Genomic DNA, 115,789 nt, shown 5'->3' with positions numbered 1-115,789 from the left:
CACACTGGGAAAACCTCAAAGCAGACACCAACAGGAGTCCGACTGAAGGTAAAGCAGCAGGGGGAAGGCAGCTAAGGAGAAGTGGGCTCAGAGAGCACCATATAACTGCAGAGTAGAGTTAACAATTTAGTTAGAAGGACCATACAGTATTTACTACATGAGAGGCTGATAGTCACATTTAAGCATGAAGGTTCCGGTGTTTATTGAAAAAATTTAGGCAATGTAGTTTCAGTGTTGCTCGTAGAATTAAAGTTTTATTTGTGCTCTATTTGAAGCGAGCCCAAACATAGTAAGCCCTTTCATTACTTAATTTACTCGTATTAGTCAGCTGGAAGCATAACTGAACAAGAATGTGAAATCAGGAGCATGGATCACTGAATTGTGTTTTCTATCCACCATAACAAAAGAGTAAGTGCCTGTGTGTCTGTGTGTTCATCTGGTTGCTATATGTCTGTCATTCCAATAGATGGCCATCACACACATGAACACTGCTTTAACGAAACCCATACTAAATGGCATATAATAGAGAAATACACATTGCGTGGTGCACTGCAAACGGTAACACTGAGCTTGACATTAATTACTTCGATTTCAACTTGTCTTAGACAGGTAGCACAGCTAGTCTGAAACAATTGTTTATAATGGTGCCAATGTGTCTCATGTTGGTCTGACTGTGCTTTGTACATATCGCAGTACCACTACCACCACTACAAATACTAGATTAAGAATAAATTATTGGGATTAAATCACATTTTGTTGTCTTGCTGCATTTTTGCGTAAGGTAGTTAATACCATACAAAAATGGGGAACTGATGAAAATCTAAAGAATGCACAAACTAAAACAAAACAACACAAGGAGCTTAGCATAAGTTTCAGATTTTCATTCCTCCAGTTAGTCTGTCTGTCTTCTCATGTCGTCCCTCCTTTATTAGTGATCTTGCTTGCTTCTGCACTAATTTACATTGAGCACTGAGTGATCACGGCTGGAGAGCCGCCCTTTTGGTCACATTTGGTGGATTAGGAATAGTACAGGAAGCTGTACCCCAATGGGGACCCTCCTCAGCTAGAGAAATATCATAGAATTATAGAAATGGTGTGTTTTGTTGTTATCTGGACTTTGCTTTATACTTTTTCAGCCTTTTCCTTGACCTCTAAAAATAATGGAGACATCATTGTGGGAGTTTTAGAGGCCAAGGAATTAAATGGTCAGATCATTTCTGATCTGAAAGGTTTTGAAGATGTTATTTTTGAAATATATCCTTTTGTGGTACCAGTTTCTGTACCATATTCTGGATCTTGACTCTCTCACAGCGTTTCTCGATTTCCAATTTTCTCTCACATTTATTAAATTCCTGCTCTCCTGGCTGTGGTCTTGGCTTGTTACTACAATTGCAGTCTACTGGAAGTTTTGGTTTTAAATAACAGAAATAGGATTGGGTTCTTAAGTTGTTGATTTTGGCAGTTACTCTTGTCTTAATGTTGTTGTAAATTTTTATATTTCCCTTTGAATTTTTCTTTTTTTTTAACCTCCTTCTTTGTTCCTTTCTCTAGTTCAGTGGTTCCCAACCTGGGGTGCTCACATGCCCTAGGAATGTGAGATGGCATTTTACGGGGTGCGAGAAAAAGGATGGCTGCTTCACGATTCACCAAACTTGAGTGAGGAGCTCTGTCTGACTTTATCGTGGTACAATCGGGATCATGCAGTGTGCCATCGTTTGCAGGCAATTTATTAGTTAGCGCTGCTGTTCTATGATGGGCGGAGTGGTGGCTCTGAGGCCAGGGATCTACGCCAGCAATTAGAAGGTTGTCGGTTTGAATCCTATAAATGCCAGCAGTGACTCTACTCAGTTGGGCCCTTGAGCAAAGCCCTTAACCCGCAATTGCTTTGTCCTGCTGCTGCATCTAGTAATGTAAGTAGGCCCTCAATGTTGCTGAGAAAACTTGGGGGGCTAGTGACAGGATTGGCACTCCAGCCACTGTAAAAGATCTCTCACTGTTTCAGTGTGGTGCTCAGGTGTCACCCATTGCATGGCTGCACTCGGATCCCAATCCGGGTGGTTCGTCGTGTGGCGGGTGTGGCAACGCACTGTAATCAGCGCATGCTCCCAACCTCTGTTCTATGATATAAAAAGAATCAAGCACTGCATTAGCAATTGTCACCCATGAAAAAGTCTCAGAAAAGAGGGTTCTCGTGGGTTCCTATGCTGCGAGCAGAATGCTCATCAAGGCAAATAACCTTTTTTAAGAGAATGGAATTTGGACCTTGCAATGATCCATAGGTCCAAGGTCTAGTATTGATTTCTGTGCAAGCCCTGATCGTGAACTGTCACTGATTTCGTGGTTTGACTTTTTTTCCAAGGGGGGGGGGGGTGGTTAAGGGAAATTGTATTGGATGCAACACCTTCTGCCTCTCCTGGGACCTCATGTATAAACTGTGCGTACGCACAGAAATGTTGCGTACGAACGTTTCCACGCTCAAATCGCGATGTATAAAACCTAAACTTGGTGTAAAGCTACACACATTTCCACGGTAGCTCATACCATGGCGAACGCAATTTCTCCGCTCGGTTTTGCAGACTGGCGGCACCCAGCGTCAAAGCAGTGCTACTGTTCCTGTGTGGTTACCCTTTCTTTCTTAGATCCACATTCCAGACGCGGCTTTATAAATACACTGAAACTAACTGCATATTGTTTATTAGTGTAATGCATCTGATTGTAATTAACCTGCAGCAATATAATGGTCCAGGGAATAGCCATAGTATTCCAAATACCATAACTGCTTTAGCATTGTTACTCTCAATGCATCTTCTTCTTCTTTCAGATGCTTCCATTAAGGGTTGCCAAGGCAGATCATCTTTTTCCATATTACTCTCACTGCACCACTCGGAGTATTTATATCACTGTATCTGAGTGGGGAATCACAGCAGCAGCTAATTGGAAAGAGAATTATCGGTACACAGCATGAAGCATGTATGGATTTCGCGGTTTAGAAAAAGTTTCATCCCAAGAACTATAAACGCACTCAATCAGTCCATCAAGTGCTCCTTGTAGAACTGTTTGTACTTATAAGTACAATCACCTCACTGTAAACTTGCACTACAGTTATAATATTGCACAACCTGCACCACTTTATAAAGCGCGTATTTACATATGATGATGACGATATAATTTTTAAGATGAAATGCAGCAAAATATGTTGATTATATTATACAGATAAAACTTTAACTTCATTTAAATAATCTGTATTGTTAATAATTAAAACATGTGAGGACACGGTACCGCAGCGCTAGCTAGTTCAGGGATTGTTCCTGCATTGCGTTATATTCTTGCTGGTGCTGACGCGACACTGGAAAGATAGACGGATAGAATAATTAAACATGTACTACGAAGATATTTCAATGTTCCTTAAAAGTTTTGAAGAATCGGAGTTCTAAGCTTACAAATGGCTTCACATCTATTACAGAGCTGATTGTGTGGCGATTGGGTATTTGGAGAAAGAAAAGTAAGGACAGGAATTGGAGGTTAGTACGTTTGAAAGAGACAGTACTTCTGTAATAAATTATTTCATCGAAGGTCGCGCATGGCACAGCAAGCCTCTTGTGTGAGACATGAACAAGCACTGTGCCACCGTGTTCCCATGTTTAATAACATGCGTTCATTCCTATCATCATGAAAAAGAGATCACATATACATCTCAGTATTTTAATTATTCAGAGAGCTGTAATATCACGAATGTAATGGATTATGTGTCCTGTCAGAGAAAGAGAAAGCCTGTTAAAGAAGCAGGTAGTGATTCACACACAGAGCACATAGAAGATCAAATACGGAACAAAGCATGTAACGTGCTACTTTAGTTACAATGGGATTTGAGAAACTAGTAAATTAAACAATTTTAAGATGAAGTTTATAACCACTGTGTGCCTATTTTTTTTTTTGTCTGTACCCTAATAAGCTTTCATATGACACTCAAAGACGGTGGGCTACGACTCACCATTTCACGGCGACTTTGATATGTGACTTCTTTTTTATTTCGGGCACAGTGCAACTTTGTGAACTTGAGCTTTCGAGTTTCTCCGACACTCTGTCACTCGATCAACTTCCTTTTGTTAATTATACCACTGTTTAAACCAACAAATAGTATGTTTTTCCTTTGCCTCCACTTCGTATTCGCTGAAATTCTTATATTTTCTCCCGTGCTTTTCCCATTGTCTTTTCACAGAAGGCTATTTATATTGATTTGCATATTCAAACAGGCGTAATTCTGGGAGGAGCTGGGGCGGGACAGAAGGCGCGTGCCTGTGTGTTACTTTTCACGCTGATCGGGATTTATGTAGCGGAAGAACGTGGAAGTTTGCGTATGTACAGTTTCCTGCATCTGGATTTTTCTGTGCGTACGCACATTCCTGCTTTTGTGCTTACGCCATGTTATACTGTGAGTTCTACGCATGGCGTTACACATGAGGCCCCTGGTGGTGGTCCTGGAAGTAGCGCAGCAATTTTAACTGCGTGGCATATCTGTTTTTAACTGCAGTGCAGGTGCTATCAGGGGACAAAGCTCATCGACTGTGTTTCATTGCTTGATTGTGGCACTAGATGCTTCATGGGATACCCCAACACCCGGATCGTCAATTGAGTGTCTAAACTTCATGGAGAACACATTTACAAGATTACTGAGCTTTATAAAGGTAAATTGCCCAATTTATATCTACATCTTTTTAGTTCAATTTGTTCACCTGCAGTACTCTATGTAGTACCATTTGTGAATTCTTCATCTTCTTACAAACTTAAATTAAAACATTTTCTATATGTGCCTGGTATCTGCTCTAGTTCATTATTGAAAAGTTTTTCTGTTTTCTGATTTAGTTAGTTGTTACTTTTAGCTTTAATTCACCAGAGTTCTTTATTTGATTAAGTCTTTAGTTGATTCTTTATTTACTATTTAATTGGTTAATTTAACAGCGTTTTCATTTATAACTTTCCTGTTTGGGCAGATTATAATAACCAAGGTAGAACTCACTACAGTGGTGTTAGTTTTCTTGCACCCTTGAGTGTTTAGAAGCCTTTTAAAGAGTTTCATCTTTAAGACATGTTTTGGGGATGACTGCTTTAAAGAGGAAGCCAAGCTTCGTTTGATCCATTAAAGAGCTATGGCAGCATTGCTATTGCCTTCCACCTTATAGACCAGAAAGTTGTCTGATCTTTAGCCAATGCTCTGTCACCCTACAGTCTGTCTTTTGAAAGAGAACCAAGACCACCTAGGGGAATGTTTCATGTGTCCATTTAGGCTACACCTCTCCATCTGTCTGTCTGTCTAAGTAAACAAACTAACTATATTGGTGCACCTGGTAGTTGTTTTTCAGGGACACTCAGTTCCTATGCACAGCTTTCTGTCTGCCCAACAATGACATGTGACTGCCTGTGTGGGTCTCTCTTCTTCTTCTCTCTCTCTCTACATGCCATAGGCTTCACTGGGACTGCCTTATTCCCTTTACCTCCTTGATGGTGACCTTGTCCTTGTCAATCTTTTGGCAGTTGGGGACCCCTTCACCAGATGCAAAAATCTGAATTTGCTAGTGAGCTGAATATTTACTTGTGCCCTGATCATGTAAAACATGACTAGAAGTAGCAAAAATCCAAGAAATGCTTGCCTCCAAACATGTGCGGGATAGATCAGGCAGTCCTGGCCTCTTGGCATTCATAAAGCAGCTGACCATAAGCTAGCACCACCTAATTAACAAACAGTTACAGTGCACGTGCCCAGATAAGCATGAGGAGAAGGCTCTATAAAGAGTATAAAAATATCTTCTACAGAATTGAAGGCAAAATAATTCTGTGAACACATTCCTTAGAACTAATTTCCTTTTGATGTGATACTAGGAAAGCTGACTTCTGCAAGCAAATTTCTTCCAGATACTCCAGTTTTCTCCTATATTCCAAAGACATGGAGATTATATTAACTAAAAAATGTACATTTGTCTCATATCATTGGCATCCTCTCCTTATGCCTGTCTTCTCATTATCTGGGAAGTTTAGAAAATGGACAGATGAACACCTTTATTTAGAATAGCATGGTGGAACGAGGTTAAATCTGCTTACCTCATAACCCAATGGACTCCCAGTCTGTTCACTGAATGCATGAATTCTGCACATGCTCCCCATGGCTGTGGGACCATTTTCTCTTAAGAGTCTCCAAAGATGTACATGTTGGCCTAATTGGAAATTTCAAAGTTTCCAGTTATGTGTACATTTGTGGGTGTTCATCACGGCCACTGCTGCTAGGATACGATGCATAGGGTTATACAAAGAAAGGCAAGATTAATATTTTCATTAATATAGTTTAATTAATAAATTAATTGGTACTGTACATACTACAGAATTCATAAATACAAATTTCCTTTTAAACAGTGAATAAAAGAGAAATTGGAAAAGTGTAAACATCTTTGACCTGAGGTAAAGCAGCTTGAAAAAAACATGAATAATTAGTGGTCATTACAGTATAGCTCACAATATTAATATCAAACAAAAAATATTGCAACCTTAAAACAACACCCAATATGTATCATTTGTGCCATAACTATGAAGGAAGCTTTACTGGAAGCCCAATGAAAACATGAGTGGAAGCTCTAGATTAACAGAGTGCACATTCATGGAAATTAAAGCCTGCAAAGAACACTGTACCACATGTAGAATGCTGACGTGTCTCTTATGGACACAGATTTGGTTACACGGGAAAGGAGTTTGAGGCTGCACAGCTGTTGCTTTACTCTTATTTTCTGCCTTCATTTTCAGTGAAACTGAGGCTCCTATAGACAGGTGATGTTTCCTCAAGTCCTGCCTCCTGTCTCATCTCTTCCGGTCAACCAACATAACCTCAGTATTAGACCAGCAAAAGAATAAGACACACTATTGTAATTTTAACCTCTGGTTTCCCTTTCAGCAACCAATAACCATTACACGGGATAGACTGTGACAGTCTAACTATTCTCTCTTGTGATTTATTACAACAGTTAAATACAGCATTGTTGCTTTCACTGCAATAGTGTTGATCGACAAATTCACCAAAGTTCTTTTTTACAGTGAAAATGCAGAGTTTGCAGAATATTTTTGCCAAAAGTCACTGTGCATCTGGCTTAAACAAAATTTTTTTCCCCAGCTCCCATGATGCTTTGCAAGGTCAGTGTGAGTTGTAGCATCCAAGTGCAGAACTTTCATGCATGCATACTGTAAGATTTCTGCCCATTCTTCTTCATGCATGCATGATGTCTCAACCCAGTCTGGCCAGATTTACACTCCACGTGTTACAAAAAAAAAAAGAAATGTTACTGTTTTTTCATTTGAGGGGTATATTAGCTGATTATAATGAGAATATTAAGATTACTGCTACTGAATATAACATTCCCTGTGTGCTCACTCAGACACTCACCGCTACCCAGAGCCACATGACTAATTATGCATGCATCTTTAGCCATGTGCCATAGCTACCAGTCAAACCAAGACTTAAAAGAGCCCTTCCCTTCCTCTTCCCTGAGTTAGAAAGATATATGAAATAATAATAACAACAAAAATGTATTACTATTTACAAGCCATTTTATCTTCCTGGAAGACAAAAGTGCAAAGAACCCACACAGATAGATCGTAAACAAAAACATGTTTCAGCTTCGGAACTGTGACTTAACACAATGGAATGAACCAGTACCATGCTGCCGCCTTGTGGCAGGGCCAACATGTGCACCAACAGTAGGACTCTGTAAGCACAATTTTTTTTTCGTGTTGCTAGTTTGAGGCCATTTATTGTATTTTGTTTGTGGTTATCATTCCATCTGCAGCTACTACTGTTTAAAGGACAATGGGACAGTGGTTAGCAGTGCTGTCTTGCAACTTATACTAATATTTTTGATCACAATAGTTGGTTCAGCATAGTTGGCTGGCATTTCTCTAGCCTTCAGGGATACTTCCAAGACCAGTGCCCCATTATAATCCACTCAAAACAAGTTCAGTTCCTTCTTACCCATTAACTTCAATGAATTTTGCAGAGTTCTATAAAGTTTCCAAACATTTATGTGATTTTGCTGTACACATGGCGACTCACAGTTCATGGGGATTGCTTATCACTACAATGTAATTTTAAAAGCCCTTATGTACCAGGCATTCATACATTTAGAATCACATTCATGTTGGCTTCCTAACACATTGATCAAAATGTATAACTCAAAATTGTGGCAGTGCTGGAGCAGGTGACAAAGGCACAGCTCATTCTACCTGCATACTGCAGTCGTTCTGATTCGGAATACTCTCCTAAGAATCCTTGAAGCAATAATTTCAAAAAAGTTAAATGTGCTTCACTTTTAGTAACATATTCAAGGTTGCTGCTTATTTTTCTACAGAAAACAGGAAGTACAATTTCACCTTTTCCCTATTAATGGCATCAGCTATGACTAAGATTAAAAAATGTATTTTAAAATCTCACATTTACAGGCGTAGCACATCATTAAACTGCCAGCTGGAATTCAGATTGCCACATCCCTTTAGAAAGGCATTAAAGTGCATCAGAACTGCAACAATGGAGAAGCAAGAAAACAAGGGCACTCCTCTCATAATGCTCTTTGTAACAATGTTTGATATTTGAGTCAATATTGTAATGTGTACAGAGTACAGTGACATTCCTACTTGTAAGTGTGACCATTATGCAGCACATTAATACTAACTGGCGCTGCGAACAGGAACTATTTCTTATCAAATGAGATGTCCCCTCCCTTGGTTCCCTACCCCACCTCCACCACAGCGAAATGATATTACAGCAAAGGATAAAGTGCAAGTTGTTATGAGCAACTAAAGGGCTGTCCTCACCTTCTATGAAAAAAGCTGCTTTATAAATTAAACATGTATTAAAAACTTTAATACTTTTCACATAGTTCATTGGAAAACATATTTGGAATTGTCTTGCAGGATGCAATTTACATGTTGTGGCACGTGTCTGGGGGTGGTGCCCAGCCGGGACGCCCAGGAGGACAGGAGGAGGGCTCATTCCTCCTCCGGACCACGAGGGGGCGGCCGCCCTGGTTCCTTTGAGGGCCACGGGTGCAGGGCTTGGAAGCCCAACCCTGCAGGGGCCCGTGGTCTCCGCCAGGGGGCGCCCCCATACCTGAAGGACCCGGAACCCCAACACTTCCGCCACACCAGGAAGTACTGGGGGGAAGAAGTTTGGGAACACCCGGAGGGCTTCTGGGAACACAGCCGGCACTTCCGCCACACAAGGGAGTGTCTAGGGAGTGTCGGGGATCACCTGGAGCCCATCCGGGCACTTATAAAAGGGACCGCCTCCCTGCAGAGAAGGACTGGAGTCGGGTGAGGAGTGGACAAGGTTGCGAGGCAGGAGAGAGGAGGCGGCCTGACGAGCAGGCAGAGACTGAGTGAGAGCCTGGACTTTGGGGAGCTTGGTGCTTTGGCACTGGGTTTGTGCACTGAAGTAAACTGTATATAATGTACAATAAACGTGTGGTGGACTTGAATATGGTGTCCGTCTGTCTGTGTCCGGGCAGCTTATCACAATGTCTTTTTGCAATTGTGAAGTGGCACTCTGAGGTCACTCTTCTCTGATGCTTCAGCCTTTCTGCTGTTGGACATGTCCCAGATAAACAGGCAAACAGCAGAACAGAATGAAGACAGTGGTTTAGGGGAATACACTGATTACTACGCAGGTGCCTGTGTAGTGTGAAGCTAATATACTTTAAAATATTACACATGTTATGTTACAAAACAAACTTGTTCTAATATTTAACCTGAAAGAACGGCTAGTGCTGCTGCTTCTGTCCTGTGGGGACTTACACCCATCTTGCTCACTGTTTCTATGTGGTCTTGACATTCTCTTGTATTCATGTTGTTTAGCCATATACTTCACTTCTTGTAAGAAAGGACAGAGCCGACTATACTTCCTTAGAAGTCTGGCGTCCAACATCTGCAATAAGATGCTGCAGATGTTCTATCAGACGGTTGTGGCGAGCGCCTTCTACGCAGTGGTGTGCTGTGGAGGCAGCATAAAGAAGAGGGACGCCTCACGCCTGGACAATCTGGTGAGGAAGGCAGGCTCTATTGTAGGCACGGAGCTGGACAGTTTGACATCTGTGGCAGAACGACGGGCATTGAGCAGGCTCCTGTCAATCATGGAGAATCCACCGCATCCACTAAACAGTATCATCTCCAGACAGAGGAGCAGCTTCAGCGACAGACTGCTGTCAATGTCCTGCTCCACTGACAAACTGACGAGATTGCTCCTCCCCCACACTATGCGACTCTTCAATTCTACCCCTTGGGGGCGTAAAACATTAACATTATTCAAATTTATTGTCTGTCTGTATACCGGCATTGTTTAATATTTTTTTTTTTCTACTCACACCCAAAAGAATTACATGTTACTGACCAGCAACTCTCATTTGGCCTGGTACGAGTGAATTTGGCTGTAGATAGATAGATAGATAGATAGATAGATAGATAGATAGATAGATAGATAGATAGATAGATACTTTATTAATCCCAATGGGAAATTCACAATATGTACACAGTATGTACTGTGCCAGGTGTCTCATCTAGGGCTGCACTGCTGCCTACACCTGATGCCGTCACTGTAAGTTCAGACTTAAAAGATATATGTAAAGCTTATAATTACACAAAGGATCCTAACTATTGTGTACAGTTTTCAGTCAATGGAGTAATGACAAGGGCATACAACACTCACTGCCTGCTGAATGCTATTGAGCTAAATGTCCACAAATATGGAGAAAACATTTCATTTTAGATGGAAAAGACTGTAAAGGAAAGAAATGAAAAAGTTCTACTATAGAATTAGCAAATCATGTGAATGTTGCAAAAACGTTAAAAGAAATACATCTGGGAGACAGAAGAATCAGACTCAAGTATTTCAATAAAAAATTAACCTGTGTGTTATGAGAGCAGATGAGTGACTAATTTTATTTCAAATACTATTGCTACATTCTTTTGATTTGAATTGGAAAACATGAAACCTTTTAATAGTTGACTAATTTTAATCCCAATACTTTGTCTAGAATTGGCTTTAACTAACTGGAAATATGAAGTCTGTATCTCCAAACCCAAATAAGGAGATAATCAATCTTGTTTTCTCACATTGTTTTCTTTTTTCAACACAGGAATAACATTTACCTTTTACAGACTCCAAGTGATAGCATGCACATGTTTTAATATTCATTAAAGTATTTGCAAGTTTATTTTAGGATCACTTGGGATGTGTTTACTGAGAGATCCGAATGCACTTCCACATTTCTGTTAGCTTGCTGGATATTGTTTATATTCTGAATACTTCTGCAGCCATAAAGATGTATCAGTTTTAACCTGAAATCAAAACAGAAAAGTCAAATTAATAAATAAACACAAACAGGAACTATAAAGAGTACAGCAGTTTGTTGGAGTCAGCATAAAAGTTATTCTATCACGACCTCCCTCTTTGCAGAGATGGAGTCATATTTATGTAATGTTTTGATTTTAGAGACGTTCAGAAGAAATAATAAAACCTGTAGCTGACCCAAGCACAAGCAACTGGCTTGTATGAGTTGTGCCTTTGCAATTTCTAATCAACTCTGCTGTTTAGTATATGTGCTTACTTCTTGCGGTACTATTATTCTGTTGGATGTGCTAGAACATTTTTAGTGTTAAAATCATCACATGAACCCAACAGTGGAAACATTTCTAGGTGAATGTGAAACTGATATAAAACAAACATTAATGTGGTTAATATTAAGGTAGTAACAGGGAAGCAAAAATAAGGCAGAGTGGCCCTGTTGCTAAAGCCTTAGTTTCGATTGTGAAACACATGTTGCTGGTGTTGCACTTCACTGCTGACTGACTGTGTGACTATGACCAGGTCAATTAACTTGTCATCTCATGCTTGGCCCTAGATGTGCTAAATAATCAGAGCAATGCTCCAAAGCCATCCCTGATTGTGTAGGAAACCAACTGTGATGCCATAAATTGTTTGCTATATGAGACAGAGTAGTATTAGCAATTTTCATTTGGAAAGCCAGGGAAAACACTGTTACAACAGCCATAAGCAAAGATTAGGTTAACCACAAGAGTAAAAGGTACAATGAAAGATATAGGAATTAACATGCTCATGGTTGGTTAGCTATATTAAAGCAGCAAAACACAGGAAAGAATATACAAAACACTAGACAGAGGCAAAATGGATAAAACATGCAGTAAACCTAAAAATCCAAAAAAAAGGAATGGCATTTTCTTAAAATTTAAATACTAAATATTTTTGTATAGCCTGAAAGACAAAATGCACAAGTACAGTCTGACGGTTGTGTTCTTTTTTGCTTTTCTCTTCTATAATGTGACTATCACAAAATTAATTGACAAAATTTGGGTGTCAAGTTAAGACTCCCATCTGTCATTTGATACACATGTTCATCACCTTTGTAAAATTGCATTCCTTCATCTCCAAAATATAGCCAAACTCCGTCCCAGTCTCTCCCTCTGTGATGCTGAAAAGCTGGTTCATGCCTTTGTCTCCTCCAGGCTGGACTATTGTAATGCACTCCTCATCGGGATATACAACAAGAGCCTTCAAAAACTACAACAAATTCAAAATAGTGCTGCAACGGTCCTGATGAGGGTGCGGAAATATGAACACATTTCTCCAATCATTCGGTCACTTCATTGGCTCCCTATTCACCTCCGTATTGAATATAAACTTTGTCTGCTTACTCACTAGTGTATCCATGGAAATGCTCCACAATATCTTAAGGAACTACTTATATTACAATTCACTACAAGAAACCTCCGTTCTGCAAATACATACCGCCTTCACCCCCCATGACCAAACTTCGTACAATGGGTGGCTGAGCCTTTGCAGTGGCTGTTCCAAGGCTCTGGAATGTCCTACCAGAGAGCCTGAGAACACAGCAGATTGTGGGCTGTTTTAAAAAACAGCTAAAGACTTTCCTATTTAGGAAAGTTTATTAACAAGAATGCGATAATTATTGTTGTTTTATCTCTGTTTTTATCTTGCCTTGCCTTTGTTTAAATTTTTTTGTTGCACTTTGAGATTTACTGCTAATGTAAAGTGCATTGTAAATAAAATGCATTATTATTTATTATTATTATACGTTACCAAGAGAAACACTAAGATGGCAAAGATTAGAGGAAAGAAGCAGAAGAAAGAAGGGGGCAGAGAAAAGCTAAAGGCAATACCCAAAGTAACTTGCTTGTCCTCAACATACAGAAATATGTAAAGTAGTATACAATGCAATCATGATTTATATGTCATTTTTGATTATAGTAAATAAAATAGCAAATACATTGTTTTCTTTTAAGATGCTATCTGCAGTTACTACACTTGTACTGACGCTGAATGGAATATTATAAATTTTACTTATACTTTATAACATTGTTCATACTGCATGATAAAGAACTTTGTCATGATGGTTACAATAATATGTGCTGTGCAGAAAAAAGACTGCATTCAATGATAAGCTTTAAAGCTTGGGGTGAGCTTATATTATTGCTTTATTGAGTAAACACATTTTGTTCAAACTTTTTTAATTTAAAAAGATTTCATTTATTGTTATTTACAAAAAAAGTAAAAAGTTAAGAGACAGTTGTATATTAAATTGTGGTTTATAAAACTTATTATTAATGTTTCCTTTTAGTACAGTACTTTACTATACATACATTAAATAACATTACCTTCAAATGCATAAAGTTGCAGCCAAAAAGTAAACACTGCAATGTTCTCTTAATAAAACTTGTCATATGCACATCTTTGATGACATAAAAAGGGCAACAGAGAATGATGATTTTGTTGAACTGAGACTCAATGTATGTAAGTCGGCTCAGACACAAATGGAGCATTAAACAGAATTCAAATATGAAGTTTCAAAATCTTTAAAGAAGCAAAAGAACCAACATATAAATAGGTGACTTTCTGAAATGTATAGTCACTCATCTAAAAAAAGTGTTAACCCCCGTCTACCTGAACAATCCAGCATGTCATGCATGCATATCAGTGGATAATCCTCCTGGCTCTTCTGAGGTATGCATTTCCACCCCAAGTTGGGAGAGGGTGCTGGTGAAGAAGGCCACTGAGGGCAACTGACTCCACCCCTTCTAGCCCCCCCAATACATACACCACATTTCCTGGAAGGAGGTGTAACTCATTACAAGAGGGCACCACAGGATGGAGCTCCATCCCACTGTGACTATCACAGGCTTACCAGACAAAAAAAGGTTCCTCGTGCTAGGACCTGGACTTTTGCTTGTTTAGCACCATCGAGCACTCATTTTTACTGGACTATTATCTTAATTAAAAAGGGACGACTGGGCTGATGTCCCAACATTTTCTCCTCCTGTACCTTCCAATGACCACAAGCAACTTTTCTATATCTTTATTAATAACTTAAATTTCTTCCCTAATTTGATCAACATCCCTATTTGAGAGATTTGAGCTGGGCTGGGGGTGGGGGGGGGGGAGGGGGTTAAATGAAATGTATTAAATGATGGTGAAAAGTAAAATCATAGTAGGAATATATTGTAAGATTAGTTTGCGGACTAACAGATTAAAAACAACTGATTGAATTATTACTGTATGTTTTGAATATGCAAAAAATATAAACACTAGGTCACAAAACATTTTCAGTATTTTTATTCTTCATTTTGAAAGTGCATTCTCTAGGTCATTAGATAAACAAGGCTTTCCTGACCTGTTGAATATGAAACCCACCAATTTCTAAACTAATGATGTAGATTTTTCAAGTACCAAATATAGAACTTTCAAGGCAAGGAGGTTATACATGGTGCTGAGGACTGGTGACGTGTTTCAACTGATTAGCACATACAAGTAAAAATGTCACTGTACTATGTACACATGATTATAGTGACCCTGTAAACCTATATATCTGAATGCTTTCGTTGTTTATAATAAAATGATGTAATAATGTATTCAATGTTGTTTCAGTTTGAACAGGGCCCAGCGAAAAGTGATAATCATTTAATGACAATTAACAGTTTCAGAGTGTAGAACTCAGTTGCTTAGAGATGCTTTGTTTCCCTCTGTAGAATGTATTCCAGATAAAGCCCTAGGTTACTGCCTGATTGATTGTATTTCCTAAGGTATGTGTGACCCCTAAACGTCTAGCTTCTAGGTTTAGTAGCCCTGCTTTCCAACATACTGATGAATATCCCTCCATTTATAGCAAGCTCCAAGTTTAGTTTTCAGAAAACCCAGTACTAGTCTATCTTTCTGCAGGAATTTAAATGACCATGTGAAAAAGAAAGTACATCCCCTTTCAGTTCTGTTGTTATATATATCAGGGCACAAAGAACAGTCATTTAGACCTCCTTTAGTCATAAAATCAGACTAAATTAAATTTAAAATGTGATGACACCAAAGTGGCATTGTGTTACCACAAGAACTATGTACCATCTGTCATACATGGTTGTGGAGGGTTGATGATTAGAAGTTGGTGTGCAGCCACTGAACCTTAGTGTCTCACAATCCTTGAGTCCACAGTTATTGCCACTTATTACCAGAACCGTCTAGAGGAATATGTGAGGTCATCTGTCCAACTCTAAAGCTTGACTGATCATTCAAAAGGCCAATGACCATAAGCAAATCATAAAGTCTAAGAATTAAAGTTTTGAAATATGAAAATCAAACTCCAGATAATTAATCACATTTTATGCTGGTGCAGGACAGTAAGAATGCTGTGTATATACAAATGTCATTAAATTTAGTAAGAAAAGAGATTCACGAGTCCTCCAATATAATGTAACAGACTGATAAACTCATACAGAAAATGCTCAAGAAATTGCTGTTAAAGGAGATTCTATTGAGTCATGGAATGTTCCTACTTTTTCAAGCGTATTTGTTGATTGATATATGTTGTTTGTCACTTGAAGTTAGATTTAACACATTGTTAATTATGCTCTGATGTATAAAAGCATGGAATTGGAGGAGGATACACTTTTTACACGTATGAATTGTTGGAATGTATGTACTTCTCAAATATAGTGGCTATAAAAATATTTATTCCATTTGAAATTTATATATTTAACTTCTGTTATAATTTTGTCCATCATAGGCATGCACTCATCCATCCTCTACTGCATGCAGTTCGCTAATGGCTACAGCTCTCACTATCAGAACCATAGCAAAAGCACAAGTTTGGCAGTCACCTAAGGTCATTTTGCAAATATCATGATGCACCACAGTCCTGACTTTCATGCTTTAATCTGTCTTTGAGTAGTGTGTGTAGTTTGTTTCAGTGGCTTTGTCTACCCTTACACAACATTTAGAAAGCTTGTTTAATTACAACCAATTTCAGTTTTTTTGCCATATCAGGCACAAGTCTGATTTATTTCCCCCGTTATGTAATGTCACACACTTGCTCATAGGAGGCAGCTAATTGGACCAAACGAAGGTAATTCCACACCAGGCCAGGGAGTGGCAGGGAGGCACTAGACCTTCCTCTTTAGTCTTTGCAGACCAGATATGGGTCATTCTGCCTGGTTCAGCCCCGATAACATCACTCCCGGTTCCAGTCCCAAGGATGACATCACTTCTGGTTCCAGGCACATGGATGACATCACTTCTGGTTCCGGGCACAAGGATGACGCCACTTCCGGTTCCAGGCCTCAATGATATCACTTTTGTTTTTCTACCTTAAACAAAAGCCAACTTTCTTGTAACCTCTGTTCTGTTTTGGGCTTCAATCTGTACACATCTGTGGTACTTATTTGCCTTTTTGCAGCCTGGCTTCAAGTATACAGGTGGCTTCCCCAAACATTTTTTGTGTGTTGAGGCTATTTATTTCACAATAACTAGCAAGATGATATATTGCTTTTGAATCATAAGTGAAATGCAAATTTATGTTAGGACACTTATACTAGACTGAACTAAAAATAAGTTTCTACATCACTCTCAACAAGGCATAACTAAATGTAATCAGCTCGTACCTAAAGCAAACGATGATACTGAATTCAACTAGTATAAGTAAGTATACTCGGAAAATTAGTGAATGGATGCATTTTACCTTTTGCACAATTACTTTCAATAAAAATAAATAAAAACTTTAAATAATTTTTATAAAAGGGGAAAGAATGAAGAAAAAGTTAAATATGTTTATCATAAAAAAACGTATTGTACTGAATGAAAGATTACAAAACAAAGTAATATATTGTTGGGTAATACCATATTCAAACCAACCACATAACACTTTTATTTAAAGTTAAAAATATTACACCTACCTGTTACAGTTTTTACACATTTTGTTAATGGCATCTTCTGTTATGTCTTTACAGAAACTCACTTTTACACATTCCAAATTTCTACTGCAGTAACTAGCCAGTAGGCAAATTCTGAAAATGAAGAAAGCACATCATTAAAAAGTGCAGAAGAATGTAACAATGGGTCTCTTCCACTCTCCTGCCTTCTCCTGAGCTGTAAGTCAGATTTTTGTTTTTTCACTTCAAATGTGCCATCCAAATATGATTGACATACTGTATACTTTGGTGAAGATTACACATCATTAAATCAGTTCAAAATTAAAAACATTGTTATATTTCATGATGGGATCATACAAATTGATAATTCATTCATTCATAAAGAGCTGCATATTTTCAAGAAATGTAATTTTAATTTTAATGAAATATAATCCCTCAAGTGTGTCCTGGACATGGTCTTGGGTCTTCTCATGGAGGGTTATGTCATAAACACATCAAACAGCAGGCTTATAGGGAATTTCTATATTACACACTCAAACCAATTCTGTCACCTTCTCTCAACTGAAATGCACCTGTATTACCAAACACATACTGTTGTCATGGTGCGATCACTGAAATCTTAGATAAATAAATGAAAATGAACACAAAACATCAGGGAAATATTAGCCCATTTTACAAGTTCTCTATTACAATTAAATTAACCATAATTATAAGGTTATCTTTATAAATAAATATATTCACCCATAAAAACTGCACCATCATTCATTTTTGTCTGATAGCATAAAAACATCAAACGTGTGAATCTGTAACTATGGTGACCATGGAATCACAGACCAGTATTCTGCCATAATTCAAGGGTTGTAATTGGAAAATAATATAATAGGAGCGCTTCAACGCTTCTGTTAGCAAATTCTAATTAGAACGGTCTTAGTGGCATGTACAAAGCTTAATAAGTGGGGGACATGATGAAAGAAAGGCTCCCCAGTGTTATACCTGTGGGTAGCTGCTACAGAATGGAGTATCTGCTAAAAATGATGCACATTGCATCTACTGCAGACTTTTCCTAGTGAACAACAAAATAATCAGAGCTTTAAAGAAGACTTCAACAATTAGCATGAAAACTGACAAAAGTGCAAAATCAAAAGGAAATGGTACTTAGAAAACTAAAAATATGTTTTGCTTATACTGTATATTGATATCTTTAACAATTTAATAATTAAGCTTTTCATGCCAGAATAATTAATATTTTTATTAATATGTGGCATTTTGCTATTTTCTGTGTGTCTGTGTGGATTTTTCTGTGTACTTTGGTTTCCATCAGCATCTCAAAGATGTCTCAGTGCTTCAACACAGTGCCATTCCAGCCAAAGAAATAGTGATGCATGAGTAAAGCAAACAGGGCCTTGTAGCAAAGGCTATTAACGGACAACGCAGTACTTCAATTGTAAACAATGACCTCAATTATTGTACAAGTAATTTACTGTGTAAGATTCTGATCATAATTGTAGCATTTTTAAATATCAGCAAAGTAAGTTCTGATATATTTTTTCCTGTAAAACATTTAAATATTCTATCAAACAAATGCTGTCATATACTGTATAAAGAATGCACATTATGTCTCTAATGAAAAACAAACTACTTTAAAATGATTGAAGATATCTGACAGCAGTATTTCTACACAGCTGTGTCATCTGTTGATTCACCCATCAATCAACAGTATAATGTTATTTACAGAAAACTAATCACAACATCAAGGCATGTCCTAGTAATATATGGTGCAGTCAGAAAGTATTCATTTTGCTATGTTGCAACTTTATGCTAAAATTGTTTAAATGTATTTTTGCCTCATTAAGCAACATTCAATACCCAAAATGACAATGTGAAAAAAGGATTTTAGAATTTTTTGCTAATTTATTAAAATAAAAAACTGAAGTTTCATACTGACACAAGTATTCAGACCCCTTATTTTGTACTTAGTTGAAGCACCTTTGGCAGCAGCTACAAAATGCTCTTCTTGCGTATGATGTGACAAGCTTCATACACCTGGATTTGAGGATTTTCTGAAATTGTTCTCTGCAAATCCTCTGCAGTTCTGTCTAATTGCATGGAGACCATCAGTGGACAGCTGTTTTCAACTCTCCCCAGAGGTGTTCAACTGGGTTTGAGTCCAGGCTGTGGCTGGGCAACTCAAGGGCATTCCCAAATTGTGCTATTAGATTGTTATTCTTTAGCTGAGTTTGAGGTCCAGAACGCTCTGGAGCAGGTTTTCATGAAGGATATCTCTGATCTTTTCTCTATTTAGCTTTCCCTCAAACCTGACTAGTCTACCAGCCCCTGCCAATGAAAAACAAACCTCATGACAGGATGCTGCCACAACCATGCTTCACCGCTAGAATGGTAATGCTGAGAGTGGTGCCTGGTTTCTTCCAGAAATGATGTTTAGAATTGAGGTTAAACAGTTCAACAATGGTTTCATCAGAACAGAGAAACTTGTTTCTTACAGTCTGAGATTACTTTAGGTGTCTTTTTGGAAACTCCAAGGGGGCTTATATGTGTTTTTTACTGAGGAGAAGCTTCCATCTGGCTACTCTACCATAAAGCTCTCCAGAGCTCAGTGAGAGTGACCATCAGGCTCTTGGTCACCTCTCTTACCATGGCCCTGCTCCTCCAATGGCTCGGTTTGGCCAGATGGCCAGCTCTATAAAGAGTCATGGCTGTTCCAGACTTCTTCTATTTCAGAATTATGAAGGCCACTGTGCTCTTGTGAACCTTCAAAGCTGCACCATCAATTACCTCCTAATTGTAATACAGGGCAACAAGGACTAGAGAAGCCATTAGGCAAAGTTCTTCTCCTGTGCTCCGGGTACAAATGTAAGGTGGCACTGACCTCAAACTCATTGAGTGCAGAGTGAGAATAAGCACTGAACTGGTAGGGGAGAGGCAGACCAGGGGTGGGGTAAGGGGTAGGAGGTAAAACACATGAGGTTCTATAAATATTGGTGGGAAGATTGTCCACCAGTCAGACAACGGACCAAGACATGTATCTGTGGGCACTGAGAGGCTACACTGTTGTTGTTTTTCATTTCTTTTGTATTCTACTTTAAGTTTCCTCTTTTTTATCATATTTTTCTGTGTTACTTTTATTAATAAAGTACTTTAGTTTATACTGTGATCTCTTCTAGGCATTATTTGTGATCCACTGATGGTGAGTGCCCCCACTATCAAAAAAAATTATATATATATATATATATATATATATATATATATATATATATATATATATATACAGTATATATTTTATATATATATATATATATATATATATATATATATATATATTGTGAAGGATTGCCGGCTTTCTACTCCGGCCCTCACCCCCAGGCCGCCAGGAGGAACTCTCCCAGCAGCGTGGACGTGCCCCGAGTTCCAGCAGGGCCTCATGGACTATGCAGTTTTTATACACAGCCCTGCTGGATACCTTGGGGGCCACCGGGAGTCGCTGTAGGGGGGCTCATGGACTCTTCTGTGCCCTATAACCCGGGAGTATGTCACAGTCACGTGACAGGAAGGAGCGAAGTGCTCCCGGGTTGAAGAAAAGGACTGTTTACCCTGACCCGGAAGGAAAAAGGAACTGTGGACTGTTGGACAGGAACACCTCCGGGTCAGGGAATATAAAAGGACGATGGGAAATCCCAGACGTTGAGCTGAGCTGGGAGGAAGGGTGGCAACGCGTCTGGGAGTGGAGGATTGAGTTTATTGTTATTGATTTATTATTGAGTATTGTGGAGAGGGGGGTGCTTCGTGCACTTTATTATTATAATAAATATTCATATTTGGACTTTTACCTGGTGTCTGACGTATAGTCTGAGGGTTCAAGGGGTCACGGAGACCTTAATCTATCACAATATATATATATATATATACATATTTGCAGTTGGAGATCCACGAAGGGAGAAAAAACGAATCACGTATCATAAAATAGTTTTATTCCTGAGCTTTCAACCCCTATCAGGGGTCTTCATCAGAGGATAATGCTTAGACTTACAAGAATCAAAGGCAATATATAGCAACACATTCAGTGGGTTGGAGGTGACTAAGTCAGTATGATTGGGGGGGGGTTGTATAGTTTAATTATTGTGTACATGTCCTTCTTAAGTTGGCATATGCTGGATTTATGTCCAGGTGTCTGTTGATGGCGTTTTCATCTGATAGCCAAGACTCGGCCAACTCTCTGGCACTGCACACACCCTGACCAAGTGGGGCATCAGAATAGCACATAACAACAACGAACAATCTGCGCATGGTCCTGTTTAATGCTAAAAACAAGAAATCGATAGCAGAAACACGAAACGCAGTTTATAGTATTCCATGCAATTCTTGCTCAGCGGTATACGTAGGACAAACGTCAAAAAGAATCTCAACACGTGTACAGGAACATCACAACGCCGTCAGAAGAAAGGACGCACTATCTTCGATATATGCACATACTAAATCAACAGGACACACATTCAACTGGGACAACGTAAAAGTAAAATTTAAGGCCAGTACTAAAAGTGCCAGAGAGTTGGCCGAACATCGCAACGCCGTCAGAAGAAAAGACGCACTATCTTCGATATATGCACATACTAAATCGACAGGACACACATTCAACTGGGACAACGTAAAAGTAAAATTTAAGGCCAGTACTAAAAGTGCCAGAGAGTTGGCCGAGTCTTGGCTATCAGATGAAAACGCCATCAACAGACACCTGGACATAAATCCAGCATATGCCAACTTAAGAAGGACATGTACACAATAATTAAACTATACAACCCCCCCCCCCCCCCCCCGATCATACTGACTTAGTCACCTCCACCCCAACTGAATGTGTTGCTATATATTGCCTTTGATTCTTGTAAGTCTAAGCATTATCCTCTGATGAAGACCCCTGATAGGGGTTGAAAGCTCAGGAATAAAACTATTTTATGATACGTGATTCGTTTTTTCTCCCTTCGTGGATCTCCAACTGCAAATATGCAAACCGTATCACAGACCTTCTCTTCCATATATATATATATATATATATATATATATATATATATATATATATATATATATATATATATATATATACAGTAATACAAAAAATACATAATAATAATTTACATTGTTGTAAAGACTTGAAAGAAAAAACATGAATATTTATCATGTCCTACAGTCTACTTGTTTGAAACTTTAATATTTTGGTACTGGGGCACATTTTTGCAAGGTAACTTACGGTAATATGTCATTTTCTCAGAATCTTGCATTATATCTTACCCTCGTTTTCCTGTTCCTGTGGAGCTTAGATCCAGATATCGAAGCTGGTGACATCCCATTGCTAGAGCTTGAACTCCGGTATCAGTTATTTTTTTACAGCCACTTACATCAAGGTGCCTGAAACATTTAACATATAAACCATTACATGTAAGTACAAACTTTGCTGTACTTAGCATTTAACATAAAAACATTTCCCACGCACAAAATAAAGGCTTTTAGCAGTCTTTTTATATGGAACAATACAATGATGTCAGTATAGTTAATCACTTTACCTCAGTTATCTACAATTATATAATCCTCTTCATGCAAGTTATATATGTGTTATATATGTATGTTTCACCTGCAGTCCGGTTATTGATATATACTTTCGATCTCAGCTGCAATGGGATATTACTGAAACAAGTTTTAAATCCCAAATGTATATAAATTGTTTAGCTAAGCCTGGGAAATCCTGCAGGGTTCTCCAATGGGGAAAATTTCAGACTTTACTAGTTGTCAGCCTAATTAGTGCCACTACACCCAGTAGTATGTTATTCACCGACTGACCTTCAAGCACTTAATGCAGCATAGTATGTTTTATTTTGCATGCTGGTATAAAGAATAAATTCCAGATCTTACTCTTACAGCACTATGTCATCAGATATCCCTGACAGCTTGCATCACCTGCTGACTTTACAACGTGACTTTAGCATAACTCTTATGCCTTATTTATTTAAGTTACAGATGACATTTAATAGAGCAAATATACCACCTTTTAACGAATACTTTGAAAAGTGCATTCCTGCAGTTCTGCCAATGGTGACCAAGAATGAAGCTTTCAAAAATTTCTGAGAAACCATGTATCCATCGGCTTCCAAATCATCCTATGAGGCTTCTGGTGTCATTACGGTAATTTTTTTGTACTAAGTGATTAATTGATTTAATCATATGAGAGACATCATGTTAATCTGACATGAATATAAAAAAGTTAGAAGACTATTATTTAGGTGACACTTTTATACAAAGCAATGCAGAACTTAGAAGTGTACTACACAACTGTTATATTTCTGAACAACTGACAGATACTGAATATAATACTGTAAAAATAGTAATTTTAAATATAATATTGTATAAAGTGATTGTTGATAACTGCTTTTCAAAGGAGCAATAGAATTTTGACAAATTAAGTTGTTTATCTTTCTGAGTCATTGGTTAAAATGACTTTTTTCAAAGCTAGATGAACAAATTTTGTAGCGTTTTGCTTATTAATGCCAATAAGAATGTTGACACCATAGATTTAGGCCCACATAGCATAGCAGGGTCAGTTTCTTTTCCCCATTTAGTTAAGGACATGAACTTTAGCTGAAGGATGCACTTGCTTGCCCTTTTATTATGGATTCTAGAGTTGCTAAAGCATGTCTTTAACCAAAACTGGACGTGCTGCTCCAAATGTGATCTCAGAGACATTGGTGCTTCTTAGAATTTCTGCATACTATCCATCAGTTTGTAATCACCATTCTGCAACATCTTTTTTATCCTATTTAACTCATTCTGCACATTTACTAGAGGATGAGAGTTATTTAAATAAAATAGGAAAAAATCACTCACATTGTATTTTATCTGGACAGAGAACTTTAAACTGTAAACATTCATTTGCAGTCTTTTCTGGATCTTTAGTGTTTGCTGTTCCTTCAGTAATCAGCTGATTTCATAGGTTTACTCAATATATCTGAATCTACTGTATGTTTTCAGTTAGAAGGATTAAAAATCCTATTACAGATTCAACAAGAAATCCACAAATGACCTCACCCTACTCTATGTATTACATACTCTTCTCATTTGTAACATGTTTCCTTCAAGATATTCAGCTTGCAAAAAGCATATTCTCATGTATTAAATATGTATTCTTTATTCAAGTAGACTAGATATGAAGACTTTGATACTTAAGACATTCACTGTTAGTGATATGGGCAGCGTGGTGGTACAGTGATTAGCTGCTTCACAGATCCAGTGTCCTAGATTTGATCTCCATGTGCCGATCTGCAACTATAAATTGGCTCTAGTGTAAGTTATCGAATAGAATAGAATGAACCCCATCTCTTCCCCAAACCCCAGCACTGCCATCATCCATGTATTGTTTCTGTTCTTGTTCCTTTTGTTGACGTGATTGATCATTTGTGGCCTAAACAGGTCAAGCATGCTTGCAAAACTATTAATATCAAACAAGTTCTTAAAATATATGATGATGAAAATAGCTAACTGGTAATGTATTAATGTAGAGTATGCTACTGCCTTAATCAACAGAAAAATAGCAAATGTGCAAATATGAAATTTGGTCTGTTTATTATCTTGTTATTAATTAGTTTTGCTTTTAAACTAATCAATAAAACAGTTCCAATTAATTATAATATTATGATTAGCACTTTAAAATTGATGGTAAGCTCTACTACCATTCTGGCCAGCATCCTTCATCCTATAAAATCTTTTACAGGTTGTTGCTCACCCTGGAACTAGAGCTTACAGGAAAGCTCAAATTCTATATGCATTTTATTGAAAGAATAACACAAGCAAAATGCACCTGTTTCCTTCTGCTATTTTCTCCTCAGTGCAACTCAGCAGCCTAGTATTCGTTTGAATTAGTATGAGTAATACTATTTACAGTCTTGCTTCTCTGTGCTTTTTACTTTACAGTGATTGAAGTGTTTACATCTAGAAGGATAAATATGGATTACAAAACATTTTAAAGAGACATGCTTAGCTGTATCAGACTGTGCACACTATACTATAATATCTTACATTTTTTCAGTATGCTCATTCTGTATGAAGTAGTAATATATTTAGACAGCTGGAGCATCTCTTACTGCTTACTCCTGACAACAACAAAGTGGCTGGCTCCACTTACTTTAATTGAATACAATGCTATATGAATTGCAGTGATGTCAGACCACAGAGAAACATGTAAAGTACAATGACAAAGTACTTAACCATTAGCTCAAAGCAGTTTATTTTAGGCCAAAGAACAATGAATATTTCCTATAAGAAAAAGCTAATCAAACTTTTAAAATTGCATAAACTATAGTCGAAAATAACCAACTGTTTACACAAAGTCAACAATGTATTCAGTGAATTTTTTCTACACTATTTACCGTGTGGTCAACACCACATCTTTTTATTTGGTCCACAGATTTTGAGTTCTACTTTATTTAAAAAAAACTCCAGGATACATTGCCAACTTAACCTATTAACTTGCAGAACAAGGAATAATAAAATATAATAGTTATTATGTTTCCAGTGAATATTTCTATTGTGGTTACTAATTATTTATTAATCCCATTTACTGTGTATTAAGCATATATAATATATAAAAATGTAAGATACACTATATGTGAATGATTACAAGTAGATCTAGCTGACATGTGCCTGTCTGTAAATACAAACTTATGACATACAGTATTTATTCATCAAGAAGTGATGATCTGTTTGTGGAGGAAAGAGTTTTGTTGTATCTCTGCACTGTACCATATTATTTGTGTGCATTCTTTGATGGACTTGCGTTCTTTTCTGGTTGTGATCTTCCACCCTTGCCAAAAAAGTCAGTAAAAAGTCAGTAATGGTTATCTGTAACCCAGAAAAGTCTTAGATTTTTTAAAAGAATTTTTAATAGCTATATAATTCTATATACTGTATATTATATTATATTTTATATATATACAGCATATAATTAACTGACTAGGTTTAAGAATCTCCATCCATAGACACATTTAAACCACACTTAGAAACATGTTCTCTCTTGTATTAAAGCAGCTACTGTATATCTTTAATTATATTTTTTAAATTAAATCTTCTGGAACAAATACTCACTTATCACACTGCATTGTGGTTTATAATGATTTTAAGGCCTTTGACACTCACAGTCATATACACCCACTTTCACTTCGATAGATGTTAACAGTATTATAATATCCAACAATACAATGATAATACAGCCATTTTGCTTTTAAACTGAAGACCAGCTTTTAACATTAATGATCACAGCATTCAATAACACACATTTGATAATTATGTTCAGCTGTTGAGCATCGGTCTACACATCAAAACATTTTCAATATGCACAGATATCTGAATTTAGATTGTCATTCCTTGAGATCATATTATTTTTCTCATTATATGGTAATATGTGGGGTTTCTTTAGAAAATGTTTTATTAATTTTTAATTACATACAGAAGACACTTATTATCAGTCACACTCAAGAATGTTTCCCTTAATGTGTCATTAAATAATTGTTTTAAAACTCTGGATGTCTGATAACTAGTATATTATATATTTAATAACAAGGCCCTCAAACATTTAAATTCAGAGAGCCAAAACATTGATTTGGCACATTTGAATTAAATTCAAGTGTTGTTTTGATGCTCATCTATATTTTAATCATCTGTGTGGTCTTTTGATCTTGAAACTGCTAGAAGTTCACTTTCTCCAGCATACTCACCAGGTGAAACTTTTGTTTTCCCATTTTCCTTGGCCATCTAACCATAATAATGTATATGCTGAGTTTTACCATTTTAACCATAAAAGATTTACAAACTAGGAAGACCAGTTCAGGGTCGCAGGTAGTTGGAGCCTATCTAAACAGTATTAGATAGAAGACAGTAACCAACCCTCAATGAAATAGCAGAGTCAATTGCAGAACACATTGACATCAAAATCTGCAGGCATTTTTATTGGGATAGTAGTAATGAAATACATTTTCTGATGTTACAGGACACAGCATCAGTGATGTTCCAGGAATCATTCCATGTTTCAGGTCTTTCAACATAATACACCCTAACCCAGGAAACCAGGTAGAGCTGATCTAACACCTGCTTGTGTCCAGATTGCACACTAGCTACTTAGATCTCAACTCTCTTCCTCTTGTGCTACAGGCATCAAGAGGCTCTCTCCACCACTTCGGTGGTTGTGGTGAAGATGGTATATTTTTCTGTTAGAATAGTAATGCATTTTCTTACAATTATTAAGTTTCTAACATGCTTAATTATGCTGAATAGGTGTTAAAAGCTAAGAAGTTTTTTAATTTAGTTAAACAAAGGACATGCATTAGGCACACGCTGGTCTTAAAAGCAGCTATCTGGACTCTTAGTCGCAAGCGTGTCTCTAAAAAGGTCACAAACTTGGGGCTCTTGCCTGGCAAGGAAATTAAAACACTTGACAACATTTTTCTGAACAGCTGTGGGAGAAATGGTCTTACAAAAAAAAGACAAGCAAGTTGAAGCTGTGAGTTAACAGTCACAGGCAAAGGTAAAGGCACAACGAGAGGGAGCTGCAGAGGGTCAAAAAGTGGGCTTGACACAGACCCCTGACAGAGGGGGAGACAAACAGCTGCAAACAAGTTATAACTGCTTTATCTGTAAGGCTGGCTACTTGAAAGAGTGCAGGAGAGACTGACACCACCTATTATAACCATATAATGATGCTAACATTTAAGCTCTGCTGGAACTCGTATAATGTAATTTGTCACACTTATTTTCTTCTGCTTTGGCGTGACATGTTAATTGGTGTTGAGTTGCCAGTATCGCCTAGTCCAGGACTTAAAAGGCCATACTGGCCATGAACTAGATGTACTCAGAGTTGGGAGGAGCATGTTGGACAAAAATATGACTAGTGGAAGGAACAGGGGCACAGGGCAAAGAGAAAGGATGGAAGGAATGAGCTGGAAGAGATACAAACCTAACAATTAAGGGTGGATCTCTGTATGGCTGGGTCTAGAGGGCATTTATTTATTTATTTAATATGTATTTATTTATTTATGATTGTTATTATTTTTATGATGATATTATATCTCTTATAACATGTAGCCCCCTGTTTATTCTTCCTTTTAATAAAAAAAATCCTTTTTTTAGTAAAAATCGTTTTTTAAAACAGTTTGGTCTCCTTGGCATAATTTTGGTTGTGAAGCCCATTCAAGAGCACTACCCTCAAGCCACAAAACTATAATAAAAATTTAAATACATATGAAGGGATTGTAGGATTGTTACAGATGCAAATATGTTTTATTCCATATTGCTAGACAACACTACATAAATAAAAGCTGCACTAATACCTGTCCTGTCCTGTCCTATCTGCCTATGCACATATTGAACAGTTTCTAGAACGGTTTTAAGCCCATTTAATTCTGAGCAGGGTAGTGGGGGAACAGATTCTATAGAGAACTATAATAACTGATCAAAAAGAAAAATGGCCAACTACAGATCAGCTAACAACTGTAAAAGCCTGGAATGGTGCAACCCACTTTTGTGTTGAATAGATGATAAATTATGTATGATTTACTTTACAAAATAAGTGAAGGAAATTTGCTTCTAACAATTTCTGGTCTTACCTTATAGATGATAAATATGTGCCAATTTCAACAAGGCTGACATCTGTTACATAAAGGCAGGAACTAAGAGTTAAATTTTCCAGTTTATGGCATTGTTTTGCAATGTGGTGCACAACACAATCTTTAATCTGTAAAAATGAAGAAGGATATGTACATTGAAAAATGTCATTTTTAAATTTTTTAAGTTCTAATTTTAAGCAATTTGTGCAAATATTATTAATTTTCACACCACAATTATCTGAGAGAACAGGTTGATCAGGGTAGACAAGCCTGCCTCAGTAACAGATTCCAGTTCCTCTTGGGGCATATGCAGATTTTCCTAGGTCAGAGCAAAAACATAATCTGTCTAAAATGTGCAGGGTCTACCATACATGCCTCCCAGTAGAGGTTTCTTGCATCAGCTCCAGTTTTATCAATACAGGGGCACATCCTTATGAAATACTAAAGACATCTCAACTTACTCTGGTATTTTTACTTGATCTGAGCAAGAAACAGATTTACATGTATTTATTTTAAAGTGACCCCAATCACATCTGAGATAAATCCCTTCTTCTAGTTATAGCCATGACCTCGTTCTTTTAACATCAAACCACACCTTGTGGCTGTAGGAAAGGATGGGAATGTAGACTGACCAGTTAACTGGTCTAAGGTGAAGAAGAAGAAATGACAGACAAACAAAATGAAATGTTTAATTATTTCTAAATAAGTGGATGTCAAACACTGTCTATCAATCTGTCCTGAATACCAGCTTTACATGAAGAAGAGTTAGGGCCATATGTTCATGGCAATAATCCTGCTATTACTGAATATGGGGTTGTTGTTTTTTTTTGTTCTTTTTTTTTTTGTTCTTTATTTCGCCTTATACAATTTCTTGTATTAGGAATTTGTTAGTTTTCGCATACCCCTTGGGGTCAGAGTACAGAGGAGTGAAGAAGAGTTAGAGCCATATGTTCATGGTAAGAATCCTGCTATCACTGAATATGGGGCTGGGGAAGGGGCCATATTCAAGTGCCAGTCATACAACAAGCAAGCAGATATAAATTAAATGTTTAAAATAGAGAAATTTAAGGCAGTTTAGTTTAAGTGCCTTGAGCATGGGAAAGGCGCTATATAAATAAAATGTATTATTATTATTATTATTATTATTAATCTGAAATAATATAATGGGGGTTTTAAAATATATACTTCAAGGAAAAGCAGAAAAAATGCATTAAAGGATAAATACAGCTTTTACTTTTTAATGGATACACATAGAATAACATATTTTAAAATTGAATTTTCTTTAAAATTAGTCAGATGAACTTTGAAATATTTATTATTCTGATTAAAATAAGTTTTTATATCCTTCTTCAGTAAATGCCTTGAATACAAAATACAGTAGACAAAGAGAGTACTTGTTTGCACTTTCCTATTGTTACTTAGCTTTAAAGAAAAATAAAATTCTCTTCAAATTTGATTACTAATAAACTGACACAGAAGCCTTATAGACAGTAGGAAAAAGTTAATTGTAACTGTACTCATGTCTGTTTAAGTCTTTTGAAAGGCACAATATGAATATGAGATTGCAGTTCAAAACTGAACAGAAATCATGAACAATGAATCCTTAAATGCAAAATGCTCAACCTCCACTAAATAAAACTTTCAGCTACAATTAAATTGGAACAAGCAAAATCATTACAATGACAGGTGATTGGCTGCAGCGTCTTCTGATTATTTCTTAAAATTTCACTTAAAAGATTATACAAAATAATAACTTGGGCAGCCCTTTGGTGTAGTGTTTAATGCTTTTGGCTCGTGGATCCATTGTTGTGGGTTCAAAGCCCTGTACCATGTCTCAACTTGTGGGAAGATTGAATGTTCTAACTATGTCTGTGCATATTCATTGCCTCAGGTACTCCAGTTTTCCCTCCACATCCCAAAGATCAACATGTTAGGTTAACTGACAATTCTAAGTAAGCCTCACATCTGTGTAAGCATGAGTGAGTCCTGTGATGGAATATTTTCTCCAACTTTGTGCCTGTTCCTTCTAAGATGAGCTCCAGGCTTTCATGAACTAAATTGAATTTAGCAGATTCTGGAATGCTAAGTAGTATATTAATATGGACTAATCTTACAATAAGTATCAAATTAAATATATCTGGAATTGCCTTAATGCTCAAAACAACACTCACACAAAGCAACTACAGTACAATTTTCAATCTTTAAATAATACAAATATTTTAATAACTGTATTAATAATACAATTATATATAGTGTTTTGTACATTAAAAATACAAACATACCATGTTATTATTAGCTTAAAAAAATTAAACTTACCACATTAAGACCTGTCACATTAAGTGATGTTAGATTTTTAAAGCAGCCCATCATCTTCGTCAGACCCGTTTCTGTAAGCTTTGGGATTCTACCTATATTTAAGGTTTTCAAGTTGGAACATTCATTGGCCATGAAACACAAAGACCTTTCACTCAGGGTGTGACATCCAAATATTTCAAGCTTGTGAAGACTTGTGGAAATAAAATATAAAGGCATTAAGTAATATACTATTTATATCTAAACATCAATTCACTTACTTGTACCGGCAATGAAAGCCTATTCAGACAGCAGTGTTTGCAAGGCAGGAACCTTTTTCATGGATGAGGCACAAGAGTGCATTATATGAAAAAGGTTACTTTTTATTATAAAAAGCTTAATAAATAATTTCATTCTAATGTATTCTTATGATATGTAAACAACATGTCCAAGAACAATCCAATATACACACCTGATTCTGGATGACTACTATTTCTAGACCAGACAATGTCTTTAAGGAGTCTGTATATTTTCTTGTAAAAATGTTGCTTTTTCCAGATAGACTTATTATATTTTTTTATCTACATGTTAGGTTGGTTGGAGATTTACTTATGAGCATGAATGTCAGTGAGTGTGTTTTACAATGGACTGGAGCCCAGAGCAGTGTTGGTTTAACATCAGTCTGTGGCCCAGGGTCACTGGGGTAGGCTCTGACCACTTGCCTCTCTGTATTAGAAGATATTTAGAAAAATAAATGAATAATTATTACCTTGCTTGAAGTTAGCATGAAAAATTATTACAAAACCTTTCTTATAACCAACATTTTTAGAATAGTTAAAGAGAACTCAGGAGATATTTTAAATACTTTAGATTTTAGGAACCTACTACAGTAACTCAAATTTTTTTTTAAGGTTCCAGAGATTTTTTTGTCACATGCAAAATCATACAGGAATGTAAAATGCAGTGAAATGTTTTTTTTTTTTCTAGAATAATCTGGACTGTGCCTAAAAGAAAAATCGAATGCTGATTCCATGACAAAAATATAAGATAGGAGTAGCAGAAAAAAAGAATCTAATAATGCTGTTCATTTAATAATAACTGTGTGGAAGCACCCACAGAATCTATCAGTCCTAGTTTTTAGGCTGCAGAGTGGTCTCCCTGACTTTTTTTTCTGGGATTGTTGGAGTCCTTGGACACCTGACCATACATTGTCTCATGAAGTGCCAAAGGTGCACTCAGGCAGGCATATAACTTTCTGTAAAGAATTCTGTACCAGGAAAGTGCAGTTCCCAGATTACTAGGTAACTGACATATAAACATTGAAGTACTTTTAAACAAAATCTAAAGATAAGCATACTAGCTTTTTGGTCACCATGCTTCAAAAGTGTGGAACAGCATTTCAAAAAATATCACGAAAGCTGCATGTGTCTTAAAACATATTTGTTTACTCCTGCCTTTAATTGATTGTTTACCATTTTCAATATTGTTTTTCAGCTGTTTTGCATTGCCTTGTTTTTATTATTTTATTGTTTTTCTTTTATTTCCTTAGAATTTTAAATTTTATTGTTTCATTGTGAAATAGTTGCAATATTGGCATTTTTGTAATAAGCACCTTGAGCTGCAAAATTGTATGAAAGGTACTCTATACATAGAATTATTATGATTAACAGTAACATAGAAGGTATGTGAAAAATATTTTCATTCTTTTACATATTTAAACAAGAAATCAGACTATACAGTATTTTTAGAACAATACTAGGTAGACTACAGAATGATATATGTTACTATCCATCCATCCATTATCCAACCTGCTATATCCTAACTACAGGGTCACGGGGGTCTGCTGGAGCCAATCCCAGCCAACACAGGGCGCAAGGCAGGAAACAAACCCTGGGCAGGGCACCAGCCCACCACAGTATATGTTACTATACGTACAATATATCATACAATATTTTATTAAAGTGCACATATTTAAGAAAAATTCCAAAAGGATTCAACAGTATTTTCAACTTTAAGCTACATCACCTATTCATTCATTAAATAAACTTTTTTAATCTCTTTAATTTTATATGACATTAACTAGGTATCAATAAAAGATTTTCCTAAATGTGAACTTTTCATATTTAGAAATTATTTACAAATCATGAAAAAATATACTGTATTTCATATTGTACCTTGCTCCATGTTTCTTAACAAGGGTGCTGAGGGTCTCATCATTCATCTGGCACCCATTAACAGACAGATTCTCTAAACTGCAAAACAGAATATATAATGATAATGTAAAACAAAACAGCTGAAAAAATAATATGTTGTGATTTTTCAGAGTGCTCATGAAACATTACCAACTAAGAATAAAGTTTAATTAAATATTATTAGAAAAATAAAGCACTTTATTATATAAAATAATACACAATAAAGGAGTATACAAAGTCAAATAAATGTAGAACAAAATAAACACCACGGCCCCATTAGGCTTAACTTGACAGACTTATCCCTAACTAAAAGAAGGGCTGCCTAATGAACTTTCTCAATGAAGTAAGTCTCCAAACCCTCCTTGCTTCCTTCTGGCTATCTTCTTCTTCCTTTTCTTTCGGCTGCTCCTGTTAGGGGTTGCCATAACAGATCATCTTGTTCCATATCTTTCTGTCCTCTGCATCTTGTTCTGTTACACCCATCACCTACATGTCCTCTCTCACCATATCCATAAACCTTCTCTTGGGCCTTCCTCTTTTCCTCTTCCCTGGCAGCTCTATCCTTAGCATCCTTCTCCCAATATACTTAGCATCTCGCCTCTCTGACTTTGTCTTCCAACCGTCCAACTTGAGCTGACCCTCTAATGCACTTGTTTCTAATCCTATCCATACTCATCACACCCAGTGCAAATCTTAACATCTTTAATTCTGATACCTCCAGCTCTGTCTCCTGCTTTCTGGTCAGTGCCACCGTCTCCAACCCATATGTACTGTTTCCCACCATCTTTCAAATATTCTTTTTTTCCAGTTTATGACCAAAAGTAAGTTTAAAGCATCATTTACATAATATTGTCTAGAAGCTTTCAAACACCTTTTGCAGTTGATGGATTGGTTCTCAGTTTTTATTGATTCAGAAACAAGTTCTTGCATTTAATATTTGTGTTTATTTAATCTAAAGCCTCACCTCTCTCTAATTCTGCAGAATAAAAAAATTTCATGAGAGCTGGGATGGGATACTATTAATAAATTTATCATGGTGAACATTGTTATCCAACCATTCTGTCTTATATTAGTAGATACAAGATAATGGAGCAATGAATTGTTCTAATAAAAAGTAAGTTTCACACCTTTCTTAATAATGTGGTCCCTTAATTGCTTCAAAATAATCATACACATATATATATTCTTATAACAGCAAACCTTGGTGCAAAGGAGGAAACAATCCTCTGGGACCCCAGTCCATTACAGTCTAAGCTCACTTACACCATGGTAATTTAAACTTTGGTAAGTGCGAAGAAAATTAGAACACCCCCAGAAAGATCCACATAAATACAGGAAGAACAGAAACTGACCATTGGTGTGGTGCAACATCTTAGGGCTCCCCTTGTAATAGCAGTGGTGGGGGCCTTTCTATGGAAAAATCATTTACAGTGGAACCCCAATTTCACATTCCCATATTTGACGTTTTTGCACATTTAACAATCCTTTAGATGTTGTTGTTGAGAATAAAAGTTGTTGTCTGAAGAAGTCTTTTAAGGCTACCTTCACATTGCAGCTAAAAGTGACTTGATCCTGATTTTACCTTGCATCTATTTTTTTTAACTGCTGAATTCATTTTGTGACTGATGCAAATCTGATATGCATAGAGATTTCTGTCCTGAACATACCCCTTATGTGGAAAATGAATAAAACAAATTTGTCAGACAGATGCTGGTTGCTGTACTACTTTTTATGTTGTTTCAGTGCAAATCATTTTCCGAATCTGCAAGCTAATTATGGCAAGAAAGAGAAACGGGAAATGATTGATGCTGCTGATCTGTTGGCATTTATTACTGCTGGTTTTCTGTACATAGAAACATGTGGCCCAAGGGAATGGTAAGAGCACAATGGTACAGATGTGGATGGAAAACAGTTCTTACGAGAACAGTGCAAATCCCCCTTGAAACGTTTGACTCTTTTTTTTTCTGCTAATCACACTTCTCCAAAAACATTAAATCTGTGTCACAGATCTAAATTGGAAAACTTCAGACTTTTATTATTACTATTTTTCAGTATATAAAGTAGAGTGAAGATATAAACAACCCTAAACATAACAAACCCACACGTGTACTAATCATTGACAGTTTTGTGCATTTAACACTATTTTTGTCATCGAACCCTAGAAAAATGGTACATGTGTATTCCACTATATTTTAAACTTGCCTGCTTGTCTAAAGAAACTATTCAAACAAATGCTTTCTGGGATATCAAATTAAATTAAAGCTGTGCTGTGCCTGATCAGCTTGTTGTAATTCGGGGGAAAACTGATATGGAGTTAAGTTAACAAATGAAACATTTCAAAAAACTCCTGTTACTTTAGATTGTGGCTGTGGCAGTTGTTTGTTGAAGAGCACTTAGTTATTTTCTGTTTTTTATCATGATGTAACTCTTTATTGTTTACTTGCTAACTTTTGCATATTTCAAGTGTTACCGCCCCCACCTGTAAATCCATCTGTTGCTAGACACTGCAACACTCACCTCTGAAAGGTACTTTTTAAAGAACTCATTGTCTGCATGGAATATGCACTTTCTCCCCATTTGAAATGACTTCAGGTTTCTTTCCACATCTCAAAGACAAAAAGGTTAACTGGTGGTCTGATGTGACTAAACATGGGTATATGAGTGAGTGTGCCCTGTGATGTTCCTAATTGATGGTTAGGCAATGGATGTAAGAAGCAAGCAAATAGAGATGTGATAAATTAAATCAAAGCAAAAAGCTAACTATAGGCGAGATGTGGTCACTGATTTATAAATCAGTTCAAACAAGACCAGCAGATACAGGATGGGCCAGTCTAAGTTTAGAAACTACTGAAACAGATGGTCATTTTAAATATTTTTTATTTTTGTTATTTATATTTGAAACAATGGCATGTAAAGTTGCACCTAATCATGATTCAAAATACATAATACTTCAAAATTCTTAGTTATATGTGAGAGTGAATCTATTTGCATTGCTGAATTATAATACATGTGCTTCAGTATACAACAAATAATACTGTATTTTATCATGTTTAGAATTGCACACATTTAAATGATATTTGGAGCTCTCTAAACTGCTTCAGTGGAAGGGACAGGGGATATTTTTGTGCAAAAAAGAAATGTATCATGTATAATGTAAAATATTATATGTAAAACCTTTACTAGCATGGACAAAATCACCTTAATCTCTCAGAAACATTTCTAAGTATTTTTAATAGCTCTAAAACGTCTAAAGAAATAGTTTTTTACCTGTATCTTTTTACTAAATAAACTGATTGTTTTAATATCTCTTTAAATCACTTTCTTGTGACATAGTTGACACAAAATAATTAAGTTTATTTTAAAACCAAATTGGAATGTAATAAAATACAGTACATTAACACATAATGCAGAAACAGTAAATCATGTCATTGATACAAATACTGTATATACAATCATAGACACTAAAGAAACAAATCAAAATAACTATAATTAAAAAAACTGGTTATTTTAAAACAAGTGCTTATGACATAAAACATTTTAAAACAATGATAACATCTGTGTATTGCATATCTTTTATTAGTTTTTAAATACAAGCAGATAACATGCCAACCCAACCTTAAGAATCAACACTGTTACCATTTGCAGCTTTGTATAAGTGCCATGATGCCTTTGTCTGTGGCTCCAGTCCAACTGATGTCCACTGATGTTATATGAGGGCAGTACATGCTGGCATGTACAAGAATGGAGTCTCCATTGAACCCAGGTCCACTGCAGCTGGTAATATTAAGCTCCTGGGTTTGAATGACAATCCAGTGTCAGTGTATTATCAAATAAGACTTCAACATTAAAACAGACATGTTACCCATTATACTAAAACAGACATGTTACCCATTATAACAATTTTTATGAAAATAATTTTAATTAACCTTTGCATCGTTGTGGCATTTTATTACACATGCCTTTACATTTCATTCACACAATAATATCATCTTCTGTAACTAATTCTAAAACTGCCGTTATTAACTGTCAGTTAAACTTTCTGTGTAATATAAATGGCCGCTGTTCAGTTATATAGCCTGTGATTAACCTATGTGTCATCCATTGCTGGCCTTGCCTTGAATCTACTGATGTCAATATAGACTTTGGTTTTCAGCTACTCTGACTTAGAAAAAGTGGGCTAATGTAATTCTGATTTCTATATAACTTTGTCATTGTGTTCACTATAAATGACACCATATACTGTAAAGCCAAATAAATCCAATAATTAATCAGTGATAATATTCTAAAATAGTAATAGCAGTAGCAACATAGGTATCTATGTTGAGATGCTAATTCATTGAGGATGCCTAGAAAATGCAGTCTGGGCCATTTCATCTGCCATCTTTGTGGAATACTATGAACTTGCACGCTTGAGACTTCTTCCACTTCTGTAGTTTTAGGTTATTTAAGATAAGTATCTGCAGTTTGTTGTTACAAATGTTGGCAGTTTAAAAAATGAGCAATACATTTTTCTTTTGGACCTGTAAATTGTTAGTTGCAATGTTAAATCATGTAGAGATTAATTTTACCTCCCACTTTTTTATATATATATATATATATATATTTTATTACTTATTATATTATTTTATTGTGAGGATTTGAATTTGCTGAGATTCCATCTTGTTTTTTTATTGACTTCAGCCACTTTTGACTACTTATCACCACAATGACATTGTGATTGAGAGTAGGGAGAAGGTTGAGGAAACCCTGGAGAGGTGGAGATATGCTAAAGAGAGGAGAGGAATGAAGGTCAGTAGGAACAAGACAGAATACATGTGTGTAAATGAGAGGGAGGTCAGTGGAATGGTTAGGATGCAGGGAGTAGAGCTCGTGAAGGTGGAGGAGTTTAAATACTTGGGATCAACAGTACAGAGTAACGGGGAGTGTGGAAGAGAGGTGAAAAAGAGAGTGCAGGCAGGGTGGAATGGGTGGAGAAGAGTGTCAGGAGTGATTTGTGACAGACGGATATCAGCAAGAGCGAAAGGGAAGGTCTACAGGACGGTAGTGAGACCAGCTATGTTATATGGGTTGGAGACGGTTGGCACTGACCAAAAAACAAGAGGCAGAGCTGGAGTTGGCAGAGTTAAAGATGTTAAGATTTGCATTGGGTGTAAAAGGGTATGGACAGGATTAGAAATGAGTACATTAGAGGGTCAGCTCAGGTTGGACGGTTGGGAGACAAATTTAGAGAGGCGAGATTGCGTTGGTTTGGACATGTGCAGAGGAGAGATGCTAAGTATATTGGAAGAAGGATGTTAAGGATAGAGCTGCCAGGCAAGAGAAAAAGAGGAAGGCATAAGAGAAAGTTTATGGATGTAATGAGAGAGGACATGCAGGTGATGGGTGTAACAGAACAAGATGCAGTGAACAGGAAGATATGGAAAAAGATTATCCCCTGTGGCAACCCCTAATGGGAGCAGCCGAAAGAAGAAGAAAACGACTGTGATATGTACTTGTTCAAGATTGTGCATACTGTTCTAAGACCCTTTTGTGGGTACTAAGATTTTTGAGTTTTTAGTTTTGACATCTGAGTTATTTTCGATGTTGAATTCTGATTGATTTCATTACATGATTCTTTGCCCTACTTGTTACAACCACCATCTTTGTTTTTTTGTTGACATTTTCATCTCCTGGTCCTACTCTGATTTTTAACTGCTTGCCTCTTTCTTTCTTGCGGCAGTACACTATTGATATGTGAGCAGGCAGAAACAAGAAGTATGGAAATCCATAAATCTATACATTGTCTAAGCCTGCCTAATCCTTTCATGGTTGCTTGGAGCCTATCCCAGCCGCTGGGCACCAGACAGGAACCAATGCTGGAAAGGGCACTAGTCTGTCTCAAGAATGGAGAGAGATTTGTGTGAAAATATTCACAGTTCCAGGACTATTGTTAGCATTTCTAATTTTTTCTGTGATTTTTTTTATGTTCTTCTTCACAATGTGCTCTCCTGAATCTCTAATTGTTTCTCTGAGGAAAAAATGGCATCAATATGACATCACCAGTTATTTAAACAAACTATTATTCTTCAGAGTTTGATTATGCATTTTTTTCCAGTAAACTGGACATCTTCCCTGATTAGTTCTTTATTTCAAATTGTGTACAGTAAATAGAGAGAAAATACCTTAAGGGAGTCTGTACATTGTTTGAATAACTTGTCAAGCCCTCTATCAGTAATTGTTTGCATTTCATTATGACATCTATACAGTGACAGGATGCGTGGACAATGTCTGCCTATATTGGCCAACAATTTGTCATTTAAAGAGGCAGAGTTTTCAATGTGAATGACTTCCCCTGCAAAAGAAAACAGATTAGAACACAAGCAGCTATGCCTCTATTGTGTTGAATGATGAAAACAGTGTCTGATAAAATTAAATGATGAAGCTATAAAACCACTATATTGTTATATAAAACAACCTAAGCACATGATCAGTAAGATTTTTATTGGGTTGTTTTAATGTTTATGTAGTTAGCATCCTAATTTACCATAACAATGAATTAACACTTGGCACTATTTAAAGCACAAAGTTGATTCAGATGGATCAATGATCCCTTTTGTTCTGTGCTGATTATTTTTAAATTAGCTTGCAATAAAAAGAGAAACAGGATTGTCCCAAGCATCTGTTTTCTCATTCCGGGGCTTTACTAAAGTTTGGCTTAAAGACAGGAGAATGTTAATTCTATGTTTTTGAATCAACCACGGCATTTCATTGTAGTTTTCTTAATGTATATCATGGTTTATGGTCACTTTACTTATTGGTATGATTGTTTTTTGATAACAATTTGAACAAGATATAAGAAAAATAAGGCTAAACTTAAATAAAATGTATCTTATAACAACTGAAAAGATTCTGGTGATCTGCCCTAATTAATGCAGCAAAATGAGGGCAGGAGTAAATTATGAAAATAAATAACAAATTCAATAACAGCTATAAAGAGGGCTTCCCAGGACCTGCTGGAATGAAAAATGCAATACATTTTATTATTACACACAATAAATGCCTTGGACCTTACCTTCCAAATAAGGTGCATCTACACAATTTACAATCAATTGAAACCCCTTGACTACAGACAGGTGATTTGTATTTAACTAATTATGCAACTTCTAAAGCGAATAGGCTGCACCAACAATGATTCTGGTGTGTCGTATATATTAGTAGTCAACCACAGTCAATATTTATGTGATCACTTACGTTGTGTTTATTATTTGTAATTAACTTAGACCTCTTTGCAGAGCTCTGTTTTCACTTTGATATTAAAGAGTCTTTTTTCTATTGATAGGTGTGAAAAAGGCCAAATTAAATCACAATGATTCAATGTTTTAAAACAAGGAAATGTGAAAACTTCTCAGAGGAGAATACTTTTTATAGGCATTGTATCTCACTTTCATACATGAAAGTAGCTCAAAGTGCTTTAAAATAGTAATAACTATAAAAAAAACAGTGAACAGATATTTATAAAAAGTTATATAAAACAGAAAGAAAAAGGTTATATAAAACAGTATATATACACATTTTCATTATGTTTTCTTATAGGAAGCCACAGTGTCCATTGCAAAGCCTGTTTACTATAAAGAATTACTATACCTTTAAAGACATTCATACAGTATGTATAGTTATAGTATTAACAATATAACTATGATTTTCTCAAACCACTAGTCTAATAAAAGAAAACAAAATGATGGACATAGATATAACCAGCATTTAGCAATGCTGCCTGTTGATCTCAGGAGTCTTTCATACTACACAGGGCTCAATATATTTCTCTGTTTGTTTTGAACTTGAAAACTCCATACTTCTGCCTGATTTCTGTCATCTACTTACTGTATTTGTACATTTGATAAAGGATTCATTACCTCAATGGGGAAATTAACATTCTTCAACTATGCTTTCTACTGGCAATGGTGCATTTGCTTTTGCAATCACCTCTATGAATGACACACAGTGTTGCTTCTAATCTTTAAATGTAAACAGACTACACACTTTGCATACTGCTGGGAGTGCCACTGAATTCAGACACACTGTTTACAGAATTCAGCTGCTTAAATGTATCTTCTGACTCAGCTTTTGACACTGTTTTGTAACCACAACAGGCACATAACAGAAATAAAAAATGATGAAGTTTGATCTTTGGAAACAGATTGAGACTGATGTGTGAGATGTAATAACAGGGCATACACTTAAACACAAGCAAATGAAAGGTGGAAATCCTTGTATATTGGTGTATGCTTGCACCCCTTATTTCAGATCAACCTTTCTCTCCACCATATTTTTCATTCCCTTCCGATAATCTTAATCTGCTTCTGTTTTCATTGAATAGATGCATATAAAAAATAACTTTCAAAATGATATACATATTAAAAATATGCACCGTTTTGTTCATAAGATTTAATACTCGTTTTTAAAAAGTGACGCTGGTTTTCTTTAAGCTCAACAAACTGAGATGACAAAGTTTACTATCAGTTTCGAACAGCTTAACTGATTTAGAGTGAAATAAAAGTAAAGTCAACAACTAAAATATGAAAGCTGTGTTATACAGTGACATCCTGATACTGCATAGATATCTGCAGTAGGCTTTCAAAATGAGAAATAACACAAGAAGAAAGCCAATTATAGATGACATGTTATATAAAGAAAAGCAGATCTGAATGTGCCTACTCTCATTGACTAAATGGTTCATAATGTTAATATTTTAAAAAGCCCAAGCATTGCACAAAATGACTTGTACCAGGCTTCTGAACACTGTAAAGATAGTCTACAATTAAACATTAAAGTGGTTTTTCAAGCAAACCAAAAAAAAAGTTAATGCAAGAATTTTAAGCAAAACAACTACAGCAGCCCTATTACATCTGGGACAAGATAGGAGCCAGCCTTGGACAGGACACATTCACCACTCACCCACATCATACTTACATGTACATAGAATGGTACAATTTAAGTTCCTGTTCACACAAATTCCTGTGTATACATAGTACTTAAAACCCATAATTGTATGTAGTGACAGTGGTATAATACCAACAAAAGACACTAAATAAAATGTAATTATTACAACACCATATAGTAACACAACAGCAGACAACTGACATGAAAAATATTTATGCAGTAATGACCCAAGGATATGACCCATGGATAAAAACTATCCCTGAATTTAGTTGTGTAATTACTAATTGTCCTATTTTTTGCAAGGGAGCTGTTTGCCAGTAATATTTTTTGATAACTTAACCACCCTCTGCAGTGCTTTGTGGTCCTAAGCTGAGCAGGTGTCATACCAAGATGTAATGCAGCCAGCTGCCATGGACTCCATTAAGAACCTATCAAAGACGATGAGACATCCAGGCTTTTTTCAGACATCTGAGGAAGTAAAGGCACTGATGAGCTATCTTGATGATAGCCAAGATTTGATGTGCCTACTTCTAATCATGGTGGAGAATCCAAGAAAGTTAAAGTTATTGAACCACTTCACAGCATTCTCTTTGATGTAGTTTCCTGATCACTGAAGTCTACATTTTAAACAGGTCCATGGTTTTTTTGATGAGGGAGAGATTGTTGTCCTGACACCAGTGTATAAGAAGGCAAATATGTTCTCTGTTTTTGTTAAGAAGTAGACCAAAGAAAGTGGTGTCATCAGCAAATTTAATAATGCAGTTGTTTTGGCACATAGTCACATGTAAATAAAGAGAATAGTTTGAGGCTCATCACACTGCCAGTTTGCCCATGCCAGGGTCTACCATTTAGGAAGACCAAATCCAGGTTCAGAGGGTGTCACTGGTTCTCAAGTCTAGGAGCTTAGTAATCGTTTCTGATGGTCTTAAATTCTGAGTTGTCATCTACCGGTAATATCAATGTTTGCTATTTAGGTGTGCCCAGATTGTATGAGGTTCAATAAATATGGCAGTGTCTGTGTAAGGTGCACAGATTATGATGAAATGGAAACTGTAATTGGTCTGGACTTTCTAGAATACTTCATATAATATATCCCACCTCCAGTCTTTCAAAGTGTTTCATTATAATTGGTGTGACTGTCACCAGGTCATAATCATTTTGGCCATCTTCATTAGTTTTCTCTGGTACAGGAATAACTAAAGTCTTTTCGAAACAGATGTTAACTGTAGAATTTCTCAGTGAGGCATTAAAAATGTCAGTGAAAAACAAAGCTAAGTGTTTGCTACGTATTTTTTAAATACCTCAAATTTCATCTGGACAGGATGCCTTTTTTTTCTTTACTTTAATTGTTTTCCTGAGATTAAACCTTAATTTCTGATGTTTCCATATTTTCAATATGAATTATATCACTAATATTTTGTGGTAGGGGCACACGCTAAAGTTGTTACAAATATTTAAAGTCATATCAGGAGCCATTTTTTTCTTGTGTGTGCCACCATTTTGGACTTAGCTTGTGTATGGTTGCTAGTCATGCTGCTGTGCTGGACACCTGAAGTCACCCAACCCATGATGTCACTGAATAAAGGGTATAAATGTAAATGTATAAATGATCATTCATTTCCTGACTACTCAAGATTAGACAGAAACTTAAACACACAGAAAGTGTCTTTATAGTTATAGTTTTCTTGTTTTAATAATTGGTTCAATGGTATTTTGCCAAGTCTTTGCTTAGTGGCTATGACAACAACTAGAAAAGATTCACAGTTTGACCTTTGCTTGTTTTGTGGCTTATGCTTCACCTCCCAAGCACTATTTAAAATATCTCTGCCCTTTCCCTTTTAAGGCATTACAGCAAGAGCCTCAGAAGCTTTAGCCGCAAAGAAAAAAGGGTTTCAGAGTTCCTGAACGCTAACACTGTCAGTTTCATTTGACCCAGTTATGATACCATCTTTTTTCTCATGTTGTATAAATACATGGAATATGATTATGGAATTGGACTTGGAATTATAACTTTGAACCATCTAAATATATAGCCCAAACAGTAGTCTCAATACCTCTTCTTGACCTTCCTGTTCATGGCCCTTTTCTTTGTTGGATGCATATTTAGCTATTTTGATTTTGACCTTAATCTTATCTTCAATTCTTTCTTTATCTGAAGTGAACATATTTAAAATTAACTAAACTTGTTTTGTTTTTGGTTGTATATTAAGGATTTGCTTATAGCTGAAGTGTTAGAATGCCTTGGAAATGTACTTTGGAAAAAAGATAGCTCTAAAATATAGTTCAAATTGATTTGCTATGTTCACTTGACTTAAAAACTTGTGAAGAATAAATAACTGGCTATTCAGTATTTACTAACTCTGGGAAACATACATCATGTCTACCAAATTTAGAAGGTAGGCATTCCAGACCCAAGTGATAACTACAAAAGCTTGTAGCATATAGAATATGGGTGTGTCTCATCATTCCTTGGTGTAGAAAAGCAGCGGTGTCATTCATATCTTTTACTTTTGTTGCTAAGTGAGGGATTTCCAAATACATGACTTGCTTTATTTACAGGACTGCTGAAAACTTCTTCTTATGCAGTATAAATGACAGGTGACGTGGTTTTGCGCTTTCCCTTATTTGCTTAAGGTGTTGCTAGTGTAGGAATTGTACTGTGAGAAAAGAACATGTGGTCTGCTTATGTTAATATTTTACAAGATACCTGAGGTCAGAATGAACTTTGTATATATAAAATTATAATGTTTGAAAATCATCCTTGTGTTTTGATGTACCATTCAGCCAAAAGCAGGGAGACTGCACTATTGCGCATTTTATACAAAGTATTCCCATGGATTACATTAGTTTGCAATTAAATTGGCTTTTTGGTGCACAAAAACTATTTTTAGATAGAAAGAGAAAGAGAACACACATAGTAGACATAGATAGGGGATTTAAAAATAATGTTTATACTGGGATTAATTGAGAGATGGACATCATTACAAAGGATGTCCAGGAACCCTTTATAACCACAGAGAGTCAGGACATTGGTTTTACATCTCATCCATAGGAGGGTGCCATTTTTACAGCACAGTGTCCCCATCACTGCACTGGGGCATTGGGCTCCACATTCAGACCACAGGGTAAGTGCCCCCTGCTGGCCTCACCAACACCTCTTCCAGCAGAAACCCAAGCTTTTTCCCTAGATGGCCTTCCATCCAAGTACATGCTTAGTTTCAGGAGGATGATCTGTTCTGAAGTGCATGTGGTATGGCTGTTGGCTACCAGCCTACCGTGAAGGTGTCCAGCAGGCTTGTTGTTCTTGTGGTAAAGAAAACAAGATGTCTTGATTCAATTAAAACAGTGGTTGAAACTGTTGTACCAGTGAAAAAGAATAAATGTATACTCGGATTTGGATAAGCTTCAGCTTCTTTGTGACCCTGTTCCAGATAAGCAGATTTGGAAAAGGGATCAATGGACTTACTTGGTAAACTTAGCATGTCACAGCCTTCATTATCATTATTTATTCTATTGTTCACAATAATATTTTGTTATTTATAGTATTTTGTAACAAGAGAATGGCATAATGGGGTAACGAAGATCAAGACAAAGGGTTCATCTGATCTTGCCAATTGCATTTTGAACAATATTTTTAAAAATTACCAATACTAATAATACCAATTACCAATAGCAATAGCAACTATTCTCTTTTGATTTTTTGCTTTTTGCAGGTTCACTTTGACTACAAGTCTGTGGTTACATATTGGGTTTAGGAGCATGTTCTCAGAGCCTTTGTTTACGATTCTTGTTTGTCTGACATTAATCTTTTTCCATCCCCTGGTCTTTTATTTTTCTGACATTTTGATCTGACATGTTTTCCATTTTGGCAGAACAAGTGAAGGATTTGCCACAAATCAGATTAATTTACTACACATTATAGAAAGTATTTGTCGAACTAGTAGGACCTTTAGTCAACTGGTTTCTGCCTTTGCTAGCAAATACAGGTTAGAACATGTAAATGGATTTCTTTATACGTTTATTCATTTATATGTTTATACGTTTAATATTCAGACAGTTTATGATATTTTTATCATTATGGAAACTTCACTAATACTACTGTAGTATTTTACTATAATGTAAAAGTTCTGCAACCCTAGTTCTTTAACTATTCTTTAACTATTTGTAACTTGTTGAATACAAGGGTTGGCAAAATTACAGGCTATGTGAAAAGCTTTATTTACCAACAACACACAGTAGTACACATTTTATGAAGAAATAATATTTCACAGTGTGGGAGTAAGCACATATAATATAGAAACAATCGTCACTCAATCTGAGGTTTAAAAGGAAATATTGCCTGTTTATTGTATATATGGAGACTGCACTCAGAGATTTCGAGATTTGCAGTACATGTTGATCTGCTTTGTAAAGTCACCAAGAAAGATCTGAAGTAAATTAGGGTCATATGTTTCACTTGCAGTGATCTATATTGCATATATGATACAAGCAAGTCATCCATATAGCAAATAATGACATTGGAAAGAATTTTGCTGTCATGGGGTGTCCAGTGTGATGTCTTATTTCATTTATAACTTAGTCCTATCTAAAATATGGGACTATTATGTTTATTATTATTATTTTTTTTTATATTTTATTAATTTTATTGTAATCATTCCATACAAACAGATCAATTTTTACAAAAAATAGGATTGAAAACAAATCAAACCCCACCCCTGAGAAGGAGAGCATGGCCAAAGGAGTAATACTTAAATCTTGTAAACATACCTAAATTATTGAGTTTAATAGGGCAATACTGTAAAGATAAATGGAGAAGGAAAAGAAATGCAGAAATAATTATTTCTTCTTATTCCAAAAATTATTGATTAGATCCTGCCGGGTTTTGAAAAAGTTCTGTACAGATCCTCTAACTGAGAATCTGATTTTTTCCAATTTCAAATAATATAAAACATCGGTTTCCCACTGACTTATAAGAGGAGAGTTAGGATTCTTCCAATTTAACAAAATAAGTCTGCGTGCCAAAAGTGTAGTGAATGCAATCACAGTTTGCTTGTCCTTCTCCACTTCAAATCCATCTGGAAGAACACCGAACACAGCTATTAATGGGTTAGGAGGGATTGTGACACCAAGGCTGTCTGAAAGGAACTTAAAATTTTTTTTGTTGATTTTAATTAAATGCAAATAACAATCCATACAACCAAATCAAATTCAACAAAACTAAAATTCAACCTCCACCCAAAGGGACAATTGTTTTTTTTTAAGAATGAGTATGAACACCTAACCTGAGATTAATATGCTAGACTGTCCAAGGAATGTCTTGTCAACCTTTATATTGGTGATTTGTGTTGTTTTTGAGGATATAGAAAGATAGTCTTGCATTATAATTGAAGCCTATTGTACAATGATGGCATAAGCTGACACATCAGTATTTTTACTTTGAAGGTGAGTTTTCTCAAATATTTTTTGCCAACTAAAACTATGAGTAAGAAATCTTGTTTAACAAAAAAATACAGTCTCTATAAAATGCTTCAGCTTCTGAGAAGAATGTGTTGAGAACTCGAGTGATTTGGTGTGTGATTATCTAAAATAACACAGAACACATTTAAAGTAGCGGTCATTACTTTGTCAGGTAAACAGGAAACTGCTGCCTTTATCGAAACAGATTTATTACATTTAATTCTGTTTAAGAAAAGAAGTCAGGAATCATGAACTGAATAAGTGGATTGGCGACAAAGCTAGACTGCTATGTTTGCTATACTAGTTCAAGGAGAACAAATCTTTACACTCTGAAATTTACATTTGTCTATCTCTATAGGAGGCTACAGTCAAGTGACATTTTATTTCCATTAGTAAAAAACTAGATGTTATAAAATGTTCAGAACCCAATGAATATTGTGCATATATGTGCTGCATTCACACAGAAAATTTCTTTTATGGAACTCACTTAAATGAAGGTGCGTAGCCATATCATTGTATTTCTCAAGTAGCAATTATACTCTATATGTACGTAAAGCTAATGTAAAGTGTTTTATTACGGGTATTGTAAAGGGACACCAAAGACAGCCTGCATGCATACATAGCATCTTGTCTTTATTTCATGTTTAGGTTTAGGCCCATGCCATTTTAGTTTCCTGTAGTTATATTTTTGTTGTTATAGTTTTTTTATATATTTTTTACAGACATGTTGTTTATAGTCTATTTTAAACCTGCATTGATTAGGATTGCGATTCTCTTCTTATTAAGATACCCCGATATTAGGAAAAAATCCAGGGTTTTTCAGATTTTGGCAATAACAATTAACTTTGCCTTGTGACCACAATAAGGTCTAGTGTTTATTGTTGTCATATTTATGCATATTAATTTCTACAGTATACTCCTTGAATAGCTGCAGGTGGCTAAAAGTTTAAAAACAACTAAGTAAAGGATAGCAAATTCCATGTGAAATAGAAATAAATGGAACTTCTCTATTTTATCATTCCCACTTTCCAGAAAGCACTGATTCAGTTACACTTAATGTTGCATAACTACGGGTTTTGAGGAATGCAACATGACAATTGTTTTCTTTACTTAAGTCAAGAAAGTTCATACTGTAAGGCACATTTTCATACATTTTCATAGTGTCCTTTCAAAACTATTGTTGCATTCATGGTAAGAAATTTTTTTTTCAAGTAATAAATATTATAAAATAACATTTTATACAGCTTAAATATTAAGCCTAAATTTCCTGTAGTGTTAATGAAACGGAAAGCTGTTTCATTCATGTTAGAGTCCCAGTAGTGTAGAGTACAGTAGTAGTGGAGTACTTAGTTCAAAAATTAATTTTTGTAGCCTAAAATGTTTGATTTGTAGGTAGAAGATTATTGATGAAGAAGCAAAAAACAGAGCATTGCTCTAGTGCAATCACCCTTCTCATGATAACTGCACAGACTCCTTTTACAATAAATAAAGCTTTCTAAAGTTAAATGATGAAAGTTTTATGCTGTCTACTGAAACACAATAATTTATACAGTTAAAATATTATTTTGGGGATTGTTGTCAAAATTATCAGAGCTGCCAAGACCCATTGGAACAATGCTTACAACAATTATTTGAGAATTAACAACTGGTGTGTTTTTGTAGTATTATACAATAAGTGAGGCTGCAGAAAGAATTGCTTCCAGGAGCCACTAAGAATAGGCCTGATTAGCTCATTTTCAAGACTTCATCCAGAACTTGTGCTATCAGCAGACCACAAGCACTCTGTCCTCTCACTGTTTTTGGCTGTTTTTTCAGCTCCTTTATTCTTTACAGCTTCCTTTTCACCCTGGATATGTCTCCTTCAGTAAGAAACTATAAGTGTTATGCACTTTAACAACACTTTCATGATCACATCTGGTGTGAACCTGTTTTTAAAAATACTTCCACTGAGTTTTTTCATTTATTAAGAGCAGCCTTTTACCTCATTATTACTGAAAACATAATTGTTAATACTGCAAACATGAACATACAGTTCAAAATAATTATCAATCCTTTAGACATGTTGACATTTAATAGCATCCTGCCCAGCACAACATGTAGTAAGGCTGTATGGCCATATGTGTAGAAAATGAATGTTCATGCATTTTGCCCTTGAGAATATTCATAAACATACAGGGCAAACATGCAGACTCAGCACAAAGTGCATTTGAGTACGGAACCTCAACAAAGCTTCAGAACTCTGAGGTGGAAACTACAGTATTAGTATAATCTACTTATATATATTGTGGCACCCAGCCGGGATGCCCAGGAGGACAGGAGGAGGGCTCATGTCTCCTCCAGACCATGAGGGGGCGGCCGCCCTGGTTCCTTTGAAGCCCAACCCTGTAGGGGCCCGTGGTCTCCGCCAGGGGGCGCCCCCATACCAGAAGGACCCGGAACCCCAACACTTCCGCCATACCAGGAAGTGCTGGGGGGGGGAGAAGACTGGGAACACCCGGAGGGCTTCCGGGAGCATAGCCGGCACTTCCGCCACACAGGGGAGTGTCTAAGGAGTGTCGGGAATCACCTGGAGCCCATCCGGGTAATTATAAAAGGGGCCGCCTCCTTGCAGACGAGGACTGGAGTCGGGTGAGGAGTGGACAAAGTTTGGAGGCAGGAGAGAGGAGGCGGCCTGAAGAGCAGGCAGAGAGTGAGAGAGGCCTGGACTTTGGGGGTGTTTGGTGCTTGAGGCACTGGGTTGTGCACTATTGGACTTTGTAAAATATGTACAATAAACATGTGGTGGACTGTACAATGGTGTCCGTCTGTCTGTGTCCGGGCAGCTTACCACAATATATAAAATCCTAAGCCTAAAAGTGCAAAGGTGATGTTTTAATGTCACGTTTTTTGTCACGCTTTAAATCGGGCTTATTTTAAAACCTACATATTATACAGTATGTTTGGTATCATTCTTTTCAGAATTTATCGAACTTTAATGTAATTTTAGATTTTCATATTCTTATTCCGTTTTTTTGTGCCAAAAGATTTAACCACACCCGGGGCCGGAAATAAAACACAAAGAGTAGGACAGCTGCTGTACAGGCATTTAAATATTTGAAGTGCCGCACGAGATGCAGATCACGCGGCACGGCAGCAGCAGCAGCAAGCCAGCAGCTGATCGAGCAAAGAGTAGGTAAAAAAACAATTTGTTTCCCATTGTATCACCATTTAAGAGGGGGTTTTGGAGGAGCGACCATGTCTCCTTGGGGTGCATTCAGCCCACCTCTTCACAACACGAGCAGCAGGGATGTGAAGTGGCTGGCGAGTGAAGCGAGCAGGGGGGGACCCCCTATTAAAATATAAAATATATTTCAGTCACACATTCAAGTTCAACAATAATAAGAATATAAATAAGAAATAGGGCACTGCAATATCACTTTAGAATTTTGGCAAAGTAACAGTTTGGTGCAAATATTTAGACTCACTTTTAAAATGAAAACAGAAAGTTAAAAAATAGACTACACATATAGTTGAATTTCTACTAAATATTTAAGGTATCATTAGGTCCCCCACAAAAGCAGACAAATACTGAAATGCTCATCATACCTTATAGGAATTTAGAATTATTTCAAGTATAACTTATTCCTTGTTAAATACCTCAATTCCAAATTTTCCAAAAATTCAATTTTAAGGAAAAAGATGTTTATCATCTCTAACCTCTTTACAACCATCTTTTTAAAACGTCTTCAGAACTTGGAAATATACTGACACACATATGACTGGGTATTTTATTATTAAGTAAGTTTATCTAATAAAGAGCTGGTGTATCATTTGCCTTCAGATGAGCCTTAATTTATCAGAGAGTTGACTTGAAAAGTAGGGGAAAATGTGGTATATGGACCCTGAAACATGTTGATCCCAATGAGTCCCACAATTCATGAAAATTACAGTACATAGAAGTTAATCTCAACTCTAAATAGTATGTTCCATCTTCATCAACTAGTTAGATGTCTGGTGACTAGAAAGAGTACAAGTTTAACTTCTTTTGCTTTGATGTTCCTGGAGTCATTATGGGACAGGAGAAAGGCATGTGTACCTAATATATCAAGCACGCTGTGCCTGTGCATGTGCCAATTCAATCTGTGTGTGAATAATTTGATATATGTCTATTTTATTATATTTTTAAATGAACATGATTAGAATCAAAACTCAGTCATAATTTACTGTATATATATATATACATATACTGTATATAGATATTAGAACTTACAGAGCATTCTGTCATCTACAAGACGTTGGAAGCGATGACAAACTTGTGCTGTCTGACAAAGGTCTTTATGAGACAGAAGAGAAAATACATGAATCCAGAGCTCATCAGGGAGGCAAAGCCATAAATCATCTTGAATATCTTGTTTCTATGTAAAAAAATACAAATATTTGAATCAAATTGTACCCAATTTTGAAATTTAAATAAAATTAACTCTACCCAATAAGATGAAAAAAACACAATATCAAGTATTGGCAAGGTATTTAGTTGCTTACTCTAATGTAGATCACAGAGAAAGAAGATGTTTGCATACATGTGATGGGTCTTGTTCAAAAACTATTTAGTTGCTGAAAAATATTAGGTTGAGAAGCTCTGCATATAGTATAGATAAACATCAGTTGTTTAAGTTAATCTTAAAAGAAGGATGAATAGTGTTGGTTATGCCAGTTAGTACTGGTCCCTTTTGAGAGAGAAGATATTAGCCTAAAAATGATAATAAGTAAGAATTTATAGCTTAGAAACCATTCTTTACACAATTTACAGCACTTGTGGACTTAAGCAATAAACAATAATTCTGTAACTTAAAAATGTTTGATTCATGCAAATAAATAATTGTTTTTTAAACGCCTCACAGGTCAGTATAACATATTTACACAGGCGAAACAACTAAAGTGTGAATTTGCATCAAAAAAATAACACAATATGTACAGTAAAAATACACACAGTAATGAATTTCAACGGCTAATGTGTTGTTTTGTTTCTCTGTAAGGCATTTGTAGTGAAGAAACGTGAAGGTATTTATTTTAACGGACACACAAAAATGATTAAAATGTTTGCTTGTTTAATTGTATTAACTTTATGTTTTGTGCCTTGTGATCCCATGCGCTGCTGTGTCTTAATTAACATATATCTGGTTTAATTGCCACCTGCACAGTCAATACCAATGTGAGGATGGGTTTTGGAATACACTTTTTTAGAAGGGATTGAACATGTGTTGCTATATATTAAACAGTACAGTTACCAATGTTTTATGTATTGTTTTGCCATACTTTTCTTTTTTATTTTAAAAAAAACAATACCATTGCAGTGGTAAAATCTGAATTCATGAGAGGTTTATATATTTTAATAAATGAAATGTAGATATACTTTGTAATGGGCAAATTATTATCAAGCAGGGTTTGCTTTACATTTAATGTTTAAACATTTGCGTATATTTGTCACTGCTGTTATGCTGTTGTCTTAAAAATAGGTGAATAGGAATATGAATAATGAATAGGAGAGGAAACACAAACTGAAGCCAAAGTCAAAACCAGATATCTGTAATTTTGTTTGTCACAACCAAAACACTAATCAAATAATTGTAGTAAGGAGACAATGCAGAGAATCAGAAACCAGGGGATCTAAATATGAAAGGAACCACTCACACATGCATGTAAGGTTGTTTTTTAAGGATATCTTAATCTTGGATAATGACATGTCTGTTGCATTGTTTTTCCCATTGTTGGGTCAAATAAATTAATTAAAGTATTTCCAGAGTAGCACTTCACAGAAACTGAAGCCTCATTATAGTGATGGCAACTCTAGATAGTGACGCCAATAAAAAAACAAAACTGTAGCAGAAATTGAACCTTTTTTATTGATAAGTAAAAATATTAGAAGGTAAAACATGACAACCGCATGCTTTTAATTAGTATGGCATTGCCCCTCAGTCTTTGTCAGTACACCATCTGCATAGCCAATAGAAAAAAATTTTAAAAACATTTTTGCCAAAAACCTCCCTACTGTTAGAATTTTGTTAAACTCATTCTTGATTTGTTTAAATTTTTAGACAATTTTTTTGTTATTATTGTTTATAATATCTTTAGCATTATTTCAGTGCTGTTACTATATCACCAATTTGTGTATTTGTTTTTTCATATTTTCATTTGTGTATTTGCGTTTTTTTATTTTTTTCTATCCACCCTGGCCAACTGACCTTAACATCAGACCATCATTTACAGACTTAAAAATCAATTCTATATTTATGGATTGTATTTCTCTTAATTATATATGCATCTTATTATTCCTTATCTAATTATAATTTGTTTTTCTTTCCGTGTTACTACTTCTTTGACATTGTGTAAAGCACTTTGAGCTACAATGATTTAAAGTTTGAACAATTTATGAAAATATAGCGTAGAAATAAATGTTGTTGTTGTTTTCAGGTGCTATACCATTTTATTTTTCTACAAGTGTATTCCATGGATCCTCCTATCTTGTGTGTCTGGCCACTATTGATGTTGCATGGTTGCTAAGTAAATGATGTAAGTGTCATGTGACCTGTGATCTTAAATATACATATAAGATGTCTGCTTGCCTTAAGCAAGCATCCAAGCTTTAGGAAATCTTAGGGAATACTGGTAAAACAAACTAGTACTCAAACAAATAAAGAAAAATTACTTTGGAAGACCTTAGTTTTAAAATTCTTGTTTGATTTTCATTGACTTTGGTTAGTTTTTTGGTCTTGGTTAATGATCCCAGAAGAAACTTGTGTAGCAGACTTTAGTGTTGCCTTAGACTACTGCTCTGTTAACTTTCCTTTTTTCATCTTTGCTGCTATTAAAACAATATCCAGTCCATATGGACTCTCATTTTGCCTAATTCAAACAAGTCTGTAGTAGGTAATAATAGATATATGAAGATTCTAACAGCTGAATAAAAACAGAAAAGTGACTGATGGGTTTTACTCTGACACGGGACAAGGTGGAATCAACTAAACAGAGAAATACACCAGGTACACATGACTTTGTCACATAAACAAAATATTCAATTTCTATAAAATGCATTAGATTTCAAAATAAAAACACATAAGTAAACTTCAACACATACAGTAAGCCATTCGTTTGTATACTATGTTGAGTATCAAGATGTTTTGTTGAGTTTAAGTACAAGAGTAAAAATCTTACCAAATCTGTTAATTGTTTTTCATCCTTTGATGAGTTTGTGCAGAGATGTCCTGTATTACTCCCTAACAAAGGAACAATACAATACAAAACATGGTTACTATTATTGTATCTTGGTATTTGTCTGCCAAATCTTCAGTAACAAGAACGCATATCAAACATGGGAAAGGTTCAGCAAATTATTTTTATAACACTATATGCCGCCAAGTAATAATACTAGCAAGTAAAAGTATTGTACTGCCTATCAAGTCTTCCTCCAGCTTTCACTGTTCTTCTGTGGAAAACTGCCCTTTACTATTTCAGTTGTATGTTTATGCATAATTTTTGTTAACAATGAGAAACCTTCTAATTAAAAAAAGAAATTAAAGCTTAGAAAAGAAAACAAAATCCAGAATACTCAAGGGTTTAAACAATGATAAATTTGAATATAAGTTACCCTATGCTTATAGGATCTCTGTTTGTAAGTCTATATCACTTTGTCAATCTAATACACACACACACTGAACACCATAAAAACAGGAGAATGCTGCATGACTGGGTGTGTTATGCAGACATTGAAAGCAGAAATTGGAGGGTGATTAAGAGGAACACTTCATTCACTGTCCCATTAAGATTATAAGCTCAAATACTGGACTGGACTGCCAATACTGATTCTCTGTGCAAGAGAGGACAGAGCCGGCTATACTTCCTTAGAAGACTGGCGTCCTTCAACATCTGCAATAAGATGCTGCAGATGTTCTATCAGACAGTTGTGGCGAGCGCCTTCTTCTACGCGGTGGTGTGCTGGGGAGGCAGCATTAAGAAGAAGGACGCCTCACGCCTGGACAAACTGGTGAGGAAAGCAGGCTCTATTGTAGGCATGGAGCTGGACAGTTTGACATCTGTGGCAGAGCGACGGGCGCTCAGCAGGCTCCTGTCAATCATGGAGAATCCACTGCATCCACTAAACAGTGTCATCTCCAGACAGAGGAGCAGCTTCAGCGACAGACTGCTGTCACTGACCTGCTCTACTGACAGACTGAGGAGATCGTTCCTCCCCCAAACTATGTGACTCTTCAATTCCACCCGGGGGGGGTAAACGTTAACATTATTCAAAGTTATTGTCTGTTTTTTTACCTGCATTATTATCAATCTTTAATTCAATATTGTTTTTTGTATCAGTATGCTGCTGCTGGAGTATGTGAATTTCCCCTTGGGATTAATAAAGTATCTATCTATCTATCTATCTATCTATCTATCTATCTATCTATCTATCTATCTATCTATCTATCTATCTATCTATCTATCTATCTATCTATCTATCTATCTATCTACTGTATAAAATACAATTATCATCATTATCATCACTGGTTTAATGGCCACTTTCCAGGTTTCCTCCACTCTCTACTGTCCTGGTCAACCTTTGGGGATGCGACCAATTTTTTTCATATAATCTGACATCACCTGCAATTATGTTTTATTTGGCATCCTTCTTGGCCTCAGTCCTTCTGCCTCCATCTTGGTTCCCCACTTCACACAGTCATCCTCTGCCTTTTGCTACTCATGTCCAAACCACCTTAGTCTGTTTCTCCTCAGTATAACACCTATCACCTCCACACCAGCTTTTTCTCTTAACTTGGCATTTGTTTTCCTATGACTATGTAACAATCCACATGTCTACACACATCTATCTGAACATTCTCTTCTATGTCCTTTTCAACTTTGCTTCATTTTCCACTTTTGCCATTGTCTCACTCCCATACACCATACTCTTTCTCATACAGTTTCAGGGAGATTTTTTTAGAACTTAGAAGTTAGCTCCCAGAATTCTTTCGATGCACCTTTTACTCATGCTACCACTGCTGGGTCAGCACCTCTATCTATACTCAGCATGTTACAGTATGTATTGCATAAATCTAGATTTACAATTACTATATCAGCATTCTGCAACACTCCCTCACACTTTCTGCAAAGATCACCTACATGTTATTCTTCATACAACTACATTATTATGCATCCGCTTTTTGACAAATCACGCATTGGACTAAGTTTCTCCAAACACCTTTACCATACACAACACATGGTCATGCACCCAACTCTTCTATGTTGTCTGCGACCCGGGTTTAGAATAAGGTTAACGTCCCCTGAGTATATAATGATGTAATACAACATATCAATATCTAATATACAATATACTAGTAAAGGAAAGGCTATTGTTTAGCACTTCATACATTCCTAAACCATTACATCAAAAATCATCACAAATAGACACTTTAGTAATCATTTAAAATTTAAAATTGATTCCAATTTAATTGTCAAAGAATGATTGGCATACTCCACATCTTTACAAAATAGAAAGAAGTTTGATAGCCTTAAAGCAAGCAGCACTAGCATATAGTATCACAGCTTTTCATACAATGTTTAATATTAGCAGATTCTTTATGTGATGATTCCTTTGAGCCAGCACTTGAAGGTCTTTTGATAGCTTGTATAGCTAAACTGTTGAATTCCGTGCACTTATGAATTTACAGGAATACTAGTTAACTTGTATTCATACTCTTTCTTGATACCAAAACTTTATGGAAAATATGATTAATATTAAATAAGTAGTCAAGGCAGAATTCACAAACTACTTTGTGGCTTTCAATCCACAAAGCCCATAGCAATTTTGCAAATCTTATTAAAAGTATTAAATATTATTGGTGATTCCACCTAGACTTTGACTATTCTTTTGAGGAAAGTCAACATTACAAGACATCCTACATATTTGTATGAACAAAGTGCTTTGATTAGCATTCTGGGGTTTTGGAATTTATAGATATGAAAATTAGTATCAGAATCCTGAAGGTGATTCCTTATTACAGAAGAAGATAGTGCAGCTGAGGCAGTAGATGGGGTGATACAATTATTATTTAAGTGAATTGTAAGTAGTTCTTTGATACTTTGTTTAGGAAGACCAATAAAAAGAAAACAGTAGCAATCCAAATAAAGAGTAAAGATGGCATAGAAAATTAGCATCTGAGATGCAGTGATAGGGTAGGATTTTTGAAATACTGCAATATGATGAAATCAAATTGGGCAATTCAAAGTGCATACAACCCCAAGACCACTCAGAGAGAAAAGTTTGATAAGTTATCTGAATCCAAGATTTAGGAAGAAAGTCTCAGGATTTCTGTCCTAAGCTGCTGAGTTTACAGCCAACAATTCAATTTGGTTAGCATTTACCAGTGGAATTTCTGCATTAAGGGCCAGTGGGGCATAGCACCACCAGATGTTGTACAAAATAAGTTTAATAACCTTCACACTGTAATTTAGATTACTGTATTAGTAAATTTTTATAATAACCTTCAGCTTCATCTAATTAAGCATTTTTTATTGGTTTTATACTTTGTGAAATTGTCCTTGTGCCAAGTGCTGCCAGCGTGTTTCTGGCTGATGGGGCTAGCTCTATTGGCTAGGCAGTATTCTCGGTTTAACGTTGGATAGGTTGTATGTGCACATGTGAAACCTGAACTTTTCAGTTTAGTCAAAAGGCTTGAAGGCTATAGCTCATGAATTTCTACATTTCATTAGCCATTAGCAAAAGAGGGATCGATATTATCAGTTACATAAGTTATTGGACTGTAAATGTTAGAGAATTCTGGACACATAAAGAAAGAAATAGACATGGCCCCACCACAATTTACATGCCAAAAGCCACTGGTATTTACACAATGCAATGCAATGCGGCATTTAGTGAAGCAGTAATGCCCTTCAGTAATTTACCTACACAAAATAAACAGTCACAAATCTGAAGTACCAGTTAGAGTTATGATTAGCAATCAAGAATTTCACTGTACTCTCTACACATGACAATGATGACCCCATAAAACTATAAACATATAAAATAATGTGTTTATACTTTTAAAGTCCTTTTACATATTATACATATCCTGTAACACAAATAGTAACTGTGATATTTTAGTCATTTCATTTGCCCTTCTCAAAATTGTTCAAGTAATCGTGTTGGTATTTAAATTCTAAATTGAAATAATAGACAACACATTTTTCTTTTTCAAAAGCACTTTGTTTTGAGAACTTAGTAGATTAATGTTTTATTCTTAATTGTATATTTTTATCTTCTTTATTCTTATTTTTTATAGAAGGTCTATCTAGTTTTCCTATCGATTTACTTAATTAAGTTAATTATATTTATTTGGTCAATTTTATTACTTAGCAGTCATGAATATTAATGTAAATGTTATGTTTTATTACTTTTTCCACTAGAAAACTTACACAAAATAATTTTATTTTGAATGTAAGATAATAAGAATGTCCAAAAAGAACATACATCATTCTTGACTAGTAGGCACTCTTTTGTAAAGAATGTTAATGTACAACCTTGAAAAACTTAAAAAAAGACATGGTAGAAAACTAATTTGCACACTGATAAAATAAAAGTGAATGTTTTACCAATTTTTATGTGAATGTGTTATATTTTCTGAAAGAAAAGATGTACATTAGCCAGTACTTTTTCTGCTCAATAGTTTGAGCTTTAATTTACAGGCAGACTTATAGATGGATTAACATTGCCAAGTCTTTAGTATATTTCCTGTGAAAAATTATTATATTTATTCAGATTAAGCTAATACAGCACCTAATACTAATTGTACTATATTAACAACAATATTTTAAGATTAAAGATTACTTTAAAAAAGAATTACCTTTTGAAAAAGGCCTTAACTGAGGAATGTGTTCATTAGTTGTGCGTCTATAGTGTTGGGCAGACAATGGTCTGTTTAGATGGTTAGACCTGAAAGAATAAATATAAAAACAATTAAAATTAATTCAGTAATGCAATTTGTTGGCATGAATGTAGGTTTGAGAAATTTACTTTATGTGATGTTAGTTTTAATTGCATTTGGAATGCAAGCATATGACGACCACTGTCATTATAGCTGCCTAAATAAATTGTTAGTTACATTCATTAAATATGACACACCTTATGATGGCTCAGCAGCTAAGATGCTGTGTTTCTAGCTCCCTTTTGATTTTCCAAGATGGAATTACTTTATATGTATTTTTCCCCTTTCAGAAGCATAAAAAAATTAAAAAACAATTCAATATTTAAGGACTTCCTTGCACGTAACTACTTCCTTGACCTGTTGTAAAGCATTTTTGCTTCATCGTTTCTATGAAAATGTGTTAAAGAAATCAATGTTATTATCCATCCATCCATTATCCAACCCGCTATATCCTAACTACAGGGTCACGGGGTTCTGCTGGAGCCAATCCCAGCCAACACAGGGCGCAAGGCAGGAAACAAACCCCGGGCAGGGCGCCAGCCCACCACAGTCAATGTTATTATTGTTTTTAGAATTCACTTATTATAGCTTACTATCTGCCTTATTCAACTTAGAATATATTGTATGTCCTTGAAAGTAGGAAGTTGACAATTATCAGATATGACTTTCATTGAACAAGATTGTTGGAAATGTTTTGCTAATAGATCAGAGATACTCCTGGTAAAACAACCAGGATGAAGAGGTTTGTTTTTAATGACGCATTCCCTAGTTGGAATTCACAAAGTTTTGCTCTGCAATCGTATAACCAAGCCTGGGATTACACAACTCAATATTCAGAAGCTATTTCACTCTATCTGGTTAACTCTAGGATGATTCACTGAGACTTACTAGGGGTACTATCACACATAGGGGGTCCCCAAATAAATTCTTATGGATCAGGGAACCCCAATTATGTCTAAATTGCTTAAAGAATTTGCAAGCCTGTTACATATTAAACATATAAAAATATTTGTTTATTATCTGCAAATGGAATTTGGTTGAACCAAACATTAATGCAGATTTTAAGAAAGTTAGTGAAAGACAGACAGGATGGGGATCAACTTATTCCTTTCGTCCTTTTTGTATATTGGGAGGTGCCCCAGGTGTTGTGTTTTTTCTTAGTTCGAGGTACTATATGGGAGTTGAGCAAGGTGTATTTTGAATTTGGTCAAGCAGGCCTGAGAAGATCAAAATTACCAACCAGTTAACATCCTTGAGTATATTTTACGTGCTTTGCATAAGTCCGGCCCCTTGTTTAAACCCATCTGGTGTAAGCCCAACAGACCCAGGCTCGGTTATATGATCACAGAGTGACACTAAGCAGGGAACGCATCATGATATTAGTTCACACCTCCTATTCAAAATTCTTGGCACACTGGCAGGATCCCTACGAGATCTAAGAGCACAAAAGACTAGTAGATTACAATGTGAAACAACACCATCAAAGACCTCCTAAATAGGTTTATGGGCTAATTTACTTAAGCCTTGGAGGACAGTCTTACTGGGGAAAACACCCTAACATTGTTTACAGAGACTACCAATTTTAAGGACACATTAACTCCTGACCAAAGACCCAACTAAATGAAGTTATATCATCACTGAACCAGGTGTAATTGTATGAGAGGGCTCCTACTGGAGCCCTGAGGCCAAATGCAATGTAGTCAAGCAGGAAAGTCAGAATGTTGTTAGAGATGGACATTATTGAAAAGAGAAACAGTCCTTGGTCTAGTTTTAACATACTTGTATCCAAGCCCAATGAGAGTTGGTGTTTTTGTAACATCTTCTATCATCTTAACCAGGTATCTTGTTTTGATACTTACCTGATGCCTTGAGTGGATGATCTTATCAAGAAACTGGGAAATGCACAATTCCTCGTGACATTTAATAAGATCAAGGGCTATTGTCAGGTTTCCTTAGCCCCTGAAACTGAAGAATAAAATATGCTTACGTAGCACCCATAGTGGTCACTGGCAACACCGAGTGGTACCCTTTGGGCTACATGGGGCTCCAGTGACCTTCCAACATCTGGTGGACAGACTGCTATAGCCCCATCAAGCTGTGCCATGTTTCTCTGAGTGGGCTCCGCTTTTAATTAAGTCAACTAAGCCTCGCAAGTTCACTCTAGGAATGGATTGTGTGCCACCTCAATGGATGGTTAATCTTAAAGAGACTGATCCTCAAGTGACTAGCTGGTTACTAGACCTTCAGGGCTATCATTTTAAGGTGGTTTATAGGAGAGGGTCACTTCATGCCAATGCTAATGCATTGTCCAGGTTCCACGACCTCACGGTCAGGTCTGCTGTTCACACTGGTAGTGAGGTGAGGGAGGTTGTGTCAAGATTGAAAGCATAGGGTGTGTCTCAAGATGCTCGTGTTACTATTATTTCGGGGAAGGATTTGAATATTACACCGTGACTAACTCAGTTTCTGTTTTCCTTAGAATGGAGAAGAACAATCCAGAGGACTGATGTGGTTTCTTCTGCCAAAGACGACAAGTGCCCCGTCTCTTCCACTTCTACTACACCAACAGGAAGTGGTTGTCATCAAAGACCAGTCATTCAGCAAGGATGCTTCCACTATGACTCCTCATCTTTTCTGTCTTTTTTTGAGTCCCTCAATAAGAGACATTTTCTTGCTGAACTTGTAGTTTACTCTTACTTATATCATTTGTTCAGATGACAGCAATTGCAACTCACACATTTACTATGCTTATGCACAAAGTAGGCAACATTCCTGTTGCTGTCCTATCGCTGTCGCAAACCTATGAATGTATTTCACATCGCACTACGAATGGTTGATCTACTGGGGCTACTCAGTCTGTCCTACCACAAAAGAGGTATTAAAATCACTATTGATATCCACAACTATGGGACACCTCTAACAATGGGGATGATGGCCCACTTTTGGGATTCAAATTACTTCTGTAACAGTGCACCTCTACCTCTGTTTGCATTGCTGGCCAGTTCCTTCTTCCTCAGCCTTAGCAATCCTCAATACTAGATTAACTGGTATGTTACTCAGTATGCTTCCATGAATCTAAACATCAAAAAGAATCGACACTGAAATTGTCATTTTGGATGATTTTACATATAAAAAGGAAGCAATGTAAAGCAAGTACTTGTTTCATAACTTTTGTATTCTGTAAACTGCTGAATACACAGTTAATTAACTATTGTTCCACTATTATTCCAGTACTATTATGACTTGCTATGTGCCTCTGTTTTTCAGGGGATTAACTATTCAAATGATTAGAGGCCTTTGCTCACATGAGCTTCAATCCCCTTGGCACTGTCCATTAATAGCTTACTTTGTTGGAAATGAATTATAAATATATTTGCCTTCTAACTTGTGAATTAGACTGCATTCTACTTCTAGATCCTTTCTTTATACTACATAAGTCCTTGAAGCACAGTAACTCATTATGTCAAACACCTGACAACAGCTGAATGTAAAATTATTCATTTACTTGTACCTTGTTGGAGTTTGGGTATAACTTTACTTTCTTTAATACTCTTACTAAAGTGAGCTTACATGAAAAAAAATATTCATTAACTCAAACTACTCCATACTAAACAGGTATTTTTATGACCAGCTGTAATTTGCTCTATCATATTTATGCTGTGAAGACCTAAAAATAAAATTTAAAAAGGAAGAAAAAAACATATATAGAGTTGCTGTTTAACTATCCATCCATTATCCAACCCGATATATCCTAACTACAGACTCACGGGGGTCTGCTGGAGCCAAACCACTTAGTGGAAAAGAAAGCAAAGAATACAGGTGAGATGACAGTGTGGATGCAGAGATCACAAGTACCCCAGCAACACAGCCAAAAAACACAATGATGTTAACATGTTATATTGTGTTATATACTGCGTATATAAGGTCATAAGCAATTGTGTTATATACTGCGTATATAAGGTCATAAGCAAAGGAAGGTTATCTCGAATAGTGCCCTAGCTACAGTATGTGTTCCTTTTGCTACTTTACTTATCCTGGTCAAGATTACAGGAAGCTACATACAGCCTGAACTACCAGCAGCAGGTGAAAGATACAGAGAATCCTGTCCCGCCATTATACTTTATATTGCATCTTTCATAAAGAAAGCTAACAAAAATCATCTTACTAAATGGCAGCACATAAGCAACTACAGTATGCATTTAAATCAGACCTCAAGAATAGTCATCTCAAGCAAATATAGAAGTCACCAAAAACACACAAGACCCAGAGAAAACTGTTTTCTGTGATTATGATAATTTGTATACAATCCAGCAGGTGGCAGTCATACATTATTAATAAGTACATATCCCACCCTTTTCTGAAGCTTTGTTTTGAAATTGTTAAAATGTCTCAATCATAGCTGACATGTCCATACGATATATAAATTGCTAGGATATAAAAAATGTAATCATGAAGCTGTTATGTAACATTTAGAATTTTAAGTTTTGGCTTTGCTATACAGCTATAAGGAATCTGAAGAAAGTAGCTGTACACTAATGACACAGTAAATTGCTCTTGACAGTAATTAAGGCATTGTGTGTAAAGTTAAACACCACTAAAATAGTCCAGATCTCAGAATAAAGTTTCTGTATCAGGTAGGGTAGGTTGTCCTCCTAACAATCTGGAGAAACTGAGGAAGTGGTTTAATGGTTGTGGATTTAAGAAAACACCCATTCTTCTCTTGAATCCCTCTATAGAGTAACATTTTTTAAATTAATTAAGACAACTATGACTTATGAAGAAAGATCAACAATACATGTCTTAAATCGACTTGAAAAGTTAAATCTGTCATAGTCAGTTACAGTCCATTTGCCTGTGTATTGTATTATTTTATTTTTCTTCATGTACAATATTTTTGCCTGTTTTGCTTATAATGCTGTTGTCAAGTCAAGCTGCCTTATTGCCATACCATCCATTCACAGTACTGTAGCATACAGTGACATGGAATAACATTCCCCAGGACCACAATGCAAGAGATAGTGATACCTGGCAATGCTTATTGTGTTTATATGTATAGCTATAACATTGAAGACATATTTCTTGACCCTCTGTTAAATGATATTTTTTTCAGATTAATGAAAAACATTGCAATAATTAGAAAAGAACACAAAACCTCCTAATCAGGTATTTTGGGACGCAAGCCTAAAAAGAACCAACTCAATTTTTCTGTTTACTTTATAAATCAACACAATATCAATGCTATGTTTTACTTGCTGAATGTTTTTTGGTTTTCCACCTACTTTATAACCCCGATGTCCATGTAATGTAATTGTAGTTATACCTCCCCCAAAACCTGGCTAAAACACTGTAGCTGGCAGGTGGCACTGCCTTCTGTTGGTCACAGTATCGATTACAGCACTGATCACATAACCCTTTAAAAAGGAGGTAGCTCATTTGTACCACATATCTCACCATAATGTCATCAGGACACACCTGTACTTATTTACTGTAATCCAGAAATGAGACACTAACGCTATGGGCCTGTGGGGCACCATGGACAGATTTACCAGTCCATGGGACACAAATAACCTCAGTAACAACCATTCTGGTTTGCATTTACCCTGCGTGCAGGACCACTTCTGAACACCATCAGTGTATAGGAAAGATGTTTGTTATAGCAGGTGAATGCCTGAAAATGCACACTCAGGATGGTGTTTCATCTCAGAATCATCTGAAAAGTGCTTTTGCATTTGACAGTCCCCTCAAATGAGTCAGTAAACATTAAGATATATTAAATGTGTTTACAAACATAGTTATGTAAATGAAAAAAAAATTACCTTTGCTTTAATTCTCCATGAACATATGATGACCACGCTGTACTTGACTTCTCCCAGTGTCTTTTACGGCCAATCAAACTGGTCTGAATGTTTTTACTTTTTTTAGGCTTCAAATCTAAAATGTATTTATTACAAAAAGATTATATCTTACATGCACCAATGTATTTACAGGAAAACAAATTAAACAAAAAACCTTTATTAATAGAAGCAAACGATAAATCACTTTATATTGTTAATGTTAATACAGTGCTTAGTATTTAGAGATTAGATTAATCCTTACAAGATACAAAAATACTTGAGAATTGTATGAAGACACAGTAATAAAACTAAATGTAATAGTAGCATATTTATACAGCAACTATACTTAGAGTCGTTAGGGTTTCATACTGTACAGTTATTTTTCCAACTACTTTTATGTAATTATGAATACCAATATATATTAACAAATGCAATACAACATTCTCAAACTCGCTTAATTCAATTCAGTGTAACATGAGATCAGAGCCTATACTAACAGCAAAAAGCATAACACAACTACCAGCCATGGACAGTGTGCCAGTCCATCATAGGGCACTGTTCTGCCAAGAGAAGAAAAAAAACAGGAAAAAAAATTGAATTGCCAGATGAAAATAAAACTAACAGTTAAGTTGGACAGCACTGGCAAGTAAGGCCTACCTTATTTTCTAATTTCAAGTTTCATCTAGTACAAAAAATATTCTGGCAAAAAGGAAACCTGAGATGAAATTGAAAGATTACTAATCCAAATCCAAAACCAAAAATTCATTAACCAAAAAACAGCATGACCAGAGTTTTAGGGTAAATCCATTAATTGGTCAGTGTGTCCCAGCATGACGCTAATTTAAATGCAGCTCTGCCGATGACATCACAGACAGCAACTTTCAAGGCACACCCCCCTTGACAATTGAGTGTTTTTTCATGGCAACGAGACTAGAAAATAGAAACAGCCATGAGGAAGCAAAATGGTGTCACCCATCTCCTTAACTATTCTAGCTTTCTAATATAAAGTGAAAGCAAATATTTTCTTCTTAATAAAAAACACAGTTCTAAAAACTTTTATTACCTAATACATATATTAAAAATTTGTTTGCCAGTCCTAACTGGCCCATTCACACATACCCACATGTACACCTGGTTAAGATAAATGATAAATAATGTAACAAGAAGTGCTAGTCATGTCATAAAAACAAAAACTGCTTGCATGTGGTTATCCTCTTCAATAAAATCCCTGTGTGCGTCCATGTATCTGTGTGTGTGTGTCTTCTGGTGAAGTGCGCATGTGAGGGGCACTCTTTAATAAAGGACATCATTGCTGGGGAGAGTGCCGCACACATAAAATCCGTTGCTGGGGAGACGCCACACATACAATAATCAGCTGCATGTGTGCACAGATTAAAATACTTGCTGGGGAACTGCACAGTACTTGCTGGAGAGACGCCACAGCCATGATTATCAGCTGCATGCCACACATTACATCAGTTCCTGGGGAGACTCTGCCGATTGCCCACTGTTGTGACAGAAAATTAAACGCATATTACGGACAAGGCGGAAGTACAAAGAAGGGTGGAATGAGTGGCAGAGTCACCGGCCTCTAGCAAATGCTTCAAAGGCCGCCTGACACGTCACACAAGACAGAGAGGGCGGGACCTATAAAATATCGCGCGGCCGATCCCATCGGATTTCGGTAAATGAGGTAACACCTAAAACATAAGGCACGAAAAATCCAATCGGGTACTGAGACGCGGAGACCAGCCTCCCCAAAGAAGTGGGATTAGTGTTTGTTGTTGTGCAAGTGTTCACTCTGAGGATGTCAGATTTGCGATTAAGAAGCTTGGCCCGGTAAAGTGTAAAGTGTCAGTCGTTGAAGGGGTTTTCCTAAATATACGAATTTTCATGATATTACAATAGGATGACTTTTAAAAGTAGATTTATTTTCTCGCACATAAAATCCGTTGCTGGGGAGACGCCACACATACAATAATCAGCTGCATGCCAGCACAGATTAAAATACTTGCTGGGGAACTGCACAGTACTTGCTGGAGAGATGCCACAGCAAGTTAAAATAAAAAGAGGCAGGATAGGAGATCTTCAAACAGATACAACACATCAATCAACAGCCACAGAGGAAAGGATAAATGTAATATTAATTATACTTACTGTATTGTCATATATGTTTCTATTTTATTTTTATTATTATTTTACTTTAGGCTTCTTGCAAAAATATTTTTGACAAAAAAAAAATTAAGACAAGAAACAGAAAGAGGTCAAGGTCCCTTGCCATTTAATATAGACTGTTCCTACTAATGTTTATGCACTACTGTTCTAGCGCCCGTTATTGTAACGGGCTTAATGTCTAGTATCTGTATATAACACTATTAAAAACAACATTATTGTCTCCTGAAAACTCTAACAAGGGCAAATCAAGCAAAAAATTGCCATCATCCTCTAGCTCTCCATAACAATTAATAACTTAAATTAATAGAGATTAGTAGAATTTTTTTTTCTTAACTAAATATGTAAGAAACCATTAGGACACAAAGAATGACTTGTGTGTGCAATAATGTCACTTTTTCATTTTTGCTTAAATGATGGTGAATCTGCTTTAAAACATAACTCTAGAATCATATTATGCCAGGGCCATTTTACAAGGCTACCGGCCCTTTGGGTTAATTTAAAGTTGAATAAAATGCAGTCTGTAACAAAAGGAAAGCTGCATGCATGGGTGTTTATCAAGTTTAGTTGAAACAGTAAACCCAGAAGACAACGGTTCAAATTACATTAACATCCTAATAATTTATTTGGTATTCCAAGTTCCATTTAATCATAAAAATAATCTCTCTTTTTTGGTACACTTTCAGCAGCATTGTCAATTTTGCATTAAACTGTAAATATGAATTTACTACTATATTCCGTATGTAATGTTCAGAGGAAATTTACAATTAAATTATTACAGTGACTGACAAGAAAAAAAATAATATTGAAAGACAGTGTTTTTATGATTGCACGTAACCAAAAATATGTTTTAAGAAAAAACAAACAAAATTAAGATTGGGTTTAGCTCCATTGCCAGGGATTTACAATAACTTTTCAGTTAATTACCAGTAAGCATTATTTTACAATTAACATCCCAAACACTCAATAAAAACATAAAAAACAGCCTGCTTAAGTCATGCAGAGAGCCAGAAGTCTGTTGTGGCTAGCCCTTAAGAAACCAATCTTTAGTGCTTGAAGTTTTGAATATGAAATGTTATAGGTAAGAAAATGTAACAGTTTTATTTTAAGTAGTCATATTTGAATTTATTCAGTCTTTGCAAACAAAGAGTTATTCACTTGGATAAAAGAGTTGCAACAATTTGTGAGCAAATCTATACAGTCTCCAATATAATGAAAAAATAATCTACCGTATGTTTTTTCCCTGCATATTACAATTTGCCACCTACAGAAAATGATGAATCCAGAATTGAATTAGGCTTTTAAGAAGAGTAAGATGACAAGCTCACAAGGATACTGGTATGACGTGAAATCATAATTGCTATTTTGTGTTGCTATTGTAGATTGTCTTCATTGACTAAAATCTCAGTTGATTTCTAAGAAAGTGTTTTTTATAATCATTGATCTACTTTGTAAGATTACTGATATGCTGTACAGTACACTGCTATCTCAGCTTCAGTTAGGACAGGTGTCTGTTTTGAGGAGTGTAATGCATAGTGCTACTGTATCTGCACAGACAAACAGGATGTAAAGGTCAAATCCAGGTGTGGTAAAGTAGACATCACTGCCTCCAATGTGGTGTGCCTCTAGAGGTATCTCCTTGATTTTGAACTTGCTGCACTGCCCCTAAAATTAGAGATGATTATTGGTAAATTGTAGTATTCCTTTGCAAAATGTAAGTGTAGCTTAAGTTAATAATGTAATCCCGAATAGAGCTATTGTTATATTTTTGCTCTTTATTTAAGTGCAGAAAATCCAAAAAGAAAATGATGATTTACATATAAAATAATCAGGGAATTGGTCAGACAGCAATCAGCAGCGAGCAAATGACTTGAAGCAAACACCTACAGAAAAATGATTACAGTAAAAAAACACACACATTGTCAAGACAAATAACAGATTGAATAGATTTCAGGTTATAATATTAGTATGAAAACTGTGAGTTGAGCAATGCCTGCCTTTTACCTAGTTAAAAAAACAAAGAAATATGCTAATATAAGATTGTAATTTTGTGAGAGAATCTTATCTTCTAATTGCATTATACATTTTCCTAAGAATTAACCGTGCCACTTTATGCTTTTGTTGAGCAAACCACAATATTTTCCACAATTGCCTTAAACTATTTCTTCTTCAGTCTTTTAGATGTGTTTTTCTGAAGTGTATTATCCCCACACATGCTATATCATGCTAACAAAGCTAGTCAATTAGCCATTTGGTGACATTTACCTTGATAAGTACTCCTAGTCTGCGTGTTTTCTGTAACCATTTCAGTTTCATTGCCTTTCCTGAAAGTATGCAAAGTTGATTTATGCACTTTCTTCTGAGGTTTTGAAATGTGTGACATAGATGCTTGGTTAGCAGGAGGAACACTTGGTTCTTTCCATACCTCACTTGGGTCAGGAGAAGAAAGTTGTTCAGACATATGGAGCTCAGTATCTGAATCAAAGTCTACATCATTGTGATTGTGCAATTTTTTGGCTTTCACAGAATCACAAAGTTCTATGCTTCCTGTCTTTTTCTCTGCATGTGGGTCCCAGAATTTCATGAAGTCATCATCTTCACCACATCTTTTTACATCTTTGTGCAGTTGTTTGTAAGATGATCCAAATTTACCAACATTTCTCTGGTGTCTCATCAAGTCAAGGTGTTTAGTATACAGAAGATATTTGTCGTAAACACTCACAACTGAATCTTGGTCTGAATTGCAGTTGCTATTGGGTGCCACATCCTGACATTTGTTTAATTCAACTGAATCAGTCTTTATCTGACTGGGAATCGATACTTGTGATTTTACACTTTCTTTCATGTCAGCTAATTTAAAATGGGTTGCCGCTCTGTCATTCCTTTGAAGAATCTGAGGTGTAGTATCTACCAGTTCAGATCCACAAGTACTACACCACTTAGAATAAAGATGATTTGAACTGAAGCATTCGTTACAAAATCCATAAGCGTCAAATTTCTTATTTTTATTAGTATGTTGATGCTGTGAGCTCTGAAAAAACTCTTCCTGCTCTTCTCTAATTTTAAAATCTTGAATTTGGCCAATGAACAAGTCAGTCACGGGTGTTCTTTGGAAAACGTGTTCTCTCTCATTTTCTTGTGATGTGCTGCTTAATGTGAATGTTCTCGCAGTGTTTGTTTCTGGTAGGTCTGCTTCCAGTTTTCCTTCATTTTCTAAAGTTGAACTATTTACACCAGAAATTGTGTTTAACTTTCTTTCAAGTGTAGTGTTGAAAATATATCCACCACCACCACCACTTTGAGTCACCTCACAGGACCTTCTGTCATTAAGGCCATCTGAGGAATACATGTCAGATGTGCTGGTCTTGTTTTCTTTGATTTCCCATGCGTAACAGCGATTTTTCAGACTTGAGCTTTTATCTGTCAAGTAAGAGATCTGCTGCTGTGGTCCATCTGCTGATCTTAACCAATTCTCCATACTTTTGGTGTGTACTGTTTCTCCTCTTCCATAAAATTTCTCAGGAGATTCAGCACTGTCCCTGTTATATGATGAATAGGGAGTTGTTTTACATTTACTAAACTGAGACTGATATTCTTCATCTGACTCTTCATCAAGAGGATGCCAAAAATATGTGCCTTTGGGAGCATGTGTGGCATGTATGTCACGTTTATCTCTGTCTTCTATAACAGAAAATATATTACTAGAATAGCTGTTCTTTAACTTTCCATTTTCTGTACTTTTGAACAATTCAGTATGAGACATTTCATCTGTGCACCTTGGATTAGCTGAATACTGCTGGCAATCTAGGAAATTGTGACTACCAGCTTCAAAAACTTCATTTTTTGAAGACGTAGAATAAGCACCTTTAGAAATGCAGCCATACTCATCATTCATAAAATCATGCAATGTCTCACTTTCTGTACATGAATACTCGTGTTTCTTGTTGCCCTTATTATCACTTTCAAAAGTGTCTGGATATGAATCAGTAATTAGCACATTGTAATTTTGCTGACAATGAAATCTGGGGCTATTAAGGCAGTTCTTTATCACAAATGCTGTTGGGGTCTTTACCCCATCTGTAAGAACATCATGTGGGTCATATTTTCTAAAAACAGTATCTGAATCTTTTACTTCACACAAACTACTCTTTGGGAAAGTTGCTTCATTTTCTCTTGACTCTGGATCCTTAATGAAATGTTGAGCCCACTCTAAAACATGCTTTAGCTTTTCATATTCTGGAACAGATCTGTCGTCAAGAACTTCATAGTTGAGCTCCACACTATTATTTAGTGTGGCAGAAGGCAGCAAATTGGTGGTTGTTGTAGTGATGTTGGACACAGAAGAGGTGTTTTCTTTAACTGCACGATCTAAAACCACAGGCATAACTGAGGCAACATGAGTGGAACTTTTCTCTTGATGGCTGGAGCTTTCATCAGAAATTGCATTTTCACAAGTAAGTGCTGCCTTGTTTTTCGATGAACCAGAGCATCTTTTTTCCTGAGAGAAGTAAGCCAAACGTTTTGCTCTCAGTGACTTCAGGTTATGAGTTCTTGGACTGTCTGTTTCATAAATGACCTCAGCATTCAGTTTTTTCATTGTTCTTGCAGTAAAAGGCTGATGCTGAAAGAAGAAACAGTTTTAAAAAATATATATCAGTATCTAAAGATAACTAAATGTATAAAAATATACTATTCAGAACTTAGCAATTAACACTTGTAACGAATACTGCTTAAATAATTTGTATCCTTCTTTGAGATACACATTAAACTGCATAAAGGTTAAAAAAAAGTTAGTTAGGCTTGCACACATCAGGTTGGATGAATCCTATATTTTCCCAGCTTCTCAATACCCTGTGACTTTTTTTATTGGGTACAATAAATTGTAGGGGGCGAGTGAGAAGGGGTGCCAGCTAGGAAAACCTGTTTAATTTGCTCTTCAGGAAAAAAAACAACAATAAACATAACAGGTGCATGACGGTGCTATTAAATAAAATCAGGCCATAGCCTCTTGTTGCTCTCTAGCAGCATTTCTGAGTAGGTAAGGCTTTGGATGAGTCAGGCACTCAGGTCCAAATGAGACACCACCTTCGGCGGACGTCTCCCCTTTATATTGTCTGGACTGTTGGAAGGGGGGGGGTTGGGCAGGTGGCATGGTTCTTTGGCATTGTTGCCCTCAAGGAGCGATTTCTCAGCACTGTCAGAGAAAAGGAAGACAAGACCATTAACAAAATCACCCACTCTCATTCTGTGATGGTAACACTTACTTAAGTGAGCCTGGAGGGTGACCCTCTGGTGCATATGTGTGATAATATGTATATTAAATCTCTTCCTTTTACATCCCTGCAACCATCATTTGATTTTCTATCTCTGTGTCTTACTTACACTCCAAACAGCTATTCCCTAGGTAGCAATTACAGACCTAGTAGCCAGTGCCATATAAAACATTAGGAGACACAGGTGGCCATCCTAGGGCACCATTTTCTGGGAGGTGCTGATTTACTAAGTCAATTTCACTTTGTCTTAAGAGAGTGTGCGCTGTTCTCTACATGTTCTTAGTATCCTTAACAATGCATGCCTTCTTTAACCAAGATTTACGAAAAATCATGTGAAATATTGTATGAAAAACAATGAGAGTCCAATCGATTACCTATCTATTTTGAGAAAGAGCCAGAGAAGGAGAAAGGGATGAAAAATATTTTAAATTTGTCTGACACCTAGTTATTTTTACAGTATCAGGTACTTTAGCTATTACGATAAAACAAAGAAAAATATAAGAGCGAAAGTAAAAATAGACAAAAATACATTTAAAAAAATAAAAGCACACACATAAGTTTAGTTTTTAACTACTTTTCACAATCTGAGCACCTTTGTCCAGCTACCAATAAACTTTACCTGTTATTCAGTATACAGAGATACTGCCAAATGAATAAATTGTATGAGGTCGTTTGTGGTTTGTCAACAAAAACATTCTGCTTCTTACTACTGTGCAAAGGGTAAAGTCAACAAATTTTTAGGAACCTGACAAGTAAGTTGAAATGTTTTTCACTAGTAACTCATGTCCAGGTTGGTCCATAAGGCAATTGAATGTATAGACCAAATTATCACATCATCTCCAAACTTTACATAACCATATTTTATTTTCTGCAAAGTGGTACTAGACAAGCACAATAAATAAAATAAATAGTAAAAGATGATGTACTTTCACTGCTTCTGAAGTTTTAACATGAGTCATTACTGTATATGATAATTGCTTCACATCACAAGGTTAAGCTGGTAAAGATATTGAGTTCTTCTCAAAGAAAACTGCTTTTAGCAATTTTATGATAGAGTAATGAGAAACAATAAGAAACTTTAAAAATATAATGAATCCAGAACCACCAGCTGGAATTGAGGTTGACTACAGCAAAAAATGTAAAGAACTATATCAATGCAAAGTGGAAGAAAAAGCTCAATAAATCACCACGGCTTGGTTAATCAAGAAACAGCAATTGAAGACAGCATTGAAAACTACCCCCAGTGGTAGATCAACAAATAAAATAATCCCCTAGAAGCAAGGTTCAAAAAGAATACAAAATGAAGAAATTATAAATTTCAGTTATCTGAATTGAGGCTTAATATGTTAACTTAGATTTAAAAATGTGCATAAAAATTTCCTAGTAATACTTTTCTCACTTATTACTACAACTGTCTTAAAATTTTTCAAACAGAGATAACATTTGGCTGTTATTAATATCCTATGAAATGTGTCAGTGTTGAACAGATGGTAAAATGTTTTAATTTTCCTATAATGTATTCACTTCTTCTACAGTACAATTAAAATGTGTACGTTTTTAGATACATCTGTATCATCAACAGAAGAATACTATTATCAAATAGTCAAAGTACATATCCTACATAAATCTTTTTAATAAAATGTATAAGATCATAAATTTTGTTAATTCAACTAAATGTCATTTGTAAGTATGAAGCAATTTTTCTTCCTAGATATCTATGAAAAATCTTGATTAAAAAGTATATATTAGAAGGTGGTTAAACTTATTTTAAAAATTTTCAGTGATAATAATTTATTTGGATGAATAATGAGAATATTAAAAACATCACCAACATTAAATTTCTATTTGCAAAATTTATTATCCACAAATATAAATAAAGAAATAAAACTCATTTCTTGGATCTGCTTTATTATCATCTTTTATAGTAATTGTCTAGAATTGTGCATATGCAAATTAAATGCAAATGATACTTATTATCTAACATTTGAATGATTGTATGCTCATGTTCTAAGGTATATGCTACCATTGTAGACAAGGCATTTTTTTTATACAAAGACACTTTTTTGTTTCATAATGTACATAATGGAGTCAGACAGTAATGTGGCAGTCAGAATTATTTGACCGTCTGCTTCTATAACCAGTACTGCAAACTTTCTTATTTATTTAAAACACATACCTGAAATCAGTCAGCTAACTGTAATTCAGTTGTTAAAAAGAGGCCACTGAACTAATCTTTTCAGTAATGTTAATCTAACCATTAACATACAGCAAAAAAAAGACCAACAATCCTTCAAATACTCAATAAAACTAACATGATCATACAGTCATTTAAAATAATTTTTTAACAAACTTTGATGATAGTGGACTGAAATCCTTTCATTAATTAAAAACAATAATAATGAACTTTATTTAATCCAAATACACATGTAAGACATAATCAACATATATTCTTTATTGTCCATGAGTGTTTTACAGAATGTTTCACTTAAAGACACGCCTCTCGTGAATGTAAGAATTTTTACCCATGTAGTTGAATAATGAAAAAGTGTATTTCACTATCTAACAGTGTGTTGCCAATATCTTTATAAACACCTTAACGGTACTGTAAGTTTTATACATTGTTTGAATAACCAGCAAGTAGCATTCCATAAATCAAAATGGTCCAAATATGATAACGCTACATTTTTTCATAAAAAGGATGGCATGATGTTAATCAGTTCAGTGACAGTATACCTCACTATGTTTGAACTTTTTCCATTTTAAAATCTGCTTCTTAGATTTCTGTTCTCCATACAGTTGCCTTTTTCTCCAATTTGATATTCTGTGCCACAATGTTTTACTGCTCCTTTCAATAGTTTTTATTTCATTACTACCCTGCAAGTGAGAAAGCACTGTCTAACTTCCTTCAAGACACAATCTGTTTACACTTTCAACAATGTTAATAGCAAGTGACCTCTAGTGGCAGAGAACTGACTTCTGATCTGCAGTGCAACTGGGTCAAACTGTGTTTAAACCATAACTAAAAATGACACAGTAGTCCGGATGAGGCAGCTACAGGTGTATTTCACAAAATGCTCAGCTAAAACTCTAAATTGCAGCTAAGATACTGATCGTTAAGTTTTGCTTACTGGGTTGGTATTTTTTATTTTCTCTTTTTGGTATTTACTGTACAGTGATCCCTCGCTATATCGCGCTTCGCCTTTCGCGGCTTCACTCCATCGCGGATTTTATATGTAAGCATATTTAAATATATATCGCGGATTTTTCGCTGCTTCGCGGGTTTCTGCGGACAATAGGTCTTTTAATTTCTGGTACATGCTTCCTCAGTTGGTTTGCCCAGTTGATTTCATACAAGGGACGCTATTGGCAGATGGCTGAGAAGCTACCCAGCTTACTTTCTCTCTCTCTCTCTCTCTCTCTCTCTCTCTTGCGCTGACGTAGGGGGGTGTGAGCAGGGGGGCTGTGTGCAGCTGCTTCCGGAAGGAAATGCTGCACGGAGCTTCGCATACTTAAAAGCTCAAAGGGCACGTATTGATTTTTTTTATCTGTCTCTCTCTATCTCTCTCTCTCTCTCTCTCTCTTCCTGCTCCTGACAGAGGGGGTGTGAGCTGCCGCCTTCAACAGCTTTGTACCGGCGGTGCTTCGCATACTTAAAAGCCAAAAAGCCCTATTGATTTTTTTTTTGACTGCTTGCTTTGCACTCCTTTGAAAAGGAAGATATGTTTGCATTCTTTTAATTGTGAGACAGAACTGTCATCTCTGTCTTGTCATGGAGCACAGTTTAAACTTTTGAAAAAGAGACAAATGTTTGTTTGCAGTGTTTGAATAACGTTCCTGTCTCTCTACAACCTCCTGTGTTTCTGCGCAAATCTGTGACCCAAGCATGACATTCTAAAAATAACCATATAAACATATGGTTTCTACTTCGCGGATTTTCCTATTTTGCGGGTGGCTCTGGAACGCAACCCCCGCGATGGAGGAGGGATTACTGTATATGTAAATGAATATATTCATTTTGCTTTTAACATTGTTTTAATATTACAACTTTGTTTTCTGAATTATATTTAAATACAATCAGTGACAAAAGTTAATGTATTCCTTTTAACCAAAATCAGCTTCTAATAATGCAAAAAATGCATGTGATGCCGAGGCATATTTATGTACGATGATAAATTAAATAAAAGAAAAAATATGGCAATTTATACAGACAAAAAGATTTTGTTGTCTTTTGTGTTTTGCTTCCTTAAGAGTCAGATTTACGCCCATGGTTCAATCACTTCTCTTTCGTGTGAATGCTATTGTCAGACACAGTTCCTGCACTCTCAGCTTTAAGCTGGGTCGGAAATAAAAGACAAAGAGTAGAAGACAAAGCAGAACATCGTAAAGAGGTTCAAAAATGTTGGCGCGATACACATGCAGAACAGGTTAGAGATTATGAAAGTAATAAAATTCGAAAGTCTCAAAAGAAACTGATAGTAAAGATCGCATTAGCATTAACAAACGGAAAGTATTACTCAGTGAATTAACGGAACAATGAAAAGAGAGCAAATATACTGACACAGGTGATATGATAGAAATATGTAGTTATTGTTTGGCTTTAAACTTTAAGTCGGAGACTTGTGGATTGTCTAATTCATGTTGCCATCCGGGAAAAGTAGCGTTTCTTCCCAATGAAAAGGCCTATTCACGAAAATGAAAAGATTTGTTGTTTGGTGAAAGTGAAGTCCACATACGCGAGTGGCAGACACGTGAAGTGGCTGCGCAGGCCGGGAGTATTGTATTTGTATTGTATTAAATTTCTACAATCAGAGCACTGTCTGGCTATACAAGCCATTTATGATGCATCTTTCACTGTTCAAAGAAACGGTACAAAGCATGTTATCTCTTGAGAGTTCCTACAAATGCTCCATTTCGGATAATTTACAGTAGGCAACTAATCTAACATTCTGGTTCAATGACCAGTTAACCAGCCTGCCATTTCATTGAAAGGGCAGAGGTATTTCTGTGTGACAGTGATAGAAGAGATTTTAATTACTGCTTTTAAAAATAACCCAAGGGAGGCACATAATTATAACTTCAAGTTTGTGTGAGTGCAGGTGTGTATGACTGGGCCATGCACTGGACTGGCACCCCAACTAGGGTTGGTCCCACTGTGCCCTCTAGGCAACTGGGATAAGCTCTGAATCATGACCCTGAACAAGAAGTGGATTTTAAAAGGTTATGGTGGAAGGGTCCAAAAATGTTGAGAAAGTATTGTTTCTTGTAGTGGACTGACTGCTGTGTAAATTTGTTCTCTATGGGAACTGTGCTACAGCTACTGAAATAAAATATTTTAACTTCTATAAAAATAACAAATTAAGATTTTTAATTGTTGGAAATCTGGAATTTAATGTAAGCACATGTAAAATATTACATATAGGAATTATAAATGTTAGATTTGCATATGCAAATATCATATGAGAAGGACCTAGAAGAAGCTGTGGATTTGTCAGTCTCTACATCCAGACACTATACAGAAGCTATTTAGTAAGATAACATAATGCTAAGATATTTAGCACAATGTGAGGAGTACAAGATAAAGGAGGTTCTGCCTACACTTATAAAACACGGTTGAGACCTCACTTGGAGAACTAAATAAAGTTTTGGTCTCTAGCTTACAAAAATGACATAGTAGCGCTAGGAATAGTCGAAAAAACTCTAGAATTCTTTGACTGCAAGATATTAGTTTTGAAGAGATACTGAAGTGATTAACCTTTTATTTTTAATAAACAGAAATTAAGAGGTGACATGATTATTACTTTTTTAACTATGAAAGGAATTAGCACAGTCTGTTATTTTAAAAGGAATTCTTCAAAAAGAATACAGAGGCACAGATGGAAACCTGTTAACACAAATATTAGAAAATTTTTCTTCACAAAGAGAACCATAGATACAGTAAATGGAATCTATACATATAAAAGGCAAAGCCCTCAATGACTCATCACTAATTCTCCCACTTTCCATATAGGTGGGAAGCTGAAATTTCGTGTGCTCATTCCTTGCAGTGTACTTTCAAAAGTTAGGTATGTTTCATGTCCTATTGCAACACCCAAGGGGGGGAAAAGGGTGTACTCCCTAAACTTATATATAGATAGGGGAAATCCCACCTCACTATTTCCGCGACTTCCAATATACGTAGGAAGCCTAAATTTCCCATGCTCATCCTTTACACTATACTTACAAACGTTAAGTATGTTTCATTTTGTGCCGTGCCCCGTAACAAACTTTCGAAAATAACGTCTTCTTTTTGGTGGTTCTCACCATTATGCCATAAGGAATTTTTGGAACTGACCTCTCCTTTTGACGGTTTCATTTCTTATTTCCGTTAACAGACAATTTGTTTCATGGCAGAGATGCACAAGGGCCGCCCCCGGTCCCCTTTCCTTTTTCCGCACGGCTGCTGTCTGCACACGTACCACGTGGTTGCCTCCCTGCCTATACACATTAACGACATCCTGCGCTCATGTGCCTCCTCACTCGCTTCCTTACTTTCCTCAGCTATTCGTTGTGCTCACTGCTCCCTTCTTCTTTACTCCACTGCTGCAAACGTCATTTACAAAGAGATCCTCACATCCTAAAAATGTGCATTTCTCATACACAACATTTACAATCATAAATTAAACTCTTTACAATCATCAAATTCACTCTCAATACTAAAATAAGCCTACGACAATTATATTGACAAATCATGTTACGTTATTTTTAAAATGTTTCCTTTTCTTTTTTATAATAACTTCTTTAACACACTAGTTCTCTGCTGCTCTGCTACACCACTACAACGCTCCGCTGGGTATTTTGCTAGTTAATGAATAAGTAGTGTGCTACAGAGTATGACTTTAGAGATATTCAAAACTTAATTTGATGTTATTTTGGAGAAATTAGTTGGATAGGTGAGCTTTGTTAAGCTGAATGACTTGTTCTGATGAAAATGTTCCTAATGATCTAATTAAGTGTTTTCTTAATCATTTAAACTGCTATATTAAGTTGCTACTAGGTCAATTTATGCTTTTTTTCTGTACATTTTACTTAGGTTTAGGGTTATGTCTATATATCTATCAGCATTTCTTCCTACTTGTAATTTGTGAGTAGATTATTTGTAACAGTTTGTAAAAGTAATAATTCTGAATTTATACAAACTTAATAAGTAATGATCATCAAATATGAATAACAAAAATGATATACCTCCTCTGAGAGTGGTATCTTTGGAGCATTAGACCAGCGTATGTTTGCCATTTTCCAATCCCTTTTATTATCAAGATTCAAATTCCTGAAAGAAAAAGTAAGCACATGTTTATTAAATAAAAAAGGATGTGGCTAAAAGTATACCAAAGGAACTAGTAAACATTTCAAACAGATTTTTGGATGAGAAACGCTGATGAATGGAGTAACTGAAACAGACAAGATATGAGGATCGTGAGAGGTGACAAAATGACAGAAAGCAATGATCTAAACAAGTGTTTCTTAAACTGTGTTCCGGGGAACCCTACAGTTCAGCAAAACCTTACAGCAGTTCCATGAGACATCAGTCATAATGCCTTCTATCGGCTGTATCTACTGGAAAAATCAGTGGTGATCAACAAACAAGTACACATTAGCACAACACTGATCTGAGCTCACCCAAGCCAGAAAGCGGAACTCTTGCTCTCTGTCATGATTGTTACTAAATGTCTGTTGTGTGATGCATGCAATGTTGAATTTGTCACTGTGCATCTTCTTAAGTTAATTTACTAAACTGAATGTATTAATATTACTATGGTTATTTTTTTTTTAACCAATACAATCAAATTAGATTTATTTTTTTATTATTATTACATGCAGATGTTCACTTGTTTTCATGAGGTCAGACTTTTAAAAAGACTTTGTGATGAGGTGAGAGCAGAAACAATTAAGTTCTTATTAAACAGAAACTGTGACCTTGTGCAGTTCTTCTACGATACAGACTGGGACCTGAAGTTATGTTATCTTGCAGATATACTTTGGCTTTCGAAAAAGATTAACTAAGCTCTTCAGGAAACACATATAACAATACTGATGATTTGTGTCATACAATACCAGCACATCCCGGCCATTTACATTACATGCCTGTAATGGTTTTTATTATTTTATATTTTATCATAAATATGAACTCTATATGCATAGATTTATAAATATTTTCTTAATTCAAAGTTTTCATTTATTATTTTGTAATAATTTCCTTTTTTTTTAATTTCATAGAGGTTCAACAGAGAGAGAGAGAGAGAGAGGTTGCACGGATCTAATTTTTTTTGTATAGGGATCCACAGACCCAAAACATGTAAAGGTGAGATTAAGGCCAGACTTACAATGCCCAAATATTCTTTTAATTAAAAAGATACCATGTATAAAAGATGGAAAGTATAAAATCAGACTAGAGGAGAGGATGGCACCTTGAAAATAATGAGAGCTTGGGAAGCAGGGATTATGGGCACATGCTCAGGAAAGGAAGCACTGGTGAAGAGAAGTTCAGACACATGGGAATACAGAGGAAAGAAGCTGAAAGTACTTGTAGGGCAAGAGATACCAATTATTTCAACAGGTACTGTGGCTAGTACTTTATAAATCAATTGTCAATTCTCCAAGATTAATTCAAATATGTATTGTAAGAAAGGGTTCATTGAAAAATTTCATGCATCATAATATTGTTCCCTTACATTCTAAGACGTAATCTCCATGGTGAAAGAAGTACTCAAATGCAGAGAAGTAGAAGTGAAATTAAGAGGGAAACCACAATAAAGGGAATTTATACACAACTATCAAGGGAAAAGCTACACAAAGGGAGAACTCAGTTTGTCCTATTTGTAAAAAATAAACTTCAGATAAACTATAGATTTAAAGTAAAAAAATTGGCATGAATTTAAAAAATGAACAAATGTGCAGAAAATAAAAAGTGAAAAAAAAACAGAACAGTGTAACAAGAACACCTTAAATGTTTAAGTGGACAGTTCGTTTGCTTTGCTGTCATACTGTCACAATAACACCTTATTTTTTTAACTGTCAACTTAATGTTTACTGCTGCCTCCGAGCTCTGTGACCTCAGAGTGCTGGCTAAAGATGGTTTTGTGAAAAATAGCCTGCAGAGGGCAGTGTTTCCTGTCAATTTAAAAAGGCCTAAATGCGTTGACTACTTTAAATGTTTATTTCCTTTATTCAGTAAAAAAAACAATTTTACCTTTATTTAGATAATTTTCCCCTTTATTTTACTATCTATAAGAGCCAAATCTTTTAAGTTAATGTTAATGGTAAATTTACTGAAGTTTTTGCTTAATTTGAATAGAATGTACCTTTCACATAGATAGGGAAGAAGATTCTGTTTTTGCCTCCATAAACAAACAAGTTGATGGAATGTTCCTAACGTTGTGTTATATTTAGACCACAGAATGCTCTCAGATAGTAGTTAGAAAGCCAGAAAGAAACAAACCATTGAACACAAATGACAATAAGGGCATATAGTTTTCTGACCATATTTAATTATGTGTGTATTTCAAATGTAGGTCTTAGTGTATGTGGTAACATATAGACACTTTAAAGAAATGTGACATAGACACTTAAGCCTTAAATGAAGCAACATAGACAAGAAAATATTTTCTTTTGTATTATGTATTATCAACTTTCTTCCTTATTTTTTGTGTGAACTGTTTGCCTTGAAGTTCACTAAATATTTTTAAATGAAAACATTTAGACTGGAGTTTTTTTCTTGTACAACAAGGCATACAAACTGCTGGAATAGCAGGTGCATTTTGAACTATTTGGAAACTCTCAACAAACACAGCTACACTGTGTATAGCTGTGTGTGTGTGTGAGGCACGTATCCTGTGATGTGTAGTATCTCATCCACAGCTGGCTCTTGTTATACAGGATGCACAATGATGATGTTCATTGATTTTGAAAAATTTGCTTTTAAAAATTAATCTTATTTTTCTTCTTCTGGCTGCTCCCGTTAGGGGCACAACAGCAGATCATCTTCTTCCATATCTTTCTGTCCTCTGCATCTTGTTCTGTTACACCCATCACCTGCATGTCCTCTCTCATCACATCCATAAACCTCTGCTTAGACCTTCCTCTTTACCTTTTGCCTGGCAGCTCTATTCTTAGCATCGTTTTCCCAATATACCCAGCATCTCTCCTCTGCACATGTCCAAATTAACGCAATCTCGCCTCTCTGACTTTGTCTCCAAACCATCCAACTTGAGCTGACCCTCTAATGTACTCGTTTCTAATCCTGTCCATCCTCGTCACACCCAGGGCAAATCTTAGCATCTTTAACTCTGCTGCCTCCAGCTCTGTCTCCTGTTTTTTTGTCAGTGCCACTGTCACTAGCCCATATAACATAGCTGGTCTCACTACCATCCTGTAGACCTTCCCTTTCACTCTTGCTGGTACTCATCTGTAACAAATTACTCCCGACACTCTTCTCCACCCAATCCACCCTGCCTGTACTCTCTTTTTCACCTCTCTTCCACACTCCCCATTACTCTGTATTGTTGATCCCAAGTATTTAAACTCATCCAGATCTACTCCCTGCATTCTCACCATTTCTCTGACCTCCCTCTCATTCACACACATGTATTCTGTCTTGTTCCTACTGGTCTTCATTCCTCTCTTCTCTATGCATATTTTCACCTTTCCAGGGTCTCCTGGACCTGCTTCCTACTCTTGCTACAGATCATCTCATCTGTAAACCTCTTTGCAGTGTTGGCTCCTCAGTGGTGGAACGAACTTCCTCTTGCTGTACGAACAGCGGAGACCCTCACTGTCTTCAAACGTCGCCTGAAGACACACTTCTTTCAACAGCACTTGGACTAAAGTCCCCATACTTTTTTTTCTACCCTTTTTTTTCAAAAAAAAAAAAAAAAAAAAAAATTTTGTACTAACTTACTATTTTCTTCTAGCAGGGTTTTGTATACAACTTGGTCAGCGGTAACTTGTTTAATGACAGTAGATTTAATCCTAGCCTTAAAGACTGAAGAACAGTCGTAGACTACTAAGCACTGTTGTAAGTCGCTCTGGATAAGAGCGTCTGCTAAATGATGTAAATGTAAATGTAAACCTGTCCAACACCAATGTAAATAAGAAAGGACTCAGAGCTGATCCCTGATGTAATCCCACCTCTACCTTGAATGCATCTGTCACTCCTACGGTAAACCTCACCACAGTCACACTTCCCTCGTACATACAGTATCCTGTACAACTCTTACATCCTTCACTGCCACGACTTCATCTTACAATACCACAACACGTCTCTAGGCACACTGTCAAATGCTTTCTCGAAGATCAAACAGATGCAATGTAACTCCTTCTGTCCTTCTCTATACTTCTCCCTCAACACCCTCAGAGCAAACAACGCATCTGTAGTGCTCTTTCCTGGAATGAAACCAAACTGCTGCTCACTATCATCACCTTCCTTCTTAACCTAGCTTCTACTACTCGTTTCCATAACTTCATGCTGTGTCAATCGTTTCTATTACACTTCTTCTCCACTCCTTTGGCATCCTCTGACTTTCCAAGATTGTATTAAACAATCTGGTTAAAAACTCCACTGCTATCTCTCCTAAACACTTCCATGCTTTCACATTTATGTCATCTGGACCAACAGCCTTCTCATTCTTCATCCTCTTCCTAGCTGTCCATACCTCCTCCTTGCTAATTCGTTGCACTTCCTGATTCACTATCTCCGCATCATTCAACCTTATCTCTCTCTCATTCTCTTCATTCATCAGCCTCTCAAAGTACTCTTTCCATCTTCTGAACACACCCTCCTCACTTGTAAGTATGTTTCCATCTTTATTCTTTATCACCCTAACTTGCTGCACATCTTTCCCAGCTCTGTCCCTCTATTTAGCCAATCGGTAAAGGTTCTTTCCCCCTCTTTAGTGTCCAACCTCTCATACAACTCATCATACACCTTATCTCTAGCCTTCACCACCTCTTTCTTCACCTTGCGCCTTATCTCCTTGTACTTTTGTCTACTTTCTGCATCTCTCTGACTATCCCACTTATTTGCCAATGTCTTCCTCTGTATACTCTACTGTACTTCCCCACTCCACCACCAGGTTTCCTTTTCCTCCTTCCTCTGTCCAGATATCACACCAAGCACCCTTCTAGCTGTCTCCCTTACCACTTCTGCTGTAGTTGCCCAGCTATCTGGTAACTCTTCACTGCCACCCATTGCCCGTCTTACCTTCTCCCGGAACTCCACCTTACAATCTTCCTTTTTCAGCTTCCAACATTTGAATCTTGGCTCTGCCCTCACTCTCCTCCTTTTTTGATATTCAACATCATCCTACAGACCACCATCCTATGCTGTCTAACAACACTTCCCCTGCCACCACTTTGCAGTATCCAGTCTCCTTCAGACTGACCCTCCTGCATAGGAAATAATCTACCTGTGTGCATCTTCCTCCACTCTTGTACATCACCCTGTGTTCCTCTCTCTTCTTAAAATATGCATTCACCAAAGCCATGTCCATCCTTTTCGCAAAATCTATCATCTGACCTTCTTCATTCCTCCCCTTGACATCATGCCTATCCATCACCTCCTCATCCCCTCTGTTCCCTTCACCAACATGTCCATTGAAATCTGCTCCAATCACCACTCTCTCCCTCTCCCTTGGGTACACTCTCCACCACTTCATTCAGCTCACTCCAAAAATCTTGTTTCTCATCTATCACACACCCAACTTGAGGGGCATATACACTAACAACATTCATCATCACACCTTTAGAATTTCTAGCTTCAAATCATGAAGATTTTTGAAAAATTAATGCAAAAAATAATTATCACATGTTATCATCACAAATAATACATTCACCTAATTTGAACCCTTTCTTTCCAGTACAGGAATGCAAAGACCAAAAGATTAAGCACACGCCCTTATTAGACCTACCCCTATGTTTAGAATGTAAGAGAAAACTTAAGTACCTGAAAAAAAAAGTAGAGAAGGCAAACATAAAAACTTCACACAGGGATTGAATGAGCCAGAAATGGAACTTTGTCCCCTGGAGTTGTGCGGGAGCGCAGTTTACTTTGACTGAATTCAGTTCACTCCTAGAAAGGCACATTTTGATCATTAAGGAAAGAATATATTTACAAATACAGTACTGTGGAGCTAAATAAATAATATATTTGTGCAGCTAACAGAAATACAAAGGAGTAATCTTATATTTAATTAAAATATGTAGGTTTGTGTTTTGATAGATAGATAGATAGATAGATAGATAGATAGATAGATAGATAGATAGATAGATAGATAGATAGATAGATAGATAGATAGATAGATAGATAGATAGAACTGTATATAAGAATAAACTGCAGAAAAAAAACGGATAAACGTTGAAAAAGTGTAAATTATGTTTAAGTCATTTTACTTATTAACAAACTTTGAAACGCAGCAAATTGGATTCACTGAGGGAGACCCCACACGTTCTCGCTACTTACACGTTTAGACACTGGTGGTTTGGAAGCTGTAACAAACTACAGCTTTTTTGCAGCCTCTCCTACACGGTCTTTCGTTTCCCGCTTGACCGAATCATTTTGTCGCGGTCTTGTCAGAATGAGCGGATCAGTTCTGCCATAAACATTCGTGTATCAAACCCGTTTCTAAGGAAACGGGGCGGGGAGTCCTGCTAAGGAAACGACCTTTTTTTTAATTCGTTTCCGTGACATTTCTTCTACCAAGCCTTCGGGAAAGCGTTACTACACGTATCGAAAATAGTCATGTATAATAAAAGAAAAATCAACTTTAGTGTTTTCAAAAAAGTTACCTTACGTCGCCTTTCCTTTGCTACATGTTGCTGATGACGTATTAAGAGGGGCAGGCACAACGATTCCTTAAGTTTCTATTGGATAGTCGACCTGTCAGTCTTCTCGAGTGTTTCTTGATGCTGCGCCGGATACAATTGGGTTAAGACGCTTGCCTGTCGTCTACTGCTAACTGGATGGAGGCCGGGCTGTGCGAAGCAATTGCTGTTGCCAATTAAATATATCCACTAGATGGTGACCTCTGCTAGGTAATGTTAGACTGTAAGCTTGACTTTTGTCGAAGAATGTATGGACATAATCCTTAAAATTGTTAATCGTTTGTGTCCAATTTAGAGTTTCATTAATCTTTTATTAGTATATCCCTAGGCTGTGACTGACGCCCTTTTAAAGTTCAGTTTGTGACCCATATTTTTAAATGTGGGTGACCCATTTATTTATAAATGTTTAAAAATAAACATTTTCATTGAGACAACTTTGTTCTAAAATATGTATTTATTTGTTGTGTTTCAAACACCAGTGTATAATTTGTTCCTAGCTCTTTTCTCTTTAAGACTGAAACAAAAAAATAAATAATGACATTACCTTCCTTATAATATACAGATGAAGTTGTACACTAATCTGAATTTCAAATCATTCCAACTCTTTGAACATGTTCTGTATTCTTTTTTGTTGATAATATTAGATTAAACTTTACTATATTTTATTTATTTTCAACGTCCAAATATAATACCTGCCATTTGTGGAAAAATGTTGGCAATTGGATTTTTTATATCCTTATTTATGAAACTATTAACTAAATTTAAACTTGCCTAAATGTACTGAATTTGCATGTTAGAAGTTCATGTGCAATATCATTTTAGATGAAACACTGGGACATATTCAATCCACCCATTTAATTGCATGCCTATATACTGCACCACTTTTTTGTATGTTTGTCATTGAGTGGGTTGTTGCTGTCAGAGCCAACCAGGCCAGGACAATTTTTATTATGTCTGTTTATGGTGGAAGAAAGCAGGTCCCACACTGGAAACCCACTACACTATTATTCCACAAAAGTGGTGCCACAACCATAAATCAGTCAGTCAGTCATTCCAACCCACTATATCCTAACACAGGGTCACAGGGGTCTGCTGGAGCCAATCCCATCCAACACAGGGCACAAGGAACAAATCCCCGGGCAGGGCGCCAGCCCACCGCAGGGCACACACACACACCAAGCACACACTAGGGACAATTTAGAATCGCCAATGCACCTAACCTGCCTGTCTTTGGACTGTGGGAGGAAACCCATGCAGACACGGGGAGAACATGCAAACTCCACGCAGGAAGGACCCAGGAAGTGAATCCAGGTCTCCTAACTGCGAGGCAGCAGTGCTACCACTGTGCCACCATGCCGCCCAACCATAAATCAAACCAGAACAAATAAATGTAAGGCTGCAATGCTGTACTATCCATCCATTCATCCATCTTCCAACCTGCTATCCAGGGCAGCATTGCAGGGCAGTTGGTGCCTATATGTCCAACAGGTATACAAAGGCCACACATTAGGTTTCTCTTTTGTAACCAACAGATGTACGGTAGTTGTCCACAAATGCACTCTAGTTTCCTTAGTAAGCATATGCTGCTTAGAAGGACAGCCATATCCATCAGAAAAACTGTAATTTGTTTAATTATTTCCACATAATCAAACTCAAAAAAGTAACCAAGGCATAGCAGATGGGTGATGTAGGAAAGGATGGATGTAGGGGAGAAAGCAAAAAAAAGCAATACCTTTAAGGCTCCAAAATTAAAGCACAAATTACATGATACCAGACTGATGTCCCTTCTGTTTCAGCACGTTCAGATTCCAGATAAAACTTTAACAAATATGACAGAGATGCAATACCTTTTAACAATTATTTTGTTTTGAAGGTTTGCTCAGAGGGGGCTGGGTGGTCTTGTGGCCTGGGAACCCCTGCAGATTTTGTATTTTTTTCTCCAGCCCTCTGGAGTTTTTTGTTTTGTTTGTTTTTTCTGTCCTTCTGGCCATCAGACCTTACTTTATTCTTTTGTTACTTAGTATTGCCTAATCTTATTTTTATATTTTTCTTTCTTCATCTTGTAAAGCAAATTTGAGCTACATACTGTAATTTGTATGAAAATGTACTATATAAATTAATGTTGTTGTTGTTCTCCATATTTCATGTACCAGTCAGCATTAAAATCTATACTTTCTTCTTTATAGTTGAAATTATTTCTGAATCTTTTTAGGTGCTTTTTTCACAGTGACAACGCCCAGCACTAGAAACTTTTCCCAGATATGGCATGTGTGAGGCTAGATAACCTGATAAAAGGCCAGGCATTTTTATTTTGACATTGTTGGTGGCAGTGGGGCTTGGTGTTTAACATTAGTTTACCTGAATTAAGTCTACAGCACTTACGTAAATGCAAAAAAATAATGTGCAAATTAAAAGGTAATTTTAATACCATGTTTTGAAGAATATTCTACTTTTTTTGCTAGTTTGGGCTGTAGTGGATTGCTGTCTGTACTGTGGGTTGATGGACTGTGGCTAAAGAACCGGGAGTTCCACTATGGCTAATTACCTCTGTATTGTCAACTTCAGTTAAATTAGCTTTACCATCACATTTGTAATGGTTGTGCCATCCCTCATTGATGTCAGTACTGGCATCCTCCAGTTCAGCTCACACAGCTCATGATGAGCATTGAGGAATATTTTCAATTTTGTCACTGTAATTTAGACGTTATACTATTGCTTGTTCATGGTAAGCACAGTTAGAGCGTTACAAAAAGACAAAATATAAAAAGAAAAGTTGGAAGATTATTGCATAATCAGCCAAAGAAAACAAGGCTTTCAAATTAAATCCTTTTTTCAGTCACATCTTATATTTTATTGTCTAACCCTTTTATTTGTGTTTCATGTATATTTGCATAGTGTGGCTGAGGTGTACACATAGCAGGATATACTCTAGCCCTACTACTGAGATTAAGGATCGGTATATATAAGTACTGCCTCAAGGGATTTACTGTGAGTGGACATTTTGGAGGGAAAAGGGGATCGATCAATTACAGACTGAAAGCAAATGTTGATGATTTTGAATGAATGCGACTAAAGACTGATATTGGGTCTATCACTGATGATCATACATGCATTGTAAAGATCATTTCAAAGTCAGAAGGGATTAACAGATCTGAAGGATAATAATAGGACGGGGCACTGAGAGGTGACAGAGAACAGGGAGGATTTACTAATACAGCGAATGACATCAATTGTCATAATTATTAAAAAGAAATGGTAGAAGTACTGTATATATCTTTAAGTCTGTCCCAACTCCATATTAGGAAAGCTTTGAATTAATACATTTAAAATACTTAGTAATGCATCCTAGAGACAAACCCAGATAAAAGATATACCCTTTTGACTTGTGCATTAGGGCGGCATGGTGGCGCAGTGGTAGCGCTGCTGCCTCGCAGTTAGGAGACCTGTGTTCACTTCCCGGGTCCTCCCTTCATGGAGTTTGCATGTTGTCTGCGTAGGTTTCCTCTGGGCACTCTGGTTTCCTCCCACAGTCCAAAGACATGCAGGTTAGATGGATTGGCAATTCTAAATTGGCCCAAGTGTGTGCTTGGTGTTTGTGTGTGTCCTGCGGTGGGTTGGCACTCTGCACGGGATTGGCTCCAGCAAAACCCTTGTGACCCTGTGTGTGGATTCAGCGGGTTGGAAACTGGATGGATGGATGGACTTGTGCATTATTGACATTTTGGGCCCTGGTCAAACATGCTTGAATTTATTACAGATTAAAACAAAGTTACAGTTTTAAAAAGGTTTATGTTTGAACATCACATTTATTATACAAACATGTGCACTGTACAAATTTTATGTAGATTATCAAACAAAGTGTCAGAGCAAAAAATACACAATCATTGTGTTTCTATGAGTGCCATTTAAGAGGAACATCCATCCATCCATTTTCCAACCCGCTGAATCCGAATACAGGGTCACGGGGATCTGCTGGAGCCAATCCCAGCCAACACAGGGCATAAGGCAGGAACCAATCCCAGGCAGGGTGCCAACCCACCGCAGGACACACACAAACACCAAGCACACACTAGGGCCAATTTAGAATTGCCAATCCACCTAACCTGCATGTCATAGGACTGTGGGAGGAAACCGGAGCATGCAGACACGGGGAGAACATGCAAACTCCACGCAGGGAGGACCCGGGAAGCGAACCCAGGTCCCCAGGTCTCCCAACTGCGAGGCAGCAGTGCTACCCAGTGCGCCACCGTGCCGCCCCTTAAGAGGAACAGTATCAAGCAATTAAATGATACATTTACTGGTGCATATCTGAAACAGGGTCAGAGTACTATACAATCCGCACACTCAGAATGAGCAATAAGCCGAGGCAGCTGGGTCTGTCTTTTTACATGTGGTATCAAACTGTGTGCATTCCACCCCTGTGTATTTCATTATACAACAACTGTATGTGATGACAAAGATTTAAAGAATGAGCGGAAAGAGGATCTACAGAGGTCTTTGCAGGGCTTTACTGTACATATCATATTATTTGTATTCCTTTATTTTTGTTGTCATTGACCTTGACTGAAATAACAGTAGATTGATGACCCATTGAATACAACATACTAGTTGAAGGCTTTTTTTTATAGGCATGGTGTTATCTTCTATGAACAGTGTTAAACATTTTTTATTTGACTTCTTGCTACTACATGTGCTATTTTAACTATTGTTCATTGTGACTTGCAAGCAGAGTCTGCTGATGGAAACAACACCAGCTCTATGTCACTCTTGTTTCCCAGAATTCCACCATACTCGACTTGGCTCTAGATTGCTGTCTAAGCCAATATGAATCTTGACATGTCACATGTCTGTTCTCATAATGGCTGTCACAATTCCTAAGACTAATCATTCGGGCAGTTGTTGCCTTGCATCAAAAATACAACTTGAGAAATAGGACAAGAGGTAAAATATTATTGATATCCTGTTTAAAGAAAGCTTTTTTTCTTTGAAAACTAATGCTGAATCAAAAAAAAAAAACCCTGTAGATTTAAAGAGAATACAAACTTTTAATTTATCATATATTAATATGTGTAAAAAATACATCTTGTAAAATGTCCCTCACTAATTTCACTATAAGCAAGCAGTAACTTAAACTTTTTGATTGGAGTCAACTACTTAAAAAGATTTAGAGGTATTTATGTTTATGTGTTTTTGTTTTCATTCCCATCTGCCCAAATTCACTACCATGCCTAAGCACACACAATTTTGTTTTGTCTTACATATCATTCACTACCCTTCTTTCTCTTAACATTAAGTACTTTTCAAAATCCTTTATATTTTTTTATATTTGTGTGTTTGTATTTCATACATTTGTAAGGCTGTGACAATGGGAGGCCTTTGACAACATGTAGTGGATGACGTTTAAGAATTACACTTTACCTATTTCACTACACATTTGCAAAAGTAGCTTCAGTTACTTGTAGAATTACCTCTGTTAAAAGTATCACACTAATGCAGGAGTGAATACAAATCACAAACTAATAAATAAACAAAATACCTTTCAGCTTTTTAATTGACCTACTGCACTGTATCTCAATAGAGGGGGCAGCTAATCTTCTGACTCTTGGCATTGCCCAAACACTAGGCCCCCAAAGTGCTTCTCCTTCTGTTTCCCATCTCTAGGATATCACCACCCCTCCTCTCAGCAATGGAACTGTTATTCACTTCATTCCAGTTCAAAGATCAATCAGATCTAGTATTAGGACAACCATTCCAAATCCCACTTTGAAGTTTACCTTTTGATTTCCCCTGGAATCATTTCTTAGGTCAGTGATTTCCATAAAGAGTTAAGACGTCATCAGGTATGTTTAAAAAATGAAAACTCAGAAAACACAGGTGAAAAAGGTTTATTAAAGTTGAGAAAATGAGGAAGAAAAGGTGGAAAGGATGAATGATCAGAGTAGTTGAGAAAGATGGCTGTTTAAAGAGATAACAAGCTCAGAGATTTGAGAGTACTATGGGACTGTACTAACAGTTCAGTTCAATTTATTCACATTCTTATAATTTACTGTAAAATGAAAAGTATTTGTTTCTAGTCAACTAGTGCAAAAACCTCAACAATGGAGTGACAACATAGTACATATTATAATGACACATATTACTAAATAATCATAATATGCAATCACTACACATTTTAATAAAAATGCAAAAGTGTCAAATTAAATCAAACAGATATAAACATACAATATGTACCAGATACAATAAGTAACAATCATTTTGTAATTCATATCCAACCCACGTGCATGCCCTACGTGCTAGTCATTTCCCGAATCTGCCACTTGTGATGAATCGTGCTGTGCTTTTGGATAAACACGAATATCAACTCTGTGTTTGATATTTCCATCTTTCAAAACTATTGTCGCTGACAATTCGTCACATGTTAAGTTTATTATATATGCAAGCGTGATCTTTTGGATTCATATAGAAATCAAGAAAGCGTTTTTGTCTGTGTTTTTCAGATAAATTTCGTGTGAAGTGCGATACTTTTTGACGTATGGATTTGTATCCATTATTGGTTGTAGAATTTTTAATGTGTCTTGACGTTTAAATCTTTCGATTCTATGTTACATCGCTTCTCCGTGATCATAAATATTAACCTGACCGAATTGTGGTTTCTTTGAAATTAAACTTGTAGTAGCTTTAATTGTTGGCAGGACTACAGATTCTCATAGTGTATGGTCCTGAATCATGTAAATCTATGTTTTGAGCACTGAATGATGCAAACGCGAACAGATTATTGTAGATTCGATATTTTGCCTGTAGTGTTTGTGGATTTTATTTTCACCTAATAACAAATCTTTTAATTCTTGCGGATACGCCTCTTCATTGGGAAGAAACACTACTTTTCCCTGATGGCAACACGAATTAGATGATCTACAAGTCTCTGACTTAAACTTTAAAACCAAACAATATCTACATACTTCTGTCATATCACCTATGTCCATATATTCAATCTCTTTTCGCTGTTCCGTTATTTCACCGAGTAATAATTTCCATTTGTTAGCAATAATGTGATCTCTACTATCAGTTTTTTGAGACTTTCGAACTTTAGTACTTTCATAATCCATAACTTGCTCTGCATGTGTATCGCGCCAACGTTTCTGAACCTCTTTACGATGTTCTACTTTGTCTTCTACTCTTTGTTATTTCTTCTTGTCTTTTATTTCCACCCCCGCTTGGACCTGTTAGGTTTTCAATTCATCTCTTGGCACAAAGTCTCGTCTCGCAGGACTTGAAATTATCTCTCTGAAAAATTCTCGTCTCATCTCTCTGAAAAAGTCTTGTCTCATCCCAAGATTTTTTATATAATAGATATCAATCATGGATATCTCTTGTAATCAGCCTTTAAATATAAAACCAAATAACATTAAGAACTGTTTCTTATAGTTCCTTTTGAAATAAACATTTAACCAACTAATTTCTTGATGACAGACTCACCAAATTCCTGTTGAGTGCCCTTTTTATATTCACTATGAATGATTATCATTCACATACCTATTATGCAGTTATATCTAGGGTTACACATTACATTGTTATCAGTTATACCTAATTCCCCACTTTTGAAGTTGTCCTCTAAACCAACTTATTGGGACACATTTTGTTTGTAAGGGGGTTGTAAAGAGTAGAAATGGTACTAGGCTGTCATGAAATGGGAGAAAGATCTGGAAATGTTTCAGTATATGGAGAAACAGAACCTCACATAGCCATTTGTATAACTTTGTGGTAAAATGGGTCTCACTGGGAAAGTAATTTTACCTATGATAATAAAGTTCTGGGAAGGAAATTCCCCAAAAGCAATGTACCTCATGAAGAAAATGTCTGGGTGAACTGCACAGAAGTCAGGAAGATTCCTCAAGGCTGTTAGACTGCAGAAGATTTTCCCCATAAGTGAATGGCAGCGACCTTCTTATAGTGAATAAAGTCAATCTGCCGAGAAGTAGATACAGGAAAAGCAGTTCAGAAAATTGTTTTAACTGGGTTGCTACCAGCTGAGACATGAATGTGATGTAATTCCCATTCAGTGTTTCCTGTAGAAATTTTGAAATGCAGTAGGAGCAATTGTATATGATGAGAATAAGATGTATGGAGAGTAAGATTTTAAAAATTCTTGTCTGAAATGTCCATTACTGTTGGTGATTGCAGGCATAAACAAGAAACCTGTAGTATACAGAAGAATTGGGAGGCATTTTTGTGTAAGATCTAGTATCTTCTTCAGTGCTGGCATCAATCTGCACATTTTCAGCAGTGGCAGGCCACCACTGTTCTGGGTAAACAGGAATTAATTACCAGTATTTGCTCTATAATTGCTACATATTACTTATTAATAGACTTGTTTTTCATTTTCTTGTCATAAGTGTTATAAGAATGCATGCATGCAGTTATGCAACATATAGCTAATCAGCTTACTATAACAATAATTCAGTGGCCAACCTAATATACTCTACATAATGAATGAAAACATCAAACACTCAGTTTAGATAACCATTATAAAGCAGCTATTAGCATAACTTTATTAACTATGGTATTAACAACAATTATTATTAAAATTAATATTTACTTTTATAATACTTTTTATAACATGCAGATTTTTAAGTTCTGCTTATAATGGCTACCTAAACAAAAGTGATATCAAAAGAGGACACCAATATCCAGATGGTTCATTCACTAAACAAATTAAATAAAAATCAAGATTGAATAATTTAAATAGGTATAAACAACAACTTTTAAAAAAAGATTGTTTTTTGATTCTGTGTCATTTTTCAAGAGGATTGATACTGTTGGCAAGCAGTCCTGCAGCATGATTGTGCATGTGTAATGTAAGTCATTTTCATGAGCAACTGCGATACAGTAACAAGAGCAAACTATAAAATGCAGGTGATATGTTTAGCCTGAGGACAGGTTAAAAGTGATTCAGCAATAAAGATGGCTAGAACAGTGTAAAACAGATGACAGGATTGCCATGAAAAGAAAGAAGCAACTGAAACAAACGGAGGCAATATCCATTGCATATTTACAAGACAAATCGGCACCTCTTTCCTTGGTGTCATAATCTGGAAAAGGAATTTTGTGCTATATCCATCTGAAAAAATATATTGTAGAGGTTCCAGAAGGAGATGGAACAGCTGTCAGACACTTTTTCTGGCCTACATTTCCGAGGTAGCAGTGGCCAAAACTTTGATTATATGGCTGTAAAGTAACAATAAAACGGAGCAGCAATTTTATCAGTATTACAAGAAGCCAGGGTGGCAGCACTCTTACAGGTTAAAGATTCCATCATGCAAGACATTAGTGGTCATTTTAAATTACAGCATGGAGAGAAGAAATACATGTTGTAACCAGAATAGTATACATTAATTTTAATTTATGGATTTTTATTGTGGCAATACTAACATATAAAACAATCCATTTCATAGGGTGACATATAAACATTAATTCAAAATACACTTTACAAAGTTCATAAGGCTTGAGTTCCAGCATTTTTTTCAGACCATAAGAAACAACTGTATTTTGAAAATCCTCCCAGAGTTGAGTTTACAAACAGAGAATAAGAATTTTACAAATAGATAACAACAAACAGTTACAGGTAAAAATACGATAAAGAGTGCTTACTTAATCTGTAAAGATTTTTACTTTTCACATTGAATAAAATTGTCTAGTCTTTACCTATCCCAAGCCTAAGCACAAGTCCATAACTGCTACCAAAAGGTATTGATCAATTTGTTACCCTTTTACATGTTTGCTTCACGTACTGTATGTCAGTTACTGAGTGCCTTTTCTTTGACTTCTGATAAGGTCTGATTAAAATGGTATTCTCAACTCTAATGTTCAGTAAGTATTACACAAATCAGGCAGCTTACTTTATGTTGTTTTGCTTTAAGTTTGAGTCTCTTTCTGACATGCTTTTGTCCAAATGATCAAAAAACTGAGTTTTTATTTTAACTTTATAAATCAAAAAGTGATAATGTGGCTCACCCTATGCACGAGTGTCATTAAAGGATGAAGAATTGTTTGCTCAAACTTAATTGCTACTTACTGACCTATAACTAATAAAGAAATATTGCTGGTCAAAATGTAAGAATATTTTTACTGTCAAAAGTAATATTTTTAAAGTGATGTGACACTGGATCATAATTAAATGTAGCTTTAGTGGCTCCTTGACATTTCACCATATTATGCATTCTAGAAAGGCAACTTCAAGTGCAAGCAGGGTTGTGCAGTTTACTGCACGTATATGACTGAAATAGAACGACTAATAATCGATTACAGTGATGTATTGTACACAGTGTACTTTTGCACAGTCTTTAACAATTTAAGATATGTGCAGTAATTTAAAGTATTATATCAATTTAAGAAATGTGTATGTGTTGAATGAAAGTGTTAAGAAAACACACACAATGCTATAGAATATGTTTACATTAAATTGCATTAATATATGAATGGAATATTATGACTAAATGCAAAGTAAAAAGATCCTTTAATGCATGTTGGCTGGAACAATCATGTACTTCCAAAATTGTTGGGCTTTGAAAGGTTAAAAAATGTAATTTAAAGGTATCTAGAACATCACTTCTCAACTTGTTTGTGCCATACGGTACCAACTTCAATTTTCACATCTTCATATTCTGTTATACACACTACTACAGTATACATGCAACCCATAAACACCTTAAATCCATATCAAACATGCTTATGCATCCTAAAATATAGGGAAATACCTACAAGTAAAGAGAACAAAACATAAACAAAACAAGTGACTGCAGGAGACATGGTGTTTCTTTGAATGTGGTGCCTACCAGGATCACGCATGTTTTCTCAAATTGCAATCACTAGTTTCTCAAAAAAGGAGGCAACACCCCAGCATGTGATGAAAAATGTAAAATCATCTGTTTCTGAGCTGAATTGAAGCTAAAGAAAGTTAAATGGAAAATCTCTAGTAGAGCAAACCAACCTCATTCCTCTCTGGTCTGATTGGTTGATTTTTTTGTATTTAAACATTTCTTCATCAAAATGCCCTTAGGTTAAATAGTGCATTTTCAGATTGAAAACTATTTAAAGTACAAATGTTTCCATTTTTTTACAATCCAACCACAAGCACAATAATTGAAATGGTCAAGGTCACACAGAAAGTCAGAGGTGACTGAACTGATAAGTTTGTGACTTTTTTTCTTTGCATACTTGTATGTTTTTTCTGTAACTTCTATGGTCTATTTGATCCAACTAGGAAATTGTGTTTTTCTGTATGTGTTTGTAGTTGTCTATTTTTTGACCTAATATGTTTCCTCATTTAGTGCTGCTTGCTTCTTTCTGAGGCCCTCAGGTCTTCTTTGGCTATTTTTTATTTTACTTGAATATTAGTTCTGCTGACCTTACATATCATTTTGCTACATTTTATTATTATATCTTCAGGACAGTTTGACTTTTTCCCTTGTCAAGGTAGCATAATGTCATTGTCCAGACCTTTATGCAGTGTAGTTAACTCATTCTTACATAGTTAAAACCTTAGAACAACCACCTCTGTAGCTGAGGTCTTCTACACTGAGTAATACACTTTCTTTTCCCTACTTCACCACTCCCTTCCAAAATGTGCTGTAACTGCAGTAATTACAATATACTCTCCCCATTAGCGGTGAGGATAGTTGAAGAGGACAGGCACTTCCCTTTTTAAACACTGTGTCATTTGCATTTCCTGCACACAACCTTCCTTACCAGAACTGCTACAAGCAGTACCACAGGTACCAGCATTAACAAGACTTATGTGGCTTCATCCCGTGACCCGATTAGCCAAACAGATCCTTAGCCTTATTTATTCAATGAATCATTAAATGCCACTGACCATATTGTATCTATCCTCTCCTCGTCTGATTTTTATACTGAAGTTTCTTTTCTTCTTACTAAGTCATACACCCTTTTGTTGCTGCACTGTCTTTTCTGTACTACTTAGCATTGTCCCCTGCCACTTTCCTCCTATGTTTTCTCCCTGGTTGTCCTTGACTCATACAATGAAGTCATCTACTTTGTCATAGTCTTGTTCTTTTAACTCTGATGCCTGAGTAATGCTCTCCATTTCTGCCTTTTGTGTGTTCTCTTTTTTATGGCACTAGTGTTTTTGCCATTTTTTGCAGTTTTTTCTGTTTTGAGATTTATTGAATATTCCTTTTATTTCATCTTATCACCTATACTAGATGTAAATGGTAGTGCTAAATATGTTGGTTGTCCTAAAACAAATTAACTACAGCACATTTAGAAATTTATATGTAGGTTCACTTTTATTAAGATCTTATAATAAATTAAATGTTGCATCTACATTATTACATATATATATGAAATATTGCCATGGTAAAATCATGCTGACTGCATGTAATGGAAAATGGAACTTCATAAATGTAAAATAAGTTTTAAAAGGTATATGGAAGACAAAATGTAACAGTGGAATGGTATGTAACATATGAAGCAAATGTATAAATTAAGTCTACAAATGTGCTTAACCAAAGTTTATCTTCTTCTTCTAGTAAAGAAGCAAGAAATTCAGTTAAAATAGTGACTGACCCATGCTCTTGCCTAAACATCTTTACTCCACAAACTACACCTTGGACCTGTCTGTATTGTATTTGTTTTTATATACAGGTTGCTTCTTGCCTTACACTAATTTATTCTGGGATATCTGACCCTGACCATGAATAGGTTCACAAAATAGATGGGTAGACGGACTGATAATTTGTGTATGATAAAAGATCACCCCAAATTCTGCCCTTTAGAATCACACATGACCATCTCACAAAGAAGGGCAGAATGAAACATACAAGGCAACAATAGCTAGCTTAGTTGCTTACTTCTATACTTCATCCATTTATTAGGTAATCCTACAATGTCAGTAAAGATTTACAAACAAATAGAATATTCCCATCAGCAAGGAATGGGTAAAGCAGGACGTGCTCGGTACCACACACAGTGGACCTATTTAGAGTCGACAGTCAATCTAGACTACACAACTTTGGGATTTGTGATGAAATTCAAGCAAACACAAAGTGAGCATGCAAAACCAAACAGGCAGTGACAAGGCTAGATAATCAAAGCCTAGTCCCTGAAGCTGTGAGCCCTATTCAGCACTAGTCATTCTAATTAATATTTTGTATAGCCCAAAGTTTATGAATGTATTTACCCCTTTGGACGGTAGTATGCTGATGAAGATGTGATATTTGGTTTGTTTTAGATGTTACCCTTCAGAATTACTGGCATTCAAACAGAATATTGACAATTTTATCTGAAAATAATTTGATTCAAATGTAATGTACATTTTGTAATATTTAACTGGCAAAAAAAAACTTCAAAATCTTTTTTTATGATCTGATCTCTGTTAGTGTAATATTACCCTGAATGTGCCTAGTAAATGAATTATGATGTTATTAAAGCAGCTTCAGGAACAAAGATTATTAGATCACAATTAATTCCACACTGGTGTTGGTTACATCAGGCTCCTCCTGTTGTATGCCTGTTCCCCATAGCCTACATACAACTTTTGAGTCACATTTTGGCATATTTTAGTATAACCAGAAATATCAATGATGACCCAAAGATGAAAAGCCTTCATTCTGAAACCAGATAACAATTTTTAGTACAGAGACTCTGTGCTCAGTACAGATAAAAACACAGTCAGTTAGATCAAAAACGTAACAGCTACTTACCAACACATAGTTTTAAACATGTCTACATTTTTAAATTAAACACTTGTTTAATGTGTATTTATCACAAATTACAGGTATGCTTACTGTAAATCAAACAAATCTGTTTTCATCTCAATCATTATGATTGTGCTATGTTCCTCCAAATGTATATTTTACTTTTCCTCTCTAATGGCAGTTATTTTCAGATTGCATTTTATTCAGTTAAAAAAATAATAACTCATTCTACTTGCATGAATTTTTCATCTACTATCAAATTTATAGCATTCCCTATATAAGTCCTGTAAAATTTACCAAACATTAAAAATGATCAGTATTCCCCTTGCCAGTTTTTGCAACAAATCTGTACATGAAATAATTAAAGTAGGCTGTTTTGACTAAAAAATTTCCTGAAATACTTGATCACATAAAAATATACAAAACATTAAAAAGAGCATAAACAAAGTTGCTTGTATAGGCCATGGTTACAGTTTTAAATTGAGTGTTGCTTTCAAAAAACAGTGCAAGCTTGTTTTGTATAATATGGGGGAAACAGTTTTGAACAGTACAGTTATTTTGAGTAATAAGTATTAACACATCACTTCAATACATTGGTCTCTATATAAAGGGAGTCTTACAATAACAAGGAAAATGTACATTATAAATAATTATATTATGAAGTACATTTACATATATCCAAATAGACTCTCCTGGTCACGACTGCATTAAGGCAGGAAATCACCCTGGATGGGGTTACAAGGTCATTGCAAGATACACTCATGCATATGCCTTGGCACCATGAAAATTTTGAATCATCAGTAAACATAAAGTGTACCTTGGGATTGTGTAAGGAAATAAGAGTTATCAGACTAAACCTATGTAAACACAGCCTGAAGAAGAATAAACTCTTCATTGAAGGCTTTTAGTACAAAAAATGAGACAGAGTTGAAAAATTGTAAGCGGACACTTTTCATCATAGCATTCAAAACTTTATATGTTATAGTGCAACTTGTACTTATTGCAATACCTCCCTTCTCCCATAGTCCAGAACAAACATCATTAGACTGTTTGATAGCAACACTTATCGTTGTCCAAAACATACACATATCAAGCTGAGAAAAAAGGGTGTCTGCTATACCCTCCACAGCTTGTAGTTGATGTGATCCTCTAAAAAAAAGATCTGCAACCAAGATGAAGTGAATTATTTAGAACATTATTAAATTCAGGTTAGTGTTTTTTTGTGAACAACTATTTAATTCCCATCCAAAATACAACATGTTCTTGTTTAGTGGTTCAAAATTTGATAAAAAGGAAAAAATGAACTGTTGGTGAGCTCAAACCTTTGGGACACTTTTTCATTTTCATTTTACTCTCATCAAACCAAGTTAAATTAGGGATAAAGAAGCAATTGACTAATTATCGATCCACTCAATTGTAACAAACGTTTGTATGGGTTAGCTTCGGAGGATGCCTGTGTTTTTAATTTCATTGAGTTTATTAAGGTGTTTTACACTCTCACAGTCTATTGATCTTCACAGTTTTTGATAATACAAACTAGGCACAAAATACTATTAAAACAAAAGCAAAACAATAAATAATATCTTGTATTTCTGAATTTACCAATGAAACAATACTGAACAAAAGGATGTTTTGCTACATGCCGACTGTCCTTTATATATCCTTATTAGAAAAAAAGTACTTTAAACACATTGAATAAAATAATTAGCCACACAGATAAATGCACTTTATAATCTATATTGACAACAACAGAGCCCGATCCTTTTTGTAATCCTTAGGCAGTATTAATTTTAGAGCTGCATTAGATAACATGCAAATATGTTATGACTATGCGGTTTGATTGTTGTCACCTTATCAAGTAGACTCATCAGTCTTTATTAATCCTATATGAATGTATCAGTAGATACAATAGGCATTATCAGCAAGATATGAATAATAAAAATGCTGCTGTGTATCAATGTCAAGATTTTTAATTGATGTGTTATGCATTGCTATTCATTGAATACTTACTTGTGAATGAATCACCTTCATACAGTAAATCCAGCCATCCATCCATTTTCTAAATTTACTTACTCATAAGGGTCCAGTTTAGAGATGTCAATTAATGTTACTTGTGTATTCTTGGGGTAAGAAAATACTTGACTACCCATAGAAAAACACACAGAGATTTGATAGGATAGTGCAAACTCTACTTACACAGTGACTGGGCCAAGGTTTCAAACCCACCTGTCACCATGTTACTCATACTTATACATTTTTCAGTTTATATTGTATCCTGCAACCAGTATCTTCATATGGTTAGCTGATCTGTAAACTCTTATTCACCTTTAATGTGCATAAACATAAATATCAGTCATTATGAGGCTGACAATAAATCTACCAAACCTACTGGCTCATTCATAACCCATACACATTAGAATTTAATCACACAAATTCTAGCTGCTCTGTGATATAGTAAAGCCACTACCGAATATTTATCAATCAATACAACCTTGCAAGTAATTGAAAGCAACTCTCTTTTTGATGCTTAACATTAGTCAGGGTAAGACCTTTACCGTCATTAACTTCAGGATGCTCCCATTGTTTCCAGAATGTAGCTTATTTTACAAGTCACCCACTGGCGGAGGGGGCAGTAGTACTCATAATGGAATTGCTCAAATTCAGGAGTCTGACGAATCTCATGGAGGAAGGAAATATCAATGTCTGATTCCAAAAGTACCAGGAGGAGTGGTACAACCAGCAACAACAGTCCGAGTCCCACAGCCAACAGCTGGATGAAGCTACGTACAAAGGCGTTCAGTTGCTTGTTGCCAGTGAGAAGCTCATAACTTTGGCCCAGCAACCATCTTACCTCTTGCATTTCTTCCTCCTCTGCAACTAAGAATGCTCTCTCGTCTGCCTCCAATTCTTCAAATGAATCCCTATCAGGATCCATGTCCTTTCCTGGCTTAACTGGATTGTCAAAAAGCAGATCAATGCCTCCATCTTCTACTGGTGTGGGCATGACACTTGAACAAGGGTTGTACATGAGCTCCGAGATTGTAAGGGCTTCATCTTCCTCCTCTTCCTGTTTGTCTTCAACACATACTTCGGGAGTTATGCTTTCAGGCTCCTCTCCAGGGTCTGTTTCTGATGGAGTCTGTTTACGTGGGGTGAGGTGCACAGTGTCCCGCAGTGCCAGCAAACCTAGTAAGACATAAAAGAAAAGTTTTGTAGTTAAAAAATATAATAAACATTCTCAAAAAGGCCTGATAGATAAATATATATGAGATAAAATTTAAGACACAGATACACTACTTTAGTAAAGTGAGTGGCCATTATTCAGTTGGCTTTGATTGAATAAAAAGGCTTCTTCTAATGCAAAATATGTAGGCAGAAAACCCCTCATGATGCTAGTCAAGTCATGTTCTAAGACTCCCATCAGTTTCAAATGCAAAGAACATCATGTCAGTGGTGAAGATATTTTGTAGAAAACTTTGCTGTTTTGGTAAGGTTCTCTTTGGAAAACAGGTACTAACATAAGAGACAAGACAAATATGCCAGTAACTATATACAAATTAACATGAAAGTTCCATAAAATATTAAGAGACTATTTTCCATGTTTAGGGATTCACCCTGGAACCAGGCATGAGAGAGATGAATACCCACAATGTTCACATTTGGAATTTTGGAACACTGAATGAAACCAAATGACAGCATAGAATTTGCTGCTGAAAAGAATGAAAGCTAGCCTGACCAGCCCCATACAAATACCATTCATAGTTCTAAAACTGGATCAATAGAATAATTTTGTGTCTTAATTATGCATTGTTAAAATGTGCTGTAACCAATTTGAATTGATTTATAGCATTGAGATGTGTGCATGAGTCCTGTAATTGAGTGGCAGTTTGGTTTATGTGTTGTGTACAATGCTGTCAGGATGTTCTGACTAATCACAACTCTGGAGAAAACAACCTTTGTTTTATATAGTGCATTTTATAGCAAATGCAAATTCAAAGCACGTAACAAGTACAGATACACAGTACATATGTTCATATTTCTTTTTATAGCTGAAGCAGTGCTATTTTCAGAGATTTGTTTAGGGTCAGAGAGTAGTTCAGAGACAGGAAACAAATCTGTTTTCTTTTTGCTTAAAGTGTACTTCCTTAGCTACTACATTCACATGCCTTCTAAAAATTGAGCATACAACCTGGATAAATGGATGAAGCTCTCCACGTTTATGTTAGGGCTATTTTCCAATCTCCAGATGCAGTTTTAGGTGAATCAGAAAGTGCTTCACCACTTCACAGTAGACAGAAAAGCACTGACATTGTGGGTAGTAAGCAAAAAATTACCCACAGAATCAACTACCCCAGGTTAAAAGTGATCAGGCTGTTATGTTATACAAAGGAGCTAGTCTTTCATATTTTAATGAATATAGGTTTTCTGTCTGTTTTCTAAAAGACAGAGCTCAACGTCCAGATTAGTTTTGATGACTACGCATCAAAACATTTTTCAGATTGTATTTGAACTTTAAGCTTTTTTTTTTTAAAAGGTATGCCAGTGATAACAGAACCTATGTATACATTGCAGAATGAAATCCATTTTGTGCATCCACTCTGTTCAATTCTTTGTAGTGGAGCGCCAAAACCTATTTTTGTAGCATTGCTGTTCGTCATTTCAAACAGCATGTCAGCCTGCCTCTTGGCCTATGAAAAACAGGTCTGCATTGTGAGCAGATGTGCAAGCAATCCATCTGAAAGTTCAGGTTTTACATCTGACCCCGGGAAAGCCAACTGTTGCTTGAAGACTGAGCTCATCTGACAGAAGTGCCACATTTGTAAAACCTGAGAGGCAGAACAATGCTAAAACAATGACTAGATCTCCCCAAAATATGCACTGGATGGCATTTTGGTTCTATAATTATAACCAGGCTCTTCATATTTTAATTATTTTCTTTACTTCTTATAACATTTAACACCAAAAAAGACTATCTGTTCATTCTGTATTATGTACTCTGTTAGTGAATGAGCACACACAGAAAGCATGAACTAAAAATAAGAATGAAGCAAAGTCTACCACATGTAGTCAGCAGTCTGGCTTAATTAGGTACAATTAATTAATTCTTCTTTAGGTATATACGAGTGTACCTCAGGCTACCCATCCCTTAATTTTACAAACTTGATTTCAGTGCAGGGATGAAGGGACATAATGCTTATTCTGGCAAAAGACAGGAACCAAATATGGCTGGAATACCAGTTCATCATAAGACACACCCTCACTCATTCACATTACTGCAATCTCAAGTTGCCACTTAAATGTTGGGAGTAACAGGACCACAAAGAGAAAACCTCCACACTCGTAAAGTACATATAGAAACAACTGTGGTCTTGTGCTGTTTACTTTCTTCACTCATGAACAAAATCCCAAGATACTTGAACTCCTTCACTTGAGGCAGCACCTCATCCCCAACCTGGAGAGGGCACTCCACCATTTTCTAGATGAGAACCATGAACATGAAGGTGCTGATCCTCATCACAAGTTCTTCACATTCAGCCGCAAACAGCCCTAATGCATGTCTAGGGTCACAGCCCAATGAAGACAACAGGGCCACATCGTCCAGCAAAAAGCAGAGATGAGATCCTCAAACCACCAAACTGGACACCCTCCACTTCTTGGCTGCGCCTAGAAATTCTGTTCAAACAAATTTACAAAGAGTAGCCCTGGCTGAGTCCTACACCCACCATGAATGAGTCTGACATACTGCTGGCAATGCAAAACAAGCTTTCACTCTGGTTTTACTGAGACCAAATATCCCGCAACAGCTGGCCTGGTACCCCATAATCCCATAGACTGGTTGGGCATACTCCCATGAATCATCCAGAATCCTCCTAAGGGTAAAAAGCTGGACCAGTGTTCTGAGCTAGGGATGGAATCTGCATTCTTCCTCCTGAATCTAAGGTTTGATCAAATGCCGAATCTCTCTTTCCAGATCCCTGGCATAGGCCTTGCCAGGGAGGCTGAGGAATGTGATTCCCCCTAAAAATGGAACACACCTTCCGGTCCGCTTTCTTAAAGATGAGGGCCACCATCCCCATCGGCTGAGCTGAAAGGTGAAGCTCTTATTTTACCAGTCGATATACATTCCTGCCCTCACCAACATTCTCCAATAGTTATGAGCTTTGGGTAGTGACCGAAAGAACTAGACTGTGGATACAAGTAGAAGAAACTGGTTTCCTTTGCAGGGTGTCTGGATTGAGCTTTAGAGATTGGGTGAGAAGCACAGACATTCGGGAGGAGCTCAAAGTAGAGCAGTCTGCATTGAAAGGAGCCAGCTGAGGTAACCGCAAATGATGCCTCCTGGATGCTTCCATTGGGTGGTGTTTTGGACAAGTCCAACCAGGAGGAGACCTTGAAGAAGACCCAGGACACACTGGAGAGATTATATTTCTTGGCTGGCATGGGAATGCCTTGGTATGCACTTAGAAGGGTTGGAGGAGGTGGCAGGGGAAATTGATATCTGAGCATCACTGATTAAAACTCCTGTCCCTGTGACCCGGATGCAGATAAGCTGCCGAAGATGGATGGATGGAGAGAGAAACAATTGTGGTATATAATCATACAAGTGCCCCGGATATTCTTCACTACATAAAGGTACAGTATAAAATAAATTTTGCTTACATAAGAATTTCCACCTATTTTTTTAATCAATAAAATTCAGGATTTGGTGTTGAATGCTACTATTGCTGTAATTGGTGCAAGGATAGAAATGCACAAGGGACTGAAAACAACACCAACAACACATACTGTACTTCTATGGCACATTTTCATAGAAATCATTTAGCTTAAAGTTACAAGGTTTTAACGAAAAATTTGCAAAAAAAAAGAAAAACAACAATTTAGAAAGGAATAAATAAATATATGAATCAATTAATAAAATACTAAAAATAGTAAATAAGAACAAATCAAAACGAGTAACTGACAATGTGCAAACAAAGACAGCCACAATGAAACTCTGCAAACAACCTGAAAGCATATTTGTGAACTGCGTTTTGGGCTATCTACAGTGAATATCTATGCCAACATGGGAATACTCCTCAGTGAAAACACTTTAGCGCTAAACTAGGCTTGAGTCTTAAGGACTTTGACAGAAACAGGCAAGGAAGGCAGGAACTCTACAGTAACAGTGAGAGGGGAAAAACAATAGACATTCTGTTTAGTGTAAATAGTAAGAGTGTTAATGAAAATTCTTAAAACATTATCAACAAATAAAAGGACATATCCATTTAGTTATAAAAAATATCCAGAGTTAAGTGCTTTTATGCCTTGTACAGAAGCTTTAATATATGGTGTGCTTTCTGAATAATGAAAGTCTGTTTCCCATTATTACTGTAACTGTTATTGGAAATCTTTTTCAGACCATGTTAAACGTATTCATTCCAATTCACATGTTACCATCCCAAGCAGTTAATTTACTTTAACAGCAAGATGTATAAAATCAGTTTGAAAATAACTAACCAACCTCAATGATAAAACAGTCCTTCTGTCCATCCATCTTCTAACTCATTTAATAAGTTCAGGTATCATAAGATAGGATCTATCCATTGTGGGGCGCACTCGCACACACACGCCATACAAAATCAATTGAGGAAAAAGAGCACTTGGGAAAAATGCCAATACAGGAATAATGTTCCGACTCCACATTGCCAGGTCCTGGGCTCATATTTGAACCAAGGACTTGTGGAAGTGCACTGCACCAGAAATAATTCTTAACACAAAATAAGTAACACAGACAAAATAATGACACTAAAGACTGCATGGTCTGTGAGATTAAAGTTTCAACCATCAATACTAATGTCTGTGTGTGTGTGTGTGTGTGCGTGTGTTTGTGTGGTTGGGGGTGTGTGTGTGTGTGTGTGGGGGGGGGGTGTGTGTGTATATGTGTAAGTTTGTTCAGTCCATCTCAGCAATTTGATTGGTCAGTTTAGCTTTGGTAGCTTAGTGGTAGGGACGATAGCACAAGGAGTCCGAAGTTCGATTCCTGATGTCCCATTTTTTTTTGAAAATTTTTTTTTACAAAAACAAAAAGGCTAAAATGGAGCATTTCCGTGTCTACAAAGCGAACAATGTATCAAGCAAAATTGGGTTGCTAAATACTAATAATGCATAACCTGAGTCACTTTTCAAAGACTGGAATTATTTGCAAGAATACAAATGATGTCTTCACAGCAATTAATGGGGAACAATCTACCATTGGTGGTAGTCAAAAAGTGGACACAAGTTGAGCAGTGTGGCTCAGAACGACAGAGTCTTCAGAAGCTTTATGGGAATGCAATTAAGAGAAAAAGTGCAGGCCAAGAGAAGCTGAGACACACAGGGATACTGAGGAAAAGTGTAAGAGGAACACCAAAGGTACATGTTGGACAAGAGATATCAAATATGAAACATTTTTTAATTTATTCTATTTTCTGACTTCAGGAGTTAAGTGTAACTAGTAAACAACAAAACCGGTTAAAAAATTCATCAATATCAACATAATGTAACTGAACATTTATTTACAGTATTTCCAATACTTTCTTTCTACAGAGATTTTTGCTAGTTTTATGTACCATTCATCCATCTGTCCATCTTCAATCAGAGTAAGACATAGACATAGGAACCAGTAATGAATAGTATATCAATACGCTACATTGCAAACTCACTTAAACCAGAACAATGTACAGATGCCAGTCAGCCTAACAAACATGTCTGTGAGATGTGGGAAGAAAGCCAGTCTAACTTGGGTAAATTCCCTGACAACACAGGAAAAACACTAACTAGCCTTAGAAATTAAGCCAGTCTCTGAAGGTGCTAAAGCAGTAGCACTGTGCTCCCTGCATATGTAACCAATACATTAGAATTGGTCTTTCAGTAGCAATAAAAAGTTCATGAAATAAATATAAAGGAAGACAGCAGTCTTACAAAGAATCACACAAAAAAACTACATAAAGTATAGAAAGAACAACACAGAAAATATGCAATGTGCAATACAACAAGTTACATACTGGAAAAACGGAACAGTAGCAGTCAGGCAATAAGAGAGCCTCAGCTGCTTATGGTACATTGTGCTTACTGATAAAACCCATTGCTTTGGGTTTAGATGCTGCAGAATAACATGCATAGCCACAAAAGCGTGACCAATTTGGTGCCTGAGGTTTTCAGAATTCTATACTGCGACACAGACTTTATTAATATATTGTTAAAAATGGATCTCAGAAAAATGATACTAAGTCATAAACTATGATTATTTTTGTCAAAAGCCTCTGAAATGTCATCTGTGTCTTTAAATCATGTTTTTCATAACAATAAAATTCATGCAAATTAGTTATATAACACTAATAAAGAGAAACAAATTCTATTTCAAAAGCTCTCTTGCCATGAGTTAAAACAGACAAATCACTGTTCATTCATATTTCATTGATATAATAAATTATAATATATATTTGGTTAATAATTAAGTGGGAGTGCATTTCACAAAATGTATTACTAGTCAATTATACCTGTTTTAATTCAGTAATACTTATTTATCTATTGATGTATAATATTGTAGCATATTTTTAAAATGATAAAATTGATACAGCATAGCAAAAAAAATTACAAGGAAAGCATTTACCTTTTCCGGAAATCTTTGGTCCATGTCCTAACAGTCGAACATACACATCTCTGGCTGTATAGTTTGCTAATCGCAGGTGAACACTTCTTCTAGTTGTGATTTTAAGTTGGCATTTTACCATGGTGACTTTTGGATTAATTTATTTTTTATGTCTTCAAACTAGTGCTGTTCATGCTGTTTATGACCTTTAGGAAAGACTGCTAAAAGTTGTGCAGGACAAGCTGGAATCCTCTAAGAATGAATCAAATGACAGCACCATGGAAGGGCTAACTAAGATATGGCACTAGGGAGTGGATGATCCATACGTAAGAAGTTATTTATATAGCTTACATTCACTGCTTTGCATGGATTAGTAAATAGCACATGCTGCTGTTTTACTTCCAACAAAGATTTGGCCAGCTGTATACAAACTATTCAGCAATTCAATATTACTGTTTTGTTTTTTTTTTATAAGCAGGACTGCTAAATGTAATTATAGCACAAAGTTTAATTAATAGTGCCAGTCTAAGGGCAATGGATTAGTTCAATACACTATTCCCATTAAAGCTGTGACAGAAGATAGTTTCAAAAACAACCAAGGCATTCACAATAAAAGATAAAAGAAAAGATACAAAAAATATTTTGTGAATCCATCTGTCAGTTTCCTCAACCTGTTTTTTTTTTTCATTTGAAGATGACATGAAAATGAAGCTGCGGTGGGATGGCGCCCTGCCCGGGGTTTGTTTCCTGCCTTGTGCCCTGAGTTGGCTGGGATTGGCTCTAGCAGGCCCCCGTGACCTTGTAGTTAGGATATAGCGGGTTGGATAATGGATGGATGGATGGATGAAAATGAAGCTTGTGTGTAGATATGAAACCAGTTATGAACTGGATGCCAGATTATCATGCACACAGACCAGGTCAGTTTAGAGTTCTCAATTAATGTAACATCCTTCTCTTTGGAATATGGGAGAATAGCATACAAGTGATGTGCAATCTCCATACATACAGTGATCTAGATCACTAAAGCTGTTAGATAACCATGCCAGCTACTGAGACACTCAGTGATACTGACAATGGGAAGATGGGAATGCAAGGTAACTATGCAGTTACAAGAAAAGACTGGCATGTCAGTACAAGTTAGGGTGTGCTCCTGCACCCTCAGAACTCCACTTCTAAACCAGTAAGCCCACCTGTAAAACACCCTGAGGTATTCATGAGGATTTCTAATCAAGGAATATTAGTGTTGCAGCACAGGGCCCAAGTTCACCTGGCACAGGTATTGGTGCATGTAATCAAGTGGCTGGTCTCAGCAAAACATTTTTTATGATAAAGATATTCCACACATCATAAAAAGTTGCCCACTGGTTTATGCTTGTGTCTCAAAGCTTCATGTAACTTGGTTTGATTCCCAACCCTCTCACTGTTTGGATGCATGCAAAAGACATAGGTTATTTGAGAATGGTTTCTAAATGCAATCAATTAATGTTTCTGCTGTTTAATTAAAAATAGAAATTTATGTGGAATATAAGAAATGCTAGTCATCTAACATACTAACCCCTTTAACATACTGGAAAACATTTCTAAAAGATGACACAAATATTTTCTTGATAAACACTGCAGATTAAAATGGTCAAGTATCATAAAAATACAGTACACCTTTTGAAAAATCAATACATTAGTAAATATGATGGTTAAAGAGTAGGTAGTGAGGTGTGGAATGCAGAGAAATTGACTGCATTATCATCATATAGTTCAGTAAATTAGCAGTTTATCCCACACTGTCTTCTTTATATATAATACATTTTAAGTCTACCACATTCTGTTTTGATTTTTAAAACTAGTCATCTTAAAAGATCAAAAAGCAGCAGAGGAAGAACATCCAAGTGCTACACAGAGGATACCTCAGGCATGATCCAAATCAAGGTCTAGGAACTGTACTATGAAGCTGTAGCACTACTTACTGCATCATCTTAACTTTTTCTATCTCTACATTTTAAGAATAACATAAAATAAAACTTTAAAGTGACAACTTTTTTTCTCTGAATTTACTATCTTACTCTTCTTTATTTAATTATCTGGTTTAGTACAATGCTATATACTGTATACCCTGCTGTTCTTTTTTAAACTCTGTGAAGTGCCTTGAGCATGGGAAAGGTGCTATATAAATAAAATGTATTATTATTATTATTAAAGCAGTTCATGTTCAGGTATTGCTACATTACAATAATTAGCCATTTCTGCACATACTTTGAGTATTTTATAAACCATAGTTCAATCATGAGAAAAACAAATTTAGTGGTGACTCTTTTTTCATTGAAGCTTCATCCTTTATTCTTTAATAATACATCTAATAAACTATGATCTTGCCATTCTAGAATCTCCAGGGAAGATATCTGTGTCAGATCTCATCCACTTGACTTGCAGCTTCAGAGCCCCAGGTGATTGTCAGTATACTGATGCCTTTCTCTGAGCTGTTTAGTCAGTCCATCACACTTACATGCACACTAACTTCTTTATGGTAGCTGGGGGCTAGAGATGCTTGACTTCCTAATGTCTAATTTTAGTGCAGCTGGTACTAATAAATACTCGTTTTATTTTCTGATGCGGCCATATTTCGTTATTCTAGTTATCAGGTTTTGAAGACTACCATAAAATTCCATTATTTTCAAAGCTGTATCACACAACTGATTTTTTCCTAAGTTTATTTATACATAAAATACCCTTGACAATTATTATTTTTTAATTTAGATATCCAACTCAGGAAGAAGAAGAAGAATACAGCACACAGAAGCCATTTAGACATACAGACAGCCCTAATAGCAGAGCATATGATAGGAGAAAACAGGAATACTTGAAACAGGGCCACATGAGAACAAGGTGAAGATGCAAAACCTACACATAAGGTATCCAAACCCAAAATTAAACTTCAAAAGCCAAAATTATTTAAACAGTTTTTAAAAAAGAGATAAATGTGAAAAAGAAATGCTGTATTGTATGTCTTCTACTTTATTTTTATCCTATCAAAAAGCTTTAGGAAAAATCTTTGTTAACAACTGAAAAACAGTTTATATTTAGGGATAAGAGTTACATGTTACATTACACATATATCCATTGACTCCCCCAACTGCACTCTCCCATACTTTGAAATCAAACTCCTAGACTCAGACATAACAGCACACCATGCTATGGAGCCCTAGTTTGGAGCCATGAATTGAAGGAGCATATTTACACTGCCAAAGGGCTCATTTTATTTATTATTATGTAAATAATAATTTTTCTTCATCAGTACATATTCATTTTTTGTACTAGTAATATTTCCCTTTTCAAAATATCCATACCATCCTTTAATTTCTAAGTTTACTATATTTAGTTCTGACTATTAAAACCAGAGCCTATCCCAACAGCATTAGGTTCAGTTATGAATTGGTGCCTGATAGGAGATCATTTCATTATAGGAAACATTTGTGCGCCCGCCCCACCCCAATCTTTATACTTTGAGACACTTTTATCAATCTCCTGATTAAACATTTCTGCAGCATTTGTTAGTCAAGGTTATGTTTTTGATAAAGAGACCACTCTTTATTTTTGTTAGCTTAAGATATAGCTATTCACTTTACTTACACAGAAAAATAATAGACAATGCAACATAGAATATTTGCATAAAATTTGTTGCAAAGGTACTTAGTTTTTGCTGGTTTGTGATAATCTAGTTACCCTTATTACTACTCACGAAATGTACTCCATTGCAAAGGCATAGCTAACTGCTCATTTAATGCTGTCATTATCATTGTCATTAAAAAAGTAACTGGTCCTGAAACATTTCTTTAATATCTGGTACTCAAGGTCAAAGTGAATTTTGTTTATGCATAAAAACATTCTAGTTTGCATAATTTAAGAAATCCTATTAAATATTAAATGAAAACACTTAATGGATAGAAGTACAGATGGAGTAATAAATATACTTTGTTATTTTATGCTGTGTTCTCACTATATGCAAAAGAAATAATGATTATTGTTTATTAAATATTAAATCTAAAGTTACTTTTGAATGTGTGATATTTCTTTTTCTATGCTGTGTAAAATATTATAATTTTTAACATATATTAATGCTAGGCTATATGGCAGTACTGGGGCAAAATGTCATACAGTTAGATTAACTGGTGACTCAGAAATGAGTGACTATATTCTGTAATGTACTGTAACCCCATCCAGAGTTGGGATTCTACATTTTCCACAATGGTGCCAGGACTGGCACCAGCTGCTCACAACCCTAAACTGCATACGTTGGTTATAGAAAGGGATTGACAGATTAATATATTGCTATTCCTGTTTAAATTAGCAGAATTGTGCTGGGAGATGGGACCAATCCCAACTACACTGACACAGTCTGCAGCACACTATCAAAAGCAGATCCCTCAGCAGCGACATCACTTGCTAGTACAACACTCTTAGTAGTACACCTATTGTTAACTGAAACTTTAAACAGATCTTACTAAGGTGTTACTCTTTCTCCACTATACAAACAACCTTGGCAGCCTTTTTGAGGCAAGCTACCAATTATTTTCTCCCACTCAGCTTTAAAGTTATTTAAGAGTTCTTATAAATAGTAATTTAAGCCTTCTCTTACTATTACTTATCTGCTACTGCGGATTCCTAATGTACAAGATGGTGCTTTATGTGTTACCTGCACAGTAACTTGCTTATACAGTACTTCTCACTTATTATTACTTTGCTGTGTTAATGACTAACCAAGCTGTCCAAAATAAATTAACAAATGAAATATAAGGAAACCTACTTGGTGCATACTACAAATATAATTTCAAAAGAGCTACTATATATACATGAATATTTTGCCAGATTGTATTAAACAAAACTCATGTTGCACAAATATCCCAATTTAAACACCAAATAAAATTTATTATAAAGCACTTGCAATAGAAGAGCTGGGGATAAAAAATTACTTGTAACTCAACATAATGTTAATGTTAAAAAAAGAATATATAAATCCTAACCATAAAACAAATTTAAAAACACTTTATTCAGATTTTACCATTTAAAGAAAATGTTATACATACTTCAATATAAAATGCAGCCAGTTAATGATGAACTAAAAATGAAAATATTGTCTTTTTTGCTATGCAGGCAGTGCCACCAAACTAACAATGTAAATACCCTGACAAACCTTAGGATTAACACTGGTGACCTACCTGCTAAGCAATAGTATGTAGTATTAAAGCACCATTCAATCAATATGTTATAAAGACAACTTCATTACAAAGTCCCTTTAGGGCTTAGGATCATCAAGGAAGTTTGGAAAAAGACAAAATACTCGCGCTTCGCAGCGGAGAAGTAGTGTGTTAAAGAGGTTATGAAAAAGAAAAGGAAACATTTTAAAAATAACGTAACATGATTGTCAATGTAATTGTGTTGTTATTGTTATGAGTGTTGCTGTCTTATATATATATATATAATATACACACACATAAACATAAATATACATATACATATATACATATCTACATATACACATATCTACATATACATATATATATATACATATTGACATCCACATATATATACATATATATATACACATATCAACATATATATACACAG

The 115,789-nt window shown here is 35.9% G+C and overlaps 2 protein-coding genes across 3 annotated transcripts in view; both read right to left on the bottom strand.

The window, feature by feature from the left end:
* Positions 1-10,564: 10,564 nt before the first annotated feature.
* On the bottom strand, positions 10,565-82,443 carry LOC114652870 (uncharacterized). Its single transcript, XM_051928575.1, has 17 exons — positions 82,333-82,443; positions 80,216-80,300; positions 69,987-72,342; positions 65,532-65,646; positions 59,635-59,723; positions 59,262-59,320; positions 57,320-57,447; positions 54,956-55,013; positions 52,014-52,158; positions 39,550-39,719; positions 37,025-37,179; positions 33,371-33,448; positions 31,221-31,410; positions 28,905-29,032; positions 22,552-22,668; positions 17,278-17,388; positions 10,565-11,364 (listed from the first exon to the last, which is right to left on the bottom strand). The coding sequence occupies exons 2-17, from the start codon at positions 80,264-80,266 to the stop codon at positions 11,238-11,240; spliced, it is 4,077 nt and encodes a 1,358-aa protein (XP_051784535.1). The 5' UTR covers positions 80,267-80,300; positions 82,333-82,443; the 3' UTR covers positions 10,565-11,237.
* Positions 82,444-102,619: 20,176 nt separating this feature from the next.
* frmd3 (FERM domain containing 3) overlaps positions 102,620-115,789 on the bottom strand; it is a 276,915-nt gene continuing 263,745 nt past the window's right edge. For both annotated transcript variants that reach the window (XM_051928615.1, XM_028802430.2), the window contains one exon: positions 102,620-103,749. In XM_051928615.1, the coding sequence (XP_051784575.1) occupies positions 103,130-103,749 (620 nt within the window). In that variant the 3' untranslated portion in view covers positions 102,620-103,129. The remainder of the gene's footprint in view (positions 103,750-115,789) is intronic.

The sequence above is a fragment of the Erpetoichthys calabaricus genome, chromosome 5 (genome assembly GCF_900747795.2).
Source record: "Erpetoichthys calabaricus chromosome 5, fErpCal1.3, whole genome shotgun sequence".
In the NCBI taxonomy this organism is placed as follows: domain Eukaryota; kingdom Metazoa; phylum Chordata; class Cladistia; order Polypteriformes; family Polypteridae; genus Erpetoichthys; species Erpetoichthys calabaricus.
The sequence above is the reverse complement of the archived record's forward strand: the minus strand, read 5'-3'. Positions and strand labels throughout refer to the sequence as shown.

Coding starts and splice junctions, on each gene's coding strand:
- LOC114652870 (XM_051928575.1), bottom strand. CDS start 80,266: ATGGCAAACATACGCTGGTCTAATGCTCCAAAGATACCACTCTCAGAG. Junction 55,014..57,319: donor AGCTGTGATACTATATGCTA/GTGCTGCTTGCT, acceptor TTTGTTAGGGAG/TAATACAGGACATCTCTGCA. Junction 33,449..37,024: donor CTTATACAAAGCTGCAAATG/GTAACAGTGTTG, acceptor TCTGTTTTGCAG/TTTAGAGAATCTGTCTGTTA.